The following is a 144,179-nucleotide window of genomic DNA, read 5'->3' as shown; positions in this document are numbered from 1 at the left end:
GATTGAATAATTTCAACAAGTTAATTAAAATTTTCGTTTAGGATTAGGAAGATTGGATGCCTGAAAGAAGTTTTTTAAGATTAGTTTTAGGTTTCTGGAGAGTGGATTCCTGAAAAAAAATATATGTTAGTTTTATGAAAAAGGTGAGAGTGTTACTTCAAAAAATTGATTTAAATGTAGTTTGAGGATAAGATTTATTTTAGTATTTCAAGAAGTTAATTAAAATTTTCTTTTAGGATTAGGGAGAATGGATGCCTTAAACACGTTTTTTCAAGATTTGTTTCAGGTTTCTGGAGAGCGGATTCCTGAAAAAAAACTATATGTTAGTTTTATGAAAAAGGTGAGAGTGTTACTTCAAAAAATTGATTTAAAAGTAGTTTGAGGATAAGATTTATTTTTAGTATTTCAAGAAGTTAATTAAAATTTTCTTTTAGGATTAGGGAGAATGGATGCCTTAAACAAGTTTTTTCAAGATTTGTTTCAGGTTTCTGGAGAGCGGATTCCTGAAAAAAAATATGTGTTAGTTTTATGAAAAAGGTGAGAGTGTTACTTCAAAAAATGTATTTAAATGTAGTTTGAGGATAAGATTTATTTTAGTATTTCAAGAAGTTAATTAAAATTTTCTTTTAGAATTAGGGAGAATGGATGCCTTAAACAAGTTTTTTCAAGATTTGTTTCAGGTTTCTGGAGAGTGGATTCCTGAATAAAAAATATGTTTGTTCTATGAAAAAGGTGAGAGTGTTACTTCAACAAATTGATTTAAATGTAGTTTGAGGATAAATGTGATTGAATTATTTCAACAAGTTAATTAAAATTTTCGTTTAGGATTAGGAAGATTGGATGCCTGAAATAAGTTTTTTAAGATTAGTTTTAGGTTTCTGGAGAGTGGATTCCTGAAAAAAAATATATCTTAGTTTTATGAAAAAGGTGAGAGTGTTACTTCAAAAAATTGATTTAAATGTAGTTTGAGGATAAGATTTATTTTAGTATTTCAAGAACTTAATTCAAATTTTCTTTTAGGATTAGGGAGAATGGATGCCTTAAACAAGTTTTTTCAAGATTTGTTTCAGGTTTCTGGAGAGCGGATTCCTGAAAAAAAATATATGTTAGTTTGATGAAAAAGGTGAGAGTGTTACTTCAAAAAATTGATTTAAATGTAGTTTGAGGATAAGATTTATTTTAGTATTTCAAGAAGTTAATTAAAATTTTCTATTAGGATTAGGGAGAATGGATGCCTTAAACAAGTTTTTTCAAGATTTGTTTCAGGTTTCTGGAGAGTGGATTCCTGAAAAAAAAATATGTTAGTTTTATGAAAAAGGTGAGAGTGTTACTTCAAAAAATTGATTTTAATGTAGTTTGAGGATAAGATTTATTTTAGTATTTCAAGAAGTTAATTAAAATTTTCTATTAGGATTGGGGAGAATGGATGCCTTAAACAAGTTTTTTCAAGATTTGTTTCAGGTTTCTGGAGAGTGGATTCCTGAAAAAAAAATATGTTTGTTCTATGAAAAAGGTGAGAGTGTTACTTGAAAAAATTGATTTAAAAGTAGTTTGAGGATAAATGTGATTGAATTATTTCAACAAGTTAATTAAAATTTTCGTTTAGGATTAGGAAGATTGGATGCTTGAAAGAAGTTTTTTAAGATTAGTTTTAGGTTTCTGGAGAGTGGATTCCTGAAAAAAAATATATCTTAGTTTTATGAAAAAGGTGAGAGTGTTACTTCAAAAAATTGATTTAAATGTAGTTTGAGGATAAGATTTATTTTAGTATTTCAAGAAGTTAATTAAAATGTTCTATTAGGATTAGGGAGAATGGATGCCTTAAACAGGTTTTTTCAAGATTTGTTTCAGGTTTCTGGAGAGTGGATTCCTGAAAAAAAAATATGTTTGTTCTATGAAAAAGGTGAGAGTGTTACTTGAAAAAATTGATTTAAAAGTAGTTTGAGGATAAATGTGATTGAATTATTTCAACAAGTTAATTAAAATTTTCGTTTAGGATTAGGAAGATTGGATGCCTGAAAGAATTTTTTAAGATTAGTTTTAGGTTTCTGGAGAGTGGATTCCTGAAAAAAAATATATCTTAGTTTTATGAAAAAGGTGAGAGTGTTACTTCAAAAAATTGATTTAAATGTAGTTTGAGGATAAGATTTATTTTAGTATTTCAAGAAGTTAATTCAAATTTTCTTTTAGGATTAGGGAGAATGGATGCCTTAAACAAGTTTTTTCAAGATTTGTTTCAGGTTTCTGGAGAGCGGATTCCTGAAAAAAAATATATGTTAGTTTTATGAAAAAGGTGAGAGTGTTACTTCAAAAAATTGATTTAAATGTAGTTTGAGGATAAGATTTATTTTAGTATTTCAAGAAGTTAATTAAAATTTTCTTTTAGGATTAGGGAGAATGGATGCCTTAAACAAGTTTTTCAAGATTTGTTTCAAGTTTATGGAGAGTGGATTCCTGAAAAAAAAATATGTTTGTTCTATGAAAAAGGTGAGAGTGTTACTTCAAAAAATTGATTTAAACGTAGTTTGAGGATAAATGTGATTGAATTATTTCAACAAGTTAATTAAAATTTTCGTTTAGGATTAGGAAGATTGGAATGCTTGAAATAAGTTTTTTAAGATTAGTTTTAGGTTTCTGGAGAGTGGATTCCTGAAAAAAATATATGTTAGTTTTATGAAAAAGGTGAGAGTGTTACTTCAAAAAATTGATTTAAATGTAGTTTGAGGATAAGATTTTTTTTAGTATTTCAAAAAGTTAATTAAAATGTTCTTTTAGGATTAGGGAGAATGGATGCCTTTAACAAGTTTTTTCAAGATTTGTTTCAGGTTTCTGGAGAGAGGATTCCTGAAAAAAAAATATGTTTGTTCTATGAAAAAGGTGAGAGTGTTACTTCAAAAAATTGATTTAAACGTAGTTTGAGGATAAATGTGATTGAAATATTTCAACAAGTTAATTAAAATTTTCGTTTAGTATTAGGAAGATTGGAATGCTTGAAATAAGTTTTTTAAGATTAGTTTTAGGTTTGTGGAGAGTGGATTCCTGAAAAAAAATATATGTTAGTTTTATGAAAAAGGTGAGAGTGTTACTTCAAAAAATTGATTTAAATGTAGTTTGAGGATAAGATTTTTTTTAGTATTTCAAAAAGTTAATTAAAATGTTCTTTTAGGATTAGGGAGAATGGATGCCTTTAACAAGTTTTTTCAAGATTTGTTTCAGGTTTCTGGAGAGAGGATTCCTGAAAAAAAAATATGTTTGTTCTATGAAAAAGGTGAGAGTGTTACTTCAAAAAATTGATTTAAACGTAGTTTGAGGATAAATGTGATTGAAATATTTCAACAAGTTAATTAAAATTTTCGTTTAGTATTAGGAAGATTGGAATGCTTGAAATAAGTTTTTTAAGATTAGTTTTAGGTTTGTGGAGAGTGGATTCCTGAAAAAAAATATATGTTAGTTTTATGAAAAAGGTGAGAGTGTTACTTGAAAAAATTAATTGAAATGCAGTTTGAGGATAAGGTTTATTGTATTATTTCAACAAGTTAATTAAAATTTTCTTTTAGGATTAGGGAGAATGGATGCCTTAAACAAGTTTTTTCAAGATTTGTTTCAGGTTTCTGGAGAGCGGATTCCTGAAAAAAATATATGTTAGTTTTATGAAAAAGGTGAGAGTGTTACTTCAAAAAATTGATTTAAATGTAGTTTGAGGATAAGATTTATTTTAGTATTTCAAGAAGTTAATTAAAATGTTCTATTAGGATTAGGGAGAATGGATGCCTTAAACAGGTTTTTTCAAGATTTGTTTCAGGTTTCTGGAGAGTGGATTCCTGAAAAAAAAATATGTTTGTTCTATGAAAAAGGTGAGAGTGTTACTTTAAAAAATTGATTTAAAAGTAGTTTGAGGATAAATGTGATTGAATTATTTCAACAAGTTAATTAAAATTTTCGTTTAGGATTAGGAAGATTGGATGCCTGAAAGAAGTTTTTTAAGATTAGTTTTAGGTTTCTGGAGAGTGGATTCCTGAAAAAAAATATATCTTAGTTTTATGAAAAAGGTGAGAGTGTTACTTCAAAAAATTGATTTAAATGTAGTTTGAGGATAAGATTTATTTTAGTATTTCAAGAAGTTAATTCAAATTTTCTTTTAGGATTAGGGAGAATGGATGCCTTAAACAAGTTTTTTCAAGATTTGTTTCAGGTTTCTGGAGAGCGGATTCCTGAAAAAAAATATGTTAGTTTTATGAAAAAGGTGAGAGTGTTACTTCAAAAAATTGATTTAAATGTAGTTTGAGGATAAGATTTATTTTAGTATTTCAAGAAGTTAATTAAAATTTTCTATTAGGATTAGGGAGAATGGATGCCTTAAACAAGTTTTTTCAAGATTTGTTTCAGGTTTCTGGAGAGTGGATTCCTGAAAAAAATATATGTTAGTTTTATGAAAAAGGTGAGAGTGTTACTTCAAAAAATTGATTTAAATGTAGTTTGAGGATAAGATTTATTTTAGTATTTCAAGAAGTTAATTAAAATTTTCTATTAGGATTGGGGAGAATGGATGCCTTAAACAAGTTTTTTCAAGATTTGTTTCAGGTTTCTGGAGAGTGGATTCCTGAAAAAAAAATATGTTTGTTCTATGAAAAAGGTGAGAGTGTTACTTGAAAAAATTGATTTAAAAGTAGTTTGAGGATAAATGTGATTGAATTATTTCAACAAGTTAATTAAAATTTTCGTTTAGGATTAGGAAGATTGGATGCCTGAAAGAAGTTTTTTAAGATTAGTTTTAGGTTTCTGGAGAGTGGATTCCTGAAAAAAAATATATCTTAGTTTTATGAAAAAGGTGAGAGTGTTACTTCAAAAAATTGATTTAAATGTAGTTTGAGGATAAGATTTATTTTAGTATTTCAAGAAGTTAATTAAAATGTTCTATTAGGATTAGGGAGAATGGATGCCTTAAACAGGTTTTTTCAAGATTTGTTTCAGGTTTCTGGAGAGTGGATTCCTGAAAAAAAAATATGTTTGTTCTATGAAAAAGGTGAGAGTGTTACTTGAAAAAATTGATTTAAAAGTAGTTTGAGGATAAATGTGATTGAATTATTTCAACAAGTTAATTAAAATTTTCGTTTAGGATTAGGAAGATTGGATGCCTGAAAGAAGTTTTTTAAGATTAGTTTTAGGTTTCTGGAGAGTGGATTCCTGAAAACAAATATAGCTTAGTTTTATGAAAAAGGTGAGAGTGTTACTTCAAAAAATTGATTTAAATGTAGTTTGAGGATAAGATTTATTTTAGTATTTCAAGAAGTTAATTCAAATTTTCTTTTAGGATTAGGGAGAATGGATGCCTTAAACAAGTTTTTTCAAGATTTGTTTCAGGTTTCTGGAGAGCGGATTCCTGAAAAAAAATATATGTTAGTTTTATGAAAAAGGTGAGAGTGTTACTTCAAAAAATTGATTTAAATGTAGTTTGAGGATAAGATTTATTTTAGTATTTCAAGAAGTTAATTAAAATTTTCTATTAGGATTAGGGAGAATGGATGCCTTAAACAAGTTTTTTCAAGATTTGTTTCAGGTTTCTGGAGAGTGGATTCCTGAAAAAAAAATATGTTTGTTCTATGAAAAAGGTGAGAGTGTTACTTGAAAAAATTGATTTAAAAGTAGTTTGAGGATAAATGGGATTGAATTATTTCAACAAGTTAATTAAAATTTTCGTTTAGGATTAGGAAGATTGGATGCCTGAAAGAAGTTTTTTAAGATTAGTTTTAGGTTTCTGGAGAGTGGATTCCTGAAAAAAAATATATCTTAGTTTTATGAAAAAGGTGAGAGTGTTACTTCAAAAAATTGATTTAAATGTAGTTTGAGGATAAGATTTATTTTAGTATTTCAAGAAGTTAATTAAAATTTTCTTTTAGGATTAGGGAGAATGGATGCCTTAAACAAGTTTTTTCAAGATTTGTTTCAAGTTTATGGAGAGTGGATTCCTGAAAAAAAAATATGGTTGTTCTATGAAAAAGGTGAGAGTGTTACTTCAAAAAATTGATTTAAACGTAGTTTGAGGATAAATGTGATTGAATTATTTCAACAAGTTAATTAAAATTTTCGTTTAGGATTAGGAAGATTGGAATGCTTGAAATAAGTTTTTTAAGATTAGTTTTAGGTTTGTGGAGAGTGGATTCCTGAAAAAAATATATGTTAGTTTTATGAAAAAGGTGAGAGTGTTACTTCAAAAAATTGATTTAAATGTAGTTTGAGGATAAGATTTTTTTTAGTATTTCAAAAAGTTAATTAAAATGTTCTTTTAGGATTAGGGAGAATGGATGCCTTTAACAAGTTTTTTCAAGATTTGTTTCAGGTTTCTGGAGAGAGGATTCCTGAAAAAAAAATATGTTTGTTCTATGAAAAAGGTGAGAGTGTTACTTCAAAAAATTGATTTAAACGTAGTTTGAGGATAAATGTGATTGAAATATTTCAACAAGTTAATTAAAATGTTCGTTTAGTATTAGGAAGATTGGAATGCTTGAAATAAGTTTTTTAAGATTAGTTTTAGGTTTGTGGAGAGTGGATTCCTGAAAAAAAATATATGTTAGTTTTATGAAAAAGGTGAGAGTGTTACTTCAAAAAATTGATTTAAATGTAGTTTGAGGATAAGATTTTTTTTAGTATTTCAAGCAGTTAATTAACATTTTCTTTTAGGATTAGGGAGAATGGATGCCTTAAACAAGTTTTTTCAAGATTTGTTTCAGGTTTCTGGAGAGTGGATTCCTGAAAAAAAAATATGTTTGTTCTATGAAAAAGGTGAGAGTGTTACTTGAAAAAATTGATTTAAAAGTAGTTTGAGGATAAATGTGATTGAATAATTTCAACAAGTTAATTAAAATTTTCGTTTAGGATTAGGAAGATTGGATGCCTGAAAGAAGTTTTTTAAGATTAGTTTTAGGTTTCTGGAGAGTGGATTCCTGAAAAAAAATATATGTTAGTTTTATGAAAAAGGTGAGAGTGTTACTTCAAAAAATTGATTTAAATGTAGTTTGAGGATAAGATTTATTTTAGTATTTCAAGAAGTTAATTAAAATTTTCTTTTAGGATTAGGGTGAATGGATGCCTTAAACAAGTTTTTTCAAGATTTGTTTCAGGTTTCTGGAGAGCGGATTCCTGAAAAAAAATATATGTTAGTTTTATGAAAAAGGTGAGAGTGTTACTTCAAAAAATTGATTTAAATGTAGTTTGAGGATAAGATTTATTTTAGTATTTCAAGAAGTTAATTAAAATTTTCTTTTAGGATTAGGGAGAATGGATGCCTTAAACAAGTTTTTTCAAGATTTGTTTCAGGTTTCTGGAGAGTGGATTCCTGAAAAAAAAATATGTTTGTTCTATGAAAAAGGTGAGAGTGTTACTTCAACAAATTGATTTAAATGTAGTTTGAGGATAAATGTGATTGAATTATTTCAACAAGTTAATTAAAATTTTCGTTTAGGATTAGGAAGATTGGATGCCTGAAAGAAGTTTTTTAAGATTAGTTTTAGGTTTCTGGAGAGTGGATTCCTGGAAAAAAATATATCTTAGTTTTATGAAAAAGGTGAGAGTGTTACTTCAAAAAATTGATTTAAATGTAGTTTGAGGATAAGATTTATTTTAGTATTTCAAGAAGTTAATTCAAATTTTCTTTTAGGATTAGGGAGAATGGATGCCTTAAACAAGTTTTTTCAAGATTTGTTTCAGGTTTCTGGAGAGCGGATTCCTGAAAAAAATATATGTTAGTTTTATGAAAAAGGTGAGAGTGTTACTTCAAAAAATTGATTTAAAAGTAGTTTGAGGATAAGATTTATTTTTAGTATTTCAAGAAGTTAATTAAAATTTTCTTTTAGGATTAGGGAGAATGGATGCCTTAAACAAGTTTTTTCAAGATTTGTTTCAGGTTTCTGGAGAGCGGATTCCTGAAAAAAAATATATGTTAGTTTTATGAAAAAGGTGAGAGTGTTACTTCAAAAAATTGTTTTAAATGTAATTTGAGGATAAGATTTATTTTAGTATTTCAAGAAGTTAATTAAAATGTTCTTTTAGGATTAGGGAGAATGGATGCCTTAAACAAGTTTTTTCAAGATTTGTTTCAGGTTTCTGGAGAGCGGATTCCTGAAAAAAAACTATATGTTAGTTTTATGAAAAAGGTGAGAGTGTTACTTCAAAAAATTGATTTAAAAGTAGTTTGAGGATAAGATTTATTTTTAGTATTTCAAGAAGTTAATTAAAATTTTCTTTTAGGATTAGGGAGAATGGATGCCTGAAACAAGTTTTTTCAAGATTTGTTTCAGGTTTCTGGAGAGTGGATTCCTGAAAAAAAATATGTTTGTTCTATGAAAAAGGTGAGAGTGTTACTTGAAAAAATTGATTTAAAAGTAGTTTGAGGATAAATGTGATTGAATTATTTCAACAAGTTAATTAAAATTTTCGTTTAGGATTAGGAAGATTGGATGCCTGAAAGAAGTTTTTTAAGATTAGTTTTAGGTTTCTGGAGAGTGGATTCCTGAAAAAAAATATATCTTAGTTTTATGAAAAAGGTGAGAGTGTTACTTCAAAAAATTGATTTAAAAGTAGTTTGAGGATAAGATTTATTTTTAGTATTTCAAGAAGTTAATTCAAATTTTCTTTTAGGATTAGGGAGAATGGATGCCTTAAACAAGTTTTTTCAAGATTTGTTTCAGGTTTCTGGAGAGCGGATTCCTGAAAAAAAATATATGTTAGTTTTATGAAAAAGGTGAGAGTGTTACTTCAAAAAATTGATTTAAATGTAGTTTGAGGATAAGATTTATTTTAGTATTTCAAGAAGTTAATTAAAATTTTCTTTTAGGATTAGGGAGAATGGATGCCTGAAACAAGTTTTTTCAAGATTTGTTTCAGGTTTCTGGAGAGTGGATTCCTGAAAAAAAAATATGTTTGTTCTATGAAAAAGGTGAGATTGTTACTTGAAAAAATTGATTTAAAAGTAGTTTGAGGATAAATGTGATTGATTTATTTCAACAAGTTAATTAAAATTTTCGTTTAGGATTAGGAAGATTGGATGCCTGAAAGAAGTTTTTTAAGATTCGTTTTAGGTTTCTGGAGAGTGGATTCCTGAAAAAAAATATATCTTAGTTTTATGAAAAAGGTGAGAGTGTTACTTCAAAAAATTGATTTAAATGTAGTTTGAGGATAAGATTTATTTTAGTATTTCAAGAAGTTAATTCAAATTTTCTTTTAGGATTAGGGAGAATGGATGCCTTAAACAAGTTTTTTCAAGATTTGTTTCAGGTTTCTGGAGAGCGGATTCCTGAAAAAAAATATATGTTAGTTTTATGAAAAAGGTGAGTGTTACTTCAAAAAATTGATTTAAATGTAGTTTGAGGATAAGATTTATTTTAGTATTTCAAGAAGTTAATTAAAATTTTCTATTAGGATTAGGGAGAATGGATGCCTTAAACAAGTTTTTTCAAGATTTGTTTCAGGTTTCTGGAGAGTGGATTCCTGAAAAAAAAATATGTTTGTTCTATGAAAAAGGTGAGAGTGTTACTTGAAAAAATTGATTTAAAAGTAGTTTGAGGATAAATGTGATTGAATTATTTCAACAAGTTAATTAAAATTTTCGTTTAGGATTAGGAAGATTGGATGCCTGAAAGAAGTTTTTTAAGATTAGTTTTAGGTTTCTGGAGAGTGGATTCCTGAAAAAAAATATATCTTAGTTTTATGAAAAAGGTGAGAGTGTTACTTCAAAAAATTGATTTAAATGTAGTTTGAGGATAAGATTTATTTTAGTATTTCAAGAAGTTAATTAAAATTTTCTTTTAGGATTAGGGAGAATGGATGCCTTAAACAAGTTTTTTCAAGATTTGTTTCAAGTTTATGGAGAGTGGATTCCTGAAAAAAAAATATGTTTGTTCTAAGAAAAAGGTGAGAGTGTTACTTCAAAAAATTGATTTAAACGTAGTTTGAGGATAAATGTGATTGAATTATTTCAACAAGTTAATTAAAATTTTCGTTTAGGATTAGGAAGATTGGAATGCTTGAAATAAGTTTTTTAAGATTAGTTTTAGGTTTCTGGAGAGTGGATTCCTGAAAAAAATATATGTTAGTTTTATGAAAAAGGTGAGAGTGTTACTTCAAAAAATTGATTTAAATGTAGTTTGAGGATAAGATTTATTTTAGTATTTCAAGAAGTTAATTAAAATTTTCTTTTAGGATTAGGGAGAATGGATGCCTTAAACAAGTTTTTTCAAGATTTGTTTCAGGTTTCTGGAGAGCGGATTCCTGAAAAAAAACTATGTTAGTTTTATGAAAAAGGTGAGAGTGTTACTTCAAAAAATTGATTTAAAAGTAGTTTGAGGATAAGATTTATTTTTAGTATTTCAAGAAGTTAATTAAAATTTTCTTTTAGGATTAGGGAGAATGGATGCCTTAAACAAGTTTTTTCAAGATTTGTTTCAGGTTTCTGGAGAGCGGATTCCTGAAAAAAAATATATGTTAGTTTTATGAAGAAGGTGAGAGTGTTACTTCAAAAAAATGATTTAAATGTAGTTTGAGGATAAGATTTATTTTAGTATTTCAAGAAGTTAATTAAAATTTTCTTTTAGGATTAGGGAGAATGGATGCCTTAAACAAGTTTTTTCAAGATTTGTTTCAGGTTTCTGGAGAGTGGATTCCTGAAAAAAAAATATGTTTGTTCTATGAAAAAGGTGAGAGTGTTACTTGAAAAAATTGATTTAAATGTAGTTTGAGGATAAATGTGATTGAATTATTTCAACAAGTTAATTAAAATTTTCGTTTAGGATTAGGAAGATTGGATGCCTGAAAGAAGCTTTTTAAGATTAGTTTTAGGTTTCTGGAAAGTGGATTCCTGGAAAAAAATATATCTTAGTTTTATGAAAAAGGTGAGAGTGTTACTTCAAAAAATTGATTTAAATGTAGTTTGAGGATAAGATTTATTTTAGTATTTCAAGAAGTTAATTAAAATGTTCTATTAGGATTAGGGAGAATGGATGCCTTAAACAGGTTTTTTCAAGATTTGTTTCAGGTTTCTGGAGAGTGGATTCCTGAAAAAAAAATATGTTTGTTCTATGAAAAAGGTGAGAGTGTTACTTCAAAAAATTGATTTAAACGTAGTTTGAGGATAAATGTGATTGAATTATTTCAACAAGTTAATTAAAATTTTCGTTTAGGATTAGGAAGATTGGAATGCTTGAAATAGGTTTTTTAAGATTAGTTTTAGGTTTCTGGAGAGTGGATTCCTGAAAAAAATATATGTTAGTTTTATGAAAAAGGTGAGAGTGTTACTTCAAAAAATTGATTTAAATGTAGTTTGAGGATAAGATTTTTTTTAGTATTTCAAAAAGTTAATTAAAATGTTCTTTTAGGATTAGGGAGAATGGATGCCTTTAACAAGTTTTTTCAAGATTTGTTTCAGGTTTCTGGAGAGAGGATTCCTGAAAAAAAAATATGTTTGTTCTATGAAAAAGGTGAGAGTGTTACTTCAAAAAATTGATTTAAACGTAGTTTGAGGATAAATGTGATTGAAATATTTCAACAAGTTAATTAAAATTTTCGTTTAGTATTAGGAAGATTGGAATGCTTGAAATAAGTTTTTTAAGATTAGTTTTAGGTTTGTGGAGAGTGGATTCCTGAAAAAAAATATATGTTAGTTTTATGAAAAAGGTGAGAGTGTTACTTCAAAAAATTGATTTAAATGTAGTTTGAGGATAAGATTTTTTTTAGTATTTCAAGCAGTTAATTAACATTTTCTTTTAGGATTAGGGAGAATGGATGCCTTAAACAAGTTTTTTCAAGATTTGTTTCAGGTTTCTGGAGAGTGGATTCCTGAAAAAAAAATATATGTGTTCTATGAAAAAGGTGAGAGTGTTACTTGAAAAAATTGATTTAAAAGTAGTTTGAGGATAAATGTGATTGAATAATTTCAACAAGTTAATTAAAATTTTCGTTTAGGATTAGGAAGATTGGATGCCTGAAAGAAGTTTTTTAAGATTAGTTTTAGGTTTCTGGAGAGTGGATTCCTGAAAAAAAATATATGTTAGTTTTATGAAAAAGGTGAGAGTGTTACTTCAAAAAATTGATTTAAATGTAGTTTGAGGATAAGATTTATTTTAGTATTTCAAGAAGTTAATTAAAATTTTCTTTTAGGATTAGGGAGAATGGATGCCTTAAACAAGTTTTTTCAAGATTTGTTTCAGGTTTCTGGAGAGCGGATTCCTGAAAAAAAACTATATGTTAGTTTTATGAAAAAGGTGAGAGTGTTACTTCAAAAAATTGATTTAAAAGTAGTTTGAGGATAAGATTTATTTTTAGTATTTCAAGAAGTTAATTAAAATTTTCTTTTAGGATTAGGGAGAATGGATGCCTTAAACAAGTTTTTTCAAGATTTGTTTCAGGTTTCTGGAGAGCGGATTCCTGAAAAAAAATATGTTAGTTTTATGAAAAAGGTGAGAGTGTTACTTCAAAAAATTGATTTAAATGTAGTTTGAGGATAAGATTTATTTTAGTATTTCAAGAAGTTAATTAAAATTTTCTTTTAGGATTAGGGAGAATGGATGCCTTAAACAAGTTTTTTCAAGATTTGTTTCAGGTTTCTGGAGAGTGGATTCCTGAAAAATAAATATGTTTGTTCTATGAAAAAGGTGAGAGTGTTACTTCAACAAATTGATTTAAATGTAGTTTGAGAATAAATGTGATTGAATTATTTCAACAAGTTAATTAAAATTTTCGTTTAGGATTAGGAAGATTGGATGCCTGAAAGAAGTTTTTTAAGATTAGTTTTAGGTTTCTGGAGAGTGGATTCCTGGAAAAAAATATATCTTAGTTTTATGAAAAAGGTGAGAGTGTTACTTCAAAAAATTGATTTAAATGTAGTTTGAGGATAAGATTTATTTTAGTATTTCAAGAAGTTAATTCAAATTTTCTTTTAGGATTAGGGAGAATGGATGCCTTAAACAAGTTTTTTCAAGATTTGTTTCAGGTTTCTGGAGAGCGGATTCCTGAAAAAAATATATGTTAGTTTTATGAAAAAGGTGAGAGTGTTACTTCAAAAAATTGATTTAAATGTAGTTTGAGGATAAGATTTATTTTAGTATTTCAAGAAGTTAATTAAAATGTTCTATTAGGATTAGGGAGAATGGATGCCTTAAACAATTTTTTCAAGATTTGTTTCAGGTTTCTGGAGAGTGGATTCCTGAAAAAAAAATATGTTTGTTCTATGAAAAAGGTGAGAGTGTTACTTGAAAAAATTGATTTAAAAGTAGTTTGAGGATAAATGTGATTGAATAATTTCACCAAGTTAATTAAAATTTTCGTTTAGGATTAGGAAGATTGGGTGCCTGAAAGAAGTTTTTTAAGATTAGTTTTAGGTTTCTGGAGAGTGGATTCCTGAAAAAAATATATGTTAGTTTTATGAAAAAGGTGAGAGTGTTACTTCAAAAAATTGATTTAAAAGTAGTTTGAGGATAAGATTTATTTTAGTATTTCAAGAAGTTAATTAAAATTTTCTTTTAGGATTAGGGAGAATGGATGCCTTAAACAAGTTTTTTCAAGATTTGTTTCAGGTTTCTGGAGAGCGGATTCCTGAAAAAAAACTATGTTAGTTTTATGAAAAAGGTGAGAGTGTTACTTCAAAAAATTGATTTAAAAGTAGTTTGAGGATAAGATTTATTTTTAGTATTTCAAGAAGTTAATTAAAATTTTCTTTTAGGATTAGGGAGAATGGATGCCTTAAACAAGTTTTTTCAAGATTTGTTTCAGGTTTCTGGAGAGCGGATTCCTGAAAAAAAATATATGTTAGTTTTATGAAGAAGGTGAGAGTGTTACTTCAAAAAATTGATTTAAATGTAGTTTGAGGATAAGATTTATTTTAGTATTTCAAGAAGTTAATTAAAATTTTCTTTTAGGATTAGGGAGAATGGATGCCTTAAACAAGTTTTTTCAAGATTTGTTTCAGGTTTCTGGAGAGTGGATTCCTGAAAAAAAAATATGTTTGTTCTATGAAAAAGGTGAGAGTGTTACTTGAAAAAATTGATTTAAATGTAGTTTGAGGATAAATGTGATTGAATTATTTCAACAAGTTAATTAAAATTTTCGTTTAGGATTAGGAAGATTGGATGCCTGAAAGAAGCTTTTTAAGATTAGTTTTAGGTTTCTGGAGAGTGGATTCCTGGAAAAAAATATATCTTAGTTTTATGAAAAAGGTGAGAGTGTTACTTCAAAAAATTGATTTAAATGTAGTTTGAGGATAAGATTTATTTTAGTATTTCAAGAAGTTAATTAAAATGTTCTATTAGGATTAGGGAGAATGGATGCCTTAAACAGGTTTTTTCAAGATTTGTTTCAGGTTTCTGGAGAGTGGATTCCTGAAAAAAAAATATGTTTGTTCTAAGAAAAAGGTGAGAGTGTTACTTGAAAAAATTGATTTAAAAGTAGTTTGAGGATAAATGTGATTGAATTATTTCAACAAGTTAATTAAAATTTTCGTTTAGGATTAGGAAGATTGGATGCCTGAAAGAAGTTTTTTAAGATTAGTTTTAGGTTTCTGGAGAGTGGATTCCTGAAAAAAAATATATCTTAGTTTTATGAAAAAGGTGAGAGTGTTACTTCAAAAAATTGATTTAAATGTAGTTTGAGGATAAGATTTATTTTAGTATTTCAAGAAGTTAATTCAAATTTTCTTTTAGGATTAGGGAGAATGGATGCCTTAAACAAGTTTTTTCAAGATTTGTTTCAGGTTTCTGGAGAGCGGATTCCTGAAAAAAATATATGTTAGTTTTATGAAAATGTGAGTGTTACTTCAAAAAATTGATTTATAAGTAGTTTAAGGATAAATGTGATTGAATTATTTCAATAAGTTAATTAAAATTTTCGTTTAGGATTAGGAAGATTGGATGCCTGAAAGAAGTTTTTTAAGATTAGTTTTAGGTTTCTGGAGAGTGGATTCCTGAAAAAAAATATATCTTAGTTTTATGAAAAAGGTGAGAGTGTTACTTCAAAAAATTGATTTAAATGTAGTTTGAGGATAAGATTTTTTTTAGTATTTCAAGAAGTTAATTAAAATTTTCTTTTAGGATTAGGGAGAATGGATGCCTTAAACAAGTTTTTTCAAGATTTGTTTCAAGTTTATGGAGAGTGGATTCCTGAAAAAAAAATATGTTTGTTCTATGAAAAAGGTGAGAGTGTTACTTCAAAAAATTGATTTAAACGTAGTTTGAGGATAAATGTGATTGAATTATTTCAACAAGTTAATTAAAATTTTCGTTTAGGATTAGGAAGATTGGAATGCTTGAAATAAGTTTTTTAAGATTAGTTTTAGGTTTCTGGAGAGTGGATTCCTGAAAAAAATATATGTTAGTTTTATGAAAAAGGTGAGAGTGTTACTTCAAAAAATTGATTTAAATGTAGTTTGAGGATAAGATTTTTTTTAGTATTTCAAAAAGTTAATTAAAATGTTCTTTTAGGATTAGGGAGAATGGATGCCTTTAACAAGTTTTTTCAAGATTTGTTTCAGGTTTCTGGAGAGAGGATTCCTGAAAAAAAAATATGTTTGTTCTATGAAAAAGGTGAGAGTGTTACTTCAAAAAATTGATTTAAACTTAGTTTGAGGATAAATGTGATTGAAATATTTCAACAAGTTAATTAAAATTTTCGTTTAGTATTAGGAAGATTGGAATGCTTGAAATACGTTTTTTAAGATTAGTTTTAGGTTTGTGGAGAGTGGATTCCTGAAAAAAAATATATGTTAGTTTTATGAAAAAGGTGAGAGTGTTACTTCAAAAAATTGATTTAAATGTAGTTTGAGGATAAGATTTTTTTTAGTATTTCAAGCAGTTAATTAACATTTTCTTTTAGGATTAGGGAGAATGGATGCCTTAAACAAGTTTTTTCAAGATTTGTTTCAGGTTTCTGGAGAGCGGATTCCTGAAAAAAAACTATATGTTAGTTTTATGAAAAAGGTGAGAGTGTTACTTCAAAAAATTGATTTAAAAGTAGTTTGAGGATAAGATTTATTTTTAGTATTTCAAGAAGTTAATTAAAATTTTCTTTTAGGATTAGGGAGAATGGATGCCTTAAACAAGTTTTTTCAAGATTTGTTTCAGGTTTCTGGAGAGCGGATTCCTGAAAAAAAATATATGTTAGTTTTATGAAAAAGGTGAGAGTGTTACTTCAAAAAATTGATTTAAATGTAGTTTGAGGATAAGATTTATTTTAGTATTTCAAGAAGTTAATTAAAATTTTCTTTTAGGATTAGGGAGAATGGATGCCTTAAACAAGTTTTTTCAAGATTTGTTTCAGGTTTCTGGAGAGTGGATTCCTGAAAAAAAAATATGTTTGTTCTATGAAAAAGGTGAGAGTGTTACTTCAACAAATTGATTTAAATGTAGTTTGAGGATAAATGTGATTGAATTATTTCAACAAGTTAATTAAAATTTTTGTTTAGGATTAGGAAGATTGGATGCCTGAAAGAAGTTTTTTAAGATTAGTTTTAGGTTTCTGGAGAGTGGATTCCTGGAAAAAAATATATCTTAGTTTTATGAAAAAGGTGAGAGTGTTACTTCAAAAAATTGATTTAAATGTAGTTTGAGGATAAGATTTATTTTAGTATTTCAAGAAGTTAATTCAAATTTTCTTTTAGGATTAGGGAGAATGGATGCCTTAAACAAGTTTTTTCAAGATTTGTTTCAGGTTTCTGGACAGCGGATTCCTGAAAAAAATATATGTTAGTTTTATGAAAAAGGTGAGAGTGTTACTTCAAAAAATTGATTTAAATGTAGTTTGAGGATAAGATTTATTTTAGTATTTCAAGAAGTTAATTAAAATGTTCTATTAGGATTAGGGAGAATGGATGCCTTAAACAGGTTTTTTCAAGATTTGTTTCAGGTTTCTGGAGAGTGGATTCCTGAAAAAAAAATATGTTTGTTCTATGAAAAAGGTGAGAGTGTTACTTGAAAAAATTGATTTAAAAGTAGTTTGAGGATAAATGTGATTGAATTATTTCAACAAGTTAATTAAAATTTTCGTTTAGGATTAGGAAGATTGGATGCCTGAAAGAAGTTTTTTAAGATTCGTTTTAGGTTTCTGGAGAGTGGATTCCTGAAAAAAAATATATCTTAGTTTTATGAAAAAGGTGAGAGTGTTACTTCAAAAAATTGATTTAAATGTAGTTTGAGGATAAGATTTATTTTAGTATTTCAAGAAGTTTATTCAAATTTTCTTTTAGGATTAGGGAGAATGGATGCCTTAAACAAGTTTTTTCAAGATTTGTTTCAGGTTTCTGGAGAGCGAATTCCTGAAAAAAAATATATGTTAGTTTTATGAAAAAGGTGAGAGTGTTACTTCAAAAAATTGATTTAAATGTAGTTTGAGGATAAGATTTATTTTAGTATTTCAAGAAGTTAATTAAAATTTTCTATTAGGATTAGGGAGAATGGATGCCTTAAACAAGTTTTTTCAAGATTTGTTTCAGGTTTCTGGAGAGTGGATTCCTGAAAAAAAAATATGTTTGTTCTATGAAAAAGGTGAGAGTGTTACTTGAAAAAATTGATTTAAAAGTAGTTTGAGGATAAATGTGATTGAATTATTTCAACAAGTTAATTAACATTTTTGTTTAGGATTAGGAAGATTGGATGCCTGAAAGAAGTTTTTTAAGATTAGTTTTAGGTTTCTGGAGAGTGGATTCCTGAAAAAAAATATATCTTAGTTTTATGAAAAAGGTGAGAGTGTTACTTCAAAAAATTGATTTAAATGTAGTTTGAGGATAAGATTTATTTTAGTATTTCAAGAAGTTAATTAAAATTTTCTATTAGGATTAGGGAGAATGGATGCCTTAAACAAGTTTTTTCAAGATTTGTTTCAGGTTTCTGGAGAGTGGATTCCTGAAAAAAATATATGTTAGTTTTATGAAAAAGGTGAGAGTGTTACTTCAAAAAATTGATTTAAATGTAGTTTGAGGATAAGATTTATTTTAGTATTTCAAGAAGTTAATTAAAATTTTCTATTAGGATTAGGGAGAATGGATGCCTTAAACAAGTTTTTTCAAGATTTGTTTCAGGTTTCTGGAGAGTGGATTCCTGAAAAAAAAATATGTTTGTTCTATGAAAAAGGTGAGAGTGTTACTTGAAATAATTGATTTAAAAGTAGTTTGAGGATAAATGTGATTGAATTATTTCAACAAGTTAATTAAAATTTTCGTTTAGGATTAGGAAGATTGGATGCCTGAAAGAAGTTTTTTAAGATTAGTTTTAGGTTTCTGGAGAGTGGATTCCTGAAAAAAAATATATGTTAGTTTTATGAAAAAGGTGAGAGTGTTACTTCAAAAAATTTATTTAAATGTAGTTTGAGGATAAGATTTATTTTAGTATTTCAAGAAGTTAATTAAAATTTTCTTTTAGGATTAGGGAGAATGGATGCCTTAAACAAGTTTTTTCAAGATTTGTTTCAGGTTTCTGGAGAGCGGATTCCTGAAAAAAAACTATGTTAGTTTTATGAAAAAGGTGAGAGTGTTACTTCAAAAAATTGATTTAAAAGTAGTTTGAGGATAAGATTTATTTTTAGTATTTCAAGAAGTTAATTAAAATTTTCCTTTAGGATTAGGGAGAATGGATGCCTTAAACAAGTTTTTTCAAGATTTGTTTCAGGTTTCTGGAGAGCGGATTCCTGAAAAACAATATATGTTAGTTCTATGAAAAAGGTGAGAGTGTTACTTGAAAAAATTGATTTAAAAGTAGTTTGAGGATAAATGTGATTGAATTATTTCAACAAGTTAATTAAAATTTTCGTTTAGGATTAGGAAGATTGGATGCCTGAAAGAAGTTTTTTAAGATTAGTTTTAGGTTTCTGGAGAGTGGATTCCTGAAAAAAAATATATCTTAGTTTTATGAAAAAGGTGAGAGTGTTACTTCAAAAAATTGATTTAAATGTAGTTTGAGGATAAGATTTATTTTAGTATTTCAAGAAGTTAATTAAAATTTTCTTTTAGGATTAGGGAGAATGGATGCCTTAAACAAGTTTTTTCAAGATTTGTTTCAAGTTTATGGAGATTGGATTCCTGAAAAAAAAATATGTTTGTTCTATGAAAAAGGTGAGAGTGTTACTTCAAAAAATTGATTTAAACGTAGTTTGAGGATGAATGTGATTGAATTATTTCAACAAGTTAATTAAAATTTTCGTTTAGGATTAGGAAGATTGGAATGCTTGAAATAAGTTTTTTAAGATTAGTTTTAGGTTTCTGGAGAGTGGATTCCTGAAAAAAATATATGTTAGTTTTATGAAAAAGGTGAGAGTGTTACTTCAAAAAATTGATTTAAATGTAGTTTGAGGATAAGATTTTTTTTAGTATTTCAAAAAGTTAATTAAAATGTTCTTTTAGGATTAGGGAGAATGGATGCCTTTAACAAGTTTTTTCAAGATTTGTTTCAGGTTTCTGGAGAGAGGATTCCTGAAAAAAAAATATGTTTGTTCTATGAAAAAGGTGAGAGTGTTACTTCAAAAAATTGATTTAAACGTAGTTTGAGGATAAATGTGAATGAAATATTTCAACAAGTTAATTAAAATTTTCGTTTAGTATTAGGAAGATTGGAACGCTTGAAATAAGTTTTTTAAGATTAGTTTTAGGTTTGTGGAGAGTGGATTCCTGAAAAAAAATATATGTTAGTTTTATGAAAAAGGTGAGAGTGTTACTTCAAAAAATTGATTTAAATGTAGTTTGAGGATAAGATTTTTTTTAGTATTTCAAAAAGTTAATTAAAATGTTCTTTTAGGATTAGGGAGAATGGATGCCTTTAACAAGTTTTTTCAAGATTTGTTTCAGGTTTCTGGAGAGAGGATTCCTGAAAAAAAAATATGTTTGTTCTATGAAAAAGGTGAGAGTGTTACTTCAAAAAATTGATTTAAACGTAGTTTGAGGATAAATGTGATTGAAATATTTCAACAAGTTAATTAAAATTTTCGTTTAGTATTAGGAAGATTGGAATGCTTGAAATAATTTTTTTAAGATTAGTATTAGGTTTGTGGAGAGTGGATTCCTGAAAAAAAATATATGTTAGTTTTATGAAAAAGGTGAGAGTGTTACTTCAAAAAATTGATTTAAATGTAGTTTGAGGATAAGATTTTTTTTAGTATTTCAAGCAGTTAATTAACATTTTCTTTTAGGATTAGGGAGAATGGATGCCTTAAACAAGTTTTTTCAAGATTTGTTTCAGGTTTCTGGAGAGTGGATTCCTGAAAAAAAAATATGTTTGTTCTATGAAAAAGGTGAGAGTGTTACTTGAAAAAATTGATTTAAAAGTAGTTTGAGGATAAATGTGATTGAATAATTTCAACAAGTTAATTAAAATTTTCGTTTAGGATTAGGAAGATTGGATGCCTGAAAGAAGTTTTTTAAGATTAGTTTTAGGTTTCTGGAGAGTGGATTCCTGAAAAAAAATATATGTTAGTTTTATGAAAAAGGTGAGAGTGTTACTTCAAAAAATTGATTTAAATGTAGTTTGAGGATAAGATTTATTTTAGTATTTCAAGAAGTTAATTAAAATTTTCTTTTAGGATTAGGGAGAATGGATGCCTTAAACAAGTTTTTTCAAGATTTGTTTCAGGTTTCTGGAGAGCGGATTCCTGAAAAAAAACTATATGTTAGTTTTATGAAAAAGGTGAGAGTGTTACTTCAAAAAATTGATTTAAAAGTAGTTTGAGGATAAGATTTATTTTTAGTATTTCAAGAAGTTAATTAAAATTTTCTTTTAGGATTAGGGAGAATGGATGCCTTAAACAAGTTTTTTCAAGATTTGTTTCAGGTTTCTGAAGAGCGGATTCCTGAAAAAAAATATATGTTAGTTTTATGAAAAAGGTGAGAGTGTTACTTCAAAAAATTGATTTAAATGTAGTTTGAGGATAAGATTTATTTTAGTATTTCAAGAAGTTAATTAACATTTTCTTTTAGGATTAGGGAGAATGGATGCCTTAAACAAGTTTTTTCAAGATTTGTTTCAGGTTTCTGGAGAGTGGATTCCTGAAAAAAAAATATGTTTGTTCTATGAAAAAGGTGAGAGTGTTACTTCAAAAAATTGATTTAAACGTAGTTTGAGGATAAATGTGATTGAAATATTTCAACAAGTTAATTAAAATTTTCGTTTAGTACTAGGAAGATTGGAATGCTTGAAATAAGTTTTTTAAGATTAGTTTTAGGTTTGTGGAGAGTGGATTCCTGAAAAAAAATATATGTTAGTTTTATGAAAAAGGTGAGAGTGTTACTTCAAAAAATTGATTTAAATGTAGTTTGAGGATAAGATTTTTTTTAGTATTTCAAGCAGTTAATTAACATTTTCTTTTAGGATTAGGGAGAATGGATGCCTTAAACAATTTTTTCAAGATTTGTTTCAGGTTTCTGGAGAGTGGATTCCTGAAAAAAAAATATGTATGTTCTATGAAAAAGGTGAGAGTGTTACTTGAAAAAATTGATTTAAAAGTAGTTTGAGGATAAATGTGATTGAATAATTTCACCAAGTTAATTAAAATTTTCGTTTAGGATTAGGAAGATTGGGTGCCTGAAAGAAGTTTTTTAAGATTAGTTTTAGGTTTCTGGAGAGTGGATTCCTGAAAAAAATATATGTTAGTTTTATGAAAAAGGTGAGAGTGTTACTTCAAAAAATTGATTTAAATGTAGTTTGAGGATAAGATTTATTTTAGTATTTCAAGAAGTTAATTAAAATTTTCTTTTAGGATTAGGGAGAATGGATGCCTTAAACAAGTTTTTTCAAGATTTGTTTCAGGTTTCTGGAGAGCGGATTCCTGAAAAAAAACTATGTTAGTTTTATGAAAAAGGTGAGAGTGTTACTTCAAAAAATTGATTTAAAAGTAGTTTGAGGATAAGATTTATTTTTAGTATTTCAAGAAGTTAATTAAAATTTTCTTTTAGGATTAGGGAGAATGGATGCCTTAAACAAGTTTTTTCAAGATTTGTTTCAGGTTTCTGGAGAGCGGATTCCTGAAAAAAAATATATGTTAGTTTTATGAAGAAGGTGAGAGTGTTACTTCAAAAAATTGATTTAAATGTAGTTTGAGGATAAGATTTATTTTAGTATTTCAAGAAGTTAATTAAAATTTTCTATTAGGATTAGGGAGAATTGATGCCTTAAACAGGTTTTTTCAAGATTTGTTTCAGGTTTCTGGAGAGTGGATTCCTGAAAAAAAAATATGTTTGTTCTATGAAAAAGGTGAGAGTGTTACTTGAAAAAATTGATTTAAAAGTAGTTTGAGGATAAATGTGATTGAATTATTTCAACAAGTTAATTAAAATTTTCGTTTAGGATTAGGAAGATTGGATGCCTGAAAGAAGTTTTTTAAGATTAGTTTTAGGTTTCTGGAGAGTGGATTCCTGAAAAAAAATATATCTTAGTTTTATGAAAAAGGTGAGACTGTTACTTCAAAAAATTGATTTAAATGTAGTTTGAGGATAAGATTTATTTTAGTATTTCAAGAAGTTAATTCAAATTTTCTTTTAGGATTAGGGAGAATGGATGCCTTAAACAAGTTTTTTCAAGATTTGTTTCAGGTTTCTGGAGAGCGGATTCCTGAAAAAAAATATATGTTAGTTTTATGAAAAAGGTGAGAGTGTTACTTCAAAAAATTGATTTAAATGTAGTTTGAGGATAAGATTTATTTTAGTATTTCAAGAAGTTAATTAAAATTTTCTATTAGGATTAGGGAGAATGGATGCCTTAAACAAGTTTTTTCAAGATTTGTTTCAGGTTTCTGGAGAGTGGATTCCTGAAAAAAAAATATGTTTGTTCTATGAAAAAGGTGAGAGTGTTACTTGAAAAAATTGATTTAAAAGTAGTTTGAGGATAAATGTGATTGAATTATTTCAACAAGTTAATTAAAATTTTCGTTTAGGATTAGGAAGATTGGATGCCTGAAAGAAGTTTTTTAAGATTAGTTTTAGGTTTCTGGAGAGTGGATTCCTGAAAAAAAATATATCTTAGTTTTATGAAAAAGGTGAGAGTGTTACTTCAAAAAATTGATTTAAATGTAGTTTGAGGATAAGATTTATTTTAGTATTTCAAGAAGTTAATTAAAATTTTCTTTTAGGATTAGGGAGAATGGATGCCTTAAACAAGTTTTTTCAAGATTTGTTTCAAGTTTATGGAGAGTGGATTCCTGAAAAAAAAATATGTTTGTTCTATGAAAAAGGTGAGAGTGTTACTTCAAAAAATTGATTTAAACGTAGTTTGAGGATAAATGTGATTGAATTATTTCAACAAGTTATTTAAAATTTTCGTTTAGGATTAGGAAGATTGGAATGCTTGAAATAGGTTTTTTAAGATTAGTTTTAGGTTTCTGGAGAGTGGATTCCTGAAAAAAATATATGTTAGTTTTATGAAAAAGGTGAGAGTGTTACTTCAAAAAATTGATTTAAATGTAGTTTGAGGATAAGATTTTTTTTAGTATTTCAAAAAGTTAATTAAAATGTTCTTTTAGGATTAGGGAGAATGGATGCCTTTAACAAGTTTTTTCAAGATTTGTTTCAGGTTTCTGGAGAGCGGATTCCTGAAAAAAAACTATATGTTAGTTTTATGAAAAAGGTGAGAGTGTTACTTCAAAAAATTGATTTAAAAGTAGTTTGAGGATAAGATTTATTTTTAGTATTTCAAGAAGTTAATTAAAATTTTCATTTAGGATTAGGGAGAATGGATGCCTTAAACAAGTTTTTTCAAGATTTGTTTCAGGTTTCTGGAGAGCGGATTCCTGAAAAAAAATATATGTTAGTTTTATGAAAAAGGTGAGAGTGTTACTTCAAAAAATTGATTTAAATGTAGTTTGAGGATAAGATTTATTTTAGTATTTCAAGAAGTTAATTAAAATTTTCTTTTAGGATTAGGGAGAATGGATGCCTTAAACAAGTTTTTTCAAGATTTGTTTCAGGTTTCTGGAGAGTGGATTCCTGAAAAAAAAATATGTTTGTTCTATGAAAAAGGTGAGAGTGTTACTTGAAAAAATTGATTTAAAAGTAGTTTGAGGATAAATGTGATTGAATTATTTCAACAAGTTAATTAAAATTTTCGTTTAGGATTAGGAAGATTGGATGCCTGAAAGAAGTTTTTTAAGATTAGTTTTAGGTTTCTGGAGAGTGGATTCCTGAAAAAAAATATATCTTAGTTTTATGAAAAAGGTGAGAGTGTTACTTCAAAAAATTGATTTAAATGTAGTTTGAGGATAAGATTTATTTTAGTATTTCAAGAAGTTAATTCAAATTTTCTTTTAGGATTAGGGAGAATGGATGCCTTAAACAAGTTTTTTCAAGATTTGTTTCAGGTTTCTGGAGAGCGGATTCCTGAAAAAAAATATATGTTAGTTTTATGAAAAAGGTGAGAGTGTTACTTCAAAAAATTGATTTAAATGTAGTTTGAGGATAAGATTTATTTTAGTATTTCAAGAAGTTAATTAAAATTTTCTATTAGGATTAGGGAGAATGGATGCCTTAAACAAGTTTTTTCAAGATTTGTTTCAGGTTTCTGGAGAGTGGATTCCTGAAAAAAAAATATGTTTGTTCTATGAAAAAGGTGAGAGTGTTACTTGAAAAAATTGATTTAAAAGTAGTTTGAGGATAAATGTGATTGAATTATTTCAACAAGTTAATTAACATTTTCGTTTAGGATTAGGAAGATTGGATGCCTGAAAGAAGTTTTTTAAGATTAGTTTTAGGTTTCTGGAGAGTGGATTCCTGAAAAAAAATATATCTTAGTTTTATGAAAAAGGTGAGAGTGTTACTTCAAAAAAGTTGATTTAAATGTAGTTTGAGGATAAGATTTTTTTTAGTATTTCAAGAAGTTAATTAAAATTTTCTTTTAGGATTAGGGAGAATGGATGCCTTAAACAAGTTTTTTCAAGATTTGTTTCAGGTTTCTGGAGAGTGGATTCCTGAAAAAAAAATGTGTTTGTTCTATGAAAAAGGTGAGAGTGTTACTTCAAAAAATTGATTTAAATGTAGTTTGAGGATAAGATTTATTTTAGTTTTTCAAGAAGTTAATTAAAATTTTCTTTTAGGATTAGGGAGAATGGATGCCTGAAACAAGTTTTTTCAAGATTTGTTTCAGGTTTCTGGATAGTGGATTCCTGAAAAAAAAATATGTTTGTTCTATGAAAAAGGTGAGAGTGTTACTTGAAAAAATTGATTTAAAAGTAGTTTGAGGATAAATGTGATTGAATTATTTCAACAAGTTAATTAAAATTTTCGTTTAGGATTAGGAAGATTGGATGCCTGAAAGAAGTTTTTTAAGATTAGTTTGAGGTTTCTGGAGAGTGGATTCCTGGAAAAAAATATATCTTAGTTTTATGAAAAAGGTGAGAGTGTTACTTCAAAAAATTGATTTAAATGTAGTTTGAGGATAAGATTTATTTTAGTATTTCAAGAACTTAATTCAAATTTTCTTTTAGGATTAGGGAGAATGGATGCCTTAAACAAGTTTTTTCAAGATTTGTTTCAGGTTTCTGGAGAGCGGATTCCTGAAAAAAAATATATGTTAGTTTTATGAAAAAGGTGTGAGTGTTACTTCAAAAAATTGATTTAAATGTAGTTTGAGGATAAGATTTATTTTAGTATTTCAAGAAGTTAATTAAAATTTTCTATTAGGATTAGGGAGAATGGATGCCTTAAACAAGTTTTTTCAAGATTTGTTTCAGGTTTCTGGAGAGTGGATTCCTGAAAAAAATATATGTTAGTTTTATGAAAGAGGTGAGAGTGTTACTTCAAAAAATTGATTTAAATGTAGTTTGAGGATAAGATTTATTTTAGTATTTCAAGAAGTTAATTAAAATTTTCTATTAGGATTGGGGAGAATGGATGCCTTAAACAAGTTTTTTCAAGATTTGTTTCAGGTTTCTGGAGAGTGGATTCCTGAAAAAAATATATGTTAGTTTTATGAAAAAGGTGAGAGTGTTACTTCAAAAAATTGATTTAAATGTAGTTTGAGGATAAGATTTATTTTAGTATTTCAAGAAGTTAATTAAAATTTTCTATTAGGATTGGGGAGAATGGATGCCTTAAACAAGTTTTTTCAAGATTTGTTTCAGGTTTCTGGAGAGTGGATTCCTGAAAAAAAAATATGTTTGTTCTATGAAAAAGGTGAGAGTGTTACTTGAAAAAATTGATTTAAAAGTAGTTTGAGGATAAATGTGATTGAATTATTTCAACAAGTTAATTAAAATTTTCGTTTAGGATTAGGAAGATTGGATGCCTGAAAGAAGTTTTTTAAGATTAGTTTTAGGTTTCTGGAGAGTGGATTCCTGAAAAAAAATATATCTTAGTTTTATGAAAAAGGTGAGAGTGTTACTTCAAAAAATTGATTTAAATGTAGTTTGAGGATAAGATTTATTTTAGTATTTCAAGAAGTTAATTAAAATTTTCTTTTAGGATTAGGGAGAATGGATGCCTTAAACAAGTTTTTTCAAGATTTGTTTCAAGTTTATGGAGATTGGATTCCTGAAAAAAAAATATGTTTGTTCTATGAAAAAGGTGAGAGTGTTACTTCAAAAAATTGATTTAAACGTAGTTTGAGGATGAATGTGATTGAATTATTTCAACAAGTTAATTAAAATTTTCGTTTAGGATTAGGAAGATTGGAATGCTTGAAATAAGTTTTTTAAGATTAGTTTTAGGTTTCTGGAGAGTGGATTCCTGAAAAAAATATATGTTAGTTTTATGAAAAAGGTGAGAGTGTTACTTCAAAAAATTGATTTAAATGTAGTTTGAGGATAAGATTTTTTTTAGTATTTCAAAAAGTTAATTAAAATGTTCTTTTAGGATTAGGGAGAATGGATGCCTTTAACAAGTTTTTTCAAGATTTGTTTCAGGTTTCTGGAGAGAGGATTCCTGAAAAAAAAATATGTTTGTTCTATGAAAAAGGTGAGAGTGTTACTTCAAAAAATTGATTTAAACGTAGTTTGAGGATAAATGTGATTGAAATATTTCAACAAGTTAATTAAAATTTTCGTTTAGTATTAGGAAGATTGGAATGCTTGAAATAAGTTTTTTAAGATTAGTTTTAGGTTTGTGGAGAGTGGATTCCTGAAAAAAAATATATGTTAGTTTTATGAAAAAGGTGAGAGTGTTACTTCAAAAAATTGATTTAAATGTAGTTTGAGGATAAGATTTTTTTTAGTATTTCAAAAAGTTAATTAAAATGTTCTTTTAGGATTAGGGAGAATGGATGCCTTTAACAAGTTTTTTCAAGATTTGTTTCAGGTTTCTGGAGAGAGGATTCCTGAAAAAAAAATATGTTTGTTCTATGAAAAAGGTGAGAGTGTTACTTCAAAAAATTGATTTAAACGTAGTTTGAGGATAAATGTGATTGAAATATTTCAACAAGTTAATTAAAATTTTCGTTTAGTATTAGGAAGATTGGAATGCTTGAAATAATTTTTTTAAGATTAGTATTAGGTTTGTGGAGAGTGGATTCCTGAAAAAAAATATATGTTAGTTTTATGAAAAAGGTGAGAGTGTTACTTCAAAAAATTGATTTAAATGTAGTTTGAGGATAAGATTTTTTTTAGTATTTCAAGCAGTTAATTAACATTTTCTTTTAGGATTAGGGAGAATGGATGCCTTAAACAAGTTTTTTCAAGATTTGTTTCAGGTTTCTGGAGAGTGGATTCCTGAAAAAAAAATATGTTTGTTCTATGAAAAAGGTGAGAGTGTTACTTGAAAAAATTGATTTAAAAGTAGTTTGAGGATAAATGTGATTGAATAATTTCAACAAGTTAATTAAAATTTTCGTTTAGGATTAGGAAGATTGGATGCCTGAAAGAAGTTTTTTAAGATTAGTTTTAGGTTTCTGGAGAGTGGATTCCTGAAAAAAAATATATGTTAGTTTTATGAAAAAGGTGAGAGTGTTACTTCAAAAAATTGATTTAAATGTAGTTTGAGGATAAGATTTATTTTAGTATTTCAAGAAGTTAATTAAAATTTTCTTTTAGGATTAGGGAGAATGGATGCCTTAAACAAGTTTTTTCAAGATTTGTTTCAGGTTTCTGGAGAGCGGATTCCTGAAAAAAAACTATATGTTAGTTTTATGAAAAAGGTGAGAGTGTTACTTCAAAAAATTGATTTAAAAGTAGTTTGAGGATAAGATTTATTTTTAGTATTTCAAGAAGTTAATTAAAATTTTCTTTTAGGATTAGGGAGAATGGATGCCTTAAACAAGTTTTTTCAAGATTTGTTTCAGGTTTCTGGAGAGCGGATTCCTGAAAAAAAATATATGTTAGTTTTATGAAAAAGGTGAGAGTGTTACTTCAAAAAATTGATTTAAATGTAGTTTGAGGATAAGATTTATTTTAGTATTTCAAGAAGTTAATTAAAATTTTCTTTTAGGATTAGGGAGAATGGATGCCTTAAACAAGTTTTTTCAAGATTTGTTTCAGGTTTCTGGAGAGTGGATTCCTGAAAAAAAAATATGTTTGTTCTATGAAAAAGGTGAGAGTGTTACTTCAAAAAATTGATTTAAACGTAGTTTGAGGATAAATGTGATTGAAATATTTCAACAAGTTAATTAAAATTTTCGTTTAGTACTAGGAAGATTGGAATGCTTGAAATAAGTTTTTTAAGATTAGTTTTAGGTTTGTGGAGAGTGGATTCCTGAAAAAAAATATATGTTAGTTTTATGAAAAAGGTGAGAGTGTTACTTCAAAAAATTGATTTAAATGTAGTTTGAGGATAAGATTTTTTTTAGTATTTCAAGCAGTTAATTAACATTTTCTTTTAGGATTAGGGAGAATGGATGCCTTAAACAATTTTTTCAAGATTTGTTTCAGGTTTCTGGAGAGTGGATTCCTGAAAAAAAAATATGTTTGTTCTATGAAAAAGGTGAGAGTGTTACTTGAAAAAATTGATTTAAAAGTAGTTTGAGGATAAATGTGATTGAATAATTTCACCAAGTTAATTAAAATTTTCGTTTAGGATTAGGAAGTTTGGGTGCCTGAAAGAAGTTTTTTAAGATTAGTTTTAGGTTTCTGGAGAGTGGATTCCTGAAAAAAATATATGTTAGTTTTATGAAAAAGGTGAGAGTGTTACTTCAAAAAATTGATTTAAATGTAGTTTGAGGATAAGATTTATTTTAGTATTTCAAGAAGTTAATTAAAATTTTCTTTTAGGATTAGGGAGAATGGATGCCTTAAACAAGTTTTTTCAAGATTTGTTTCAGGTTTCTGGAGAGCGGATTCCTGAAAAAAAACTATGTTAGTTTTATGAAAAAGGTGAGAGTGTTACTTCAAAAAATTGATTTAAAAGTAGTTTGAGGATAAGATTTATTTTTAGTATTTCAAGAAGTTAATTAAAATTTTCTTTTAGGATTAGGGAGAATGGATGCCTTAAACAAGTTTTTTCAAGATTTGTTTCAGGTTTCTGGAGAGCGGATTCCTGAAAAAAAATATATGTTAGTTTTATGAAGAAGGTGAGAGTGTTACTTCAAAAAATTGATTTAAATGTAGTTTGAGGATAAGATTTATTTTAGTATTTCAAGAAGTTAATTAAAATTTTCTATTAGGATTAGGGAGAATTGATGCCTTAAACAGGTTTTTTCAAGATTTGTTTCAGGTTTCTGGAGAGTGGATTCCTGAAAAAAAAATATGTTTGTTCTATGAAAAAGGTGAGAGTGTTACTTGAAAAAATTGATTTAAAAGTAGTTTGAGGATAAATGTGATTGAATTATTTCAACAAGTTAATTAAAATTTTCGTTTAGGATTAGGAAGATTGGATGCCTGAAAGAAGTTTTTTAAGATTAGTTTTAGGTTTCTGGAGAGTGGATTCCTGAAAAAAAATATATCTTAGTTTTATGAAAAAGGTGAGACTGTTACTTCAAAAAATTGATTTAAATGTAGTTTGAGGATAAGATTTATTTTAGTATTTCAAGAAGTTAATTAAAATTTTCTTTTAGGATTAGGGAGAATGGATGCCTTAAACAAGTTTTTTCAAGATTTGTTTCAAGTTTATGGAGAGTGGATTCCTGAAAAAAAAATATGTTTGTTCTATGAAAAAGGTGAGAGTGTTACTTCAAAAAATTGATTTAAAAGTAGTTTGAGGATAAATGTGATTGAATTATTTCAACAAGTTAATTAAAATTTTCGTTTAGGATTAGGAAGATTGGGTGCCTGAAAGAAGTTTTTTAAGATTAGTTTTAGGTTTCTGGAGAGTGGATTCCTGAAAAAAAATATATGTTAGTTTTATGAAAAAGGTGAGAGTGTTACTTCAAAAAATTGATTTAAATGTAGTTTGAGGATAAGATTTTTTTTAGTATTTCAAGAAGTTAATTAAAATTTTCTTTTAGGATTAGGGAGAATGGATGCCTTAAACAAGTTTTTTCAAGATTTGTTTCAGGTTTCTGGAGAGTGGATTCCTGAAAAAAAAATATGTTTGTTCTATGAAAAAGGTGAGAGTGTTACTTCAAAAAATTGATTTAAACGTAGTTTGAGGATAAATGTGATTGAATATTTCAACAAGTTAATTAAAATTTTCGTTTAGGATTAGGAAGATTGGAATGCTTGAAATAAGTTTTTTAAGATTAGTTTTAGGTTTCTGGAGAGTGGATTCCTGAAAAAAAATATATGTTAGTTTTATGAAAAAGGTGAGAGTGTTACTTCAAAAAATTGATTTAAATGTAGTTTGAGGATTAGATTTTTTTAGTATTTCAAGAAGTTAATTAACATTTTCTTTTAGGATTAGGGAGAATGGATGCCTTAAACAAGTTTTTTCAAGATTTGTTTTAGGTTTCTGGAGAGTGGATTCGTGAAAACAAAATATGTTCATTTTATGAAAAAGGTGAGTGTGTTACTTCAAAAAATTGATTTAAATGTAGTTTGAGAATAAGGTTGATTGCATTATTTCAACAAGTTAATTAAAATTTTCTTTTAGGATTAGGGAGAATGGATGCCTTACACAAGTTTTTTCAAGATTAGTTTCAGGTTTATGGAGAGTGGATTCCTGAAAAAAAAATAAGTTTGTTCTATGAAAAAGGTGAGAGTGTTACTTCAAAAAATTGATTTAAAAGTAGTTTGAGGATAAATGTGATTGAATTATTTCAACAAGTTAATTAAAATTTTCGTTTAGGATTAGGAAGATTGGATGCCTGAAAGAAGTTTTTTTAGATTAGTTTTAGGTTTCTGGAGAGTGGATTCCTGAAAAAAAATATATGTTAGTTTAATGAAAAAGGTGCGAGTGTTACTTCAAAAAATTGATTTAAATGTAGTTTGAGGATAAGATTTATTTTAGTATTTCAAGAAGTTAATTAAAATGTTCTTTTAGGATTAGGGAGAATGGATGCCTTAAACAAGTTTTTTCACGATTTGTTTCAGGTTTCTGGAGAGCGGATTCCTGAAAAAAAATATATCTTAGTTTTATGAAAAAGGTGAGAGTGTTACTTCAAAAAATTGATTTAAATGTAGTTTGAGGATAAGATTTATTTTAGTATTTCAAGAAGTTAATTAAAATTTTCTATTAGGATTAGGGAGAAAAATATGTTTGTTCTATGAAAAAGGTGAGAGTGTTACTTCAAAAAATTGATTTAAACGTAGTTTGAGGATAAATGTGATTGAATTATTTCAACAAGTTAATTAAAATTTTCGTTTAGGATTAGGAAGATTGGAATGCTTGAAATAAGTTTTTTAAGATTAGTTTTAGGTTTCTGGAGAGTGGATTCCAGAAAAAAAATATATGTTAGTTTTATGAAAAAGGTGAGAGTGTTACTTCAAAAAATTGATTTAAATGTAGTTTGAGGATTAGATTTTTTTAGTATTTCAAGAAGTTAATTAACATTTTCTTTTAGGATTAGGGAGAATGGATGCCTTAAACAAGTTTTTTCAAGATTTGTTTTAGGTTTCTGGAGAGTGGATTCGTGAAAACAAAATATGTTCATTTTATGAAAAAGGTGAGTGTGTTACTTCAAAAAATTGATTTAAATGTAGTTTGAGAATAAGGTTGATTGCATTATTTCAACAAGTTAATTAAAATTTTCTTTTAGGATTAGGGAGAATGGATGCCTTACACAAGTTTTTTCAAGATTAGTTTCAGGTTTATGGAGAGTGGATTCCTGAAAAAAAAATATGTTTGTTCTATGAAAAAGGTGAGAGTGTTACTTGAAAAAATTGATTTAAAAGTAGTTTGAGGATAAATGTGATTGAATTATTTCAACAAGTTAATTAAAATTTTCGTTTAGGATTAGGAAGATTGGATGCCTGAAAGAAGTTTTTTAAGATTAGTTTTAGGTTTCTGGAGAGTGGATTCCTGAAAAAAAATATATCTTAGTTTTATGAAAAAGGTGAGAGTGTTACTTCAAAAAATTGATTTAAATGTAGTTTGAGGATAAGATTTATTTTAGTATTTCAAGAAGTTAATTAAAATTTTCTTTTAGGATTAGGGAGAATGGATGCCTTAAACAAGTTTTTTCAAGATTTGTTTCAGGTTTCTGGAGAGAAGATTCCTGAAAAAAAAATATGTTTGTTCTATGAAAAAGGTGAGAGTGTTACTTCAAAAAATTGATTTAAACGTAGTTTGAAGATAAATGTGATTGAAATATTTCAACAAGTTAATTAAAATTTTCGTTTAGTATTAGGAAGATTGGAATGCTTGAAATAAGTTTTTTAAGATTAGTTTTAGGTTTCTGGAGAGTGGATTCCTGAAAAAAAATATATGTTAGTTTTATGAAAAAGGTGAGCGTGTTACTTCAAAAAATTGATTTAAATGTAGTTTGAGGATAAGATTTTTTTTAGTATTTCAAGCTGTTAATTAAAATTTTCTTTTAGGATTAGGGAGAATGGATGCCTTAAACAAGTTTTTTCAAGATTTGTTTCAGGTTTCTGGAGAGTGGATTCCTGAAAAAAAAATATGTTTGTTCTATGAAAAAGGTGAGAGTGTTACTTGAAAAAATTGATTTAAAAGTAGTTTGAGGATAAATGTGATTGAATAATTTCAACAAGTTAATTAAAATTTTCGTTTAGGATTAGGAAGATTGGATGCCTGAAAGAAGTTTTTTAAGATTAGTTTTAGGTTTCTGGAGAGTGGATTCCTGAAAAAAAATATATGTTAGTTTTATGAAAAAGGTGAGAGTGTTACTTCAAAAAATTGATTTAAATGTAGTTTGAGGATAAGATTTATTTTAGTATTTCAAGAAGTTAATTAAAATTTTCTTTTAGGATTAGGGAGAATGGATGCCTTAAACAAGTTTTTTCAAGATTTGTTTCAGGTTTCTGGAGAGTGGATTCCTGAAAAAAAAATATGTTTGTTCTATGAAAAAGGTGAGAGTGTTACTTGAAAAAATTGATTTAAAAGTAGTTTGAGGATAAATGTGATTGAATTATTTCAACAAGTTAATTAAAATTTTTGTTTAGGATTAGGAAGATTGGATGCCTGAAAGAAGTTTTTTAAGATTAGTTTTAGGTTTCTGGAGATTGATTTCCTGAAAAAAAATATATGTTAGTTTTATGAAAAAGGTGAGAGTGTTACTTCAAAAAATTGATTTAAATGTAGTTTGAGGATAAGATTTTTTTTAGTATTTCAAGAAGTTAATTAAAATTTTCTTTTAGGATTAGGGAGAATGGATGCCTTAAACAAGTTTTTTCAAGATTTGTTTCAGGTTTCTGGAGAGTGGATTCCTGAAAAAAAAATATGTTTGTTCTATGAAAAAGGTGAGAGTGTTACTTCAAAAAATTGATTTAAACGTAGTTTGAGGATAAATGTGATTGAATTATTTCAACAAGTTAATTAAAATTTTTGTTTAGGATTAGGAAGATTGGATGCCTGAAAGAAGTTTTTTAAGATTAGTTTTAGGTTTCTGGAGAGTGGATTCCTGAAAAAAAATATATGTTAGTTTTATGAAAAAGATGAGAGTGTTACTTCAAAAAATTGATTTAAATGTAGTTTGAGGATAAGATTTTTTTTAGTATTTCAAGAAGTTAATTAAAATTTTCTTTTAGGATTAGGGAGAATGGATGCCTTAAACAAGTTTTTTCAAGATTTGTTTCAGGTTTCTGGAGAGTGGATTCCTGAAAAAAAAATATGTTTGTTCTATGAAAAAGGTGAGAGTGTTACTTCAAAAAATTGATTTAAACGTAGTTTGAGGATAAATGTGATTGAATTATTTCAACAAGTTAATTAAAATTTTCGTTTATGATTAGGAAGATTGGAATGCTTGAAATAAGTTTTTTAAGATTAGTTTTAGGTTTCTGGAGAGTGGATTCCTGAAAAAAAATATATGTTAGTTTTATGAAAAAGGTGAGAGTGTTACTTCAAAAAATTGATTTAAATGTAGTTTGAGGATAAGATTTATTTTAGTATTTCAAGAAGTTAATTAAAATTTTCTTTTAGGATTAGGGAGAATGGATGCCTTAAACAAGTTGTTTCAAGATTTGTTTCAGGTTTCTGGAGAGTGGATTCCTGAAAAAAAAATATGTTTGTTCTATGAAAAAGGTGAGAGTGTTACTTGAAAAAATTGATTTAAAAGTAGTTTGAGGATAAATGTGATTGAATTATTTCAACAAGTTAATTAAAATTTTTGTTTAGGATTAGGAAGATTGGATGCCTGAAAGAAGTTTTTTAAGATTAGTTTTAGGTTTCTGGAGAGTGGATTCCTGAAAAAAAATATATGTTAGTTTTATGAAAAAGGTGAGAGTGTTACTTCAAAAAATTGATTTAAATGTAGTTTGAGGATAAGATTTTTTTTAGTATTTCAAGAAGTTAATTAAAATTTTCTTTTAGGATTAGGGAGAATGGATGCCTTAAACAAGTTTTTTCAAGATTTGTTTCAGGTTTCTGGAGAGTGGATTCCTGAAAAAAAAATATGTTTGTTCTATGAAAAAGGTGAGAGTGTTACTTCAAAAAATTGATTTAAACGTAGTTTGAGGATAAATGTGATTGAATTATTTCAACAAGTTAATTAAAATTTTCGTTTATGATTAGGAAGATTGGAATGCTTGAAATAAGTTTTTTAAGATTAGTTTTAGGTTTCTGGAGAGTGGATTCCTGAAAAAAAATATATGTTAGTTTTATGAAAAAGGTGAGAGTGTTACTTCAAAAAATTGATTTAAATGTAGTTTGAGGATTAGATTTTTTTAGTATTTCAAGAAGTTAATTAAAATTTTCTTTTAGGATTAGGGAGAATGGATGCCTTAAACAAGTTTTTTCAAGATTTGTTTTAGGTTTCTGGAGAGTGGATTCGTGAAAACAAAATATGTTCATTTTATGAAAAAGGTGAGTGTGTTACTTCAAAAAATTGATTTAAATGTAGTTTGAGAATAAGATTGATTGCATTATTTCAACAAGTTAATTAAAATTTTCTTTTAGGATTAGGGAGAATGGATGCCTTCCACAAGTTTTTTCAAGATTAGTTTCAGGTTTATGGAGAGTGGATTCCTGAAAAAAAAATAAGTTTGTTCTATGAAAAAGGTGAGAGTGTTACTTCAAAAAATTGATTTAAAAGTAGTTTGAGGATAAATGTGATTGAATTATTTCAACAAGTTAATTAAAATTTTCGTTTAGGATTAGAAAGATTGGATGCCTTAAAGAAGTTTTTTTAGATTAGTTTTAGGTTTCTGGAGAGTGGACTCCTGAAAAAAAATATATGTTAGTTTAATGAAAAAGGTGCGAGTGTTACTTCAAAAAATTGATTTAAATGTAGTTTGAGGATAAGATTTATTTTAGTATTTCAAGAAGTTAATTAAAATGTTCTTTTAGGATTAGGGAGAATGGATGCCTTAAACAAGTTTTTTCAAGATTTGTTTCAGGTTTCTGGAGAGCGGATTCCTGAAAAAAAATATATGTTAGTTTTATGAAAAAGGTGAGAGTGTTACTTCAAAAAATTGATTTAAATGTAGTTTGAGGATAAGATTTATTTTAGTATTTCAAGAAGTTAATTAAAATTTTCTTTTAGGATTAGGGAGAATGGATGCCTTAAACAAGTTTTTTCAAGATTTGTTTCAGGTTTCTGGAGAGTGGATTCCTGAAAAAAAAATATGTTTGTTCTATGAAAAAGGTGAGAGTGTTACTTGAAAAAATTGATTTAAAAGTAGTTTGAGGATAAATGTGATTGAATTATTTCAACAAGTTAATTAAAATTTTTGTTTAGGATTAGGAAGATTGGATGCCTGAAAGAAGTTTTTTAAGATTAGTTTTAGGTTTCTGGAGAGTGGATTCCTGAAAAAAAATATATCTTAGTTTTATGAAAAAGGTGAGAGTGTTACTTCAAAAAATTGATTTAAATGTAGTTTGAGGATAAGATTTATTTTAGTATTTCAAGAAGTTAATTAAAATTTTCTTTTAGGATTAGGGAGAATGGATGCCTTAAACAGGTTTTTTCAAGATTTGTTTCAGGTTTCTGGAGAGTGGATTCCTGAAAAAAAATTATGTTTGTTCTATGAAAAAGGTGAGAGTGTTACTTGAAAAAATTGATTTAAAAGTAGTTTGAGGATAAATGTGATTGAATTATTTCAACAAGTTAATTAAAATTTTTGTTTAGGATTAGGAAGATTGGATGCCTGAAAGAAGTTTTTTAAGATTAGTTTTAGGTTTCCGGAGAGTGGATTCCTGAAAAAAAATATATCTTAGTTTTATGAAAAAGGTGAGAGTGTTACTTCAAAAAAATTGATTTAAATGTAGTTTGAGGATAAGATTTATTTTAGTATTTCAAGAAGTTAATTAAAATGTTCTATTAGGATTAGGGAGAATGGATGCCTTAAACAAGTTTTTTCAAGATGTGTTTCAGGTTTCTGGAGAGTGGATTCCTGAAAAAAAATATGTTTGTTCTATGAAAAAGGTGAGAGTGTTACTTGAAAAAATTGATTTAAAAGTAGTTTGAGGATAAATGTGATTGAATTATTTCAACAAGTTAATTAAAATTTTTGTTTAGGATTAGGAAGATTGGATGCCTGAAAGAAGTTTTTTAAGATTAGTTTCAGGTTTCTGGAGAGTGGATTCCAGAAAAAAAATATATGTTAGTTTTATGAAAAAGGTGAGAGTGTTACTTCAAAAAATTGATTTAAATGTAGTTTGAGGATAAGATTTTTTTTAGTATTTCAAGAAGTTAATTAAAATTTTCTTTTAGGATTAGGGAGAATGGATGCCTTAAACAAGTTTTTTCAAGATTTGTTTCAGGTTTCTGGAGAGTGGATTCCTGAAAAAAAAATATGTTTGTTCTATGAAAAAGGTGAGAGTGTTACTTGAAAAAATTGATTTAAAAGTAGTTTGAGGATAAATGTGATTGAATTATTTCAAAAAGTTAATTAAAATTTTCGTTTAGGATTAGGAAGATTGGGTGCCTGAAAGATGTTTTTTAAGATTAGTTTTAGGTTTCTGGAGAGTGGATTCCTGAAAAAAAATATATGTTAGTTTTATGAAAAAGGTGAGAGTGTTACTTCAAAAAATTGATTTAAATGTAGTTTGAGGATAAGATTTTTTTTAGTATTTCAAGAAGTTAATTAAAATTTTCTTTTAGGATTAGGGAGAATGGATGCCTTAAACAAGTTTTTTCAAGATTTGTTTCAGGTTTCTGGAGAGTGGATTCCTGAAAAAAAAATATGTTTGTTCTATGAAAAAGGTGAGAGTGTTACTTCAAAAAATTGATTTAAACGTAGTTTGAGGATAAATGTGATTGAATTATTTCAACAAGTTAATTAAAATTTTCGTTTAGGATTAGGAAGATTGGAATGCTTGAAATAAGTTTTTTAAGATTAGTTTTAGGTTTCTGGAGAGTGGATTCCTGAAAAAAAATATATGTTAGTTTTATGAAAAAGGTGAGAGTGTTACTTCAAAAAATTGATTTAAATGTAGTTTGAGGATTAGATTTTTTTAGTATTTCAAGAAGTTAATTAACATTTTCTTTTAGGATTAGGGAGAATGGATGCCTTAAACAAGTTTTTTCAAGATTTGTTTTAGGTTTCTGGAGAGTGGATTCGTGAAAACAAAATATGTTCATTTTATGAAAAAGGTGAGTGTGTTACTTCAAAAAATTGATTTAAATGTAGTTTGAGAATAAGGTTGATTGCATTATTTCAACAAGTTAATTAAAATTTTCTTTTAGGATTAGGGAGAATGGATGCCTTACACAAGTTTTTTCAAGATTAGTTTCAGGTTTATGGAGAGTGGATTCCTGAAAAAAAAATAAGTTTGTTCTATGAAAAAGGTGAGAGTGTTACTTCAAAAAATTGATTTAAAAGTAGTTTGAGGATAAATGTGATTGAATTATTTCAACAAGTTAATTAAAATTTTCGTTTAGGATTAGGAAGATTGGATGCCTGAAAGAAGTTTTTTTAGATTAGTTTTAGGTTTCTTGAGGATAAGATTTATTTTAGTATTTCAAGAAGTTAATTAAAATGTTCTTTTAGGATTAGGGAGAATGGATGCCTTAAACAAGTTTTTTCACGATTTGTTTCAGGTTTCTGGAGAGCGGATTCCTTAAAAAAAAAATATGTTAGTTTTATGAAAAAGGTGAGAGTGTTACTTCAAAAAAATTGATTTAAATGTAGTTTGAGGATAAGATTTATTTTAGTATTTCAAGAAGTTAATTAAAATTTTCTTTTAGGATTAGGGAGAATGGATGCCTTAAACAAGTTTTTTCAAGATTTGTTTCAGGTTTCTGGAGAGTGGATTCCTGAAAAACAAATATGTTTGTTCTATGAAAAAGGTGAGAGTGTTACTTGAAAAAATTGATTTAAAAGTAGTTTGAGGATAAATGTGATTGAATTATTTCAACAAGTTAATTAAAATTTTCGTTTAGGATTAGGAAGATTGGATGCCTGAAAGAAGTTTTTTAAGATTAGTTTTAGGTTTCTGGAGAGTGGATTCCTGAAAAAAAATATATCTTAGTTTTATGAAAAAGGTGAGAGTGTTACTTCAAAAAATTGATTTAAATGTAGTTTGAGGATAAGATTTATTTTAGTATTTCAAGAAGTTAATTAAAATTTTCTTTTAGGATTAGGGAGAATGGATGCCTTAAACAAGTTTTTTCAAGATTTGTTTCAGGTTTCTGGAGAGTGGATTCCTGAAAAAAAAATATGTTTGTTCTATGAAAAAGGTGAGAGTGTTACTTGAAAAAATTGATTTAAAAGTAGTTTGAGGATAAATGTGATTGAATTATTTCAACAAGTTAATTAAAATTTTTGTTTAGTATTAGGAAGATTGGAATGCTTGAAATAAGTTTTTTAAGATTAGTTTTAGGTTTCTGGAGAGTGGATTCCTGAAAAAAAATATATGTTAGTTTTATGAAAAAGGTGAGCGTGTTACTTCAAAAAATTGATTTAAATGTAGTTTGAGGATAAGATTTTTTTTAGTATTTCAAGCAGTTAATTAAAATTTTCTTTTAGGATTAGGGAGAATGGATGCCTTAAACAAGTTTTTTCAAGATTTGTTTCAGGTTTCTGGAGAGTGGATTCCTGAAAAAAAAATATGTTTGTTCTATGAAAAAGGTGAGAGTGTTACTTGAAAAAATTGATTTAAAAGTAGTTTGAGGATAAATGTGATTGAATTATTTCAACAAGTTAATTAAAATTTTCGTTTAGGATTAGGAAGATTGGATGCCTGAAAGAAGTTTTTTAAGATTAGTTTTAGGTTTCTGGAGAGTGGATTCCTGGAAAAAAATATATCTTAGTTTTATGAAAAAGGTGAGAGTGTTACTTCAAAAAAATTGATTTAAATGTAGTTTGAGGATAAGATTTATTTTAGTATTTCAAGAAGTTAATTAAAATTTTCTATTAGGATTAGGGAGAATGGATGCCTTAAACAAGTTTTTTCAAGATTTGTTTCAGGTTTCTGGAGAGTGGATTCCTGAAAAAAAAATATGTTTGTTCTATGAAAATGGTGAGAGTGTGACTTGAAAAAATTGATTTAAAAGTAGTTTGAGGATAAATGTGATTGAATTATTTCAACAAGTTAATTAAAATTTTCGTTTAGGATTAGGAAGATTGGATGCCTGAAAGACGTTTTTTAAGATTAGTTTTAGGTTTCTGGAGAGTGGATTCCTGAAAAAAAATATATCTTAGTTTTATGAAAAAGGTGAGAGTGTTACTTCAAAAAATTGATTTAAATGTAGTTTGAGGATAAGATTTATTTTAGTATTTCAAGAAGTTAATTAAAATTTTCTTTTAGGATTAGGGAGAATGGATGCCTTAAACAAGTTTTTTCAAGATTTGTTTCAGGTTTCTGGAGAGTGGATTCCTGAAAAAAAAATATGTTTGTTCTATGAAAAAGGTGAGAGTGTTACTTGAAAAAATTGATTTAAAAGTAGTTTGAGGATAAATGTGATTGAATTATTTCAACAAGTTAATTAAAATTTTCGTTTAGGATTAGGAAGATTGGGTGCCTGAAAGAAGTTTTTTAAGATTAGTTTTAGGTTTCTGGAGAGTGGATTCCTGAAAAAAAATATATGTTAGTTTTATGAAAAAGGTGAGAGTGTTACTTCAAAAAATTGATTTAAATGTAGTTTGAGGATAAGATTTTTTTTAGTATTTCAAGAAGTTAATTAAAATTTTCTTTTAGGATTAGGGAGAATGGATGCCTTAAACAAGTTTTTTCAAGATTTGTTTCAGGTTTCTGGAGAGTGGATTCCTGAAAAAAAAATATGTTTGTTCTATGAAAAAGGTGAGAGTGTTACTTGAAAAAATTGATTTAAACGTAGTTTGAGGATAAATGTGATTGAATATTTCAACAAGTTAATTAAAATTTTCGTTTAGGATTAGGAAGATTGGAATGCTTGAAATAAGTTTTTTAAGATTAGTTTTAGGTTTCTGGAGAGTGGATTCCTGAAAAAAAATATATGTTAGTTTTATGAAAAAGGTGAGAGTGTTACTTCAAAAAATTGATTTAAATGTAGTTTGAGGATTAGATTTTTTTAGTATTTCAAGAAGTTAATTAAAATTTTCTATTAGGATTAGGGAGAATGGATGCCTTAAACAAGTTTTTTCACGATTTGTTTCAGGTTTCTGGAGAGCGGATTCCTGAAAAAAAATATATCTTAGTTTTATGAAAAAGGTGAGAGTGTTACTTCAAAAAAATTGATTTAAATGTAGTTTGAGGATAAGATTTATTTTAGTATTTCAAGAAGTTAATTAAAATTTTCTATTAGGATTAGGGAGAATGGATGCCTTAAACAAGTTTTTTCAAGATTTGTTTCAGGTTTCTGGAGAGTGGATTCCTGAAAAAAAAATATGTTTGTTCTATGAAAATGGTGAGAGTGTGACTTGAAAAAATTGATTTAAAAGTAGTTTGAGGATAAATGTGATTGAATTATTTCAACAAGTTAATTAAAATTTTCGTTTAGGATTAGGAAGATTGGATGCCTGAAAGAAGTTTTTTAAGATTAGTTTTAGGTTTCTAGAGAGTGGATTCCTGAAAAAAAATATATCTTAGTTTTATGAAAAAGGTGAGAGTGTTACTTCAAAAAATTGATTTAAATGTAGTTTGAGGATAAGATTTATTTTAGTATTTCAAGAAGTTAATTAAAATTTTCTTTTAGGATTAGGGAGAATGGATGCCTTAAACAAGTTTTTTCAAGATTTGTTTCAGGTTTCTGGAGAGTGGATTCCTGAAAAAAAAATATGTTTGTTCTATGAAAAAGGTGAGAGTGTTACTTGAAAAAATTGATTTAAAAGTAGTTTGAGGATAAATGTGATTGAATTATTTCAACAAGTTAATTAAAATTTTCGTTTAGGATTAGGAAGATTGGGTGCCTGAAAGAAGTTTTTTAAGATTAGTTTTAGGTTTCTGGAGAGTGGATTCCTGAAAAAAAATATATGTTAGTTTTATGAAAAAGGTGAGAGTGTTACTTCAAAAAATTGATTTAAATGTAGTTTGAGGATAAGATTTTTTTTAGTATTTCAAGAAGTTAATTAAAATTTTCTTTTAGGATTAGGGAGAATGGATGCCTTAAACAAGTTTTTTCAAGATTTGTTTCAGGTTTCTGGAGAGTGGATTCCTGAAAAAAAAATATGTTTGTTCTATGAAAAAGGTGAGAGTGTTACTTGAAAAAATTGATTTAAACGTAGTTTGAGGATAAATGTGATTGAATATTTCAACAAGTTAATTAAAATTTTCGTTTAGGATTAGGAAGATTGGAATGCTTGAAATAAGTTTTTTAAGATTAGTTTTAGGTTTCTGGAGAGTGGATTCCTGAAAAAAAATATATGTTAGTTTTATGAAAAAGGTGAGAGTGTTACTTCAAAAAATTGATTTAAATGTAGTTTGAGGATTAGATTTTTTTAGTATTTCAAGAAGTTAATTAACATTTTCTTTTAGGATTAGGGAGAATGGATGCCTTAAGTTTTTTCAAGATTTGTTTTAGGTTTCTGGAGAGTGGATTCGTGAAAACAAAATATGTTCATTTTATGAAAAAGGTGAGTGTGTTACTTCAAAAAATTGATTTAAATGTAGTTTGAGAATAAGGTTGATTGCATTATTTCAACAAGTTAATTAAAATGTTCTTTTAGGATTAGGGAGAATGGATGCCTTAAACAAGTTTTTTCACGATTTGTTTCAGGTTTCTGGAGAGCGGATTCCTGAAAAAAAATATATGTTAGTTTTATGAAAAAGGTGAGAGTGTGACTTCAAAAAATTGATTTAAATGTAGTTTGAGGATAAGATTTATTTTAGTATTTCAAGAAGTTAATTAAAATTTTCTATTAGGATTAGGGAGAATGGATGCCTTAAACAAGTTTTTTCAAGATTTGTTTCAGGTTTCTGGAGAGTGGATTCCTGAAAAAAAAATATGTTTGTTCTATGAAAATGGTGAGAGTGTGACTTGAAAAAATTGATTTAAAAGTAGTTTGAGGATAAATGTGATTGAATTATTTCAACAAGTTAATTAAAATTTTCGTTTAGGATTAGGAAGATTGGATGCCTGAAAGAAGTTTTTTAAGATTAGTTTTAGGTTTCTGGAGAGTGGATTCCTGAAAAAAAATATATCTTAGTTTTATGAAAAAGGTGAGAGTGTTACTTCAAAAAAATTGATTTAAATGTAGTTTGAGGATAAGATTTATTTTAGTATTTCAAGAAGTTAATTAAAATTTTCTTTTAGGATTAGGGAGAATGGATGCCTTAAACAAGTTTTTTCAAGATTTGTTTCAGGTTTCTGGAGAGTGGATTCCTGAAAAAAAAATATGTTTGTTCTATGAAAAAGGTGAGAGTGTTACTTGAAAAAATTGATTTAAACGTAGTTTGAAATAAATGTGATTGAAATATTTCAACAAGTTAATTAAAATTTTCGTTTAGTATTAGGAAGATTGGATGCCTGAAAGAAGTTTTTTAAGATTAGTTTTAGGTTTCTGGAGAGTGGATTCCTGAAAAAAAATATATCTTAGTTTTATGAAAAAGGTGAGAGTGTTACTTCAAAAAATTGATTTAAATGTAGTTTGAGGATAAGATTTATTTTAGTATTTCAAGAAGTTAATTAAAATTTTCTTTTAGGATTAGGGAGAATGGATGCCTTAAACAAGTTTTTTCAAGATTTGTTTCAGGTTTCTGGAGAGTGGATTCCTGAAAAAAAAATATGTTTGTTCTATGAAAAAGGTGAGAGTGTTACTTGAAAAAATTGATTTAAAAGTAGTTTGAGGATAAATGTGATTGAATTATTTCAACAAGTTAATTAAAATTTTCGTTTAGGATTAGGAAGATTGGGTGCCTGAAAGAAGTTTTTTAAGATTAGTTTTAGGTTTCTGGAGAGTGGATTCCTGAAAAAAAATATATGTTAGTTTTATGAAAAAGGTGAGAGTGTTACTTCAAAAAATTGATTTAAATGTAGTTTGAGGATAAGATTTTTTTTAGTATTTCAAGAAGTTAATTAAAATTTTCTTTTAGGATTAGGGAGAATGGATGCCTTAAACAAGTTTTTTCAAGATTTGTTTCAGGTTTCTGGAGAGTGGATTCCTGAAAAAAAAATATGTTTGTTCTATGAAAAAGGTGAGAGTGTTACTTGAAAAAATTGATTTAAACGTAGTTTGAGGATAAATGTGATTGAATATTTCAACAAGTTAATTAAAATTTTCGTTTAGGATTAGGAAGATTGGAATGCTTGAAATAAGTTTTTTAAGATTAGTTTTAGGTTTCTGGAGAGTGGATTCCTGAAAAAAAATATATGTTAGTTTTATGAAAAAGGTGAGAGTGTTACTTCAAAAAATTGATTTAAATGTAGTTTGAGGATTAGATTTTTTTAGTATTTCAAGAAGTTAATTAAAATTTTCTATTAGGATTAGGGAGAATGGATGCCTTAAACAAGTTTTTTCACGATTTGTTTCAGGTTTCTGGAGAGCGGATTCCTGAAAAAAAATATATCTTAGTTTTATGAAAAAGGTGAGAGTGTTACTTCAAAAAAATTGATTTAAATGTAGTTTGAGGATAAGATTTATTTTAGTATTTCAAGAAGTTAATTAAAATTTTCTATTAGGATTAGGGAGAATGGATGCCTTAAACAAGTTTTTTCAAGATTTGTTTTAGGTTTCTGGAGAGTGGATTCGTGAAAACAAAATATGTTCATTTTATGAAAAAGGTGAGTGTGTTACTTCAAAAAATTGATTTAAATGTAGTTTGAGAATAAGATTGATTGCATTATTTCAACAAGTTAATTAAAATTTTCTTTTAGGATTAGGGAGAATGGATGCCTTCCACAAGTTTTTTCAAGATTAGTTTCAGGTTTATGGAGAGTGGATTCCTGAAAAAAAAATAAGTTTGTTCTATGAAAAAGGTGAGAGTGTTACTTCAAAAAATTGATTTAAAAGTAGTTTGAGGATAAATGTGATTGAATTATTTCAACAAGTTAATTAAAATTTTCGTTTAGGATTAGAAAGATTGGATGCCTTAAAGAAGTTTTTTTAGATTAGTTTTAGGTTTCTGGAGAGTGGACTCCTGAAAAAAAATATATGTTAGTTTAATGAAAAAGGTGCGAGTGTTACTTCAAAAAATTGATTTAAATGTAGTTTGAGGATAAGATTTATTTTAGTATTTCAAGAAGTTAATTAAAATGTTCTTTTAGGATTAGGGAGAATGGATGCCTTAAACAAGTTTTTTCAAGATTTGTTTCAGGTTTCTGGAGAGCGGATTCCTGAAAAAAAATATATGTTAGTTTTATGAAAAAGGTGAGAGTGTTACTTCAAAAAATTGATTTAAATGTAGTTTGAGGATAAGATTTATTTTAGTATTTCAAGAAGTTAATTAAAATTTTCTTTTAGGATTAGGGAGAATGGATGCCTTAAACAAGTTTTTTCAAGATTTGTTTCAGGTTTCTGGAGAGTGGATTCCTGAAAAAAAAATATGTTTGTTCTATGAAAAAGGTGAGAGTGTTACTTGAAAAAATTGATTTAAAAGTAGTTTGAGGATAAATGTGATTGAATTATTTCAACAAGTTAATTAAAATTTTTGTTTAGGATTAGGAAGATTGGATGCCTGAAAGAAGTTTTTTAAGATTAGTTTTAGGTTTCTGGAGAGTGGATTCCTGAAAAAAAATATATCTTAGTTTTATGAAAAAGGTGAGAGTGTTACTTCAAAAAATTGATTTAAATGTAGTTTGAGGATAAGATTTATTTTAGTATTTCAAGAAGTTAATTAAAATTTTCTTTTAGGATTAGGGAGAATGGATGCCTTAAACAGGTTTTTTCAAGATTTGTTTCAGGTTTCTGGAGAGTGGATTCCTGAAAAAAAATTATGTTTGTTCTATGAAAAAGGTGAGAGTGTTACTTGAAAAAATTGATTTAAAAGTAGTTTGAGGATAAATGTGATTGAATTATTTCAACAAGTTAATTAAAATTTTTGTTTAGGATTAGGAAGATTGGATGCCTGAAAGAAGTTTTTTAAGATTAGTTTTAGGTTTCCGGAGAGTGGATTCCTGAAAAAAAATATATCTTAGTTTTATGAAAAAGGTGAGAGTGTTACTTCAAAAAAATTGATTTAAATGTAGTTTGAGGATAAGATTTATTTTAGTATTTCAAGAAGTTAATTAAAATGTTCTATTAGGATTAGGGAGAATGGATGCCTTAAACAAGTTTTTTCAAGATGTGTTTCAGGTTTCTGGAGAGTGGATTCCTGAAAAAAAATATGTTTGTTCTATGAAAAAGGTGAGAGTGTTACTTGAAAAAATTGATTTAAAAGTAGTTTGAGGATAAATGTGATTGAATTATTTCAACAAGTTAATTAAAATTTTTGTTTAGGATTAGGAAGATTGGATGCCTGAAAGAAGTTTTTTAAGATTAGTTTCAGGTTTCTGGAGAGTGGATTCCAGAAAAAAAATATATGTTAGTTTTATGAAAAAGGTGAGAGTGTTACTTCAAAAAATTGATTTAAATGTAGTTTGAGGATAAGATTTTTTTTAGTATTTCAAGAAGTTAATTAAAATTTTCTTTTAGGATTAGGGAGAATGGATGCCTTAAACAAGTTTTTTCAAGATTTGTTTCAGGTTTCTGGAGAGTGGATTCCTGAAAAAAAAATATGTTTGTTCTATGAAAAAGGTGAGAGTGTTACTTGAAAAAATTGATTTAAAAGTAGTTTGAGGATAAATGTGATTGAATTATTTCAAAAAGTTAATTAAAATTTTCGTTTAGGATTAGGAAGATTGGGTGCCTGAAAGATGTTTTTTAAGATTAGTTTTAGGTTTCTGGAGAGTGGATTCCTGAAAAAAAATATATGTTAGTTTTATGAAAAAGGTGAGAGTGTTACTTCAAAAAATTGATTTAAATGTAGTTTGAGGATAAGATTTTTTTTAGTATTTCAAGAAGTTAATTAAAATTTTCTTTTAGGATTAGGGAGAATGGATGCCTTAAACAAGTTTTTTCAAGATTTGTTTCAGGTTTCTGGAGAGTGGATTCCTGAAAAAAAAATATGTTTGTTCTATGAAAAAGGTGAGAGTGTTACTTCAAAAAATTGATTTAAACGTAGTTTGAGGATAAATGTGATTGAATTATTTCAACAAGTTAATTAAAATTTTCGTTTAGGATTAGGAAGATTGGAATGCTTGAAATAAGTTTTTTAAGATTAGTTTTAGGTTTCTGGAGAGTGGATTCCTGAAAAAAAATATATGTTAGTTTTATGAAAAAGGTGAGAGTGTTACTTCAAAAAATTGATTTAAATGTAGTTTGAGGATTAGATTTTTTTAGTATTTCAAGAAGTTAATTAACATTTTCTTTTAGGATTAGGGAGAATGGATGCCTTAAACAAGTTTTTTCAAGATTTGTTTTAGGTTTCTGGAGAGTGGATTCGTGAAAACAAAATATGTTCATTTTATGAAAAAGGTGAGTGTGTTACTTCAAAAAATTGATTTAAATGTAGTTTGAGAATAAGGTTGATTGCATTATTTCAACAAGTTAATTAAAATTTTCTTTTAGGATTAGGGAGAATGGATGCCTTACACAAGTTTTTTCAAGATTAGTTTCAGGTTTATGGAGAGTGGATTCCTGAAAAAAAAATAAGTTTGTTCTATGAAAAAGGTGAGAGTGTTACTTCAAAAAATTGATTTAAAAGTAGTTTGAGGATAAATGTGATTGAATTATTTCAACAAGTTAATTAAAATTTTCGTTTAGGATTAGGAAGATTGGATGCCTGAAAGAAGTTTTTTTAGATTAGTTTTAGGTTTCTTGAGGATAAGATTTATTTTAGTATTTCAAGAAGTTAATTAAAATGTTCTTTTAGGATTAGGGAGAATGGATGCCTTAAACAAGTTTTTTCACGATTTGTTTCAGGTTTCTGGAGAGCGGATTCCTTAAAAAAAAAATATGTTAGTTTTATGAAAAAGGTGAGAGTGTTACTTCAAAAAAATTGATTTAAATGTAGTTTGAGGATAAGATTTATTTTAGTATTTCAAGAAGTTAATTAAAATTTTCTTTTAGGATTAGGGAGAATGGATGCCTTAAACAAGTTTTTTCAAGATTTGTTTCAGGTTTCTGGAGAGTGGATTCCTGAAAAACAAATATGTTTGTTCTATGAAAAAGGTGAGAGTGTTACTTGAAAAAATTGATTTAAAAGTAGTTTGAGGATAAATGTGATTGAATTATTTCAACAAGTTAATTAAAATTTTCGTTTAGGATTAGGAAGATTGGATGCCTGAAAGAAGTTTTTTAAGATTAGTTTTAGGTTTCTGGAGAGTGGATTCCTGAAAAAAAATATATCTTAGTTTTATGAAAAAGGTGAGAGTGTTACTTCAAAAAATTGATTTAAATGTAGTTTGAGGATAAGATTTATTTTAGTATTTCAAGAAGTTAATTAAAATTTTCTTTTAGGATTAGGGAGAATGGATGCCTTAAACAAGTTTTTTCAAGATTTGTTTCAGGTTTCTGGAGAGTGGATTCCTGAAAAAAAAATATGTTTGTTCTATGAAAAAGGTGAGAGTGTTACTTGAAAAAATTGATTTAAAAGTAGTTTGAGGATAAATGTGATTGAATTATTTCAACAAGTTAATTAAAATTTTTGTTTAGTATTAGGAAGATTGGAATGCTTGAAATAAGTTTTTTAAGATTAGTTTTAGGTTTCTGGAGAGTGGATTCCTGAAAAAAAATATATGTTAGTTTTATGAAAAAGGTGAGCGTGTTACTTCAAAAAATTGATTTAAATGTAGTTTGAGGATAAGATTTTTTTTAGTATTTCAAGCAGTTAATTAAAATTTTCTTTTAGGATTAGGGAGAATGGATGCCTTAAACAAGTTTTTTCAAGATTTGTTTCAGGTTTCTGGAGAGTGGATTCCTGAAAAAAAAATATGTTTGTTCTATGAAAAAGGTGAGAGTGTTACTTGAAAAAATTGATTTAAAAGTAGTTTGAGGATAAATGTGATTGAATTATTTCAACAAGTTAATTAAAATTTTCGTTTAGGATTAGGAAGATTGGATGCCTGAAAGAAGTTTTTTAAGATTAGTTTTAGGTTTCTGGAGAGTGGATTCCTGGAAAAAAATATATCTTAGTTTTATGAAAAAGGTGAGAGTGTTACTTCAAAAAAATTGATTTAAATGTAGTTTGAGGATAAGATTTATTTTAGTATTTCAAGAAGTTAATTAAAATTTTCTATTAGGATTAGGGAGAATGGATGCCTTAAACAAGTTTTTTCAAGATTTGTTTCAGGTTTCTGGAGAGTGGATTCCTGAAAAAAAAATATGTTTGTTCTATGAAAATGGTGAGAGTGTGACTTGAAAAAATTGATTTAAAAGTAGTTTGAGGATAAATGTGATTGAATTATTTCAACAAGTTAATTAAAATTTTCGTTTAGGATTAGGAAGATTGGATGCCTGAAAGAAGTTTTTTAAGATTAGTTTTAGGTTTCTGGAGAGTGGATTCCTGAAAAAAAATATATCTTAGTTTTATGAAAAAGGTGAGAGTGTTACTTCAAAAAATTGATTTAAATGTAGTTTGAGGATAAGATTTATTTTAGTATTTCAAGAAGTTAATTAAAATTTTCTTTTAGGATTAGGGAGAATGGATGCCTTAAACAAGTTTTTTCAAGATTTGTTTCAGGTTTCTGGAGAGTGGATTCCTGAAAAAAAAATATGTTTGTTCTATGAAAAAGGTGAGAGTGTTACTTGAAAAAATTGATTTAAAAGTAGTTTGAGGATAAATGTGATTGAATTATTTCAACAAGTTAATTAAAATTTTCGTTTAGGATTAGGAAGATTGGGTGCCTGAAAGAAGTTTTTTAAGATTAGTTTTAGGTTTCTGGAGAGTGGATTCCTGAAAAAAAATATATGTTAGTTTTATGAAAAAGGTGAGAGTGTTACTTCAAAAAATTGATTTAAATGTAGTTTGAGGATAAGATTTTTTTTAGTATTTCAAGAAGTTAATTAAAATTTTCTTTTAGGATTAGGGAGAATGGATGCCTTAAACAAGTTTTTTCAAGATTTGTTTCAGGTTTCTGGAGAGTGGATTCCTGAAAAAAAAATATGTTTGTTCTATGAAAAAGGTGAGAGTGTTACTTGAAAAAATTGATTTAAACGTAGTTTGAGGATAAATGTGATTGAATATTTCAACAAGTTAATTAAAATTTTCGTTTAGGATTAGGAAGATTGGAATGCTTGAAATAAGTTTTTTAAGATTAGTTTTAGGTTTCTGGAGAGTGGATTCCTGAAAAAAAATATATGTTAGTTTTATGAAAAAGGTGAGAGTGTTACTTCAAAAAATTGATTTAAATGTAGTTTGAGGATTAGATTTTTTTAGTATTTCAAGAAGTTAATTAAAATTTTCTATTAGGATTAGGGAGAATGGATGCCTTAAACAAGTTTTTTCACGATTTGTTTCAGGTTTCTGGAGAGCGGATTCCTGAAAAAAAATATATCTTAGTTTTATGAAAAAGGTGAGAGTGTTACTTCAAAAAAATTGATTTAAATGTAGTTTGAGGATAAGATTTATTTTAGTATTTCAAGAAGTTAATTAAAATTTTCTATTAGGATTAGGGAGAATGGATGCCTTAAACAAGTTTTTTCAAGATTTGTTTCAGGTTTCTGGAGAGTGGATTCCTGAAAAAAAAATATGTTTGTTCTATGAAAATGGTGAGAGTGTGACTTGAAAAAATTGATTTAAAAGTAGTTTGAGGATAAATGTGATTGAATTATTTCAACAAGTTAATTAAAATTTTCGTTTAGGATTAGGAAGATTGGATGCCTGAAAGAAGTTTTTTAAGATTAGTTTTAGGTTTCTAGAGAGTGGATTCCTGAAAAAAAATATATCTTAGTTTTATGAAAAAGGTGAGAGTGTTACTTCAAAAAATTGATTTAAATGTAGTTTGAGGATAAGATTTATTTTAGTATTTCAAGAAGTTAATTAAAATTTTCTTTTAGGATTAGGGAGAATGGATGCCTTAAACAAGTTTTTTCAAGATTTGTTTCAGGTTTCTGGAGAGTGGATTCCTGAAAAAAAAATATGTTTGTTCTATGAAAAAGGTGAGAGTGTTACTTGAAAAAATTGATTTAAAAGTAGTTTGAGGATAAATGTGATTGAATTATTTCAACAAGTTAATTAAAATTTTCGTTTAGGATTAGGAAGATTGGGTGCCTGAAAGAAGTTTTTTAAGATTAGTTTTAGGTTTCTGGAGAGTGGATTCCTGAAAAAAAATATATGTTAGTTTTATGAAAAAGGTGAGAGTGTTACTTCAAAAAATTGATTTAAATGTAGTTTGAGGATAAGATTTTTTTTAGTATTTCAAGAAGTTAATTAAAATTTTCTTTTAGGATTAGGGAGAATGGATGCCTTAAACAAGTTTTTTCAAGATTTGTTTCAGGTTTCTGGAGAGTGGATTCCTGAAAAAAAAATATGTTTGTTCTATGAAAAAGGTGAGAGTGTTACTTGAAAAAATTGATTTAAACGTAGTTTGAGGATAAATGTGATTGAATATTTCAACAAGTTAATTAAAATTTTCGTTTAGGATTAGGAAGATTGGAATGCTTGAAATAAGTTTTTTAAGATTAGTTTTAGGTTTCTGGAGAGTGGATTCCTGAAAAAAAATATATGTTAGTTTTATGAAAAAGGTGAGAGTGTTACTTCAAAAAATTGATTTAAATGTAGTTTGAGGATTAGATTTTTTTAGTATTTCAAGAAGTTAATTAACATTTTCTTTTAGGATTAGGGAGAATGGATGCCTTAAGTTTTTTCAAGATTTGTTTTAGGTTTCTGGAGAGTGGATTCGTGAAAACAAAATATGTTCATTTTATGAAAAAGGTGAGTGTGTTACTTCAAAAAATTGATTTAAATGTAGTTTGAGAATAAGGTTGATTGCATTATTTCAACAAGTTAATTAAAATGTTCTTTTAGGATTAGGGAGAATGGATGCCTTAAACAAGTTTTTTCACGATTTGTTTCAGGTTTCTGGAGAGCGGATTCCTGAAAAAAAATATATGTTAGTTTTATGAAAAAGGTGAGAGTGTGACTTCAAAAAATTGATTTAAATGTAGTTTGAGGATAAGATTTATTTTAGTATTTCAAGAAGTTAATTAAAATTTTCTATTAGGATTAGGGAGAATGGATGCCTTAAACAAGTTTTTTCAAGATTTGTTTCAGGTTTCTGGAGAGTGGATTCCTGAAAAAAAAATATGTTTGTTCTATGAAAATGGTGAGAGTGTGACTTGAAAAAATTGATTTAAAAGTAGTTTGAGGATAAATGTGATTGAATTATTTCAACAAGTTAATTAAAATTTTCGTTTAGGATTAGGAAGATTGGATGCCTGAAAGAAGTTTTTTAAGATTAGTTTTAGGTTTCTGGAGAGTGGATTCCTGAAAAAAAATATATCTTAGTTTTATGAAAAAGGTGAGAGTGTTACTTCAAAAAAATTGATTTAAATGTAGTTTGAGGATAAGATTTATTTTAGTATTTCAAGAAGTTAATTAAAATTTTCTTTTAGGATTAGGGAGAATGGATGCCTTAAACAAGTTTTTTCAAGATTTGTTTCAGGTTTCTGGAGAGTGGATTCCTGAAAAAAAAATATGTTTGTTCTATGAAAAAGGTGAGAGTGTTACTTGAAAAAATTGATTTAAACGTAGTTTGAAATAAATGTGATTGAAATATTTCAACAAGTTAATTAAAATTTTCGTTTAGTATTAGGAAGATTGGATGCCTGAAAGAAGTTTTTTAAGATTAGTTTTAGGTTTCTGGAGAGTGGATTCCTGAAAAAAAATATATCTTAGTTTTATGAAAAAGGTGAGAGTGTTACTTCAAAAAATTGATTTAAATGTAGTTTGAGGATAAGATTTATTTTAGTATTTCAAGAAGTTAATTAAAATTTTCTTTTAGGATTAGGGAGAATGGATGCCTTAAACAAGTTTTTTCAAGATTTGTTTCAGGTTTCTGGAGAGTGGATTCCTGAAAAAAAAATATGTTTGTTCTATGAAAAAGGTGAGAGTGTTACTTGAAAAAATTGATTTAAAAGTAGTTTGAGGATAAATGTGATTGAATTATTTCAACAAGTTAATTAAAATTTTCGTTTAGGATTAGGAAGATTGGGTGCCTGAAAGAAGTTTTTTAAGATTAGTTTTAGGTTTCTGGAGAGTGGATTCCTGAAAAAAAATATATGTTAGTTTTATGAAAAAGGTGAGAGTGTTACTTCAAAAAATTGATTTAAATGTAGTTTGAGGATAAGATTTTTTTTAGTATTTCAAGAAGTTAATTAAAATTTTCTTTTAGGATTAGGGAGAATGGATGCCTTAAACAAGTTTTTTCAAGATTTGTTTCAGGTTTCTGGAGAGTGGATTCCTGAAAAAAAAATATGTTTGTTCTATGAAAAAGGTGAGAGTGTTACTTGAAAAAATTGATTTAAACGTAGTTTGAGGATAAATGTGATTGAATATTTCAACAAGTTAATTAAAATTTTCGTTTAGGATTAGGAAGATTGGAATGCTTGAAATAAGTTTTTTAAGATTAGTTTTAGGTTTCTGGAGAGTGGATTCCTGAAAAAAAATATATGTTAGTTTTATGAAAAAGGTGAGAGTGTTACTTCAAAAAATTGATTTAAATGTAGTTTGAGGATTAGATTTTTTTAGTATTTCAAGAAGTTAATTAAAATTTTCTATTAGGATTAGGGAGAATGGATGCCTTAAACAAGTTTTTTCACGATTTGTTTCAGGTTTCTGGAGAGCGGATTCCTGAAAAAAAATATATCTTAGTTTTATGAAAAAGGTGAGAGTGTTACTTCAAAAAAATTGATTTAAATGTAGTTTGAGGATAAGATTTATTTTAGTATTTCAAGAAGTTAATTAAAATTTTCTATTAGGATTAGGGAGAATGGATGCCTTAAACAAGTTTTTTCAAGATTTGTTTCAGGTTTCTGGAGAGTGGATTCCTGAAAAAAAAATATGTTTGTTCTATGAAAATGGTGAGAGTGTGACTTGAAAAAATTGATTTAAAAGTAGTTTGAGGATAAATGTGATTGAATTATTTCAACAAGTTAATTAAAATTTTCGTTTAGGATTAGGAAGATTGGATGCCTGAAAGAAGTTTTTTAAGATTAGTTTTAGGTTTCTGGAGAGTGGATTCCTGAAAAAAAATATATCTTAGTTTTATGAAAAAGGTGAGAGTGTTACTTCAAAAAATTGATTTAAATGTAGTTTGAGGATAAGATTTATTTTAGTATTTCAAGAAGTTAATTAAAATTTTCTTTTAGGATTAGGGAGAATGGATGCCTTAAACAAGTTTTTTCAAGATTTGTTTCAGGTTTCTGGAGAGTGGATTCCTGAAAAAAAAATAAGTTTGTTCTATGAAAAAGGTGAGAGTGTTACTTCAAAAAATTGATTTAAAAGTAGTTTGAGGATAAATGTGATTGAATTATTTCAACAAGTTAATTAAAATTTTCGTTTAGGATTAGGAAGATTGGGTGCCTGAAAGAAGTTTTTTAAGATTAGTTTTAGGTTTCTGGAGAGTGGATTCCTGAAAAAAAATATATGTTAGTTTTATGAAAAAGGTGAGAGTGTTACTTCAAAAAATTGATTTAAATGTAGTTTGAGGATAAGATTTTTTTTAGTATTTCAAGAAGTTAATTAAAATTTTCTTTTAGGATTAGGGAGAATGGATGCCTTAAACAAGTTTTTTCAAGATTTGTTTCAGGTTTCTGGAGAGTGGATTCCTGAAAAAAAAATATGTTTGTTCTATGAAAAAGGTGAGAGTGTTACTTGAAAAAATTGATTTAAACGTAGTTTGAGGATAAATGTGATTGAATATTTCAACAAGTTAATTAAAATTTTCGTTTAGGATTAGGAAGATTGGAATGCTTGAAATAAGTTTTTTAAGATTAGTTTTAGGTTTCTGGAGAGTGGATTCCTGAAAAAAAATATATGTTAGTTTTATGAAAAAGGTGAGAGTGTTACTTCAAAAAATTGATTTAAATGTAGTTTGAGGATTAGATTTTTTTAGTATTTCAAGAAGTTAATTAACATTTTCTTTTAGGATTAGGGAGAATGGATGCCTTAAGTTTTTTCAAGATTTGTTTTAGGTTTCTGGAGAGTGGATTCGTGAAAACAAAATATGTTCATTTTATGAAAAAGGTGAGTGTGTTACTTCAAAAAATTGATTTAAATGTAGTTTGAGAATAAGGTTGATTGCATTATTTCAACAAGTTAATTAAAATGTTCTTTTAGGATTAGGGAGAATGGATGCCTTAAACAAGTTTTTTCACGATTTGTTTCAGGTTTCTGGAGAGCGGATTCCTGAAAAAAAATATATGTTAGTTTTATGAAAAAGGTGAGAGTGTGACTTCAAAAAATTGATTTAAATGTAGTTTGAGGATAAGATTTATTTTAGTATTTCAAGAAGTTAATTAAAATTTTCTATTAGGATTAGGGAGAATGGATGCCTTAAACAAGTTTTTTCAAGATTTGTTTCAGGTTTCTGGAGAGTGGATTCCTGAAAAAAAAATATGTTTGTTCTATGAAAATGGTGAGAGTGTGACTTGAAAAAATTGATTTAAAAGTAGTTTGAGGATAAATGTGATTGAATTATTTCAACAAGTTAATTAAAATTTTCGTTTAGGATTAGGAAGATTGGATGCCTGAAAGAAGTTTTTTAAGATTAGTTTTAGGTTTCTGGAGAGTGGATTCCTGAAAAAAAATATATCTTAGTTTTATGAAAAAGGTGAGAGTGTTACTTCAAAAAAATTGATTTAAATGTAGTTTGAGGATAAGATTTATTTTAGTATTTCAAGAAGTTAATTAAAATTTTCTTTTAGGATTAGGGAGAATGGATGCCTTAAACAAGTTTTTTCAAGATTTGTTTCAGGTTTCTGGAGAGTGGATTCCTGAAAAAAAAATATGTTTGTTCTATGAAAAAGGTGAGAGTGTTACTTGAAAAAATTGATTTAAACGTAGTTTGAAATAAATGTGATTGAAATATTTCAACAAGTTAATTAAAATTTTCGTTTAGTATTAGGAAGATTGGAATGCTTGAAATAAGTTTTTTAAGATTAGTTTTAGGTTTCTGGAGAGTGGATTCCTGAAAAAAAATATATGTTAGTTTTATGAAAAAGGTGAGCGTGTTACTTCAAAAAATTGATTTAAATGTAGTTTGAGGATAAGATTTTTTTTAGTATTTCAAGCAGTTAATTAAAATTTTCTTTTAGGATTAGGGAGAATGGATGCCTTAAACAAGTTTTTTCAAGATTTGTTTCAGGTTTCTGGAGAGTGGATTCCTGAAAAAAAAATATGTTTGTTCTATGAAAAAGGTGAGAGTGTTACTTGAAAAAATTGATTTAAAAGTAGTTTGAGGATAAATGTGATTGAATAATTTCAACAAGTTAATTAAAATTTTCGTTTAGGATTAGGAAGATTGGATGCCTGAAAGAAGTTTTTTAAGATTAGTTTTAGGTTTCTGGAGAGTGGATTCCTGAAAAAAAATATATGTTAGTTTTATGAAAAAGGTGAGAGTGTTACTTCAAAAAATTGATTTAAATGTAGTTTGAGGATAAGATTTATTTTAGTATTTCAAGAAGTTAATTAAAATTTTCTTTTAGGATTAGGGAGAATGGATGCCTTAAACAAGTTTTTTCAAGATTTGTTTCAGGTTTCTGGAGAGTGGATTCCTGAAAAAAAAATATGTTTGTTCTATGAAAAAGGTGAGAGTGTTACTTGAAAAAATTGATTTAAAAGTAGTTTGAGGATAAATGTGATTGAATTATTTCAACAAGTTAATTAAAATTTTCGTTTAGGATTAGGAAGATTGGATGCCTGAAAGAAGTTTTTTAAGATTAGTTTTAGGTTTCTGGAGAGTGGATTCCTGAAAAAAAATATATGTTAGTTTTATGAAAAAGGTGAGAGTGTTACTTCAAAAAATTGATTTAAATGTAGTTTGAGGATAAGATTTTTTTTAGTATTTCAAGAAGTTAATTAAAATTTTCTTTTAGGATTAGGGAGAATGGATGCCTTAAACAAGTTTTTTCAAGATTTGTTTCAGGTTTCTGGAGAGTGGATTCCAGAAAAAAAAATATGTTTGTTCTATGAAAAAGGTGAGAGTGTTACTTCAAAAAATTGATTTAAAAGTAGTTTGAGGATAAATGTGATTGAATAATTTCAACAAGTTAATTAAAATTTTCGTTTAGGATTAGGAAGATTGGATGCCTGAAAGAAGTTTTTTAAGATTAGTTTAAGGTTTCTGGAGAGTGGATTCCTGAAAAAAAATATATGTTAGTTTTATGAAAAAGGTGAGAGTGTTACTTCAAAAAATTGATTTAAATGTAGTTTGAGGATAAGATTTATTTTAGTATTTCAAGAAGTTAATTAAAATGTTCTTTTAGGATTAGGGAGAATGGATGCCTTAAACAAGTTTTTTCAAGATTTGTTTCAGGTTTCTGGAGAGCGGATTCCTGAAAAAAAACTATATGTTAGTTTTATGAAAAAGGTGAGAGTGTTACTTCAAAAAATTGATTTAAAAGTAGTTTGAGGATTAGATTTATTTTTAGTATTTCAAGAAGTTAATTAAAATTTTCTTTTAGGATTAGGGAGAATGGATGCCTTAAACAAGTTTTTTCAAGATTTGTTTCAGGTTTCTGGAGAGTGGATTCTTGAAAAAAAATATATGTTAGTTTTATGAAAAAGGTGAGAGTGTTACTTCAAAAAATTGATTTAAATGTAGTTTGAGGATAAGATTTATTTTAGTATTTCAAGAAGTTAATTAAAATGTTCTTTTAGGATTAGGGAGAATGGATGCCTTAAACAAGTTTTTTCAAGATTTGTTTCAGGTTTCTGGAGAGCGGATTCCTGAAAAAAAACTATATGTTAGTTTTATGAAAAAGGTGAGAGTGTTACTTCAAAAAATTGATTTAAAAGTAGTTTGAGGATAAGATTTATTTTTAGTATTTCAAGAAGTTAATTAAAATTTTCTTTTAGGATTAGGGAGAATGGATGCCTGAAACAAGTTTTTTCAAGATTTGTTTCAGGTTTCTGGAGAGTGGATTCCTGAAAAAAAAATATGTTTGTTCTATGAAAAAGGTGAGAGTGTTACTTGAAAAAATTGATTTAAAAGTAGTTTGAGGATAAATGTGATTGAATTATTTATACAAGTTAATTAAAATTTTCGTTTAGGATTAGGAAGATTGGATGCCTGAAAGAAGTTTTTTAAGATTAGTTTTAGGTTTCTGGAGAGTGGATTCCTGAAAAAATATATATCTTAGTTTTATGAAAAAGGTGAGAGTGTTACTTCAAAAAATTGATTTAAATGTAGTTTGAGGATAAGATTTATTTTAGTATTTCAAGAAGTTAATTCAAATTTTTTTTTAGGATTAGGGAGAATGGATGCCTTAAACAAGTTTTTTCAAGATTTGTTTCAGGTTTCTGGAGAGCGGATTCCTGAAAAAAAATATATGTTAGTTTTATGAAAAAGGTGAGAGTGTTACTTCAAAAAATTGATTTAAATGTAGTTTGAGGATAAGATTTATTTTAGTATTGCAAGAAGTTAATTAAAATTTTCTATTAGGATTAGGGAGAATGGATGCCTTAAACAAGTTTTTTCAAGATTTGTTTCAGGTTTCTGGAGAGTGGATTCCTGAAAAAAAATATGTTTGTTCTATGAAAAAGGTGAGAGTGTTACTTGAAAAAATTGATTTAAAAGTAGTTTGAGGATAAATGTGATTGAATTATTTCAACAAGTTAATTAAAATTTTCGTTTAGGATTAGGAAGATTGGATGCCTGAAAGAAGTTTTTTAAGATTAGTTTTAGGTTTCTGGAGAGTGGATTCCTGAAAAAATATATATCTTAGTTTTATGAAAAAGGTGAGAGTGTTACTTCAAAAAATTGATTTAAATGTAGTTTGAGGATAAGATTTATTTTAGTATTTCAAGAAGTTAATTAAAATTTTCTTTTAGGATTAGGGAGAATGGATGCCTTAAACAAGTTTTTTCAAGATTTGTTTCAAGTTTATGGAGAGTGGATTCCTGAAAAAAAAATATGTTTGTTCTATGAAAAAGGTGAGAGTGTTACTTCAAAAAATTGATTTAAACGTAGTTTGAGGATAAATGTGAGTGAATTATTTCAACAAGTTAATTAAAATTTTCGTTTAGGATTAGGAAGATTGGAATGCTTGAAATAAGTTTTTTAAGATTAGTTTTAGGTTTCTGGAGAGTGGATTCCTGAAAAAAATATATGTTAGTTTTATGAAAAAGGTGAGAGTGTTACTTCAAAAAATTTATTTAAATGTAGTTTGAGGATAAGATTTTTTTTAGTATTTCAAAAAGTTAATTAAAATGTTCTTTTAGGATTAGGGAGAATGGATGCCTTTAACAAGTTTTTTCAAGATTTGTTTCAGGTTTCTGGAGAGAGGATTCCTGAAAAAAAAATATGTTTGTTCTATGAAAAAGGTGAGAGTGTTACTTCAAAAAATTGATTTAAACGTAGTTTGAGGATAAATGTGATTGAAATATTTCAACAAGTTAATTAAAATTTTCGTTTAGTATTAGGAAGATTGGAATGCTTGAAATAAGTTTTTTAAGATTAGTTTTAGGTTTGTGGAGAGTGGATTCCTGAAAAAAAATATATGTTAGTTTTATGAAAAAGGTGAGAGTGTTACTTCAAAAAATTGATTTAAATGTAGTTTGAGGATAAGATTTTTTTTAGTATTTCAAGCAGTTAATTAACATTTTCTTTTAGGATTAGGGAGAATGAATGCCTTAAACAAGTTTTTTCAAGATTTGTTTCAGGTTTCTGGAGAGTGGATTCCTGAAAAAAAAATATGTTTGTTCTATGAAAAAGGTGAGAGTGTTACTTGAAAAAATTGATTTAAAAGTAGTTTGAGGATAAATGTGATTGAATATGTTCAACAAGTTAATTAAAATTTTCGTTTAGGATTAGGAAGATTGGATGCCTGAAAGAAGTTTTTTAAGATTAATTTTAGGTTTCTGGAGAGTGGATTCCTGAAAAAAAATATATGTTAGTTTTATGAAAAAGGTGAGAGTGTTACTTCAAAAAATTGATTTAAATGTAGTTTGAGGATAAGATTTATTTTAGTATTTCAAGAAGTTAATTAAAATGTTCTTTTAGGATTAGGGAGAATGGATGCCTTAAACAAGTTTTTTCAAGATTTGTTTCAGGTTTCTGGAGAGCGGATTCCTGAAAAAAAACTATATGTTAGTTTTATGAAAAAGGTGAGAGTGTTACTTCAAAAAATTGATTTAAAAGTAGTTTGAGGATAAGATTTATTTTTAGTATTTCAAGAAGTTAATTAAAATTTTCTTTTAGGATTAGGGAGAATGGATGCCTTAAACAAGTTTTTTCAAGATTTGTTTCAGGTTTCTGGAGAGCGGATTCCTGAAAAAAAAGTATATGTTAGTTTTATGAAAAAGGTGAGAGTGTTACTTCAAAAATTTGATTTAAATGTAGTTTGAGGATAAGATTTATTTTAGTATTTCAAGAAGTTAATTAAAATTTTCTTTTAGGATTAGGGAGAATGGATGCCTTAAACAAGTTTTTTCAAGATTTGTTTCAGGTTTCTGGAGAGTGGATTCCTGAAAAAAAAATATGTTTGTTCTATGAAAAAGGTGAGAGTGTTACTTGAAAAAATTGATTTAAAAGTAGTTTGAGGATAAATGTGATTGAATTATTTCAACAAGTTAATTAAAATTTTCGTTTAGGATTAGGAAGATTGGATGCCTGAAAGAAGTTTTTTAAGATTAGTTTTAGGTTTCTGGAGAGTGGATTCCTGAAAAAAAATATATGTTAGTTTTATGAAAAAGGTGAGAGTGTTACTTCAAAAAATTGATTTAAATGTAGTTTGAGGATAAGATTTTTTTTAGTATTTCAAGAAGTTAATTAAAATTTTCTTTTAGGATTAGGGAGAATGGATGCCTTAAACAAGTTTTTTCAAGATTTGTTTCAGGTTTCTGGAGAGTGGATTCCAGAAAAAAAAATATGTTTGTTCTATGAAAAAGGTGAGAGTGTTACTTCAAAAAATTGATTTAAAAGTAGTTTGAGGATAAATGTGATTGAATAATTTCAACAAGTTAATTAAAATTTTCGTTTAGGATTAGGAAGATTGGATGCCTGAAAGAAGTTTTTTAAGATTAGTTTAAGGTTTCTGGAGAGTGGATTCCTGAAAAAAAATATATGTTAGTTTTATGAAAAAGGTGAGAGTGTTACTTCAAAAAATTGATTTAAATGTAGTTTGAGGATAAGATTTATTTTAGTATTTCAAGAAGTTAATTAAAATGTTCTTTTAGGATTAGGGAGAATGGATGCCTTAAACAAGTTTTTTCAAGATTTGTTTCAGGTTTCTGGAGAGCGGATTCCTGAAAAAAAACTATATGTTAGTTTTATGAAAAAGGTGAGAGTGTTACTTCAAAAAATTGCTTTAAAAGTAGTTTGAGGATTAGATTTATTTTTAGTATTTCAAGAAGTTAATTAAAATTTTCTTTTAGGATTAGGGAGAATGGATGCCTTAAACAAGTTTTTTCAAGATTTGTTTCAGGTTTCTGGAGAGTGGATTCTTGAAAAAAAATATATGTTAGTTTTATGAAAAAGGTGAGAGTGTTACTTCAAAAAATTGATTTAAATGTAGTTTGAGGATAAGATTTATTTTAGTATTTCAAGAAGTTAATTAAAATGTTCTTTTAGGATTAGGGAGAATGGATGCCTTAAACAAGTTTTTTCAAGATTTGTTTCAGGTTTCTGGAGAGCGGATTCCTGAAAAAAAACTATATGTTAGTTTTATGAAAAAGGTGAGAGTGTTACTTCAAAAAATTGATTTAAAAGTAGTTTGAGGATAAGATTTATTTTTAGTATTTCAAGAAGTTAATTAAAATTTTCTTTTAGGATTAGGGAGAATGGATGCCTGAAACAAGTTTTTTCAAGATTTGTTTCAGGTTTCTGGAGAGTGGATTCCTGAAAAAAAAATATGTTTGTTCTATGAAAAAGGTGAGAGTGTTACTTGAAAAAATTGATTTAAAAGTAGTTTGAGGATAAATGTGATTGAATTATTTATACAAGTTAATTAAAATTTTCGTTTAGGATTAGGAAGATTGGATGCCTGAAAGAAGTTTTTTAAGATTAGTTTTAGGTTTCTGGAGAGTGGATTCCTGAAAAAATATATATCTTAGTTTTATGAAAAAGGTGAGAGTGTTACTTCAAAAAATTGATTTAAATGTAGTTTGAGGATAAGATTTATTTTAGTATTTCAAGAAGTTAATTCAAATTTTTTTTTAGGATTAGGGAGAATGGATGCCTTAAACAAGTTTTTTCAAGATTTGTTTCAGGTTTCTGGAGAGCGGATTCCTGAAAAAAAATATATGTTAGTTTTATGAAAAAGGTGAGAGTGTTACTTCAAAAAATTGATTTAAATGTAGTTTGAGGATAAGATTTATTTTAGTATTGCAAGAAGTTAATTAAAATTTTCTATTAGGATTAGGGAGAATGGATGCCTTAAACAAGTTTTTTCAAGATTTGTTTCAGGTTTCTGGAGAGTGGATTCCTGAAAAAAAATATGTTTGTTCTATGAAAAAGGTGAGAGTGTTACTTGAAAAAATTGATTTAAAAGTAGTTTGAGGATAAATGTGATTGAATTATTTCAACAAGTTAATTAAAATTTTCGTTTAGGATTAGGAAGATTGGATGCCTGAAAGAAGTTTTTTAAGATTAGTTTTAGGTTTCTGGAGAGTGGATTCCTGAAAAAATATATATCTTAGTTTTATGAAAAAGGTGAGAGTGTTACTTCAAAAAATTGATTTAAATGTAGTTTGAGGATAAGATTTATTTTAGTATTTCAAGAAGTTAATTAAAATTTTCTTTTAGGATTAGGGAGAATGGATGCCTTAAACAAGTTTTTTCAAGATTTGTTTCAAGTTTATGGAGAGTGGATTCCTGAAAAAAAAATATGTTTGTTCTATGAAAAAGGTGAGAGTGTTACTTCAAAAAATTGATTTAAACGTAGTTTGAGGATAAATGTGATTGAATTATTTCAACAAGTTAATTAAAATTTTCGTTTAGGATTAGGAAGATTGGAATGCTTGAAATAAGTTTTTTAAGATTAGTTTTAGGTTTCTGGAGAGTGGATTCCTGAAAAAAATATATGTTAGTTTTATGAAAAAGGTGAGAGTGTTACTTCAAAAAATTTATTTAAATGTAGTTTGAGGATAAGATTTTTTTTAGTATTTCAAAAAGTTAATTAAAATGTTCTTTTAGGATTAGGGAGAATGGATGCCTTTAACAAGTTTTTTCAAGATTTGTTTCAGGTTTCTGGAGAGAGGATTCCTGAAAAAAAAATATGTTTGTTCTATGAAAAAGGTGAGAGTGTTACTTCAAAAAATTGATTTAAACGTAGTTTGAGGATAAATGTGATTGAAATATTTCAACAAGTTAATTAAAATTTTCGTTTAGTATTAGGAAGATTGGAATGCTTGAAATAAGTTTTTTAAGATTAGTTTTAGGTTTGTGGAGAGTGGATTCCTGAAAAAAAATATATGTTAGTTTTATGAAAAAGGTGAGAGTGTTACTTCAAAAAATTGATTTAAATGTAGTTTGAGGATAAGATTTTTTTTAGTATTTCAAGCAGTTAATTAACATTTTCTTTTAGGATTAGGGAGAATGAATGCCTTAAACAAGTTTTTTCAAGATTTGTTTCAGGTTTCTGGAGAGTGGATTCCTGAAAAAAAAATATGTTTGTTCTATGAAAAAGGTGAGAGTGTTACTTGAAAAAATTGATTTAAAAGTAGTTTGAGGATAAATGTGATTGAATATGTTCAACAAGTTAATTAAAATTTTCGTTTAGGATTAGGAAGATTGGATGCCTGAAAGAAGTTTTTTAAGATTAATTTTAGGTTTCTGGAGAGTGGATTCCTGAAAAAAAATATATGTTAGTTTTATGAAAAAGGTGAGAGTGTTACTTCAAAAAATTGATTTAAATGTAGTTTGAGGATAAGATTTATTTTAGTATTTCAAGAAGTTAATTAAAATGTTCTTTTAGGATTAGGGAGAATGGATGCCTTAAACAAGTTTTTTCAAGATTTGTTTCAGGTTTCTGGAGAGCGGATTCCTGAAAAAAAACTATATGTTAGTTTTATGAAAAAGGTGAGAGTGTTACTTCAAAAAATTGATTTAAAAGTAGTTTGAGGATAAGATTTATTTTTAGTATTTCAAGAAGTTAATTAAAATTTTCTTTTAGGATTAGGGAGAATGGATGCCTTAAACAAGTTTTTTCAAGATTTGTTTCAGGTTTCTGGAGAGCGGATTCCTGAAAAAAAAGTATATGTTAGTTTTATGAAAAAGGTGAGAGTGTTACTTCAAAAATTTGATTTAAATGTAGTTTGAGGATAAGATTTATTTTAGTATTTCAAGAAGTTAATTAAAATTTTCTTTTAGGATTAGGGAGAATGGATGCCTTAAACAAGTTTTTTCAAGATTTGTTTCAGGTTTCTGGAGAGTGGATTCCTGAAAAAAAAATATGTTTGTTCTATGAAAAAGGTGAGAGTGTTACTTGAAAAAATTGATTTAAAAGTAGTTTGAGGATAAATGTGATTGAATTATTTCAACAAGTTAATTAAAATTTTCGTTTAGGATTAGGAAGATTGGATGCCTGAAAGAAGTTTTTTAAGATTAGTTTTAGGTTTCTGGAGAGTGGATTCCGGAAAAAAAATATATCTTAGTTTTATGAAAAAGGTGAGAGTGTTACTTCAAAAAATTGATTTAAATGTAGTTTGAGGATAAGATTTATTTTAGTATTTCAAGAAGTTAATTAAAATTTTCTTTTAGGATTAGGGAGAATGGATGCCTTAAACAGGTTTTTTCAAGATTTGTTTCAGGTTTCTGGAGAGTGGATTCCTGAAAAAAAAATATGTTTGTTCTATGAAAAAGGTGAGAGTGTTACTTGAAAAAATTGATTTAAAAGTAGTTTGAGGATAAATGTGATTGAATTATTTCAACAAGTTAATTAAAATTTTCGTTTAGGATTAGGAAGATTGGATGCCTGAAAGAAGTTTTTTAAGATTAGTTTTAGGTTTCTGGAGAGTGGATTCCTGAAAAAAAATATATGTTAGTTTTATGAAAAAGGTGAGAGTGTTACTTCAAAAAATTGATTTAAATGTAGTTTGAGGATAAGATTTATTTTAGTATTTCAAGAAGTTAGTTCAAATTTTCTTTTAGGATTATGGAGAATGGATGCCTTAAACAAGTTTTTTCAAGATTTGTTTCAGGTTTCTGGAGAGCGGATTCCTGAAAAAAAATATATCTTAGTTTTATGAAAAAGGTGAGAGTGTTACTTCAAAAAATTGATTTAAATGTAGTTTGAGGATAAGATTTATTTTAGTATTTCAAGAAGTTAATTAAAATTTTCTTTTAGGATTAGGGAGAATGGATGCCTTAAACAAGTTTTTTCAAGATTTGTTTCAGGTTTCTGGAGAGTGGATTCCTGAAAAAAAAATATGTTTGTTTATGAAAAAGGTGAGAGTGTTACTTGAAAAAATTGATTTAAAAGTAGTTCGAGGATAAATGTGATTGAATTATTTCAACAAGTTAGTTCAAATTTTCGTTTAGGATTAGGAAGATTGGGTGCCTGAAAGAAGTTTTTTAAGATTAGTTTTAGGTTTCTGGAGAGTGGATTCCTGAAAAAAAATATATGTTAGTTTTATGAAAAAGGTGAGAGTGTTACTTCAAAAAATTGATTTAAATGTAGTTTGAGGATAAGATTTTTTTTAGTATTTCAAGAAGTTAATTAAAATTTTCTTTTAGGATTAGGGAGAATGGATGCCTTAAACAAGTTTTTTCAAGATTTGTTTCAGGTTTCTGGAGAGTGGATTCCTGAAAAAAAAATATGTTTGTTCTATGAAAAAGGTGAGAGTGTTACTTCAAAAAATTGATTTAAACGTAGTTTGAGGATAAATGTGATTGAATTATTTCAACAAGTTAATTAAAATTTTCGTTTAGGATTAGGAAGATTGGAATGCTTGAAATACGTTTTTTAAGATTAGTTTTAGGTTTCTGGAGAGTGGATTCCTGAAAAAAAATATATGTTAGTTTTATGAAAAAGGTGAGAGTGTTACTTCAAAAAATTGATGTAAATGTAGTTTGAGGATTAGATTTTTTTAGTATTTCAAGAAGTTAATTAACATTTTCTTTTAGGATTAGGGAGAATGGATGCCTTAAAGAAGTTTTTTCAAGATTTGTTTTAGGTTTCTGGAGAGTGGATTCGTGAAAACAAAATATGTTCATTTTATGACAAAGGTGAGTGTGTTACTTTAAAAAATTGATTTAAATGTAGTTTGAGAATAAGGTTGATTGCATTATTTCAACAAGTTAATTAAAATTTTCTTTTAGGATTAGGAGAATGGATGCCTTACACAAGTTTTTTCAAGATTAGTTTCAGGTTTATGGAGAGTGGATTCCTGAAAAAAAAATAAGTTTGTTCTATGAAAAAGGTGAGAGTGTTACTTCAAAAAATTGATTTAAAAGTAGTTTGAGGATAAATGTGATTGAATTATTTCAACAAGTTAATTAAAATTTTCGTTTAGGATTAGGAAGATTGGATGCCTGAAAGAAGTTTTTTTAGATTAGTTTTAGGTTTCTGGAGAGTGGATTCCTGAAAAAAAATATATGTTAGTTTAATGAAAAAGGTGCGAGTGTTACTTCAAAAAATTGATTTAAATGTAGTTTGAGGATAAGATTTATTTTAGTATTTCAAGAAGTTAATTAAAATGTTCTTTTAGGATTAGGGAGAATGGATGCCTTAAACAAGTTTTTTCAAGATTTGTTTCAGGTTTCTGGAGAGCGGATTCCTGAAAAAAAATATATGTTAGTTTTATGAAAAAGGTGAGAGTGTTACTTCAAAAAATTGATTTAAATGTAGTTTGAGGATAAGATTTATTTTAGTATTTGAAGAAGTTAATTAAAATTTTCTTTTAGGATTAGGGAGAATGGATGCCTTAAACAAGTTTTTTCAAGATTTGTTTCAGGTTTCTGGAGAGTGGATTCCTGAAAAAAAAATATGTTTGTTCTATGAAAAAGGTGAGAGTGTTACTTGAAAAAATTGATTTAAAAGTAGTTTGAGGATAAATGTGATTGAATTATTTCAACAAGTTAATTAAAATTTTCGTTTAGGATTAGGAAGATTGGATGCCTGAAAGAAGTTTTTTAAGATTAGTTTTAGGTTTCTGGAGAGTGGATTCCTGAAAAAAAATATATGTTAGTTTTATGAAAAAGGTGAGAGTGTTACTTCAAAAAATTGATTTAAATGTAGTTTGAGGATAAGATTTTTTTTAGTATTTCAAGAAGTTAATTAAAATTTTCTTTTAGGATTAGGGAGAATGGATGCCTTAAACAAGTTTTTTCAAGATTTGTTTCAGGTTTCTGGAAAGTGGATTCCTGAAAAAAAAATATGTTTGTTCTATGAAAAAGGTGAGAGTGTTACTTGAAAAAATTGATTTAAAAGTAGTTTGAGGATAAATGTGATTGAATTATTTCAACAAGTTAATTAAAATTTTCGTTTAGGATTAGGAAGATTGGAATGCTTGAAATAAGTTTTTTAAGATTAGTTTTAGGTTTCTGGAGAGTGGATTCCTGAAAAAAAATATATGTTAGTTTTATGAAAAAGGTGAGAGTGTTACTTCAAAAAATTGATTTAAATGTAGTTTGAGGATTAGATTTTTTTAGTATTTCAAGAAGTTAATTAACATTTTCTTTTAGGATTAGGGAGAATGGATGCCTTAAAGAAGTTTTTTCAAGATTTGTTTTAGGTTTCTGGAGAGTGGATTCGTGAAAACAAAATATGTTCATTTTATGAAAAAGGTGAGTGTGTTACTTCAAAAAATTGATTTAAATGTAGTTTGAGAATAAGGTTGATTGCATTATTTCAACAAGTTAATTAACATTTTCTTTTAGGATTAGGAGAATGGATGCCTTACACAAGTTTTTTCAATATTAGTTTCAGGTTTATGGAGAGTGGATTCCTGAAAAAAAAATAAGTTTGTTCTATGAAAAAGGTGAGAGTGTTACTTCAAAAAATTGATTTAAAAGTAGTTTGAGGATAAATGTGATTGAATTATTTCAACAAGTTAATTAAAATTTTTGTTTAGGATTAGGAAGATTGGATGCCTGAAAGAAGTTTTTTAAGATTAGTTTTAGGTTTCTGGAGAGTGGATTCCTGAAAAAAAATATATGTTAGTTTTATGAAAAAGGTGAGAGTGTTACTTCAAAAAATTGATTTAAATGTAGTTTGAGGATAAGATTTTTTTTAGTATTTCAAGAAGTTAATTAAAATTTTCTTTTAGGATTAGGGAGAATGGATGCCTTAAACAAGTTTTTTCAAGATTTGTTTCAGGTTTCTGGAGAGTGGATTCCTGAAAAAAAAATATGTTTGTTCTATGAAAAAGGTGAGAGTGTTACTTCAAAAAATTGATTTAAATGTAGTTTGAGGATTAGATTTTTTTAGTATTTCAAGAAGTTAATTAAAATTTTCTTTTAGGATTAGGGAGAATGGATGCCTTAAACAAGTTTTTTCAAGATTTGTTTTAGGTTTCTGGAGAGTGGATTCGTGAAAACAAAATATGTTCATTTTATGAAAAAGGTGAGTGTGTTACTTCAAAAAATTGATTTAAATGTAGTTTGAGAATAAGGTTGATTGCATTATTTCAACAAGTTAATTAAAATTTTCTTTTAGGATTAGGGAGAATGGATGCCTTACACAAGTTTTTTCAAGATTAGTTTCAGGTTTATGGAGAGTGGATTCCTGAAAAAAAAATAAGTTTGTTCTATGAAAAAGGTGAGAGTGTTACTTCAAAAAATTGATTTAAAAGTAGTTTCAGGATAAATGTGATTGAATTATTTCAACAAGTTAATTAAAATTTTCGTTTAGGATTAGGAAGATTGGATGCCTGAAAGAAGTTTTTTTAGATTAGTTTTAGGTTTCTGGAGAGTGGATTCCTGAAAAAAAATATATGTTAGTTTAATGAAAAAGGTGCGAGTGGTACTTCAAAAAATTGATTTAAATGTAGTTTGAGGATAAGATTTATTTTAGTATTTCAAGAAGTTAAATAAAATGTTCTTTTAGGATTAGGGAGAATGGATGCCTTAAACAAGTTTTTTCAAGATTTGTTTCAGGTTTCTGGAGAGCGGGTTCCTGAAAAAATATATATGTTAGTTTTATGAAAAAGGTGAGAGTGTTACTTCAAAAAATTGATTTAAATGTAGTTTGAGGATAAGATTTATTTTAGTATTTCAAGAAGATAATTAAAATTTTCTTTTAGGATTAGGGAGAACGGATGCCTTAAACAAGTTTTTTCAAGATTTGTTTCAGGTTTCTGGAGAGTGGATTCCTGAAAAAAAACATATGTTTGTTCTATGAAAAAGGTGAGAGTGTTACTTGAAAAAATTGATTTAAAAGTAGTTTGAGGATAAATGTGATTGAATTATTTCAACAAGTTAATTAAAATTTTCGTTTAGGATTAGGAAGATTGGATGCCTGAAAGAAGTTTTTTAAGATTAGTTTTAGGTTTCTGGAGAGTGGATTCCTGAAAAAAAATATATCTTAGTTTTATGAAAAAGGTGAGAGTGTTACTTCAAAAAATTGATTTAAATGTAGTTTGAGGATAAGATTTATTTTAGTATTTCAAGAAGTTAATTAAAATTTTCTTTTAGGATTAGGGAGAATGGATGCCTTAAACAGGTTTTTTTCAAGATTTGTTTCAGGTTTCTGGAGAGTGGATTCCTGAAAAAAAAATATGTTTGTTCTATGAAAAAGGTGAGAGTGTTACTTGAAAAAATTGATTTAAAAGTAGTTTGAGGATAAATGTGATTGAATTATTTCAACAAGTTAATTAAAATTTTCGTTTAGGATTAGGAAGATTGGATGCCTGAAAGAAGTTTTTTAAGATTAGTTTTAGGTTTCTGGAGAGTGGATTCCTGAAAAAAAATATATCTTAGTTTTATGAAAAAGGTGAGAGTGTTACTTCAAAAAATTGATTTAAATGTAGTTTGAGGATAAGATGTATTTTAGTATTTCAAGAAGTTAATTCAAATTTTCTTTTAGGATTAGGGAGAATGGATGCCTTAAACAAGTTTTTTCAAGATTTGTTTCAGGTTTCTGGAGAGCGGATTCCTGAAAAAAAAATTTTATGTTAGTTTTATGAAAAAGGTGAGAGTGTTACTTCAAAAAATTGATTTAAATGTAGTTTGAGGATAAGATTTATTTTAGTATTTCAAGAAGTTAATTAAAATTTTCTATTAGGATTAGGGAGAATGGATGCCTTAAACAAGTTTTTTCAAGATTTGTTTCAGGTTTCTGGAGAGTGGATTCCTGAAAAAAAAATATGTTTGTTCTATGAAAAAGGTGAGAGTGTTACTTGAAAAAATTGATTTAAAAGTAGTTTGAGGATAAATGTGATTGAATTATTTCAACAAGTTAATTAAAATTTTCGTTTAGGATTAGGAAGATTGGATGCCTGAAAGAAGTTTTTTAAGATTAGTTTTAGGTTTCTGGAGAGTGGATTCCTGAAACAAAATATATCTTAGTTTTATGAAAAAGGTGAGAGTGTTACTTCAAAAAATTGATTTAAATGTAGTTTGAGGATAAGATTTATTTTAGTATTTCAAGAAGTTAATTAAAATGTTCTTTTAGGATTAGGGAGAATGGATGCCTTAAACAAGTTTTTTCAAGATTTGTTTCAGGTTTCTGGAGAGCGGATTCCTGAAAAAAAACTATATGTTAGTTTTATGAAAAAGGTGAGAGTGTTACTTCAAAAAATTGATTTAAAAGTAGTTTGAGGATAAGATTTATTTTTAGTATTTCAAGAAGTTAATTAAAATTTTCTTTTAGGATTAGGGAGAATGGATGCCTTAAACAAGTTTTTTCAAGATTTGTTTCAGGTTTCTGGAGAGTGGATTCTTGAAAAAAAATATATGTTAGTTTTATGAAAAAGGTGAGAGTGTTACTTCAAAAAATTGATTTAAATGTAGTTTGAGGATAAGATTTATTTTAGTATTTCAAGAAGTTAATTAAAATGTTCTTTTAGGATTAGGGAGAATGGATGCCTTAAACAAGTTTTTTCAAGATTTGTTTCAGGTTTCTGGAGAGCGGATTCCTGAAAAAAAACTATATGTTAGTTTTATGAAAAAGGTGAGAGTGTTACTTCAAAAAATTGATTTAAAAGTAGTTTGAGGATAAGATTTATTTTTAGTATTTCAAGAAGTTAATTAAAATTTTCTTTTAGGATTAGGGAGAATGGATGCCTGAAACAAGTTTTTTCAAGATTTGTTTCAGGTTTCTGGAGAGTGGATTCCTGAAAAAAAAATATGTTTGTTCTATGAAAAAGGTGAGAGTGTTACTTGAAAAAATTGATTTAAAAGTAGTTTGAGGATAAATGTGATTGAATTATTTATACAAGTTAATTAAAATTTTCGTTTAGGATTAGGAAGATTGGATGCCTGAAAGAAGTTTTTTAAGATTAGTTTTAGGTTTCTGGAGAGTGGATTCCTGAAAAAAAATATATCTTAGTTTTATGAAAAAGGTGAGAGTGTTACTTCAAAAAATTGATTTAAATGTAGTTTGAGGATAAGATTTATTTTAGTATTTCAAGAAGTTAATTCAAATTTTCTTTTAGGATTAGGGAGAATGGATGCCTTAAACAAGTTTTTTCAAGATTTGTTTCAGGTTTCTGGAGAGCGGATTCCTGAAAAAAAATATATGTTAGTTTTATGAAAAAGGTGAGAGTGTTACTTCAAAAAATTGATTTAAATGTAGTTTGAGGATAAGATTTATTTTAGTATTTCAAGAAGTTAATTAAAATTTTCTATTAGGATTAGGGAGAATGGATGCCTTAAACAAGTTTTTTCAAGATTTGTTTCAGGTTTCTGGAGAGTGGATTCCTGAAAAAAAAATATGTTTGTTCTATGAAAAAGGTGAGAGTGTTACTTGAAAAAATTGATTTAAAAGTAGTTTGAGGATAAATGTGATTGAATTATTTCAACAAGTTAATTAAAATTTTCGTTTAGGATTAGGAAGATTGGATGCCTGAAAGAAGTTTTTTAAGATTAGTTTTAGGTTTCTGGAGAGTGGATTCCTGAAAAAAATATATCTTAGTTTTATGAAAAAGGTGAGAGTGTTACTTCAAAAAATTGATTTAAATGTAGTTTGAGGATAAGATTTATTTTAGTATTTCAAGAAGTTAATTAAAATTTTCTTTTAGGATTAGGGAGAATGGATGCCTTAAACAAGTTTTTTCAAGATTTGTTTCAGGTTTCTGGAGAGTGGATTCCTGAAAAAAAAATATGTTTGTTCTATGAAAAAGGTGAGAGTGTTACTTGAAAAAATTGATTTAAAAGTAGTTTGAGGATAAATGTGATTGAATTATTTCAACAAGTTAATTAAAATTTTCGTTTAGGATTAGGAAGATTGGGTGCCTGAAAGAAGTTTTTTAAGATTAGTTTTAGGTTTCTGGAGAGTGGATTCCTGAAAAAAAATATATGTTAGTTTTATGAAAAAGGTGAGAGTGTTACTTCAAAAAATTGATTTAAATGTAGTTTGAGGATAAGATTTTTTTTAGTATTTCAAGAAGTTAATTAAAATTTTCTTTTAGGATTAGGGAGAATGGATGCCTTAAACAAGTTTTTTCAAGATTTGTTTCAGGTTTCTGGAGAGTGGATTCCTGAAAAAAAAATATGTTTGTTCTATGAAAAAGGTGAGAGTGTTACTTCAAAAAGTTGATTTAAACGTAGTTTGAGGATAAATGTGATTGAATTATTTCAACAAGTTAATTAAAATTTTCGTTTAGGATTAGGAAGATTGGAATGCTTGAAATAAGTTTTTTAAGATTAGTTTTAGGTTTCTGGAGAGTGGATTCCTGAAAAAAAATATATGTTAGTTTAATGAAAAAGGTGCGAGTGTTACTTCAAAAAATTGATTTAAATGTAGTTTGAGGATAAGATTTATTTTAGTATTTCAAGAAGTTAATTAAAATGTTCTTTTAGGATTAGGGAGAATGGATGCCTTAAACAAGTTTTTTCAAGATTTGTTTCAGGTTTCTGGAGAGCGGATTCCTGAAAAAAAATATATGTTAGTTTTATGAAAAAGGTGAGAGTGTTACTTCAAAAAATTGATTTAAATGTAGTTTGAGGATAAGATTTATTTTAGTATTTCAAGAAGTTAATTCAAATTTTCTTTTAGGATTAGGGAAAATGGATGCCTTAAACAAGTTTTTTCAAGATTTGTTTCAGGTTTCTGGAGAGCGGATTCCTGAAAAAAAATATATGTTAGTTTTATGAAAAAGGTGAGAGTGTTACTTCAAAAAATTGATTCAAATGTAGTTTGAGGATAAGATTTATTTTAGTATTTCAAGAAGTTAATTAAAATTTTCTATTAGGATTAGGGAGAATGGATGCCTTAAACAAGTTTTTTCAAGATTTGTTTCAGGTTTCTGGAGAGTGGATTCCTGAAAAAAAAATATGTTTGTTCTATGAAAAAGGTGAGAGTGTTACTTGAAAAAATTGATTTAAAAGTAGTTTGAGGATAAATGTGATTGAATTATTTCAACAAGTTAATTAAAATTTTCGTTTAGGATTAGGAAGATTGGATGCCTGAAAGAAGTTTTTTAAGATTAGTTTTAGGTTTCTGGAGAGTGGATTCCTGAAAAAAAATATATCTTAGTTTTATGAAAAAGGTGAGAGTGTTACTTCAAAAAATTGATTTAAATGTAGTTTGAGGATAAGATTTATTTTAGTATTTCAAGAAGTTAATTAAAATTTTCTTTTAGGATTAGGGAGAATGGATGCCTTAAACAAGTTTTTTCAAGATTTGTTTCAGGTTTCTGGAGACTGGATTCCTGAAAAAAAAATATGTTTGTTCTATGAAAAAGGTGAGAGTGTTACTTGAAAAAATTGATTTAAAAGTAGTTTGAGGATAAATGTGATTGAATAATTTCAACAAGTTAATTACAATTTTCGTTTAGGATTAGGAAGATTGGACGCCTGAAAGAAGTTTTTTAAGATTAGTTTTAGGTTTCTGGAGAGTGGATTCCTGAAAAAAAATATATCTTAGTTTTATGAAAAAGGTGAGTGTTACTTCAAAAAATTGATTTAAATGTAGTTTGAGGATAAGATTTATTTTAGTATTTCAAGAAGTTAATTAAAATTTTCTTTTAGGATTAGGGAGAATGGATGCCTTAAACAAGTTTTTTCAAGATTTGTTTCAAGTTTATGGAGAGTGGATTCCTGAAAAAAAAATATGTTTGTTCTATGAAAAAGGTGAGAGTGTTACTTCAAAAAACTTGATTTAAACGTAGTTTGAGGATAAATGTGATTGAATTATTTCAACAAGTTAATTAAAATTTTCGTTTAGGATTAGGAAGATTGGAATACTTGAAATAAGTTTTTTAAGATTAGTTTTAGGTTTCTGGAGAGTGGATTCCTGAAAAAAAATATATCTTAGTTTTATGAAAAAGGTGAGAGTGTTACTTCAAAAAATTGATTTAAATGTAGTTTGAGGATAAGATTTATTTTAGTATTTCAAGAAGTTAATTAAAATTTTCTTTTAGGATTAGGGAGAATGGATGCCTTAAACAAGTTTTTTCAAGATTTGTTTCAGGTTTCTGGAGAGTGGATTCCTGAAAAAAAAATATGTTTGTTCTATGAAAAAGGTGAGAGTGTTACTTGAAAAAATTGATTTAAAAGTAGTTTGAGGATAAATGTGATTGAATTATTTCAACAAGTTAATTAAAATTTTCGTTTAGGATTAGGAAGATTGGGTGCCTGAAAGAAGTTTTTTAAGATTAGTTTTAGGTTTCTGGAGAGTGGATTCCTGAAAAAATATATATGTTAGTTTTATGAAAAAGGTGAGAGTGTTACTTCAAAAAATTGATTTAAATGTAGTTTGAGGATAAGATTTTTTTTAGTATTTCAAGAAGTTAATTAAAATTTTCTTTTAGGATTAGGGAGAATGGATGCCTTAAACAAGTTTTTTCAAGATTTGTTTCAGGTTTCTGGAGAGTGGATTCCTGAAAAAAAAATATGTTTGTTCTATGAAAAAGGTGAGAGTGTTACTTCAAAAAGTTGATTTAAACGTAGTTTGAGGATAAATGTGATTGAATTATTTCAACAAGTTAATTAAAATTTTCGTTTAGGATTAGGAAGATTGGAATGCTTGAAATAAGTTTTTTAAGATTAGTTTTAGGTTTCTGGAGAGTGGATTCCTGAAAAAAAATATATGTTAGTTTAATGAAAAAGGTGCGAGTGTTACTTCAAAAAATTGATTTAAATGTAGTTTGAGGATAAGATTTATTTTAGTATTTCAAGAAGTTAATTAAAATGTTCTTTTAGGATTAGGGAGAATGGATGCCTTAAACAAGTTTTTTCAAGATTTGTTTCAGGTTTCTGGAGAGCGGATTCCTGAAAAAAAATATATGTTAGTTTTATGAAAAAGGTGAGAGTGTTACTTCAAAAAATTGATTTAAATGTAGTTTGAGGATAAGATTTATTTTAGTATTTCAAGAAGTTAATTCAAATTTTCTTTTAGGATTAGGGAAAATGGATGCCTTAAACAAGTTTTTTCAAGATTTGTTTCAGGTTTCTGGAGAGCGGATTCCTGAAAAAAAATATATGTTAGTTTTATGAAAAAGGTGAGAGTGTTACTTCAAAAAATTGATTCAAATGTAGTTTGAGGATAAGATTTATTTTAGTATTTCAAGAAGTTAATTAAAATTTTCTATTAGGATTAGGGAGAATGGATGCCTTAAACAAGTTTTTTCAAGATTTGTTTCAGGTTTCTGGAGAGTGGATTCCTGAAAAAAAAATATGTTTGTTCTATGAAAAAGGTGAGAGTGTTACTTGAAAAAATTGATTTAAAAGTAGTTTGAGGATAAATGTGATTGAATTATTTCAACAAGTTAATTAAAATTTTCGTTTAGGATTAGGAAGATTGGATGCCTGAAAGAAGTTTTTTAAGATTAGTTTTAGGTTTCTGGAGAGTGGATTCCTGAAAAAAAATATATCTTAGTTTTATGAAAAAGGTGAGAGTGTTACTTCAAAAAATTGATTTAAATGTAGTTTGAGGATAAGATTTATTTTAGTATTTCAAGAAGTTAATTAAAATTTTCTTTTAGGATTAGGGAGAATGGATGCCTTAAACAAGTTTTTTCAAGATTTGTTTCAGGTTTCTGGAGAGTGGATTCCTGAAAAAAAAATATGTTTGTTCTATGAAAAAGGTGAGAGTGTTACTTGAAAAAATTGATTTAAAAGTAGTTTGAGGATAAATGTGATTGAATAATTTCAACAAGTTAATTACAATTTTCGTTTAGGATTAGGAAGATTGGATGCCTGAAAGAAGTTTTTTAAGATTAGTTTTAGGTTTCTGGAGAGTGGATTCCTGAAAAAAAATATATCTTAGTTTTATGAAAAAGGTGAGTGTTACTTCAAAAAATTGATTTAAATGTAGTTTGAGGATAAGATTTATTTTAGTATTTCAAGAAGTTAATTAAAATTTTCTTTTAGGATTAGGGAGAATGGATGCCTTAAACAAGTTTTTTCAAGATTTGTTTCAAGTTTATGGAGAGTGGATTCCTGAAAAAAAAATATGTTTGTTCTATGAAAAAGGTGAGAGTGTTACTTCAAAAAACTTGATTTAAACGTAGTTTGAGGATAAATGTGATTGAATTATTTCAACAAGTTAATTAAAATTTTCGTTTAGGATTAGGAAGATTGGAATGCTTGAAATAAGTTTTTTAAGATTAGTTTTAGGTTTCTGGAGAGTGGATTCCTGAAAAAAATATATGTTAGTTTTATGAAAAAGGTGAGAGTGTTACTTCAAAAAATTGATTTAAATGTAGTTTGAGGATAAGATTTTTTTTAGTATTTCAAAAAGTTAATTAAAATGTTCTTTTAGGATTAGGGAGAATGGATGCCTTTAACAAGTTTTTTCAAGATTTGTTTCAGGTTTCTGGAGAGTGGATTCCTGAAAAAAAAATATGTTTGTTCTATGAAAAAGGTGAGAGTGTTACTTGAAAAAATTGATTTAAAAGTAGTTTGAGGATAAATGTGATTGAATTATTTCAACAAGTTAATTAAAATTTTCGTTTAGGATTAGGAAGATTGGATGCCTGAAAGAAGTTTTTTAAGATTAGTTTTAGGTTTCTGGAGAGTGGATTCCTGAAAAAAAATATATCTTAGTTTTATGAAAAAGGTGAGAGTGTTACTTCAAAAAATTGATTTAAATGTAGTTTGAGGATAAGATTTATTTTAGTATTTCAAGAAGTTAATTAAAATTTTCTTTTAGGATTAGGGAGAATGGATGCCTTAAACAAGTTTTTTCAAGATTTGTTTCAGGTTTCTGGAGAGTGGATTCCTGAAAAAAAAATATGTTTGTTCTATGAAAAAGGTGAGAGTGTTACTTGAAAAAATTGATTTAAAAGTAGTTTGAGGATAAATGTGATTGAATTATTTCAACAAGTTAATTAAAATTTTCGTTTAGGATTAGGAAGATTGGGTGCCTGAAAGAAGTTTTTTAAGATTAGTTTTAGGTTTCTGGAGAGTGGATTCCTGAAAAAATATATATGTTAGTTTTATGAAAAAGGTGAGAGTGTTACTTCAAAAAATTGATTTAAATGTAGTTTGAGGATAAGATTTTTTTTAGTATTTCAAGAAGTTAATTAAAATTTTCTTTTAGGATTAGGGAGAATGGATGCCTTAAACAAGTTTTTTCAAGATTTGTTTCAGGTTTCTGGAGAGTGGATTCCTGAAAAAAAAAATATGTTTGTTCTATGAAAAAGGTGAGAGTGTTACTTCAAAAAGTTGATTTAAACGTAGTTTGAGGATAAATGTGATTGAATTATTTCAACAAGTTAATTAAAATTTTCGTTTAGGATTAGGAAGATTGGAATGCTTGAAATAAGTTTTTTAAGATTAGTTTTAGGTTTCTGGAGAGTGGATTCCTGAAAAAAAATATATGTTAGTTTAATGAAAAAGGTGCGAGTGTTACTTCAAAAAATTGATTTAAATGTAGTTTGAGGATAAGATTTATTTTAGTATTTCAAGAAGTTAATTAAAATGTTCTTTTAGGATTAGGGAGAATGGATGCCTTAAACAAGTTTTTTCAAGATTTGTTTCAGGTTTCTGGAGAGCGGATTCCTGAAAAAAAATATATGTTAGTTTTATGAAAAAGGTGAGAGTGTTACTTCAAAAAATTGATTTAAATGTAGTTTGAGGATAAGATTTATTTTAGTATTTCAAGAAGTTAATTCAAATTTTCTTTTAGGATTAGGGAAAATGGATGCCTTAAACAAGTTTTTTCAAGATTTGTTTCAGGTTTCTGGAGAGCGGATTCCTGAAAAAAAATATATGTTAGTTTTATGAAAAAGGTGAGAGTGTTACTTCAAAAAATTGATTCAAATGTAGTTTGAGGATAAGATTTATTTTAGTATTTCAAGAAGTTAATTAAAATTTTCTATTAGGATTAGGGAGAATGGATGCCTTAAACAAGTTTTTTCAAGATTTGTTTCAGGTTTCTGGAGAGTGGATTCCTGAAAAAAAAATATGTTTGTTCTATGAAAAAGGTGAGAGTGTTACTTGAAAAAATTGATTTAAAAGTAGTTTGAGGATAAATGTGATTGAATTATTTCAACAAGTTAATTAAAATTTTCGTTTAGGATTAGGAAGATTGGATGCCTGAAAGAAGTTTTTTAAGATTAGTTTTAGGTTTCTGGAGAGTGGATTCCTGAAAAAAAATATATCTTAGTTTTATGAAAAAGGTGAGAGTGTTACTTCAAAAAATTGATTTAAATGTAGTTTGAGGATAAGATTTATTTTAGTATTTCAAGAAGTTAATTAAAATTTTCTTTTAGGATTAGGGAGAATGGATGCCTTAAACAAGTTTTTTCAAGATTTGTTTCAGGTTTCTGGAGAGTGGATTCCTGAAAAAAAAATATGTTTGTTCTATGAAAAAGGTGAGAGTGTTACTTGAAAAAATTGATTTAAAAGTAGTTTGAGGATAAATGTGATTGAATAATTTCAACAAGTTAATTACAATTTTCGTTTAGGATTAGGAAGATTGGATGCCTGAAAGAAGTTTTTTAAGATTAGTTTTAGATTTCTGGAGAGTGGATTCCTGAAAAAAAATATATCTTAGTTTTATGAAAAAGGTGAGTGTTACTTCAAAAAATTGATTTAAATGTAGTTTGAGGATAAGATTTATTTTAGTATTTCAAGAAGTTAATTAAAATTTTCTTTTAGGATTAGGGAGAATGGATGCCTTAAACAAGTTTTTTCAAGATTTGTTTCAAGTTTATGGAGAGTGGATTCCTGAAAAAAAAATATGTTTGTTCTATGAAAAAGGTGAGAGTGTTACTTCAAAAAACTTGATTTAAACGTAGTTTGAGGATAAATGTGATTGAATTATTTCAACAAGTTAATTAAAATTTTCGTTTAGGATTAGGAAGATTGGAATGCTTGAAATAAGTTTTTTAAGATTAGTTTTAGGTTTCTGGAGAGTGGATTCCTGAAAAAAATATATGTTAGTTTTATGAAAAAGGTGAGAGTGTTACTTCAAAAAATTGATTTAAATGTAGTTTGAGGATAAGATTTTTTTTAGTATTTCAAAAAGTTAATTAAAATGTTCTTTTGGGATTAGGGAGAATGGATGCCTTTAACAAGTTTTTTCAAGATTTGTTTCAGGTTTCTGGAGAGTGGATTCCTGAAAAAAAAATATGTTTGTTCTATGAAAAAGGTGAGAGTGTTACTTGAAAAAATTGATTTAAAAGTAGTTTGAGGATAAATGTGATTGAATTATTTCAACAAGTTAATTAAAATTTTCGTTTAGGATTAGGAAGATTGGATGCCTGAAAGAAGTTTTTTAAGATTAGTTTTAGGTTTCTGGAGAGTGGATTCCTGAAAAAAAATATATCTTAGTTTTATGAAAAAGGTGAGAGTGTTACTTCAAAAAATTGATTTAAATGTAGTTTGAGGATAAGATTTATTTTAGTATTTCAAGAAGTTAATTAAAATTTTCTTTTAGGATTAGGGAGAATGGATGCCTTAAACAAGTTTTTTCAAGATTTGTTTCAGGTTTCTGGAGAGTGGATTCCTGAAAAAAAAATATGTTTGTTCTATGAAAAAGGTGAGAGTGTTACTTGAAAAAATTGATTTAAAAGTAGTTTGAGGATAAATGTGATTGAATTATTTCAACAAGTTAATTAAAATTTTCGTTTAGGATTAGGAAGATTGGGTGCCTGAAAGAAGTTTTTTAAGATTAGTTTTAGGTTTCTGGAGAGTGGATTCCTGAAAAAATATATATGTTAGTTTTATGAAAAAGGTGAGAGTGTTACTTCAAAAAATTGATTTAAATGTAGTTTGAGGATAAGATTTTTTTTAGTATTTCAAGAAGTTAATTAAAATTTTCTTTTAGGATTAGGGAGAATGGATGCCTTAAACAAGTTTTTTCAAGATTTGTTTCAGGTTTCTGGAGAGTGGATTCCTGAAAAAAAAATATGTTTGTTCTATGAAAAAGGTGAGAGTGTTACTTCAAAAAGTTGATTTAAACGTAGTTTGAGGATAAATGTGATTGAATTATTTCAACAAGTTAATTAAAATTTTCGTTTAGGATTAGGAAGTTTGGAATGCTTGAAATAAGTTTTTTAAGATTAGTTTTAGGTTTCTGGAGAGTGGATTCCTGAAAAAAAATATATGTTAGTTTAATGAAAAAGGTGCGAGTGTTACTTCAAAAAATTGATTTAAATGTAGTTTGAGGATAAGATTTATTTTAGTATTTCAAGAAGTTAATTAAAATGTTCTTTTAGGATTAGGGAGAATGGATGCCTTAAACAAGTTTTTTCAAGATTTGTTTCAGGTTTCTGGAGAGCGGATTCCTGAAAAAAAATATATGTTAGTTTTATGAAAAAGGTGAGAGTGTTACTTCAAAAAATTGATTTAAATGTAGTTTGAGGATAAGATTTATTTTAGTATTTCAAGAAGTTAATTCAAATTTTCTTTTAGGATTAGGGAAAATGGATGCCTTAAACAAGTTTTTTCAAGATTTGTTTCAGGTTTCTGGAGAGCGGATTCCTGAAAAAAAATATATGTTAGTTTTATGAAAAAGGTGAGAGTGTTACTTCAAAAAATTGATTTAAATGTAGTTTGAGGATAAGATTTATTTTAGTATTTCAAGAAGTTAATTAAAATTTTCTATTAGGATTAGGGAGAATGGATGCCTTAAACAAGTTTTTTCAAGATTTGTTTCAGGTTTCTGGAGAGTGGATTCCTGAAAAAAAAATATGTTTGTTCTATGAAAAAGGTGAGAGTGTTACTTGAAAAAATTGATTTAAAAGTAGTTTGAGGATAAATGTGATTGAATTATTTCAACAAGTTAATTAAAATTTTCGTTTAGGATTAGGAAGATTGGATGCCTGAAAGAAGTTTTTTAAGATTAGTTTTAGGTTTCTGGAGAGTGGATTCCTGAAAAAAAATATATCTTAGTTTTATGAAAAAGGTGAGAGTGTTACTTCAAAAAATTGATTTAAATGTAGTTTGAGGATAAGATTTATTTTAGTATTTCAAGAAGTTAATTAAAATTTTCTTTTAGGATTAGGGAGAATGGATGACTTAAACAAGTTTTTTCAAGATTTGTTTCAGGTTTCTGGAGAGTGGATTCCTGAAAAAAAAATATGTTTGTTCTATGAAAAAGGTGAGAGTGTTACTTGAAAAAATTGATTTAAAAGTAGTTTGAGGATAAATGTGATTGAATAATTTCAACAAGTTAATTACAATTTTCGTTTAGGATTAGGAAGATTGGATGCCTGAAAGAAGTTTTTTAAGATTAGTTTAAGGTTTCTGGAGAGTGGATTCCTGAAAAAAAATATATGTTAGTTTTATGAAAAAGGGGAGAGTGTTACTTCAAAAAATTGATTTAAATGTAGTTTGAGGATAAGATTTATTTTAGTATTTCAAGAAGTTAATTAAAATGTTCTTTTAGGATTAGGGAGAATGGATGCCTTAAACAAGTTTTTTCAAGATTTGTTTCAGGTTTCTGGAGAGCGGATTCCTGAAAAAAAACTATATGTTAGTTTTATGAAAAAGGTGAGAGTGTTACTTCAAAAAATTGATTTAAAAGTAGTTTGAGGATTAGATTTATTTTTAGTATTTCAAGAAGTTAATTAAAATTTTCTTTTAGGATTAGGGAGAATGGATGCCTTAAACAAGTTTTTTCAAGATTTGTTTCAGGTTTCTGGAGAGTGGATTCTTGAAAAAAAATATATGTTAGTTTTATGAAAAAGGTGAGAGTGTTACTTCAAAAAATTGATTTAAATGTAGTTTGAGGATAAGATTTATTTTAGTATTTCAAGAAGTTAATTCAAATTTTCTTTTAGGATTAGGGAGAATGGATGCCTTAAACAAGTTTTTTCAAGATTTGTTTCAGGTTTCTGGAGAGCGGATTCCTGAAAAAAAATATATGTTAGTTTTATGAAAAAGGTGAGAGTGTTACTTCAAAAAATTGATTTAAATGTAGTTTGAGGATAAGATTTATTTTAGTATTTCAAGAAGTTAATTAAAATTTTCTTTTTGGATTAGGGAGAATGGATGCCTTAAACAAGTTTTTTCAAGATTTGTTTCAGGTTTCTGGAGAGTGGATTCCTGAAAAAAAAATATGTTTGTTCTCTGAAAAAGGTGAGAGTGTTACTTGAAAAAATTGATTTAAAAGTAGTTTGAGGATAAATGTGATTGAATAATTTCAACAAGTTAATTAAAATTTTCATTTAGGATTAGGAAGATTGGATGCCTGAAAGAAGTTTTTTAAGATTAGTTTTAGGTTTCTGGAGAGTGGATTCCTGAAAAAAAATATATCTTAGTTTTATGAAAAAGGTGAGAGTGTTACTTCAAAAAATTGATTTAAATGTAGTTTGAGGATAAGATTTATTTTAGTATTTCAAGAAGTTAATTAAAATTTTCTTTTAGGATTAGGGAGAATGGATGCCTTAAACAAGTTTTTTCAAGATTTGTTTCAGGTTTCTGGAGAGTGGATTCCTGAAAAAAAAATATGTTTGTTCTATGAAAAAGGTGAGAGTGTTACTTGAAAAAATTGATTTAAAAGTAGTTTGAGGATAAATGTGATTGAATAATTTCAACAAGTTAATTACAATTTTCGTTTAGGATTAGGAAGATTGGATGCCTGAAAGAAGTTTTTTAAGATTAGTTTTAGGTTTCTGGAGAGTGGATTCCTGAAAAAAAATATATCTTAGTTTTATGAAAAAGGTGAGTGTTACTTCAAAAAATTGATTTAAATGTAGTTTGAGGATAAGATTTATTTTAGTATTTCAAGAAGTTAATTAAAATTTTCTTTTAGGATTAGGGAGAATGGATGCCTTAAACAAGTTTTTTCAAGATTTGTTTCAAGTTTATGGAGAGTGGATTCCTGAAAAAAATATATGTTTGTTCTATGAAAAAGGTGAGAGTGTTACTTCAAAAAATTGATTTAAACGTAGTTTGAGGATAAATGTGATTGAATTATTTCAACAAGTTAATTAAAATTTTCGTTTAGGATTAGGAAGATTGGAATGCTTGAAATAAGTTTTTTAAGATTAGTTTTAGGTTTCTGGAGAGTGGATTCCTGAAAAAAATATATGTTAGTTTTATGAAAAAGGTGAGAGTGTTACTTCAAAAAATTGATTTAAATGTAGTTTGAGGATAAGATTTTTTTTAGTATTTCAAAAAGTTAATTAAAATGTTCTTTTAGGATTAGGGAGAATGGATGCCTTTAACAAGTTTTTTCAAGATTTGTTTCAGGTTTCTGGAGAGTGGATTCCTGAAAAAAAAATATGTTTGTTCTATGAAAAAGGTGAGAGTGTTACTTGAAAAAATTGATTTAAAATTAGTTTGAGGATAAATGTGATTGAATAATTTCAACAAGTTAATTAAAATTTTCATTTAGGATTAGGAAGATTGGATGCCTGAAAGAAGTTTTTTAAGATTAGTTTTAGGTTTCTGGAGAGTGGATTCCTGAAAAAAAATATATCTTAGTTTTATGAAAAAGGTGAGAGTGTTACTTCAAAAAATTGATTTAAATGTAGTTTGAGGATAAGATTTATTTTAGTATTTCAAGAAGTTAATTAAAATTTTCTTTTAGGATTAGGGAGAATGGATGCCTTAAACAAGTTTTTTCAAGATTTGTTTCAGGTTTCTGGAGAGTGGATTCCTGAAAAAAAAATATGTTTGTTCTATGAAAAAGGTGAGAGTGTTACTTGAAAAAATTGATTTAAAAGTAGTTTGAGGATAAATGTGATTGAATTATTTCAACAAGTTAATTACAATTTTCGTTTAGGATTAGGAAGATTGGGTGCCTGAAAGAAGTTTTTTAAGATTAGTTTTAGGTTTCTGGAGAGTGGATTCCTGAAAAAATATATATGTTAGTTTTATGAAAAAGGTGAGTGTTACTTCAAAAAATTGATTTAAATGTAGTTTGAGGATAAGATTTTTTTTAGTATTTCAAGAAGTTAATTAAAATTTTCTTTTAGGATTAGGGAGAATGGATGCCATAAACAAGTTTTTTCAAGATTTGTTTCAGGTTTCTGGAGAGTGGATTCCTGAAAAAAAAATATGTTTGTTCTATGAAAAAGGTGAGAGTGTTACTTCAAAAAGTTGATTTAAACGTAGTTTGAGGATAAATGTGATTGAATTATTTCAACAAGTTAATTAAAATTTTCGTTTAGGATTAGGAAGATTGGAATGCTTGAAATAAGTTTTTTAAGATTAGTTTTAGGTTTCTGGAGAGTGGATTCCTGAAAAAAAATATATGTTAGTTTAATGAAAAAGGTGCGAGTGTTACTTCAAAAAATTGATTTAAATGTAGTTTGAGGATAAGATTTATTTTAGTATTTCAAGAAGTTAATTCAAATTTTCTTTTAGGATTAGGGAAAATGGATGCCTTAAACAAGTTTTTTCAAGATTTGTTTCAGGTTTCTGGAGAGCGGATTCCTGAAAAAAAATATATGTTAGTTTTATGAAAAAGGTGAGAGTGTTACTTCAAAAAATTGATTCAAATGTAGTTTGAGGATAAGATTTATTTTAGTATTTCAAGAAGTTAATTAAAATTTTCTATTAGGATTAGGGAGAATGGATGCCTTAAACAAGTTTTTTCAAGATTTGTTTCAGGTTTCTGGAGAGTGGATTCCTGAAAAAAAAATATGTTTGTTCTATGAAAAAGGTGAGAGTGTTACTTGAAAAAATTGATTTAAAAGTAGTTTGAGGATAAATGTGATTGAATTATTTCAACAAGTTAATTAAAATTTTCGTTTAGGATTAGGAAGATTGGATGCCTGAAAGAAGTTTTTTAAGATTAGTTTTAGGTTTCTGGAGAGTGGATTCCTGAAAAAAAATATATCTTAGTTTTATGAAAAAGGTGAGTGTTACTTCAAAAAATTGATTTAAATGTAGTTTGAGGATAAGATTTATTTTAGTATTTCAAGAAGTTAATTAAAATTTTCTTTTAGGATTAGGGAGAATGGATGCCTTAAACAAGTTTTTTCAAGATTTGTTTCAGGTTTCTGGAGAGTGGATTCCTGAAAAAAAAATATGTTTGTTCTATGAAAAAGGTGAGAGTGTTACTTGAAAAAATTTATTTAAAAGTAGTTTGAGGATAAATGTGATTGAATAATTTCAACAAGTTAATTACAATTTTCGTTTAGGATTAGGAAGATTGGATGCCTGAAAGAAGTTTTTTAAGATTAGTTTAAGGTTTCTGGAGAGTGGATTCCTGAAAAAAAATATATGTTAGTTTTATGAAAAAGGTGAGAGTGTTACTTCAAAAAGTTGATTTAAATGTAGTTTGAGGATAAGATTTATTTTAGTATTTCAAGAAGTTAATTAAAATGTTCTTTTAGGATTAGGGAGAATGGATGCCTTAAACAAGTTTTTTCAAGATTTGTTTCAGGTTTCTGGAGAGCGGATTCCTGAAAAAAAACTATATGTTAGTTTTATGAAAAAGGTGAGAGTGTTACTTCAAAAAATTGATTTAAAAGTAGTTTGAGGATTAGATTTATTTTTAGTATTTCAAGAAGTTAATTAAAATTTTCTTTTAGGATTAGGGAGAATGGATGCCTTAAACAAGTTTTTTCAAGATTTGTTTCAGGTTTCTGGAGAGTGGATTCTTGAAAAAAAATATATGTTAGTTTTATGAAAAAGGTGAGAGTGTTACTTCAAAAAATTGATTTAAATGTAGTTTGAGGATAAGATTTATTTTAGTATTTCAAGAAGTTAATTCAAATTTTCTTTTAGGATTAGGGAGAATGGATGCCTTAAACAAGTTTTTTCAAGATTTGTTTCAGGTTTCTGGAGAGCGGATTCCTGAAAAAAAATATATGTTAGTTTTATGAAAAAGGTGAGAGTGTTACTTCAAAAAATTGATTTAAATGTAGTTTGAGGATAAGATTTATTTTAGTATTTCAAGAAGTTAATTAAAATTTTCTTTTTGGATTAGGGAGAATGGATGCCTTAAACAAGTTTTTTCAAGATTTGTTTCAGGTTTCTGGAGAGTGGATTCCTGAAAAAAAAATATGTTTGTTCTCTGAAAAAGGTGAGAGTGTTACTTGAAAAAATTGATTTAAAAGTAGTTTGAGGATAAATGTGATTGAATAATTTCAACAAGTTAATTAAAATTTTCGTTTAGGATTAGGAAGATTGGATGCCTGAAAGAAGTTTTTTAAGATTAGTTTTAGGTTTCTGGAGAGTGGATTCCTGAAAAAAAATATATCTTAGTTTTATGAAAAAGGTGAGAGTGTTACTTCAAAAAATTGATTTAAATGTAGTTTGAGGATAAGATTTTTTTTAGTATTTCAAGAAGTTAATTAAAATTTTCTTTTAGGATTAGGGAGAATGGATGCCTTAAACAAGTTTTTTCAAGATTTGTTTCAGGTTTCTGGAGAGTGGATTCCTGAAAAAAAAATATGTTTTTTCTATGAAAAAGGTGAGAGTGTTACTTCAAAAAGTTGATTTAAACGTAGTTGTAGGATAAATGTGATTGAATTATTTCAACAAGTTAATTAAAATTTTCGTTTAGGATTAGGAAGATTGGAATGCTTGAAATAAGTTTTTTAAGATTAGTTTTAGGTTTCTGGAGAGTGGATTCCTGAAAAAATATATATGTTAGTTTTATGAAAAAGGTGAGAGTGTTACTTCAAAAAATTGATTTAAATGTAGTTTGAGGATTAGATTTTTTTAGTATTTCAAGAAGTTAATTAAAATTTTCTTTTAGGATTAGGGAGAATGGATGCCTTAAACAAGTTTTTTCAAGATTTGTTTTAGGTTTCTGGAGAGTGGATTCGTGAAAACAAAATATGTTCATTTTATGAAAAAGGTGAGTGTGTTACTTCAAAAAATTGATTTAAATGTAGTTTGAGAATAAGGTTGATTGCATTATTTCAACAAGTTAATTAAAATTTTCTTTTAGGATTAGGGAGAATGGATGCCTTACACAAGTTTTTTCAAGATTAGTTTCAGGTTTATGGAGAGTGGATTCCTGAAAAAAAAATACGTTTGTTTTATGAAAAAGGTGAGAGTGTTACTTCAAAAAATTGATTTAAAAGTAGTTTGAGGATAAATGTGATTGAATTATTTCAACAAGTTAATTAAAATTTTCATTTAGGATTAGGAAGATTGGATGCCTGAAAGAAGTTTTTTTAGATTAGTTTTAGGTTTCTGGAGAGTGGATTCCTGAAAAAAAATATATGTTAGTTTAATGAAAAAGGTGCGAGTGTTACTTCAAAAAATGTATTTAAATGTAGTTTGAGGATAAGATTTATTTTAGTATTTCAAGAAGTTAATTAAAATGTTCTTTTAGGATTAGGGAGAATGGATGTCTTAAACAAGTTTTTTCAAGATTTGTTTCAGGTTTCTGGAGAGCGGATTCCTGAAAAAAAATATATGTTAGTTTTATGAAAAAGGTGAGAGTGTTACTTCAAAAAATTGATTTAAATGTAGTTTGAGGATAAGATTTATTTTAGTATTTCAAGAAGTTAATTAAAATTTTCTTTTAGGATTAGGGAGAATGGATGCCTTAAACAAGTTTTTTCAAGATTTGTTTCAGGTTTCTGGAGAGCGGATTCCTGAAACAAAATATATGTTAGTTTTATGAAAAAGGTGAGAGTGTTACTTCAAAAAATTGATTTAAATGTAGTTTGAGGATAAGATTTATTTTAGTATTTCAAGAAGTTAATTAAAATGTTCTTTTAGGATTAGGGAGAATGGATGCCTTAAACAAGTTTTTTCAAGATTTGTTTCAGGTTTCTGGAGAGCGGATTCCTGAAAAAAAATATATGTTAGTTTTATGAAAAAGGTGAGAGTGTTACTTCAAAAAATTGATTTAAATGTAGTTTGAGGATTAGATTTTTTTAGTATTTCAAGAAGTTAATTAAAATTTTCTTTTAGGATTAGGGAGAATGGATGCCTTAAACAAGTTTTTTCAAGATTTGTTTTAGGTTTCTGGAGAGTGGATTCGTGAAAACAAAATATGTTCATTTTATGAAAAAGGTGAGTGTGTTACTTCAAAAAATTGATTTAAATGTAGTTTGAGAATAAGGTTGATTGCATTATTTCAACAAGTTAATTAAAATTTTCTTTTAGGATTAGGAAGATTGGATGCCTGAAAGAAGTTTTTTAAGATTAGTTTTAGGTTTCTGGAGAGCGGATTCCTGAAAAAAAATATGTTAGTTTTATGAAAAAGTTGAGAGTGTTACTTCAAAAAATTGATTTAAATGTAGTTTGAGGATAAGATTTATTTTAGTATTTCAAGAAGTTAATTAAAATTTTCTTTTAGGATTATGGAGAATGGATGCCTTAAACAAGTTTTTTCAAGATTTGTTTCAGGTTTCTGGAGAGTAGATTCTTGAAAAAAAATATTTGTTAGTTTTATGAAAAAGGTGAGAGTGTTACTTCAAAAAATTGATTTAAACGTAGTTTGAGGATAAATGTGATTGAATTATTTCAACAAGTTAATTCAAATTTTCGTTTAGGATTAGGAAGATTGGAATGCTTGAAATAAGTTTTTTAAGATTAGTTTTAGGTTTCTGGAGAGTGGATTCCTGAAAAAAAATATATGTTAGTTTTATGAAAAAGGTGAGAGTGTTACTTCAAAAAATTGATTTAAATGTAGTTTGAGGATAAGATTTTTTTTAGTATTTCAAAAAGTTAATTAAAATGTTCTTTTTGGATTAGGGAGAATGGATGCCTTAAACAAGTTTTTTCAAGATTTGTTTCAGGTTTCTGGAGAGAGGATTCCTGAAAAAAAATATATGTTAGTTTTATGAAAAAGGTGAGAGTGTTACTTCAAAAAATTGATTTAAATGTAGTTTGAGGATAAGATTTTTTTTAGTATTTCAAAAAGTTAATTAAAATGTTCTTTTTGGATTAGGGAGAATGGATGCCTGAAAGAAGTTTTTTAAGATTAGTTTTAGGTTTCTGGAGAGTGGATTCCTGAAAAAAAATATATGTTAGTTTTATGAAAAAGGTGAGCGTGTTACTTCAAAAAATTGATTTAAATGTAGTTTGAGGATAAGATTTTTTTTAGTATTTCAAGAAGTTAATTAAAATTTTCTTTTAGGATTAGGGAGAATGGATGCCTTAAACAAGTTTTTTCAAGATTTGTTTCAGGTTTCTGGAGAGTGGATTCCTGAAAAAAAATATGTTTGTTCTATGAAAAAGGTGAGAGTGTTACTTGAAAAAATTGATTTAAAAGTAGTTTGAGGATAAATGTGATTGAATTATTTCAACAAGTTAATTAAAATTTTTGTTTAGTATTAGGAAGATTGGAATGCTTGAAATAAGTTTTTTAAGATTAGTTTTAGGTTTCTGGAGAGTGGATTCCTGAAAAAAAATATATGTTAGTTTTATGAAAAAGGTGAGCGTGTTACTTCAAAAAATTGATTTAAATGTAGTTTGAGGATAAGATTTATTTTAGTATTTCAAGAAGTTAATTAAAATTTTCTATTAGGATTAGGGAGAATGGATGCCTTAAACAAGTTTTTTCAAGATTTGTTTCAGGTTTCTGGAGAGTGGATTCCTGAAAAAAAAATATGTTTGTTCTATGAAAATGGTGAGAGTGTGACTTGAAAAAATTGATTTAAAAGTAGTTTGAGGATAAATGTGATTGAATTATTTCAACAAGTTAATTCAAATTTTCGTTTAGGATTAGGAAGATTGGATGCCTGAAAGAAGTTTTTTAAGATTAGTTTTAGGTTTCTGGAGAGTGGATTCCTGAAAAAAAATATATCTTAGTTTTATGAAAAAGGTGAGAGTGTTACTTCAAAAAAGTGATTTAAATGAAGTTTGAGGATAAGATTTGTTTTAGTATTTCAAGAAGTTAATTAAAATTTTCTTTTAGGATTAGGGAGAATGGATGCCTTAAACAAGTTTTTTCAAGATTTGTTTCAGGTTTCTGGAGAGTGGATTCCTGAAAAAAAAATATGTTTGTTCTATGAAAAAGGTGAGAGTGTTACTTGAAAAAATTGATTTAAAAGTAGTTTGAGGATAAATGTGATTGAATTATTTCAACAAGTTAATTAAAATTTTCGTTTAGGATTAGGAAGATTGGGTGCCTGAAAGAAGTTTTTTAAGATTAGTTTTAGGTTTCTGGAGAGTGGATTCCTGAAAAAAAATATATGTTAGTTTTATGAAAAAGGTGAGAGTGTTACTTCAAAAAATTGATTTAAATGTAGTTTGAGGATAAGATTTTTTTTAGTATTTCAAGAAGTTAATTAAAATTTTCTTTTAGGATTAGGGAGAATGGATGCCTTAAACAAGTTTTTTCAAGATTTGTTTCAGGTTTCTGGAGAGTGGATTCCTGAAAAAAAAATATGTTTGTTCTATGAAAAAGGTGAGAGTGTTACTTCAAAAAATTGATTTAAACGTAGTTTGAGGATAAATGTGATTGAATATTTCAACAAGTTAATTAAAATTTTCGTTTAGGATTAGGAAGATTGGAATGCTTGAAATAAGTTTTTTAAGATTAGTTTTAGGTTTCTGGAGAGTGGATTCCTGAAAAAAAATATATGTTAGTTTTATGAAAAAGGTGAGAGTGTTACTTCAAAAAATTGATTTAAATGTAGTTTGAGGATTAGATTTTTTTAGTATTTCAAGAAGTTAATTAACATTTTCTTTTAGGATTAGGGAGAATGGATGCCTTAAACAAGTTTTTTCAAGATTTGTTTTAGGTTTCTGGAGAGTGGATTCGTGAAAACAAAATATGTTCATTTTATGAAAAAGGTGAGTGTGTTACTTCAAAAAATTGATTTAAATGTAGTTTGAGAATAAGGTTGATTGCATTATTTCAACAAGTTAATTAAAATTTTCTTTTAGGATTAGGGAGAATGGATGCCTTACACAAGTTTTTTCAAGATTAGTTTCAGGTTTATGGAGAGTGGATTCCTGAAAAAAAAATAAGTTTGTTCTATGAAAAAGGTGAGAGTGTTACTTCAAAAAATTGATTTAAAAGTAGTTTGAGGATAAATGTGATTGAATTATTTCAACAAGTTAATTAAAATTTTCGTTTAGGATTAGGAAGATTGGATGCCTGAAAGAAGTTTTTTTAGATTAGTTTTAGGTTTCTGGAGAGTGGATTCCTGAAAAAAAATATATGTTAGTTTAATGAAAAAGGTGCGAGTGTTACTTCAAAAAATTGATTTAAATGTAGTTTGAGGATAAGATTTATTTTAGTATTTCAAGAAGTTAATTAAAATGTTCTTTTAGGATTAGGGAGAATGGATGCCTTAAACAAGTTTTTTCACGATTTGTTTCAGGTTTCTGGAGAGCGGATTCCTGAAAAAAAATATATCTTAGTTTTATGAAAAAGGTGAGAGTGTTACTTCAAAAAATTGATTTAAATGTAGTTTGAGGATAAGATTTATTTTAGTATTTCAAGAAGTTAATTAAAATTTTCTATTAGGATTAGGGAGAAAAATATGTTTGTTCTATGAAAAAGGTGAGAGTGTTACTTCAAAAAATTGATTTAAACGTAGTTTGAGGATAAATGTGATTGAATTATTTCAACAAGTTAATTAAAATTTTCGTTTAGGATTAGGAAGATTGGAATGCTTGAAATAAGTTTTTTAAGATTAGTTTTAGGTTTCTGGAGAGTGGATTCCAGAAAAAAAATATATGTTAGTTTTATGAAAAAGGTGAGAGTGTTACTTCAAAAAATTGATTTAAATGTAGTTTGAGGATTAGATTTTTTTAGTATTTCAAGAAGTTAATTAACATTTTCTTTTAGGATTAGGGAGAATGGATGCCTTAAACAAGTTTTTTCAAGATTTGTTTTAGGTTTCTGGAGAGTGGATTCGTGAAAACAAAATATGTTCATTTTATGAAAAAGGTGAGTGTGTTACTTCAAAAAATTGATTTAAATGTAGTTTGAGAATAAGGTTGATTGCATTATTTCAACAAGTTAATTAAAATTTTCTTTTAGGATTAGGGAGAATGGATGCCTTACACAAGTTTTTTCAAGATTAGTTTCAGGTTTATGGAGAGTGGATTCCTGAAAAAAAAATATGTTTGTTCTATGAAAAAGGTGAGAGTGTTACTTGAAAAAATTGATTTAAAAGTAGTTTGAGGATAAATGTGATTGAATTATTTCAACAAGTTAATTAAAATTTTCGTTTAGGATTAGGAAGATTGGATGCCTGAAAGAAGTTTTTTAAGATTAGTTTTAGGTTTCTGGAGAGTGGATTCCTGAAAAAAAATATATCTTAGTTTTATGAAAAAGGTGAGAGTGTTACTTCAAAAAATTGATTTAAATGTAGTTTGAGGATAAGATTTATTTTAGTATTTCAAGAAGTTAATTAAAATTTTCTTTTAGGATTAGGGAGAATGGATGCCTTAAACAAGTTTTTTCAAGATTTGTTTCAGGTTTCTGGAGAGAAGATTCCTGAAAAAAAAATATGTTTGTTCTATGAAAAAGGTGAGAGTGTTACTTCAAAAAATTGATTTAAACGTAGTTTGAAGATAAATGTGATTGAAATATTTCAACAAGTTAATTAAAATTTTCGTTTAGTATTAGGAAGATTGGAATGCTTGAAATAAGTTTTTTAAGATTAGTTTTAGGTTTCTGGAGAGTGGATTCCTGAAAAAAAATATATGTTAGTTTTATGAAAAAGGTGAGCGTGTTACTTCAAAAAATTGATTTAAATGTAGTTTGAGGATAAGATTTTTTTTAGTATTTCAAGCTGTTAATTAAAATTTTCTTTTAGGATTAGGGAGAATGGATGCCTTAAACAAGTTTTTTCAAGATTTGTTTCAGGTTTCTGGAGAGTGGATTCCTGAAAAAAAAATATGTTTGTTCTATGAAAAAGGTGAGAGTGTTACTTGAAAAAAATGATTTAAAAGTAGTTTGAGGATAAATGTGATTGAATTATTTCAACAAGTTAATTAAAATTTTTGTTTAGGATTAGGAAGATTGGATGCCTGAAAGAAGTTTTTTAAGATTAGTTTTAGGTTTCTGGAGATTGATTTCCTGAAAAAAAATATATGTTAGTTTTATGAAAAAGGTGAGAGTGTTACTTCAAAAAATTGATTTAAATGTAGTTTGAGGATAAGATTTTTTTTAGTATTTCAAGAAGTTAATTAAAATTTTCTTTTAGGATTAGGGAGAATGGATGCCTTAAACAAGTTTTTTCAAGATTTGTTTCAGGTTTCTGGAGAGTGGATTCCTGAAAAAAAAATATGTTTGTTCTATGAAAAAGGTGAGAGTGTTACTTCAAAAAATTGATTTAAACGTAGTTTGAGGATAAATGTGATTGAATTATTTCAACAAGTTAATTAAAATTTTTGTTTAGGATTAGGAAGATTGGATGCCTGAAAGAAGTTTTTTAAGATTAGTTTTAGGTTTCTGGAGAGTGGATTCCTGAAAAAAAATATATGTTAGTTTTATGAAAAAGATGAGAGTGTTACTTCAAAAAATTGATTTAAATGTAGTTTGAGGATAAGATTTTTTTTAGTATTTCAAGAAGTTAATTAAAATTTTCTTTTAGGATTAGGGAGAATGGATGCCTTAAACAAGTTTTTTCAAGATTTGTTTCAGGTTTCTGGAGAGTGGATTCCTGAAAAAAAAATATGTTTGTTCTATGAAAAAGGTGAGAGTGTTACTTCAAAAAATTGATTTAAACGTAGTTTGAGGATAAATGTGATTGAATTATTTCAACAAGTTAATTAAAATTTTCGTTTATGATTAGGAAGATTGGAATGCTTGAAATAAGTTTTTTAAGATTAGTTTTAGGTTTCTGGAGAGTGGATTCCTGAAAAAAAATATATGTTAGTTTTATGAAAAAGGTGAGAGTGTTACTTCAAAAAGTTGATTTAAATGTAGTTTGAGGATAAGATTTATTTTAGTATTTCAAGAAGTTAATTAAAATGTTCTTTTAGGATTAGGGAGAATGGATGCCTTAAACAAGTTTTTTCAAGATTTGTTTCAGGTTTCTGGAGAGCGGATTCCTGAAAAAAAACTATATGTTAGTTTTATGAAAAAGGTGAGAGTGTTACTTCAAAAAATTGATTTAAAAGTAGTTTGAGGATTAGATTTATTTTTAGTATTTCAAGAAGTTAATTAAAATTTTCTTTTAGGATTAGGGAGAATGGATGCCTTAAACAAGTTTTTTCAAGATTTGTTTCAGGTTTCTGGAGAGTGGATTCTTGAAAAAAAATATATGTTAGTTTTATGAAAAAGGTGAGAGTGTTACTTCAAAAAATTGATTTAAATGTAGTTTGAGGATAAGATTTATTTTAGTATTTCAAGAAGTTAATTCAAATTTTCTTTTAGGATTAGGGAGAATGGATGCCTTAAACAAGTTTTTTCAAGATTTGTTTCAGGTTTCTGGAGAGCGGATTCCTGAAAAAAAATATATGTTAGTTTTATGAAAAAGGTGAGAGTGTTACTTCAAAAAATTGATTTAAATGTAGTTTGAGGATAAGATTTATTTTAGTATTTCAAGAAGTTAATTAAAATTTTCTTTTTGGATTAGGGAGAATGGATGCCTTAAACAAGTTTTTTCAAGATTTGTTTCAGGTTTCTGGAGAGTGGATTCCTGAAAAAAAAATATGTTTGTTCTCTGAAAAAGGTGAGAGTGTTACTTGAAAAAATTGATTTAAAAGTAGTTTGAGGATAAATGTGATTGAATAATTTCAACAAGTTAATTAAAATTTTCGTTTAGGATTAGGAAGATTGGATGCCTGAAAGAAGTTTTTTAAGATTAGTTTTAGGTTTCTGGAGAGTGGATTCCTGAAAAAAAATATATCTTAGTTTTATGAAAAAGGTGAGAGTGTTACTTCAAAAAATTGATTTAAATGTAGTTTGAGGATAAGATTTTTTTTAGTATTTCAAGAAGTTAATTAAAATTTTCTTTTAGGATTAGGGAGAATGGATGCCTTAAACAAGTTTTTTCAAGATTTGTTTCAGGTTTCTGGAGAGTGGATTCCTGAAAAAAAAATATGTTTTTTCTATGAAAAAGGTGAGAGTGTTACTTCAAAAAGTTGATTTAAACGTAGTTGTAGGATAAATGTGATTGAATTATTTCAACAAGTTAATTAAAATTTTCGTTTAGGATTAGGAAGATTGGAATGCTTGAAATAAGTTTTTTAAGATTAGTTTTAGGTTTCTGGAGAGTGGATTCCTGAAAAAATATATATGTTAGTTTTATGAAAAAGGTGAGAGTGTTACTTCAAAAAATTGATTTAAATGTAGTTTGAGGATTAGATTTTTTTAGTATTTCAAGAAGTTAATTAAAATTTTCTTTTAGGATTAGGGAGAATGGATGCCTTAAACAAGTTTTTTCAAGATTTGTTTTAGGTTTCTGGAGAGTGGATTCGTGAAAACAAAATATGTTCATTTTATGAAAAAGGTGAGTGTGTTACTTCAAAAAATTGATTTAAATGTAGTTTGAGAATAAGGTTGATTGCATTATTTCAACAAGTTAATTAAAATTTTCTTTTAGGATTAGGGAGAATGGATGCCTTACACAAGTTTTTTCAAGATTAGTTTCAGGTTTATGGAGAGTGGATTCCTGAAAAAAAAATACGTTTGTTTTATGAAAAAGGTGAGAGTGTTACTTCAAAAAATTGATTTAAAAGTAGTTTGAGGATAAATGTGATTGAATTATTTCAACAAGTTAATTAAAATTTTCATTTAGGATTAGGAAGATTGGATGCCTGAAAGAAGTTTTTTTAGATTAGTTTTAGGTTTCTGGAGAGTGGATTCCTGAAAAAAAATATATGTTAGTTTAATGAAAAAGGTGCGAGTGTTACTTCAAAAAATGTATTTAAATGTAGTTTGAGGATAAGATTTATTTTAGTATTTCAAGAAGTTAATTAAAATGTTCTTTTAGGATTAGGGAGAATGGATGCCTTAAACAAGTTTTTTCAAGATTTGTTTCAGGTTTCTGGAGAGCGGATTCCTGAAACAAAATATATGTTAGTTTTATGAAAAAGGTGAGAGTGTTACTTCAAAAAATTGATTTAAATGTAGTTTGAGGATAAGATTTATTTTAGTATTTCAAGAAGTTAATTAAAATGTTCTTTTAGGATTAGGGAGAATGGATGCCTTAAACAAGTTTTTTCAAGATTTGTTTCAGGTTTCTGGAGAGCGGATTCCTGAAAAAAAATATATGTTAGTTTTATGAAAAAGGTGAGAGTGTTACTTCAAAAAATTGATTTAAATGTAGTTTGAGGATTAGATTTTTTTAGTATTTCAAGAAGTTAATTAAAATTTTCTTTTAGGATTAGGGAGAATGGATGCCTTAAACAAGTTTTTTCAAGATTTGTTTTAGGTTTCTGGAGAGTGGATTCGTGAAAACAAAATATGTTCATTTTATGAAAAAGGTGAGTGTGTTACTTCAAAAAATTGATTTAAATGTAGTTTGAGAATAAGGTTGATTGCATTATTTCAACAAGTTAATTAAAATTTTCTTTTAGGATTAGGAAGATTGGATGCCTGAAAGAAGTTTTTTAAGATTAGTTTTAGGTTTCTGGAGAGCGGATTCCTGAAAAAAAATATATGTTAGTTTTATGAAAAAGTTGAGAGTGTTACTTCAAAAAATTGATTTAAATGTAGTTTGAGGATAAGATTTATTTTAGTATTTCAAGAAGTTAATTAAAATTTTCTTTTAGGATTATGGAGAATGGATGCCTTAAACAAGTTTTTTCAAGATTTGTTTCAGGTTTCTGGAGAGTAGATTCTTGAAAAAAAATATTTGTTAGTTTTATGAAAAAGGTGAGAGTGTTACTTCAAAAAATTGATTTAAACGTAGTTTGAGGATAAATGTGATTGAATTATTTCAACAAGTTAATTAAAATTTTCGTTTATGATTAGGAAGATTGGAATGCTTGAAATAAGTTTTTTAAGATTAGTTTTAGGTTTCTGGAGAGTGGATTCCTGAAAAAAAATATATGTTAGTTTTATGAAAAAGGTGAGCGTGTTACTTCAAAAACTTGATTTAAATGTAGTTTGAGGATAAGATTTTTTTTAGTATTTCAAGCAGTTAATTAAAATTTTCTTTTAGGATTAGGGAGAATGGATGCCTTAAACAAGTTTTTTCAAGATTTGTTTCAGGTTTCTGGAGAGTGGATTCCTGAAAAAAAATATATGTTAGTTTTATGAAAAAGGTGAGAGTGTTACTTCAAAAAATTGATTTAAATGTAGTTTGAGGATAAGATTTTTTTTAGTATTTCAAAAAGTTAATTAAAATGTTCTTTTTGGATTAGGGAGAATGGATGCCTGAAAGAAGTTTTTTAAGATTAGTTTTAGGTTTCTGGAGAGTGGATTCCTGAAAAAAAATATATGTTAGTTTTATGAAAAAGGTGAGCGTGTTACTTCAAAAAATTGATTTAAATGTAGTTTGAGGATAAGATTTTTTTTAGTATTTCAAGAAGTTAATTAAAATTTTCTTTTAGGATTAGGGAGAATGGATGCCTTAAACAAGTTTTTTCAAGATTTGTTTCAGGTTTCTGGAGAGTGGATTCCTGAAAAAAAATATGTTTGTTCTATGAAAAAGGTGAGAGTGTTACTTGAAAAAATTGATTTAAAAGTAGTTTGAGGATAAATGTGATTGAATTATTTCAACAAGTTAATTAAAATTTTTGTTTAGTATTAGGAAGATTGGAATGCTTGAAATAAGTTTTTTAAGATTAGTTTTAGGTTTCTGGAGAGTGGATTCCTGAAAAAAAATATATGTTAGTTTTATGAAAAAGGTGAGCGTGTTACTTCAAAAAATTGATTTAAATGTAGTTTGAGGATAAGATTTTTTTTAGTATTTCAAGCAGTTAATTAAAATTTTCTTTTAGGATTAGGGAGAATGGATGCCTTAAACAAGTTTTTTCAAGATTTGTTTCAGGTTTCTGGAGAGTGGATTCCTGAAAAAAAAATATGTTTGTTCTATGAAAAAGGTGAGAGTGTTACTTGAAAAAATTGATTTAAAAGTAGTTTGAGGATAAATGTGATTGAATTATTTCAACAAGTTAATTAAAATTTTCGTTTAGGATTAGGAAGATTGGATGCCTGAAAGAAGTTTTTTAAGATTAGTTTTAGGTTTCTGGAGAGTGGATTCCTGGAAAAAAATATATCTTAGTTTTATGAAAAAGGTGAGAGTGTTACTTCAAAAAAATTGATTTAAATGTAGTTTGAGGATAAGATTTATTTTAGTATTTCAAGAAGTTAATTAAAATTTTCTATTAGGATTAGGGAGAATGGATGCCTTAAACAAGTTTTTTCAAGATTTGTTTCAGGTTTCTGGAGAGTGGATTCCTGAAAAAAAAATATGTTTGTTCTATGAAAATGGTGAGAGTGTGACTTGAAAAAATTGATTTAAAAGTAGTTTGAGGATAAATGTGATTGAATTATTTCAACAAGTTAATTCAAATTTTCGTTTAGGATTAGGAAGATTGGATGCCTGAAAGAAGTTTTTTAAGATTAGTTTTAGGTTTCTGGAGAGTGGATTCCTGAAAAAAAATATATCTTAGTTTTATGAAAAAGGTGAGAGTGTTACTTCAAAAAAGTGATTTAAATGAAGTTTGAGGATAAGATTTGTTTTAGTATTTCAAGAAGTTAATTAAAATTTTCTTTTAGGATTAGGGAGAATGGATGCCTTAAACAAGTTTTTTCAAGATTTGTTTCAGGTTTCTGGAGAGTGGATTCCTGAAAAAAAAATATGTTTGTTCTATGAAAAAGGTGAGAGTGTTACTTGAAAAAATTGATTTAAAAGTAGTTTGAGGATAAATGTGATTGAATTATTTCAACAAGTTAATTAAAATTTTCGTTTAGGATTAGGAAGATTGGGTGCCTGAAAGAAGTTTTTTAAGATTAGTTTTAGGTTTCTGGAGAGTGGATTCCTGAAAAAAAATATATGTTAGTTTTATGAAAAAGGTGAGAGTGTTACTTCAAAAAATTGATTTAAATGTAGTTTGAGGATAAGATTTTTTTTAGTATTTCAAGAAGTTAATTAAAATTTTCTTTTAGGATTAGGGAGAATGGATGCCTTAAACAAGTTTTTTCAAGATTTGTTTCAGGTTTCTGGAGAGTGGATTCCTGAAAAAAAAATATGTTTGTTCTATGAAAAAGGTGAGAGTGTTACTTCAAAAAATTGATTTAAACGTAGTTTGAGGATAAATGTGATTGAATATTTCAACAAGTTAATTAAAATTTTCGTTTAGGATTAGGAAGATTGGAATGCTTGAAATAAGTTTTTTAAGATTAGTTTTAGGTTTCTGGAGAGTGGATTCCTGAAAAAAAATATATGTTAGTTTTATGAAAAAGGTGAGAGTGTTACTTCAAAAAATTGATTTAAATGTAGTTTGAGGATTAGATTTTTTTAGTATTTCAAGAAGTTAATTAACATTTTCTTTTAGGATTAGGGAGAATGGATGCCTTAAACAAGTTTTTTCAAGATTTGTTTTAGGTTTCTGGAGAGTGGATTCGTGAAAACAAAATATGTTCATTTTATGAAAAAGGTGAGTGTGTTACTTCAAAAAATTGATTTAAATGTAGTTTGAGAATAAGGTTGATTGCATTATTTCAACAAGTTAATTAAAATTTTCTTTTAGGATTAGGGAGAATGGATGCCTTACACAAGTTTTTTCAAGATTAGTTTCAGGTTTATGGAGAGTGGATTCCTGAAAAAAAAATAAGTTTGTTCTATGAAAAAGGTGAGAGTGTTACTTCAAAAAATTGATTTAAAAGTAGTTTGAGGATAAATGTGATTGAATTATTTCAACAAGTTAATTAAAATTTTCGTTTAGGATTAGGAAGATTGGATGCCTGAAAGAAGTTTTTTTAGATTAGTTTTAGGTTTCTGGAGAGTGGATTCCTGAAAAAAAATATATGTTAGTTTAATGAAAAAGGTGCGAGTGTTACTTCAAAAAATTGATTTAAATGTAGTTTGAGGATAAGATTTATTTTAGTATTTCAAGAAGTTAATTAAAATGTTCTTTTAGGATTAGGGAGAATGGATGCCTTAAACAAGTTTTTTCACGATTTGTTTCAGGTTTCTGGAGAGCGGATTCCTGAAAAAAAATATATCTTAGTTTTATGAAAAAGGTGAGAGTGTTACTTCAAAAAATTGATTTAAATGTAGTTTGAGGATAAGATTTATTTTAGTATTTCAAGAAGTTAATTAAAATTTTCTATTAGGATTAGGGAGAAAAATATGTTTGTTCTATGAAAAAGGTGAGAGTGTTACTTCAAAAAATTGATTTAAACGTAGTTTGAGGATAAATGTGATTGAATTATTTCAACAAGTTAATTAAAATTTTCGTTTAGGATTAGGAAGATTGGAATGCTTGAAATAAGTTTTTTAAGATTAGTTTTAGGTTTCTGGAGAGTGGATTCCAGAAAAAAAATATATGTTAGTTTTATGAAAAAGGTGAGAGTGTTACTTCAAAAAATTGATTTAAATGTAGTTTGAGGATTAGATTTTTTTAGTATTTCAAGAAGTTAATTAACATTTTCTTTTAGGATTAGGGAGAATGGATGCCTTAAACAAGTTTTTTCAAGATTTGTTTTAGGTTTCTGGAGAGTGGATTCGTGAAAACAAAATATGTTCATTTTATGAAAAAGGTGAGTGTGTTACTTCAAAAAATTGATTTAAATGTAGTTTGAGAATAAGGTTGATTGCATTATTTCAACAAGTTAATTAAAATTTTCTTTTAGGATTAGGGAGAATGGATGCCTTACACAAGTTTTTTCAAGATTAGTTTCAGGTTTATGGAGAGTGGATTCCTGAAAAAAAAATATGTTTGTTCTATGAAAAAGGTGAGAGTGTTACTTGAAAAAATTGATTTAAAAGTAGTTTGAGGATAAATGTGATTGAATTATTTCAACAAGTTAATTAAAATTTTCGTTTAGGATTAGGAAGATTGGATGCCTGAAAGAAGTTTTTTAAGATTAGTTTTAGGTTTCTGGAGAGTGGATTCCTGAAAAAAAATATATGTTAGTTTTATGAAAAAGGTGAGAGTGTTACTTCAAAAAATTGATTTAAATGTAGTTTGAGGATAAGATTTTTTTTAGTATTTCAAGAAGTTAATTAAAATTTTCTTTTAGGATTAGGGAGAATGGATGCCTTAAACAAGTTTTTTCAAGATTTGTTTCAGGTTTCTGGAGAGTGGATTCCTGAAAAAAAAATATGTTTGTTCTATGAAAAAGGTGAGAGTGTTACTTCAAAAAATTGATTTAAACGTAGTTTGAAGATAAATGTGATTGAAATATTTCAACAAGTTAATTAAAATTTTCGTTTAGTATTAGGAAGATTGGAATGCTTGAAATAAGTTTTTTAAGATTAGTTTTAGGTTTCTGGAGAGTGGATTCCTGAAAAAAAATATATGTTAGTTTTATGAAAAAGGTGAGCGTGTTACTTCAAAAAATTGATTTAAATGTAGTTTGAGGATAAGATTTTTTTTAGTATTTCAAGCTGTTAATTAAAATTTTCTTTTAGGATTAGGGAGAATGGATGCCTTAAACAAGTTTTTTCAAGATTTGTTTCAGGTTTCTGGAGAGTGGATTCCTGAAAAAAAAATATGTTTGTTCTATGAAAAAGGTGAGAGTGTTACTTGAAAAAATTGATTTAAAAGTAGTTTGAGGATAAATGTGATTGAATTATTTCAACAAGTTAATTAAAATTTTTGTTTAGGATTAGGAAGATTGGATGCCTGAAAGAAGTTTTTTAAGATTAGTTTTAGGTTTCTGGAGATTGATTTCCTGAAAAAAAATATATGTTAGTTTTATGAAAAAGGTGAGAGTGTTACTTCAAAAAATTGATTTAAATGTAGTTTGAGGATAAGATTTTTTTTAGTATTTCAAGAAGTTAATTAAAATTTTCTTTTAGGATTAGGGAGAATGGATGCCTTAAACAAGTTTTTTCAAGATTTGTTTCAGGTTTCTGGAGAGTGGATTCCTGAAAAAAAAATATGTTTGTTCTATGAAAAAGGTGAGAGTGTTACTTCAAAAAATTGATTTAAACGTAGTTTGAGGATAAATGTGATTGAATTATTTCAACAAGTTAATTAAAATTTTTGTTTAGGATTAGGAAGATTGGATGCCTGAAAGAAGTTTTTTAAGATTAGTTTTAGGTTTCTGGAGAGTGGATTCCTGAAAAAAAATATATGTTAGTTTTATGAAAAAGATGAGAGTGTTACTTCAAAAAATTGATTTAAATGTAGTTTGAGGATAAGATTTTTTTTAGTATTTCAAGAAGTTAATTAAAATTTTCTTTTAGGATTAGGGAGAATGGATGCCTTAAACAAGTTTTTTCAAGATTTGTTTCAGGTTTCTGGAGAGTGGATTCCTGAAAAAAAAATATGTTTGTTCTATGAAAAAGGTGAGAGTGTTACTTCAAAAAATTGATTTAAACGTAGTTTGAGGATAAATGTGATTGAATTATTTCAACAAGTTAATTAAAATTTTCGTTTATGATTAGGAAGATTGGAATGCTTGAAATAAGTTTTTTAAGATTAGTTTTAGGTTTCTGGAGAGTGGATTCCTGAAAAAAAATATATGTTAGTTTTATGAAAAAGGTGAGAGTGTTACTTCAAAAAATTGATTTAAATGTAGTTTGAGGATAAGATTTATTTTATTATTTCAAGAAGTTAATTAAAATTTTCTTTTAGGATTAGGGAGAATGGATGCCTTAAACAAGTTGTTTCAAGATTTGTTTCAGGTTTCTGGAGAGTGGATTCCTGAAAAAAAAATATGTTTGTTCTATGAAAAAGGTGAGAGTGTTACTTGAAAAAATTGATTTAAAAGTAGTTTGAGGATAAATGTGATTGAATTATTTCAACAAGTTAATTAAAATTTTTGTTTAGGATTAGGAAGATTGGATGCCTGAAAGAAGTTTTTTAAGATTAGTTTTAGGTTTCTGGAGAGTGGATTCCTGAAAAAAAATATATGTTAGTTTTATGAAAAAGGTGAGAGTGTTACTTCAAAAAATTGATTTAAATGTAGTTTGAGGATAAGATTTTTTTTAGTATTTCAAGAAGTTAATTAAAATTTTCTTTTAGGATTAGGGAGAATGGATGCCTTAAACAAGTTTTTTCAAGATTTGTTTCAGGTTTCTGGAGAGTGGATTCCTGAAAAAAAAATATGTTTGTTCTATGAAAAAGGTGAGAGTGTTACTTCAAAAAATTGATTTAAACGTAGTTTGAGGATAAATGTGATTGAATTATTTCAACAAGTTAATTAAAATTTTCGTTTATGATTAGGAAGATTGGAATGCTTGAAATAAGTTTTTTAAGATTAGTTTTAGGTTTCTGGAGAGTGGATTCCTGAAAAAAAATATATGTTAGTTTTATGAAAAAGGTGAGAGTGTTACTTCAAAAAATTGATTTAAATGTAGTTTGAGGATTAGATTTTTTTAGTATTTCAAGAAGTTAATTAAAATTTTCTTTTAGGATTAGGGAGAATGGATGCCTTAAACAAGTTTTTTCAAGATTTGTTTTAGGTTTCTGGAGAGTGGATTCGTGAAAACAAAATATGTTCATTTTATGATAAAGGTGAGTGTGTTACTTCAAAAAATTGATTTAAATGTAGTTTGAGAATAAGGTTGATTGCATTATTTCAACAAGTTAATTAAAATTTTCTTTTAGGATTAGGGAGAATGGATGCCTTCCACAAGTTTTTTCAAGATTAGTTTCAGGTTTATGGAGAGTGGATTCCTGAAAAAAAAATAAGTTTGTTCTATGAAAAAGGTGAGAGTGTTACTTCAAAAAATTGATTTAAAAGTAGTTTGAGGATAAATGTGATTGAATTATTTCAACAAGTTAATTAAAATTTTCGTTTAGGATTAGAAAGATTGGATGCCTTAAAGAAGTTTTTTTAGATTAGTTTTAGGTTTCTGGAGAGTGGACTCCTGAAAAAAAATATATGTTAGTTTAATGAAAAAGGTGCGAGTGTTACTTCAAAAAATTGATTTAAATGTAGTTTGAGGATAAGATTTATTTTAGTATTTCAAGAAGTTAATTAAAATGTTCTTTTAGGATTAGGGAGAATGGATGCCTTAAACAAGTTTTTTCAAGATTTGTTTCAGGTTTCTGGAGAGCGGATTCCTGAAAAAAAATATATGTTAGTTTTATGAAAAAGGTGAGAGTGTTACTTCAAAAAATTGATTTAAATGTAGTTTGAGGATAAGATTTATTTTAGTATTTCAAGAAGTTAATTAAAATTTTCTTTTAGGATTAGGGAGAATGGATGCCTTAAACAAGTTTTTTCAAGATTTGTTTCAGGTTTCTGGAGAGTGGATTCCTGAAAAAAAATATGTTTGTTCTATGAAAAAGGTGAGAGTGTTACTTGAAAAAATTGATTTAAAAGTAGTTTGAGGATAAATGTGATTGAATTATTTCAACAAGTTAATTAAAATTTTTGTTTAGGATTAGGAAGATTGGATGCCTGAAAGAAGTTTTTTAAGATTAGTTTTAGGTTTCTGGAGAGTGGATTCCTGAAAAAAAATATATCTTAGTTTTATGAAAAAGGTGAGAGTGTTACTTCAAAAAATTGATTTAAATGTAGTTTGAGGATAAGATTTATTTTAGTATTTCAAGAAGTTAATTAAAATTTTCTTTTAGGATTAGGGAGAATGGATGCCTTAAACAGGTTTTTTCAAGATTTGTTTCAGGTTTCTGGAGAGTGGATTCCTGAAAAAAAATTATGTTTGTTCTATGAAAAAGGTGAGAGTGTTACTTGAAAAAATTGATTTAAAAGTAGTTTGAGGATAAATGTGATTGAATTATTTCAACAAGTTAATTAAAATTTTTGTTTAGGATTAGGAAGATTGGATGCCTGAAAGAAGTTTTTTAAGATTAGTTTTAGGTTTCCGGAGAGTGGATTCCTGAAAAAAAATATATCTTAGTTTTATGAAAAAGGTGAGAGTGTTACTTCAAAAAAATTGATTTAAATGTAGTTTGAGGATAAGATTTATTTTAGTATTTCAAGAAGTTAATTAAAATGTTCTATTAGGATTAGGGAGAATGGATGCCTTAAACAAGTTTTTTCAAGATTTGTTTCAGGTTTCTGGAGAGTGGATTCCTGAAAAAAAATATGTTTGTTCTATGAAAAAGGTGAGAGTGTTACTTGAAAAAATTGATTTAAAAGTAGTTTGAGGATAAATGTGATTGAATTATTTCAACAAGTTAATTAAAATTTTTGTTTAGGATTAGGAAGATTGGATGCCTGAAAGAAGTTTTTTAAGATTAGTTTCAGGTTTCTGGAGAGTGGATTCCAGAAAAAAAATATATGTTAGTTTTATGAAAAAGGTGAGAGTGTTACTTCAAAAAATTGATTTAAATGTAGTTTGAGGATAAGATTTTTTTTAGTATTTCAAGAAGTTAATTAAAATTTTCTTTTAGGATTAGGGAGAATGGATGCCTTAAACAAATTTTTTCAAGATTTGTTTCAGGTTTCTGGAGAGTGGATTCCTGAAAAAAAAATATGTTTGTTCTATGAAAAAGGTGAGAGTGTTACTTGAAAAAATTGATTTAAAAGTAGTTTGAGGATAAATGTGATTGAATTATTTCAAAAAGTTAATTAAAATTTTCGTTTAGGATTAGGAAGATTGGGTGCCTGAAAGATGTTTTTTAAGATTAGTTTTAGGTTTCTGGAGAGTGGATTCCTGAAAAAAAATATATGTTAGTTTTATGAAAAAGGTGAGAGTGTTACTTCAAAAAATTGATTTAAATGTAGTTTGAGGATAAGATTTTTTTTAGTATTTCAAGAAGTTAATTAAAATTTTCTTTTAGGATTAGGGAGAATGGATGCCTTAAACAAGTTTTTTCAAGATTTGTTTCAGGTTTCTGGAGAGTGGATTCCTGAAAAAAAAATATGTTTGTTCTATGAAAAAGGTGAGAGTGTTACTTCAAAAAATTGATTTAAACGTAGTTTGAGGATAAATGTGATTGAATTATTTCAACAAGTTAATTAAAATTTTCGTTTAGGATTAGGAAGATTGGAATGCTTGAAATAAGTTTTTTAAGATTAGTTTTAGGTTTCTGGAGAGTGGATTCCTGAAAAAAAATATATGTTAGTTTTATGAAAAAGGTGAGAGTGTTACTTCAAAAAATTGATTTAAATGTAGTTTGAGGATTAGATTTTTTTAGTATTTCAAGAAGTTAATTAACATTTTCTTTTAGGATTAGGGAGAATGGATGCCTTAAACAAGTTTTTTCAAGATTTGTTTTAGGTTTCTGGAGAGTGGATTCGTGAAAACAAAATATGTTCATTTTATGAAAAAGGTGAGTGTGTTACTTCAAAAAATTGATTTAAATGTAGTTTGAGAATAAGGTTGATTGCATTATTTCAACAAGTTAATTAAAATTTTCTTTTAGGATTAGGGAGAATGGATGCCTTACACAAGTTTTTTCAAGATTAGTTTCAGGTTTATGGAGAGTGGATTCCTGAAAAAAAAATAAGTTTGTTCTATGAAAAAGGTGAGAGTGTTACTTGAAAAAATTGATTTAAAAGTAGTTTGAGGATAAATGTGATTGAATTATTTCAACAAGTTAATTAAAATTTTTGTTTAGTATTAGGAAGATTGGAATGCTTGAAATAAGTTTTTTAAGATTAGTTTTAGGTTTCTGGAGAGTGGATTCCTGAAAAAAAATATATGTTAGTTTTATGAAAAAGGTGAGCGTGTTACTTCAAAAAATTGATTTAAATGTAGTTTGAGGATAAGATTTTTTTTAGTATTTCAAGCAGTTAATTAAAATTTTCTTTTAGGATTAGGGAGAATGGATGCCTTAAACAAGTTTTTTCAAGATTTGTTTCAGGTTTCTGGAGAGTGGATTCCTGAAAAAAAAATATGTTTGTTCTATGAAAAAGGTGAGAGTGTTACTTGAAAAAATTGATTTAAAAGTAGTTTGAGGATAAATGTGATTGAATTATTTCAACAAGTTAATTAAAATTTTCGTTTAGGATTAGGAAGATTGGATGCCTGAAAGAAGTTTTTTAAGATTAGTTTTAGGTTTCTGGAGAGTGGATTCCTGGAAAAAAATATATCTTAGTTTTATGAAAAAGGTGAGAGTGTTACTTCAAAAAAATTGATTTAAATGTAGTTTGAGGATAAGATTTATTTTAGTATTTCAAGAAGTTAATTAAAATTTTCTATTAGGATTAGGGAGAATGGATGCCTTAAACAAGTTTTTTCAAGATTTGTTTCAGGTTTCTGGAGAGTGGATTCCTGAAAAAAAAATATGTTTGTTCTATGAAAATGGTGAGAGTGTGACTTGAAAAAATTGATTTAAAAGTAGTTTGAGGATAAATGTGATTGAATTATTTCAACAAGTTAATTCAAATTTTCGTTTAGGATTAGGAAGATTGGATGCCTGAAAGAAGTTTTTTAAGATTAGTTTTAGGTTTCTGGAGAGTGGATTCCTGAAAAAAAATATATCTTAGTTTTATGAAAAAGGTGAGAGTGTTACTTCAAAAAAGTGATTTAAATGAAGTTTGAGGATAAGATTTGTTTTAGTATTTCAAGAAGTTAATTAAAATTTTCTTTTAGGATTAGGGAGAATGGATGCCTTAAACAAGTTTTTTCAAGATTTGTTTCAGGTTTCTGGAGAGTGGATTCCTGAAAAAAAAATATGTTTGTTCTATGAAAAAGGTGAGAGTGTTACTTGAAAAAATTGATTTAAAAGTAGTTTGAGGATAAATGTGATTGAATTATTTCAACAAGTTAATTAAAATTTTCGTTTAGGATTAGGAAGATTGGGTGCCTGAAAGAAGTTTTTTAAGATTAGTTTTAGGTTTCTGGAGAGTGGATTCCTGAAAAAAAATATATGTTAGTTTTATGAAAAAGGTGAGAGTGTTACTTCAAAAAATTGATTTAAATGTAGTTTGAGGATAAGATTTTTTTTAGTATTTCAAGAAGTTAATTAAAATTTTCTTTTAGGATTAGGGAGAATGGATGCCTTAAACAAGTTTTTTCAAGATTTGTTTCAGGTTTCTGGAGAGTGGATTCCTGAAAAAAAAATATGTTTGTTCTATGAAAAAGGTGAGAGTGTTACTTCAAAAAATTGATTTAAACGTAGTTTGAGGATAAATGTGATTGAATATTTCAACAAGTTAATTAAAATTTTCGTTTAGGATTAGGAAGATTGGAATGCTTGAAATAAGTTTTTTAAGATTAGTTTTAGGTTTCTGGAGAGTGGATTCCTGAAAAAAAATATATGTTAGTTTTATGAAAAAGGTGAGAGTGTTACTTCAAAAAATTGATTTAAATGTAGTTTGAGGATTAGATTTTTTTAGTATTTCAAGAAGTTAATTAACATTTTCTTTTAGGATTAGGGAGAATGGATGCCTTAAACAAGTTTTTTCAAGATTTGTTTTAGGTTTCTGGAGAGTGGATTCGTGAAAACAAAATATGTTCATTTTATGAAAAAGGTGAGTGTGTTACTTCAAAAAATTGATTTAAATGTAGTTTGAGAATAAGGTTGATTGCATTATTTCAACAAGTTAATTAAAATTTTCTTTTAGGATTAGGGAGAATGGATGCCTTACACAAGTTTTTTCAAGATTAGTTTCAGGTTTATGGAGAGTGGATTCCTGAAAAAAAAATAAGTTTGTTCTATGAAAAAGGTGAGAGTGTTACTTCAAAAAATTGATTTAAAAGTAGTTTGAGGATAAATGTGATTGAATTATTTCAACAAGTTAATTAAAATTTTCGTTTAGGATTAGGAAGATTGGATGCCTGAAAGAAGTTTTTTTAGATTAGTTTTAGGTTTCTGGAGAGTGGATTCCTGAAAAAAAATATATGTTAGTTTAATGAAAAAGGTGCGAGTGTTACTTCAAAAAATTGATTTAAATGTAGTTTGAGGATAAGATTTATTTTAGTATTTCAAGAAGTTAATTAAAATGTTCTTTTAGGATTAGGGAGAATGGATGCCTTAAACAAGTTTTTTCACGATTTGTTTCAGGTTTCTGGAGAGCGGATTCCTGAAAAAAAATATATCTTAGTTTTATGAAAAAGGTGAGAGTGTTACTTCAAAAAATTGATTTAAATGTAGTTTGAGGATAAGATTTATTTTAGTATTTCAAGAAGTTAATTAAAATTTTCTATTAGGATTAGGGAGAAAAATATGTTTGTTCTATGAAAAAGGTGAGAGTGTTACTTCAAAAAATTGATTTAAACGTAGTTTGAGGATAAATGTGATTGAATTATTTCAACAAGTTAATTAAAATTTTCGTTTAGGATTAGGAAGATTGGAATGCTTGAAATAAGTTTTTTAAGATTAGTTTTAGGTTTCTGGAGAGTGGATTCCAGAAAAAAAATATATGTTAGTTTTATGAAAAAGGTGAGAGTGTTACTTCAAAAAATTGATTTAAATGTAGTTTGAGGATTAGATTTTTTTAGTATTTCAAGAAGTTAATTAACATTTTCTTTTAGGATTAGGGAGAATGGATGCCTTAAACAAGTTTTTTCAAGATTTGTTTTAGGTTTCTGGAGAGTGGATTCGTGAAAACAAAATATGTTCATTTTATGAAAAAGGTGAGTGTGTTACTTCAAAAAATTGATTTAAATGTAGTTTGAGAATAAGGTTGATTGCATTATTTCAACAAGTTAATTAAAATTTTCTTTTAGGATTAGGGAGAATGGATGCCTTACACAAGTTTTTTCAAGATTAGTTTCAGGTTTATGGAGAGTGGATTCCTGAAAAAAAAATATGTTTGTTCTATGAAAAAGGTGAGAGTGTTACTTGAAAAAATTGATTTAAAAGTAGTTTGAGGATAAATGTGATTGAATTATTTCAACAAGTTAATTAAAATTTTCGTTTAGGATTAGGAAGATTGGATGCCTGAAAGAAGTTTTTTAAGATTAGTTTTAGGTTTCTGGAGAGTGGATTCCTGAAAAAAAATATATGTTAGTTTTATGAAAAAGGTGAGAGTGTTACTTCAAAAAATTGATTTAAATGTAGTTTGAGGATAAGATTTTTTTTAGTATTTCAAGAAGTTAATTAAAATTTTCTTTTAGGATTAGGGAGAATGGATGCCTTAAACAAGTTTTTTCAAGATTTGTTTCAGGTTTCTGGAGAGTGGATTCCTGAAAAAAAAATATGTTTGTTCTATGAAAAAGGTGAGAGTGTTACTTCAAAAAATTGATTTAAACGTAGTTTGAAGATAAATGTGATTGAAATATTTCAACAAGTTAATTAAAATTTTCGTTTAGTATTAGGAAGATTGGAATGCTTGAAATAAGTTTTTTAAGATTAGTTTTAGGTTTCTGGAGAGTGGATTCCTGAAAAAAAATATATGTTAGTTTTATGAAAAAGGTGAGCGTGTTACTTCAAAAAATTGATTTAAATGTAGTTTGAGGATAAGATTTTTTTTAGTATTTCAAGCTGTTAATTAAAATTTTCTTTTAGGATTAGGGAGAATGGATGCCTTAAACAAGTTTTTTCAAGATTTGTTTCAGGTTTCTGGAGAGTGGATTCCTGAAAAAAAAATATGTTTGTTCTATGAAAAAGGTGAGAGTGTTACTTGAAAAAATTGATTTAAAAGTAGTTTGAGGATAAATGTGATTGAATTATTTCAACAAGTTAATTAAAATTTTTGTTTAGGATTAGGAAGATTGGATGCCTGAAAGAAGTTTTTTAAGATTAGTTTTAGGTTTCTGGAGATTGATTTCCTGAAAAAAAATATATGTTAGTTTTATGAAAAAGGTGAGAGTGTTACTTCAAAAAATTGATTTAAATGTAGTTTGAGGATAAGATTTTTTTTAGTATTTCAAGAAGTTAATTAAAATTTTCTTTTAGGATTAGGGAGAATGGATGCCTTAAACAAGTTTTTTCAAGATTTGTTTCAGGTTTCTGGAGAGTGGATTCCTGAAAAAAAAATATGTTTGTTCTATGAAAAAGGTGAGAGTGTTACTTCAAAAAATTGATTTAAACGTAGTTTGAGGATAAATGTGATTGAATTATTTCAACAAGTTAATTAAAATTTTTGTTTAGGATTAGGAAGATTGGATGCCTGAAAGAAGTTTTTTAAGATTAGTTTTAGGTTTCTGGAGAGTGGATTCCTGAAAAAAAATATATGTTAGTTTTATGAAAAAGATGAGAGTGTTACTTCAAAAAATTGATTTAAATGTAGTTTGAGGATAAGATTTTTTTTAGTATTTCAAGAAGTTAATTAAAATTTTCTTTTAGGATTAGGGAGAATGGATGCCTTAAACAAGTTTTTTCAAGATTTGTTTCAGGTTTCTGGAGAGTGGATTCCTGAAAAAAAAATATGTTTGTTCTATGAAAAAGGTGAGAGTGTTACTTCAAAAAATTGATTTAAACGTAGTTTGAGGATAAATGTGATTGAATTATTTCAACAAGTTAATTAAAATTTTCGTTTATGATTAGGAAGATTGGAATGCTTGAAATAAGTTTTTTAAGATTAGTTTTAGGTTTCTGGAGAGTGGATTCCTGAAAAAAAATATATGTTAGTTTTATGAAAAAGGTGAGAGTGTTACTTCAAAAAATTGATTTAAATGTAGTTTGAGGATAAGATTTATTTTATTATTTCAAGAAGTTAATTAAAATTTTCTTTTAGGATTAGGGAGAATGGATGCCTTAAACAAGTTGTTTCAAGATTTGTTTCAGGTTTCTGGAGAGTGGATTCCTGAAAAAAAAATATGTTTGTTCTATGAAAAAGGTGAGAGTGTTACTTGAAAAAATTGATTTAAAAGTAGTTTGAGGATAAATGTGATTGAATTATTTCAACAAGTTAATTAAAATTTTTGTTTAGGATTAGGAAGATTGGATGCCTGAAAGAAGTTTTTTAAGATTAGTTTTAGGTTTCTGGAGAGTGGATTCCTGAAAAAAAATATATGTTAGTTTTATGAAAAAGGTGAGAGTGTTACTTCAAAAAATTGATTTAAATGTAGTTTGAGGATAAGATTTTTTTTAGTATTTCAAGAAGTTAATTAAAATTTTCTTTTAGGATTAGGGAGAATGGATGCCTTAAACAAGTTTTTTCAAGATTTGTTTCAGGTTTCTGGAGAGTGGATTCCTGAAAAAAAAATATGTTTGTTCTATGAAAAAGGTGAGAGTGTTACTTCAAAAAATTGATTTAAACGTAGTTTGAGGATAAATGTGATTGAATTATTTCAACAAGTTAATTAAAATTTTCGTTTATGATTAGGAAGATTGGAATGCTTGAAATAAGTTTTTTAAGATTAGTTTTAGGTTTCTGGAGAGTGGATTCCTGAAAAAAAATATATGTTAGTTTTATGAAAAAGGTGAGAGTGTTACTTCAAAAAATTGATTTAAATGTAGTTTGAGGATTAGATTTTTTTAGTATTTCAAGAAGTTAATTAAAATTTTCTTTTAGGATTAGGGAGAATGGATGCCTTAAACAAGTTTTTTCAAGATTTGTTTTAGGTTTCTGGAGAGTGGATTCGTGAAAACAAAATATGTTCATTTTATGATAAAGGTGAGTGTGTTACTTCAAAAAATTGATTTAAATGTAGTTTGAGAATAAGGTTGATTGCATTATTTCAACAAGTTAATTAAAATTTTCTTTTAGGATTAGGGAGAATGGATGCCTTCCACAAGTTTTTTCAAGATTAGTTTCAGGTTTATGGAGAGTGGATTCCTGAAAAAAAAATAAGTTTGTTCTATGAAAAAGGTGAGAGTGTTACTTCAAAAAATTGATTTAAAAGTAGTTTGAGGATAAATGTGATTGAATTATTTCAACAAGTTAATTAAAATTTTCGTTTAGGATTAGAAAGATTGGATGCCTTAAAGAAGTTTTTTTAGATTAGTTTTAGGTTTCTGGAGAGTGGACTCCTGAAAAAAAATATATGTTAGTTTAATGAAAAAGGTGCGAGTGTTACTTCAAAAAATTGATTTAAATGTAGTTTGAGGATAAGATTTATTTTAGTATTTCAAGAAGTTAATTAAAATGTTCTTTTAGGATTAGGGAGAATGGATGCCTTAAACAAGTTTTTTCAAGATTTGTTTCAGGTTTCTGGAGAGCGGATTCCTGAAAAAAAATATATGTTAGTTTTATGAAAAAGGTGAGAGTGTTACTTCAAAAAATTGATTTAAATGTAGTTTGAGGATAAGATTTATTTTAGTATTTCAAGAAGTTAATTAAAATTTTCTTTTAGGATTAGGGAGAATGGATGCCTTAAACAAGTTTTTTCAAGATTTGTTTCAGGTTTCTGGAGAGTGGATTCCTGAAAAAAAATATGTTTGTTCTATGAAAAAGGTGAGAGTGTTACTTGAAAAAATTGATTTAAAAGTAGTTTGAGGATAAATGTGATTGAATTATTTCAACAAGTTAATTAAAATTTTTGTTTAGGATTAGGAAGATTGGATGCCTGAAAGAAGTTTTTTAAGATTAGTTTTAGGTTTCTGGAGAGTGGATTCCTGAAAAAAAATATATCTTAGTTTTATGAAAAAGGTGAGAGTGTTACTTCAAAAAATTGATTTAAATGTAGTTTGAGGATAAGATTTATTTTAGTATTTCAAGAAGTTAATTAAAATTTTCTTTTAGGATTAGGGAGAATGGATGCCTTAAACAGGTTTTTTCAAGATTTGTTTCAGGTTTCTGGAGAGTGGATTCCTGAAAAAAAATTATGTTTGTTCTATGAAAAAGGTGAGAGTGTTACTTGAAAAAATTGATTTAAAAGTAGTTTGAGGATAAATGTGATTGAATTATTTCAACAAGTTAATTAAAATTTTTGTTTAGGATTAGGAAGATTGGATGCCTGAAAGAAGTTTTTTAAGATTAGTTTTAGGTTTCCGGAGAGTGGATTCCTGAAAAAAAATATATCTTAGTTTTATGAAAAAGGTGAGAGTGTTACTTCAAAAAAATTGATTTAAATGTAGTTTGAGGATAAGATTTATTTTAGTATTTCAAGAAGTTAATTAAAATGTTCTATTAGGATTAGGGAGAATGGATGCCTTAAACAAGTTTTTTCAAGATTTGTTTCAGGTTTCTGGAGAGTGGATTCCTGAAAAAAAATATGTTTGTTCTATGAAAAAGGTGAGAGTGTTACTTGAAAAAATTGATTTAAAAGTAGTTTGAGGATAAATGTGATTGAATTATTTCAACAAGTTAATTAAAATTTTTGTTTAGGATTAGGAAGATTGGATGCCTGAAAGAAGTTTTTTAAGATTAGTTTCAGGTTTCTGGAGAGTGGATTCCAGAAAAAAAATATATGTTAGTTTTATGAAAAAGGTGAGAGTGTTACTTCAAAAAATTGATTTAAATGTAGTTTGAGGATAAGATTTTTTTTAGTATTTCAAGAAGTTAATTAAAATTTTCTTTTAGGATTAGGGAGAATGGATGCCTTAAACAAATTTTTTCAAGATTTGTTTCAGGTTTCTGGAGAGTGGATTCCTGAAAAAAAAATATGTTTGTTCTATGAAAAAGGTGAGAGTGTTACTTGAAAAAATTGATTTAAAAGTAGTTTGAGGATAAATGTGATTGAATTATTTCAAAAAGTTAATTAAAATTTTCGTTTAGGATTAGGAAGATTGGGTGCCTGAAAGATGTTTTTTAAGATTAGTTTTAGGTTTCTGGAGAGTGGATTCCTGAAAAAAAATATATGTTAGTTTTATGAAAAAGGTGAGAGTGTTACTTCAAAAAATTGATTTAAATGTAGTTTGAGGATAAGATTTTTTTTAGTATTTCAAGAAGTTAATTAAAATTTTCTTTTAGGATTAGGGAGAATGGATGCCTTAAACAAGTTTTTTCAAGATTTGTTTCAGGTTTCTGGAGAGTGGATTCCTGAAAAAAAAATATGTTTGTTCTATGAAAAAGGTGAGAGTGTTACTTCAAAAAATTGATTTAAACGTAGTTTGAGGATAAATGTGATTGAATTATTTCAACAAGTTAATTAAAATTTTCGTTTAGGATTAGGAAGATTGGAATGCTTGAAATAAGTTTTTTAAGATTAGTTTTAGGTTTCTGGAGAGTGGATTCCTGAAAAAAAATATATGTTAGTTTTATGAAAAAGGTGAGAGTGTTACTTCAAAAAATTGATTTAAATGTAGTTTGAGGATTAGATTTTTTTAGTATTTCAAGAAGTTAATTAACATTTTCTTTTAGGATTAGGGAGAATGGATGCCTTAAACAAGTTTTTTCAAGATTTGTTTTAGGTTTCTGGAGAGTGGATTCGTGAAAACAAAATATGTTCATTTTATGAAAAAGGTGAGTGTGTTACTTCAAAAAATTGATTTAAATGTAGTTTGAGAATAAGGTTGATTGCATTATTTCAACAAGTTAATTAAAATTTTCTTTTAGGATTAGGGAGAATGGATGCCTTACACAAGTTTTTTCAAGATTAGTTTCAGGTTTATGGAGAGTGGATTCCTGAAAAAAAAATAAGTTTGTTCTATGAAAAAGGTGAGAGTGTTACTTCAAAAAATTGATTTAAAAGTAGTTTGAGGATAAATGTGATTGAATTATTTCAACAAGTTAATTAAAATTTTCGTTTAGGATTAGGAAGATTGGATGCCTGAAAGAAGTTTTTTTAGATTAGTTTTAGGTTTCTTGAGGATAAGATTTATTTTAGTATTTCAAGAAGTTAATTAAAATGTTCTTTTAGGATTAGGGAGAATGGATGCCTTAAACAAGTTTTTTCACGATTTGTTTCAGGTTTCTGGAGAGCGGATTCCTTAAAAAAAAAATATGTTAGTTTTATGAAAAAGGTGAGAGTGTTACTTCAAAAAAATTGATTTAAATGTAGTTTGAGGATAAGATTTATTTTAGTATTTCAAGAAGTTAATTAAAATTTTCTTTTAGGATTAGGGAGAATGGATGCCTTAAACAAGTTTTTTCAAGATTTGTTTCAGGTTTCTGGAGAGTGGATTCCTGAAAAACAAATATGTTTGTTCTATGAAAAAGGTGAGAGTGTTACTTGAAAAAATTGATTTAAAAGTAGTTTGAGGATAAATGTGATTGAATTATTTCAACAAGTTAATTAAAATTTTCGTTTAGGATTAGGAAGATTGGATGCCTGAAAGAAGTTTTTTAAGATTAGTTTTAGGTTTCTGGAGAGTGGATTCCTGAAAAAAAATATATCTTAGTTTTATGAAAAAGGTGAGAGTGTTACTTCAAAAAATTGATTTAAATGTAGTTTGAGGATAAGATTTATTTTAGTATTTCAAGAAGTTAATTAAAATTTTCTTTTAGGATTAGGGAGAATGGATGCCTTAAACAAGTTTTTTCAAGATTTGTTTCAGGTTTCTGGAGAGTGGATTCCTGAAAAAAAAATATGTTTGTTCTATGAAAAAGGTGAGAGTGTTACTTGAAAAAATTGATTTAAAAGTAGTTTGAGGATAAATGTGATTGAATTATTTCAACAAGTTAATTAAAATTTTTGTTTAGTATTAGGAAGATTGGAATGCTTGAAATAAGTTTTTTAAGATTAGTTTTAGGTTTCTGGAGAGTGGATTCCTGAAAAAAAATATATGTTAGTTTTATGAAAAAGGTGAGCGTGTTACTTCAAAAAATTGATTTAAATGTAGTTTGAGGATAAGATTTTTTTTAGTATTTCAAGCAGTTAATTAAAATTTTCTTTTAGGATTAGGGAGAATGGATGCCTTAAACAAGTTTTTTCAAGATTTGTTTCAGGTTTCTGGAGAGTGGATTCCTGAAAAAAAAATATGTTTGTTCTATGAAAAAGGTGAGAGTGTTACTTGAAAAAATTGATTTAAAAGTAGTTTGAGGATAAATGTGATTGAATTATTTCAACAAGTTAATTAAAATTTTCGTTTAGGATTAGGAAGATTGGATGCCTGAAAGAAGTTTTTTAAGATTAGTTTTAGGTTTCTGGAGAGTGGATTCCTGGAAAAAAATATATCTTAGTTTTATGAAAAAGGTGAGAGTGTTACTTCAAAAAAATTGATTTAAATGTAGTTTGAGGATAAGATTTATTTTAGTATTTCAAGAAGTTAATTAAAATTTTCTATTAGGATTAGGGAGAATGGATGCCTTAAACAAGTTTTTTCAAGATTTGTTTCAGGTTTCTGGAGAGTGGATTCCTGAAAAAAAAATATGTTTGTTCTATGAAAATGGTGAGAGTGTGACTTGAAAAAATTGATTTAAAAGTAGTTTGAGGATAAATGTGATTGAATTATTTCAACAAGTTAATTAAAATTTTCGTTTAGGATTAGGAAGATTGGATGCCTGAAAGAAGTTTTTTAAGATTAGTTTTAGGTTTCTGGAGAGTGGATTCCTGAAAAAAAATATATCTTAGTTTTATGAAAAAGGTGAGAGTGTTACTTCAAAAAATTGATTTAAATGTAGTTTGAGGATAAGATTTATTTTAGTATTTCAAGAAGTTAATTAAAATTTTCTTTTAGGATTAGGGAGAATGGATGCCTTAAACAAGTTTTTTCAAGATTTGTTTCAGGTTTCTGGAGAGTGGATTCCTGAAAAAAAAATATGTTTGTTCTATGAAAAAGGTGAGAGTGTTACTTGAAAAAATTGATTTAAAAGTAGTTTGAGGATAAATGTGATTGAATTATTTCAACAAGTTAATTAAAATTTTCGTTTAGGATTAGGAAGATTGGGTGCCTGAAAGAAGTTTTTTAAGATTAGTTTTAGGTTTCTGGAGAGTAGATTCCTGAAAAAAAATATATGTTAGTTTTATGAAAAAGGTGAGAGTGTTACTTCAAAAAATTGATTTAAATGTAGTTTGAGGATAAGATTTTTTTTAGTATTTCAAGAAGTTAATTAAAATTTTCTTTTAGGATTAGGGAGAATGGATGCCTTAAACAAGTTTTTTCAAGATTTGTTTCAGGTTTCTGGAGAGTGGATTCCTGAAAAAAAAATATGTTTGTTCTATGAAAAAGGTGAGAGTGTTACTTGAAAAAATTGATTTAAACGTAGTTTGAGGATAAATGTGATTGAATATTTCAACAAGTTAATTAAAATTTTCGTTTAGGATTAGGAAGATTGGAATGCTTGAAATAAGTTTTTTAAGATTAGTTTTAGGTTTCTGGAGAGTGGATTCCTGAAAAAAAATATATGTTAGTTTTATGAAAAAGGTGAGAGTGTTACTTCAAAAAATTGATTTAAATGTAGTTTGAGGATTAGATTTTTTTAGTATTTCAAGAAGTTAATTAAAATTTTCTATTAGGATTAGGGAGAATGGATGCCTTAAACAAGTTTTTTCACGATTTGTTTCAGGTTTCTGGAGAGCGGATTCCTGAAAAAAAATATATCTTAGTTTTATGAAAAAGGTGAGAGTGTTACTTCAAAAAAATTGATTTAAATGTAGTTTGAGGATAAGATTTATTTTAGTATTTCAAGAAGTTAATTAAAATTTTCTATTAGGATTAGGGAGAATGGATGCCTTAAACAAGTTTTTTCAAGATTTGTTTCAGGTTTCTGGAGAGTGGATTCCTGAAAAAAAAATATGTTTGTTCTATGAAAATGGTGAGAGTGTGACTTGAAAAAATTGATTTAAAAGTAGTTTGAGGATAAATGTGATTGAATTATTTCAACAAGTTAATTAAAATTTTCGTTTAGGATTAGGAAGATTGGATGCCTGAAAGAAGTTTTTTAAGATTAGTTTTAGGTTTCTGGAGAGTGGATTCCTGAAAAAAAATATATCTTAGTTTTATGAAAAAGGTGAGAGTGTTACTTCAAAAAATTGATTTAAATGTAGTTTGAGGATAAGATTTATTTTAGTATTTCAAGAAGTTAATTAAAATTTTCTTTTAGGATTAGGGAGAATGGATGCCTTAAACAAGTTTTTTCAAGATTTGTTTCAGGTTTCTGGAGAGTGGATTCCTGAAAAAAAAATATGTTTGTTCTATGAAAAAGGTGAGAGTGTTACTTGAAAAAATTGATTTAAAAGTAGTTTGAGGATAAATGTGATTGAATTATTTCAACAAGTTAATTAAAATTTTCGTTTAGGATTAGGAAGATTGGGTGCCTGAAAGAAGTTTTTTAAGATTAGTTTTAGGTTTCTGGAGAGTGGATTCCTGAAAAAAAATATATGTTAGTTTTATGAAAAAGGTGAGAGTGTTACTTCAAAAAATTGATTTAAATGTAGTTTGAGGATAAGATTTTTTTTAGTATTTCAAGAAGTTAATTAAAATTTTCTTTTAGGATTAGGGAGAATGGATGCCTTAAACAAGTTTTTTCAAGATTTGTTTCAGGTTTCTGGAGAGTGGATTCCTGAAAAAAAAATATGTTTGTTCTATGAAAAAGGTGAGAGTGTTACTTGAAAAAATTGATTTAAACGTAGTTTGAGGATAAATGTGATTGAATATTTCAACAAGTTAATTAAAATTTTCGTTTAGGATTAGGAAGATTGGAATGCTTGAAATAAGTTTTTTAAGATTAGTTTTAGGTTTCTGGAGAGTGGATTCCTGAAAAAAAATATATGTTAGTTTTATGAAAAAGGTGAGAGTGTTACTTCAAAAAATTGATTTAAATGTAGTTTGAGGATTAGATTTTTTTAGTATTTCAAGAAGTTAATTAACATTTTCTTTTAGGATTAGGGAGAATGGATGCCTTAAGTTTTTTCAAGATTTGTTTTAGGTTTCTGGAGAGTGGATTCGTGAAAACAAAATATGTTCATTTTATGAAAAAGGTGAGTGTGTTACTTCAAAAAATTGATTTAAATGTAGTTTGAGAATAAGGTTGATTGCATTATTTCAACAAGTTAATTAAAATGTTCTTTTAGGATTAGGGAGAATGGATGCCTTAAACAAGTTTTTTCACGATTTGTTTCAGGTTTCTGGAGAGCGGATTCCTGAAAAAAAATATATGTTAGTTTTATGAAAAAGGTGAGAGTGTGACTTCAAAAAATTGATTTAAATGTAGTTTGAGGATAAGATTTATTTTAGTATTTCAAGAAGTTAATTAAAATTTTCTATTAGGATTAGGGAGAATGGATGCCTTAAACAAGTTTTTTCAAGATTTGTTTCAGGTTTCTGGAGAGTGGATTCCTGAAAAAAAAATATGTTTGTTCTATGAAAATGGTGAGAGTGTGACTTGAAAAAATTGATTTAAAAGTAGTTTGAGGATAAATGTGATTGAATTATTTCAACAAGTTAATTAAAATTTTCGTTTAGGATTAGGAAGATTGGATGCCTGAAAGAAGTTTTTTAAGATTAGTTTTAGGTTTCTGGAGAGTGGATTCCTGAAAAAAAATATATCTTAGTTTTATGAAAAAGGTGAGAGTGTTACTTCAAAAAAATTGATTTAAATGTAGTTTGAGGATAAGATTTATTTTAGTATTTCAAGAAGTTAATTAAAATTTTCTTTTAGGATTAGGGAGAATGGATGCCTTAAACAAGTTTTTTCAAGATTTGTTTCAGGTTTCTGGAGAGTGGATTCCTGAAAAAAAAATATGTTTGTTCTATGAAAAAGGTGAGAGTGTTACTTGAAAAAATTGATTTAAACGTAGTTTGAAATAAATGTGATTGAAATATTTCAACAAGTTAATTAAAATTTTCGTTTAGTATTAGGAAGATTGGATGCCTGAAAGAAGTTTTTTAAGATTACTTTTAGGTTTCTGGAGAGTGGATTCCTGAAAAAAAATATATCTTAGTTTTATGAAAAAGGTGAGAGTGTTACTTCAAAAAATTGATTTAAATGTAGTTTGAGGATAAGATTTATTTTAGTATTTCAAGAAGTTAATTAAAATTTTCTTTTAGGATTAGGGAGAATGGATGCCTTAAACAAGTTTTTTCAAGATTTGTTTCAGGTTTCTGGAGAGTGGATTCCTGAAAAAAAAATATGTTTGTTCTATGAAAAAGGTGAGAGTGTTACTTGAAAAAATTGATTTAAAAGTAGTTTGAGGATAAATGTGATTGAATTATTTCAACAAGTTAATTAAAATTTTCGTTTAGGATTAGGAAGATTGGGTGCCTGAAAGAAGTTTTTTAAGATTAGTTTTAGGTTTCTGGAGAGTGGATTCCTGAAAAAAAATATATGTTAGTTTTATGAAAAAGGTGAGAGTGTTACTTCAAAAAATTGATTTAAATGTAGTTTGAGGATAAGATTTTTTTTAGTATTTCAAGAAGTTAATTAAAATTTTCTTTTAGGATTAGGGAGAATGGATGCCTTAAACAAGTTTTTTCAAGATTTGTTTCAGGTTTCTGGAGAGTGGATTCCTGAAAAAAAAATATGTTTGTTCTATGAAAAAGGTGAGAGTGTTACTTGAAAAAATTGATTTAAACGTAGTTTGAGGATAAATGTGATTGAATATTTCAACAAGTTAATTAAAATTTTCGTTTAGGATTAGGAAGATTGGAATGCTTGAAATAAGTTTTTTAAGATTAGTTTTAGGTTTCTGGAGAGTGGATTCCTGAAAAAAAATATATGTTAGTTTTATGAAAAAGGTGAGAGTGTTACTTCAAAAAATTGATTTAAATGTAGTTTGAGGATTAGATTTTTTTAGTATTTCAAGAAGTTAATTAAAATTTTCTATTAGGATTAGGGAGAATGGATGCCTTAAACAAGTTTTTTCACGATTTGTTTCAGGTTTCTGGAGAGCGGATTCCTGAAAAAAAATATATCTTAGTTTTATGAAAAAGGTGAGAGTGTTACTTCAAAAAAATTGATTTAAATGTAGTTTGAGGATAAGATTTATTTTAGTATTTCAAGAAGTTAATTAAAATTTTCTATTAGGATTAGGGAGAATGGATGCCTTAAACAAGTTTTTTCAAGATTTGTTTCAGGTTTCTGGAGAGTGGATTCCTGAAAAAAAAATATGTTTGTTCTATGAAAATGGTGAGAGTGTGACTTGAAAAAATTGATTTAAAAGTAGTTTGAGGATAAATGTGATTGAATTATTTCAACAAGTTAATTAAAATTTTCGTTTAGGATTAGGAAGATTGGATGCCTGAAAGAAGTTTTTTAAGATTAGTTTTAGGTTTCTGGAGAGTGGATTCCTGAAAAAAAATATATCTTAGTTTTATGAAAAAGGTGAGAGTGTTACTTCAAAAAATTGATTTAAATGTAGTTTGAGGATAAGATTTATTTTAGTATTTCAAGAAGTTAATTAAAATTTTCTTTTAGGATTAGGGAGAATGGATGCCTTAAACAAGTTTTTTCAAGATTTGTTTCAGGTTTCTGGAGAGTGGATTCCTGAAAAAAAAATATGTTTGTTCTATGAAAAAGGTGAGAGTGTTACTTGAAAAAATTGATTTAAAAGTAGTTTGAGGATAAATGTGATTGAATTATTTCAACAAGTTAATTAAAATTTTCGTTTAGGATTAGGAAGATTGGGTGCCTGAAAGAAGTTTTTTAAGATTAGTTTTAGGTTTCTGGAGAGTGGATTCCTGAAAAAAAATATATGTTAGTTTTATGAAAAAGGTGAGAGTGTTACTTCAAAAAATTGATTTAAATGTAGTTTGAGGATAAGATTTTTTTTAGTATTTCAAGAAGTTAATTAAAATTTTCTTTTAGGATTAGGGAGAATGGATGCCTTAAACAAGTTTTTTCAAGATTTGTTTCAGGTTTCTGGAGAGTGGATTCCTGAAAAAAAAATATGTTTGTTCTATGAAAAAGGTGAGAGTGTTACTTGAAAAAATTGATTTAAACGTAGTTTGAGGATAAATGTGATTGAATATTTCAACAAGTTAATTAAAATTTTCGTTTAGGATTAGGAAGATTGGAATGCTTGAAATAAGTTTTTTAAGATTAGTTTTAGGTTTCTGGAGAGTGGATTCCTGAAAAAAAATATATGTTAGTTTTATGAAAAAGGTGAGAGTGTTACTTCAAAAAATTGATTTAAATGTAGTTTGAGGATTAGATTTTTTTAGTATTTCAAGAAGTTAATTAACATTTTCTTTTAGGATTAGGGAGAATGGATGCCTTAAGTTTTTTCAAGATTTGTTTTAGGTTTCTGGAGAGTGGATTCGTGAAAACAAAATATGTTCATTTTATGAAAAAGGTGAGTGTGTTACTTCAAAAAATTGATTTAAATGTAGTTCGAGAATAAGGTTGATTGCATTATTTCAACAAGTTAATTAAAATGTTCTTTTAGGATTAGGGAGAATGGATGCCTTAAACAAGTTTTTTCACGATTTGTTTCAGGTTTCTGGAGAGCGGATTCCTGAAAAAAAATATATGTTAGTTTTATGAAAAAGGTGAGAGTGTGACTTCAAAAAATTGATTTAAATGTAGTTTGAGGATAAGATTTATTTTAGTATTTCAAGAAGTTAATTAAAATTTTCTATTAGGATTAGGGAGAATGGATGCCTTAAACAAGTTTTTTCAAGATTTGTTTCAGGTTTCTGGAGAGTGGATTCCTGAAAAAAAAATATGTTTGTTCTATGAAAATGGTGAGAGTGTGACTTGAAAAAATTGATTTAAAAGTAGTTTGAGGATAAATGTGATTGAATTATTTCAACAAGTTAATTAAAATTTTCGTTTAGGATTAGGAAGATTGGATGCCTGAAAGAAGTTTTTTAAGATTAGTTTTAGGTTTCTGGAGAGTGGATTCCTGAAAAAAAATATATCTTAGTTTTATGAAAAAGGTGAGAGTGTTACTTCAAAAAAATTGATTTAAATGTAGTTTGAGGATAAGATTTATTTTAGTATTTCAAGAAGTTAATTAAAATTTTCTTTTAGGATTAGGGAGAATGGATGCCTTAAACAAGTTTTTTCAAGATTTGTTTCAGGTTTCTGGAGAGTGGATTCCTGAAAAAAAAATATGTTTGTTCTATGAAAAAGGTGAGAGTGTTACTTGAAAAAATTGATTTAAACGTAGTTTGAAATAAATGTGATTGAAATATTTCAACAAGTTAATTAAAATTTTCGTTTAGTATTAGGAAGATTGGATGCCTGAAAGAAGTTTTTTAAGATTAGTTTTAGGTTTCTGGAGAGTGGATTCCTGAAAAAAAATATATCTTAGTTTTATGAAAAAGGTGAGAGTGTTACTTCAAAAAATTGATTTAAATGTAGTTTGAGGATAAGATTTATTTTAGTATTTCAAGAAGTTAATTAAAATTTTCTTTTAGGATTAGGGAGAATGGATGCCTTAAACAAGTTTTTTCAAGATTTGTTTCAGGTTTCTGGAGAGTGGATTCCTGAAAAAAAAATATGTTTGTTCTATGAAAAAGGTGAGAGTGTTACTTGAAAAAATTGATTTAAAAGTAGTTTGAGGATAAATGTGATTGAATTATTTCAACAAGTTAATTAAAATTTTCGTTTAGGATTAGGAAGATTGGGTGCCTGAAAGAAGTTTTTTAAGATTAGTTTTAGGTTTCTGGAGAGTGGATTCCTGAAAAAAAATATATGTTAGTTTTATGAAAAAGGTGAGAGTGTTACTTCAAAAAATTGATTTAAATGTAGTTTGAGGATAAGATTTTTTTTAGTATTTCAAGAAGTTAATTAAAATTTTCTTTTAGGATTAGGGAGAATGGATGCCTTAAACAAGTTTTTTCAAGATTTGTTTCAGGTTTCTGGAGAGTGGATTCCTGAAAAAAAAATATGTTTGTTCTATGAAAAAGGTGAGAGTGTTACTTGAAAAAATTGATTTAAACGTAGTTTGAGGATAAATGTGATTGAATATTTCAACAAGTTAATTAAAATTTTCGTTTAGGATTAGGAAGATTGGAATGCTTGAAATAAGTTTTTTAAGATTAGTTTTAGGTTTCTGGAGAGTGGATTCCTGAAAAAAAATATATGTTAGTTTTATGAAAAAGGTGAGAGTGTTACTTCAAAAAATTGATTTAAATGTAGTTTGAGGATTAGATTTTTTTAGTATTTCAAGAAGTTAATTAAAATTTTCTATTAGGATTAGGGAGAATGGATGCCTTAAACAAGTTTTTTCACGATTTGTTTCAGGTTTCTGGAGAGCGGATTCCTGAAAAAAAATATATCTTAGTTTTATGAAAAAGGTGAGAGTGTTACTTCAAAAAAATTGATTTAAATGTAGTTTGAGGATAAGATTTATTTTAGTATTTCAAGAAGTTAATTAAAATTTTCTATTAGGATTAGGGAGAATGGATGCCTTAAACAAGTTTTTTCAAGATTTGTTTCAGGTTTCTGGAGAGTGGATTCCTGAAAAAAAAATATGTTTGTTCTATGAAAATGGTGAGAGTGTGACTTGAAAAAATTGATTTAAAAGTAGTTTGAGGATAAATGTGATTGAATTATTTCAACAAGTTAATTAAAATTTTCGTTTAGGATTAGGAAGATTGGATGCCTGAAAGAAGTTTTTTAAGATTAGTTTTAGGTTTCTGGAGAGTGGATTCCTGAAAAAAAATATATCTTAGTTTTATGAAAAAGGTGAGAGTGTTACTTCAAAAAATTGATTTAAATGTAGTTTGAGGATAAGATTTATTTTAGTATTTCAAGAAGTTAATTAAAATTTTCTTTTAGGATTAGGGAGAATGGATGCCTTAAACAAGTTTTTTCAAGATTTGTTTCAGGTTTCTGGAGAGTGGATTCCTGAAAAAAAAATATGTTTGTTCTATGAAAAAGGTGAGAGTGTTACTTGAAAAAATTGATTTAAAAGTAGTTTGAGGATAAATGTGATTGAATTATTTCAACAAGTTAATTAAAATTTTCGTTTAGGATTAGGAAGATTGGGTGCCTGAAAGAAGTTTTTTAAGATTAGTTTTAGGTTTCTGGAGAGTGGATTCCTGAAAAAAAATATATGTTAGTTTTATGAAAAAGGTGAGAGTGTTACTTCAAAAAATTGATTTAAATGTAGTTTGAGGATAAGATTTTTTTTAGTATTTCAAGAAGTTAATTAAAATTTTCTTTTAGGATTAGGGAGAATGGATGCCTTAAACAAGTTTTTTCAAGATTTGTTTCAGGTTTCTGGAGAGTGGATTCCTGAAAAAAAAATATGTTTGTTCTATGAAAAAGGTGAGAGTGTTACTTGAAAAAATTGATTTAAACGTAGTTTGAGGATAAATGTGATTGAATATTTCAACAAGTTAATTAAAATTTTCGTTTAGGATTAGGAAGATTGGAATGCTTGAAATAAGTTTTTTAAGATTAGTTTTAGGTTTCTGGAGAGTGGATTCCTGAAAAAAAATATATGTTAGTTTTATGAAAAAGGTGAGAGTGTTACTTCAAAAAATTGATTTAAATGTAGTTTGAGGATTAGATTTTTTTAGTATTTCAAGAAGTTAATTAACATTTTCTTTTAGGATTAGGGAGAATGGATGCCTTAAGTTTTTTCAAGATTTGTTTTAGGTTTCTGGAGAGTGGATTCGTGAAAACAAAATATGTTCATTTTATGAAAAAGGTGAGTGTGTTACTTCAAAAAATTGATTTAAATGTAGTTTGAGAATAAGGTTGATTGCATTATTTCAACAAGTTAATTAAAATGTTCTTTTAGGATTAGGGAGAATGGATGCCTTAAACAAGTTTTTTCATGATTTGTTTCAGGTTTCTGGAGAGCGGATTCCTGAAAAAAAATATATGTTAGTTTTATGAAAAAGGTGAGAGTGTGACTTCAAAAAATTGATTTAAATGTAGTTTGAGGATAAGATTTATTTTAGTATTTCAAGAAGTTAATTAAAATTTTCTATTAGGATTAGGGAGAATGGATGCCTTAAACAAGTTTTTTCAAGATTTGTTTCAGGTTTCTGGAGAGTGGATTCCTGAAAAAAAAATATGTTTGTTCTATGAAAATGGTGAGAGTGTGACTTGAAAAAATTGATTTAAAAGTAGTTTGAGGATAAATGTGATTGAATTATTTCAACAAGTTAATTAAAATTTTCGTTTAGGATTAGGAAGATTGGATGCCTGAAAGAAGTTTTTTAAGATTAGTTTTAGGTTTCTGGAGAGTGGATTCCTGAAAAAAAATATATCTTAGTTTTATGAAAAAGGTGAGAGTGTTACTTCAAAAAAATTGATTTAAATGTAGTTTGAGGATAAGATTTATTTTAGTATTTCAAGAAGTTAATTAAAATTTTCTTTTAGGATTAGGGAGAATGGATGCCTTAAACAAGTTTTTTCAAGATTTGTTTCAGGTTTCTGGAGAGTGGATTCCTGAAAAAAAAATATGTTTGTTCTATGAAAAAGGTGAGAGTGTTACTTGAAAAAATTGATTTAAACGTAGTTTGAAATAAATGTGATTGAAATATTTCAACAAGTTAATTAAAATTTTCGTTTAGTATTAGGAAGATTGGAATGCTTGAAATAAGTTTTTTAAGATTAGTTTTAGGTTTCTGGAGAGTGGATTCCTGAAAAAAAATATATGTTATTTTTATGAAAAAGGTGAGCGTGTTACTTCAAAAAATTGATTTAAATGTAGTTTGAGGATAAGATTTTTTTTAGTATTTCAAGCAGTTAATTAAAATTTTCTTTTAGGATTAGGGAGAATGGATGCCTTAAACAAGTTTTTTCAAGATTTGTTTCAGGTTTCTGGAGAGTGGATTCCTGAAAAAAAAATATGTTTGTTCTATGAAAAAGGTGAGAGTGTTACTTGAAAAAATTGATTTAAAAGTAGTTTGAGGATAAATGTGATTGAATAATTTCAACAAGTTAATTAAAATTTTCGTTTAGGATTAGGAAGATTGGATGCCTGAAAGAAGTTTTTTAAGATTAGTTTTAGGTTTCTGGAGAGTGGATTCCTGAAAAAAAATATATGTTAGTTTTATGAAAAAGGTGAGAGTGTTACTTCAAAAAATTGATTTAAATGTAGTTTGAGGATAAGATTTATTTTAGTATTTCAAGAAGTTAATTAAAATTTTCTTTTAGGATTAGGGAGAATGGATGCCTTAAACAAGTTTTTTCAAGATTTGTTTCAGGTTTCTGGAGAGTGGATTCCTGAAAAAAAAATATGTTTGTTCTATGAAAAAGGTGAGAGTGTTACTTGAAAAAATTGATTTAAAAGTAGTTTGAGGATAAATGTGATTGAATTATTTCAACAAGTTAATTAAAATTTTCGTTTAGGATTAGGAAGATTGGATGCCTGAAAGAAGTTTTTTAAGATTAGTTTTAGGTTTCTGGAGAGTGGATTCCTGAAAAAAAATATATGTTAGTTTTATGAAAAAGGTGAGAGTGTTACTTCAAAAAATTGATTTAAATGTAGTTTGAGGATAAGATTTTTTTTAGTATTTCAAGAAGTTAATTAAAATTTTCTTTTAGGATTAGGGAGAATGGATGCCTTAAACAAGTTTTTTCAAGATTTGTTTCAGGTTTCTGGAGAGTGGATTCCAGAAAAAAAAATATGTTTGTTCTATGAAAAAGGTGAGAGTGTTACTTCAAAAAATTGATTTAAAAGTAGTTTGAGGATAAATGTGATTGAATAATTTCAACAAGTTAATTAAAATTTTCGTTTAGGATTAGGAAGATTGGATGCCTGAAAGAAGTTTTTTAAGATTAGTTTAAGGTTTCTGGAGAGTGGATTCCTGAAAAAAAATATATGTTAGTTTTATGAAAAAGGTGAGAGTGTTACTTCAAAAAATTGATTTAAATGTAGTTTGAGGATAAGATTTATTTTAGTATTTCAAGAAGTTAATTAAAATGTTCTTTTAGGATTAGGGAGAATGGATGCCTTAAACAAGTTTTTTCAAGATTTGTTTCAGGTTTCTGGAGAGCGGATTCCTGAAAAAAAACTATATGTTAGTTTTATGAAAAAGGTGAGAGTGTTACTTCAAAAAATTGATTTAAAAGTAGTTTGAGGATTAGATTTATTTTTAGTATTTCAAGAAGTTAATTAAAATTTTCTTTTAGGATTAGGGAGAATGGATGCCTTAAACAAGTTTTTTCAAGATTTGTTTCAGGTTTCTGGAGAGTGGATTCTTGAAAAAAAATATATGTTAGTTTTATGAAAAAGGTGAGAGTGTTACTTCAAAAAATTGATTTAAATGTAGTTTGAGGATAAGATTTATTTTAGTATTTCAAGAAGTTAATTAAAATGTTCTTTTAGGATTAGGGAGAATGGATGCCTTAAACAAGTTTTTTCAAGATTTGTTTCAGGTTTCTGGAGAGCGGATTCCTGAAAAAAAACTATATGTTAGTTTTATGAAAAAGGTGAGAGTGTTACTTCAAAAAATTGATTTAAAAGTAGTTTGAGGATAAGATTTATTTTTAGTATTTCAAGAAGTTAATTAAAATTTTCTTTTAGGATTAGGGAGAATGGATGCCTGAAACAAGTTTTTTCAAGATTTGTTTCAGGTTTCTGGAGAGTGGATTCCTGAAAAAAAAATATGTTTGTTCTATGAAAAAGGTGAGAGTGTTACTTGAAAAAATTGATTTAAAAGTAGTTTGAGGATAAATGTGATTGAATTATTTATACAAGTTAATTAAAATTTTCGTTTAGGATTAGGAAGATTGGATGCCTGAAAGAAGTTTTTTAAGATTAGTTTTAGGTTTCTGGAGAGTGGATTCCTGAAAAAATATATATCTTAGTTTTATGAAAAAGGTGAGAGTGTTACTTCAAAAAATTGATTTAAATGTAGTTTGAGGATAAGATTTATTTTAGTATTTCAAGAAGTTAATTCAAATTTTTTTTTAGGATTAGGGAGAATGGATGCCTTAAACAAGTTTTTTCAAGATTTGTTTCAGGTTTCTGGAGAGCGGATTCCTGAAAAAAAATATATGTTAGTTTTATGAAAAAGGTGAGAGTGTTACTTCAAAAAATTGATTTAAATGTAGTTTGAGGATAAGATTTATTTTAGTATTGCAAGAAGTTAATTAAAATTTTCTATTAGGATTAGGGAGAATGGATGCCTTAAACAAGTTTTTTCAAGATTTGTTTCAGGTTTCTGGAGAGTGGATTCCTGAAAAAAAATATGTTTGTTCTATGAAAAAGGTGAGAGTGTTACTTGAAAAAATTGATTTAAAAGTAGTTTGAGGATAAATGTGATTGAATTATTTCAACAAGTTAATTAAAATTTTCGTTTAGGATTAGGAAGATTGGATGCCTGAAAGAAGTTTTTTAAGATTAGTTTTAGGTTTCTGGAGAGTGGATTCCTGAAAAAATATATATCTTAGTTTTATGAAAAAGGTGAGAGTGTTACTTCAAAAAATTGATTTAAATGTAGTTTGAGGATAAGATTTATTTTAGTATTTCAAGAAGTTAATTAAAATTTTCTTTTAGGATTAGGGAGAATGGATGCCTTAAACAAGTTTTTTCAAGATTTGTTTCAAGTTTATGGAGAGTGGATTCCTGAAAAAAAAATATGTTTGTTCTATGAAAAAGGTGAGAGTGTTACTTCAAAAAATTGATTTAAACGTAGTTTGAGGATAAATGTGATTGAATTATTTCAACAAGTTAATTAAAATTTTCGTTTAGGATTAGGAAGATTGGAATGCTTGAAATAAGTTTTTTAAGATTAGTTTTAGGTTTCTGGAGAGTGGATTCCTGAAAAAAATATATGTTAGTTTTATGAAAAAGGTGAGAGTGTTACTTCAAAAAATTTATTTAAATGTAGTTTGAGGATAAGATTTTTTTTAGTATTTCAAAAAGTTAATTAAAATGTTCTTTTAGGATTAGGGAGAATGGATGCCTTTAACAAGTTTTTTCAAGATTTGTTTCAGGTTTCTGGAGAGAGGATTCCTGAAAAAAAAATATGTTTGTTCTATGAAAAAGGTGAGAGTGTTACTTCAAAAAATTGATTTAAACGTAGTTTGAGGATAAATGTGATTGAAATATTTCAACAAGTTAATTAAAATTTTCGTTTAGTATTAGGAAGATTGGAATGCTTGAAATAAGTTTTTTAAGATTAGTTTTAGGTTTGTGGAGAGTGGATTCCTGAAAAAAAATATATGTTAGTTTTATGAAAAAGGTGAGAGTGTTACTTCAAAAAATTGATTTAAATGTAGTTTGAGGATAAGATTTTTTTTAGTATTTCAAGCAGTTAATTAACATTTTCTTTTAGGATTAGGGAGAATGAATGCCTTAAACAAGTTTTTTCAAGATTTGTTTCAGGTTTCTGGAGAGTGGATTCCTGAAAAAAAAATATGTTTGTTCTATGAAAAAGGTGAGAGTGTTACTTGAAAAAATTGATTTAAAAGTAGTTTGAGGATAAATGTGATTGAATATGTTCAACAAGTTAATTAAAATTTTCGTTTAGGATTAGGAAGATTGGATGCCTGAAAGAAGTTTTTTAAGATTAATTTTAGGTTTCTGGAGAGTGGATTCCTGAAAAAAAATATATGTTAGTTTTATGAAAAAGGTGAGAGTGTTACTTCAAAAAATTGATTTAAATGTAGTTTGAGGATAAGATTTATTTTAGTATTTCAAGAAGTTAATTAAAATGTTCTTTTAGGATTAGGGAGAATGGATGCCTTAAACAAGTTTTTTCAAGATTTGTTTCAGGTTTCTGGAGAGCGGATTCCTGAAAAAAAACTATATGTTAGTTTTATGAAAAAGGTGAGAGTGTTACTTCAAAAAATTGATTTAAAAGTAGTTTGAGGATAAGATTTATTTTTAGTATTTCAAGAAGTTAATTAAAATTTTCTTTTAGGATTAGGGAGAATGGATGCCTTAAACAAGTTTTTTCAAGATTTGTTTCAGGTTTCTGGAGAGCGGATTCCTGAAAAAAAAGTATATGTTAGTTTTATGAAAAAGGTGAGAGTGTTACTTCAAAAATTTGATTTAAATGTAGTTTGAGGATAAGATTTATTTTAGTATTTCAAGAAGTTAATTAAAATTTTCTTTTAGGATTAGGGAGAATGGATGCCTTAAACAAGTTTTTTCAAGATTTGTTTCAGGTTTCTGGAGAGTGGATTCCTGAAAAAAAAATATGTTTGTTCTATGAAAAAGGTGAGAGTGTTACTTGAAAAAATTGATTTAAAAGTAGTTTGAGGATAAATGTGATTGAATTATTTCAACAAGTTAATTAAAATTTTCGTTTAGGATTAGGAAGATTGGATGCCTGAAAGAAGTTTTTTAAGATTAGTTTTAGGTTTCTGGAGAGTGGATTCCGGAAAAAAAATATATCTTAGTTTTATGAAAAAGGTGAGAGTGTTACTTCAAAAAATTGATTTAAATGTAGTTTGAGGATAAGATTTATTTTAGTATTTCAAGAAGTTAATTAAAATTTTCTTTTAGGATTAGGGAGAATGGATGCCTTAAACAGGTTTTTTCAAGATTTGTTTCAGGTTTCTGGAGAGTGGATTCCTGAAAAAAAAATATGTTTGTTCTATGAAAAAGGTGAGAGTGTTACTTGAAAAAATTGATTTAAAAGTAGTTTGAGGATAAATGTGATTGAATTATTTCAACAAGTTAATTAAAATTTTCGTTTAGGATTAGGAAGATTGGATGCCTGAAAGAAGTTTTTTAAGATTAGTTTTAGGTTTCTGGAGAGTGGATTCCTGAAAAAAAATATATGTTAGTTTTATGAAAAAGGTGAGAGTGTTACTTCAAAAAATTGATTTAAATGTAGTTTGAGGATAAGATTTATTTTAGTATTTCAAGAAGTTAGTTCAAATTTTCTTTTAGGATTATGGAGAATGGATGCCTTAAACAAGTTTTTTCAAGATTTGTTTCAGGTTTCTGGAGAGCGGATTCCTGAAAAAAAATATATCTTAGTTTTATGAAAAAGGTGAGAGTGTTACTTCAAAAAATTGATTTAAATGTAGTTTGAGGATAAGATTTATTTTAGTATTTCAAGAAGTTAATTAAAATTTTCTTTTAGGATTAGGGAGAATGGATGCCTTAAACAAGTTTTTTCAAGATTTGTTTCAGGTTTCTGGAGAGTGGATTCCTGAAAAAAAAATATGTTTGTTTATGAAAAAGGTGAGAGTGTTACTTGAAAAAATTGATTTAAAAGTAGTTCGAGGATAAATGTGATTGAATTATTTCAACAAGTTAGTTAAAATTTTCGTTTAGGATTAGGAAGATTGGGTGCCTGAAAGAAGTTTTTTAAGATTAGTTTTAGGTTTCTGGAGAGTGGATTCCTGAAAAAAAATATATGTTAGTTTTATGAAAAAGGTGAGAGTGTTACTTCAAAAAATTGATTTAAATGTAGTTTGAGGATAAGATTTTTTTTAGTATTTCAAGAAGTTAATTAAAATTTTCTTTTAGGATTAGGGAGAATGGATGCCTTAAACAAGTTTTTTCAAGATTTGTTTCAGGTTTCTGGAGAGTGGATTCCTGAAAAAAAAATATGTTTGTTCTATGAAAAAGGTGAGAGTGTTACTTCAAAAAATTGATTTAAACGTAGTTTGAGGATAAATGTGATTGAATTATTTCAACAAGTTAATTAAAATTTTCGTTTAGGATTAGGAAGATTGGAATGCTTGAAATACGTTTTTTAAGATTAGTTTTAGGTTTCTGGAGAGTGGATTCCTGAAAAAAAATATATGTTAGTTTTATGAAAAAGGTGAGAGTGTTACTTCAAAAAATTGATGTAAATGTAGTTTGAGGATTAGATTTTTTTAGTATTTCAAGAAGTTAATTAACATTTTCTTTTAGGATTAGGGAGAATGGATGCCTTAAAGAAGTTTTTTCAAGATTTGTTTTAGGTTTCTGGAGAGTGGATTCGTGAAAACAAAATATGTTCATTTTATGACAAAGGTGAGTGTGTTACTTTAAAAAATTGATTTAAATGTAGTTTGAGAATAAGGTTGATTGCATTATTTCAACAAGTTAATTAAAATTTTCTTTTAGGATTAGGAGAATGGATGCCTTACACAAGTTTTTTCAAGATTAGTTTCAGGTTTATGGAGAGTGGATTCCTGAAAAAAAAATAAGTTTGTTCTATGAAAAAGGTGAGAGTGTTACTTCAAAAAATTGATTTAAAAGTAGTTTGAGGATAAATGTGATTGAATTATTTCAACAAGTTAATTAAAATTTTCGTTTAGGATTAGGAAGATTGGATGCCTGAAAGAAGTTTTTTTAGATTAGTTTTAGGTTTCTGGAGAGTGGATTCCTGAAAAAAAATATATGTTAGTTTAATGAAAAAGGTGCGAGTGTTACTTCAAAAAATTGATTTAAATGTAGTTTGAGGATAAGATTTATTTTAGTATTTCAAGAAGTTAATTAAAATGTTCTTTTAGGATTAGGGAGAATGGATGCCTTAAACAAGTTTTTTCAAGATTTGTTTCAGGTTTCTGGAGAGCGGATTCCTGAAAAAAAATATATGTTAGTTTTATGAAAAAGGTGAGAGTGTTACTTCAAAAAATTGATTTAAATGTAGTTTGAGGATAAGATTTATTTTAGTATTTGAAGAAGTTAATTAAAATTTTCTTTTAGGATTAGGGAGAATGGATGCCTTAAACAAGTTTTTTCAAGATTTGTTTCAGGTTTCTGGAGAGTGGATTCCTGAAAAAAAAATATGTTTGTTCTATGAAAAAGGTGAGAGTGTTACTTGAAAAAATTGATTTAAAAGTAGTTTGAGGATAAATGTGATTGAATTATTTCAACAAGTTAATTAAAATTTTCGTTTAGGATTAGGAAGATTGGATGCCTGAAAGAAGTTTTTTAAGATTAGTTTTAGGTTTCTGGAGAGTGGATTCCTGAAAAAAAATATATGTTAGTTTTATGAAAAAGGTGAGAGTGTTACTTCAAAAAATTGATTTAAATGTAGTTTGAGGATAAGATTTTTTTTAGTATTTCAAGAAGTTAATTAAAATTTTCTTTTAGGATTAGGGAGAATGGATGCCTTAAACAAGTTTTTTCAAGATTTGTTTCAGGTTTCTGGAAAGTGGATTCCTGAAAAAAAAATATGTTTGTTCTATGAAAAAGGTGAGAGTGTTACTTGAAAAAATTGATTTAAAAGTAGTTTGAGGATAAATGTGATTGAATTATTTCAACAAGTTAATTAAAATTTTCGTTTAGGATTAGGAAGATTGGAATGCTTGAAATAAGTTTTTTAAGATTAGTTTTAGGTTTCTGGAGAGTGGATTCCTGAAAAAAAATATATGTTAGTTTTATGAAAAAGGTGAGAGTGTTACTTCAAAAAATTGATTTAAATGTAGTTTGAGGATTAGATTTTTTTAGTATTTCAAGAAGTTAATTAACATTTTCTTTTAGGATTAGGGAGAATGGATGCCTTAAAGAAGTTTTTTCAAGATTTGTTTTAGGTTTCTGGAGAGTGGATTCGTGAAAACAAAATATGTTCATTTTATGAAAAAGGTGAGTGTGTTACTTCAAAAAATTGATTTAAATGTAGTTTGAGAATAAGGTTGATTGCATTATTTCAACAAGTTAATTAACATTTTCTTTTAGGATTAGGAGAATGGATGCCTTACACAAGTTTTTTCAATATTAGTTTCAGGTTTATGGAGAGTGGATTCCTGAAAAAAAAATAAGTTTGTTCTATGAAAAAGGTGAGAGTGTTACTTCAAAAAATTGATTTAAAAGTAGTTTGAGGATAAATGTGATTGAATTATTTCAACAAGTTAATTAAAATTTTCGTTTAGGATTAGGAAGATTGGATGCCTGAAAGAAGTTTTTTAAGATTAGTTTTAGGTTTCTGGAGAGTGGATTCCTGAAAAAAAATATATGTTAGTTTTATGAAAAAGGTGAGAGTGTTACTTCAAAAAATTGATTTAAATGTAGTTTGAGGATAAGATTTTTTTTAGTATTTCAAGAAGTTAATTAAAATTTTCTTTTAGGATTAGGGAGAATGGATGCCTTAAACAAGTTTTTTCAAGATTTGTTTCAGGTTTCTGGAGAGTGGATTCCTGAAAAAAAAATATGTTTGTTCCATGAAAAAGGTGAGAGTGTTACTTCAAAAAATTGATTTAAATGTAGTTTGAGGATTAGATTTTTTTAGTATTTCAAGAAGTTAATTAAAATTTTCTTTTAGGATTAGGGAGAATGGATGCCTTAAACAAGTTTTTTCAAGATTTGTTTTAGGTTTCTGGAGAGTGGATTCGTGAAAACAAAATATGTTCATTTTATGAAAAAGGTGAGTGTGTTACTTCAAAAAATTGATTTAAATGTAGTTTGAGAATAAGGTTGATTGCATTATTTCAACAAGTTAATTAAAATTTTCTTTTAGGATTAGGGAGAATGGATGCCTTACACAAGTTTTTTCAAGATTAGTTTCAGGTTTATGGAGAGTGGATTCCTGAAAAAAAAATAAGTTTGTTCTATGAAAAAGGTGAGAGTGTTACTTCAAAAAATTGATTTAAAAGTAGTTTCAGGATAAATGTGATTGAATTATTTCAACAAGTTAATTAAAATTTTCGTTTAGGATTAGGAAGATTGGATGCCTGAAAGAAGTTTTTTTAGATTAGTTTTAGGTTTCTGGAGAGTGGATTCCTGAAAAAAAATATATGTTAGTTTAATGAAAAAGGTGCGAGTGGTACTTCAAAAAATTGATTTAAATGTAGTTTGAGGATAAGATTTATTTTAGTATTTCAAGAAGTTAAATAAAATGTTCTTTTAGGATTAGGGAGAATGGATGCCTTAAACAAGTTTTTTCAAGATTTGTTTCAGGTTTCTGGAGAGCGGGTTCCTGAAAAAATATATATGTTAGTTTTATGAAAAAGGTGAGAGTGTTACTTCAAAAAATTGATTTAAATGTAGTTTGAGGATAAGATTTATTTTAGTATTTCAAGAAGATAATTAAAATTTTCTTTTAGGATTAGGGAGAACGGATGCCTTAAACAAGTTTTTTCAAGATTTGTTTCAGGTTTCTGGAGAGTGGATTCCTGAAAAAAAACATATGTTTGTTCTATGAAAAAGGTGAGAGTGTTACTTGAAAAAATTGATTTAAAAGTAGTTTGAGGATAAATGTGATTGAATTATTTCAACAAGTTAATTAAAATTTTCGTTTAGGATTAGGAAGATTGGATGCCTGAAAGAAGTTTTTTAAGATTAGTTTTAGGTTTCTGGAGAGTGGATTCCTGAAAAAAAATATATCTTAGTTTTATGAAAAAGGTGAGAGTGTTACTTCAAAAAATTGATTTAAATGTAGTTTGAGGATAAGATTTATTTTAGTATTTCAAGAAGTTAATTAAAATTTTCTTTTAGGATTAGGGAGAATGGATGCCTTAAACAGGTTTTTTTCAAGATTTGTTTCAGGTTTCTGGAGAGTGGATTCCTGAAAAAAAAATATGTTTGTTCTATGAAAAAGGTGAGAGTGTTACTTGAAAAAATTGATTTAAAAGTAGTTTGAGGATAAATGTGATTGAATTATTTCAACAAGTTAATTAAAATTTTCGTTTAGGATTAGGAAGATTGGATGCCTGAAAGAAGTTTTTTAAGATTAGTTTTAGGTTTCTGGAGAGTGGATTCCTGAAAAAAAATATATCTTAGTTTTATGAAAAAGGTGAGAGTGTTACTTCAAAAAATTGATTTAAATGTAGTTTGAGGATAAGATGTATTTTAGTATTTCAAGAAGTTAATTCAAATTTTCTTTTAGGATTAGGGAGAATGGATGCCTTAAACAAGATTTTCAAAATTTGTTTCAGGTTTCTGGAGAGCGGATTCCTGAAAAAAAAATTTTATGTTAGTTTTATGAAAAAGGTGAGAGTGTTACTTCAAAAAATTGATTTAAATGTAGTTTGAGGATAAGATTTTTTTTAGTATTTCAAGAAGTTAATTAAAATTTTCTTTTAGGATTAGGGAGAATGGATGCCTTAAACAAGTTTTTTCAAGATTTGTTTCAGGTTTCTGGAGAGTGGATTCCTGAAAAAAAAATATGTTTTTTCTATGAAAAAGGTGAGAGTGTTACTTCAAAAAGTTGATTTAAACGTAGTTGTAGGATAAATGTGATTGAATTATTTCAACAAGTTAATTAAAATTTTCGTTTAGGATTAGGAAGATTGGAATGCTTGAAATAAGTTTTTTAAGATTAGTTTTAGGTTTCTGGAGAGTGGATTCCTGAAAAAATATATATGTTAGTTTTATGAAAAAGGTGAGAGTGTTACTTCAAAAAATTGATTTAAATGTAGTTTGAGGATTAGATTTTTTTAGTATTTCAAGAAGTTAATTAAAATTTTCTTTTAGGATTAGGGAGAATGGATGCCTTAAACAAGTTTTTTCAAGATTTGTTTTAGGTTTCTGGAGAGTGGATTCGTGAAAACAAAATATGTTCATTTTATGAAAAAGGTGAGTGTGTTACTTCAAAAAATTGATTTAAATGTAGTTTGAGAATAAGGTTGATTGCATTATTTCAACAAGTTAATTAAAATTTTCTTTTAGGATTAGGGAGAATGGATGCCTTACACAAGTTTTTTCAAGATTAGTTTCAGGTTTATGGAGAGTGGATTCCTGAAAAAAAAATACGTTTGTTTTATGAAAAAGGTGAGAGTGTTACTTCAAAAAATTGATTTAAAAGTAGTTTGAGGATAAATGTGATTGAATTATTTCAACAAGTTAATTAAAATTTTCATTTAGGATTAGGAAGATTGGATGCCTGAAAGAAGTTTTTTTAGATTAGTTTTAGGTTTCTGGAGAGTGGATTCCTGAAAAAAAATATATGTTAGTTTAATGAAAAAGGTGCGAGTGTTACTTCAAAAAATGTATTTAAATGTAGTTTGAGGATAAGATTTATTTTAGTATTTCAAGAAGTTAATTAAAATGTTCTTTTAGGATTAGGGAGAATGGATGTCTTAAACAAGTGTTTTCAAGATTTGTTTCAGGTTTCTGGAGAGCGGATTCCTGAAAAAAAATATATGTTAGTTTTATGAAAAAGGTGAGAGTGTTACTTCAAAAAATTGATTTAAATGTAGTTTGAGGATAAGATTTATTTTAGTATTTCAAGAAGTTAATTAAAATTTTCTTTTAGGATTAGGGAGAATGGATGCCTTAAACAAGTTTTTTCAAGATTTGTTTCAGGTTTCTGGAGAGCGGATTCCTGAAACAAAATATATGTTAGTTTTATGAAAAAGGTGAGAGTGTTACTTCAAAAAATTGATTTAAATGTAGTTTGAGGATAAGATTTATTTTAGTATTTCAAGAAGTTAATTAAAATGTTCTTTTAGGATTAGGGAGAATGGATGCCTTAAACAAGTTTTTTCAAGATTTGTTTCAGGTTTCTGGAGAGCGGATTCCTGAAAAAAAATATATGTTAGTTTTATGAAAAAGGTGAGAGTGTTACTTCAAAAAATTGATTTAAATGTAGTTTGAGGATTAGATTTTTTTAGTATTTCAAGAAGTTAATTAAAATTTTCTTTTAGGATTAGGGAGAATGGATGCCTTAAACAAGTTTTTTCAAGATTTGTTTTAGGTTTCTGGAGAGTGGATTCGTGAAAACAAAATATGTTCATTTTATGAAAAAGGTGAGTGTGTTACTTCAAAAAATTGATTTAAATGTAGTTTGAGAATAAGGTTGATTGCATTATTTCAACAAGTTAATTAAAATTTTCTTTTAGGATTAGGAAGATTGGATGCCTGAAAGAAGTTTTTTAAGATTAGTTTTAGGTTTCTGGAGAGCGGATTCCTGAAAAAAAATATATGTTAGTTTTATGAAAAAGTTGAGAGTGTTACTTCAAAAAATTGATTTAAATGTAGTTTGAGGATAAGATTTATTTTAGTATTTCAAGAAGTTAATTAAAATTTTCTTTTAGGATTATGGAGAATGGATGCCTTAAACAAGTTTTTTCAAGATTTGTTTCAGGTTTCTGGAGAGTAGATTCTTGAAAAAAAATATTTGTTAGTTTTATGAAAAAGGTGAGAGTGTTACTTCAAAAAATTGATTTAAACGTAGTTTGAGGATAAATGTGATTGAATTATTTCAACAAGTTAATTCAAATTTTCGTTTAGGATTAGGAAGATTGGAATGCTTGAAATAAGTTTTTTAAGATTAGTTTTAGGTTTCTGGAGAGTGGATTCCTGAAAAAAAATATATGTTAGTTTTATGAAAAAGGTGAGAGTGTTACTTCAAAAAATTGATTTAAATGTAGTTTGAGGATAAGATTTTTTTTAGTATTTCAAAAAGTTAATTAAAATGTTCTTTTTGGATTAGGGAGAATGGATGCCTTAAACAAGTTTTTTCAAGATTTGTTTCAGGTTTCTGGAGAGAGGATTCCTGAAAAAAAATATATGTTAGTTTTATGAAAAAGGTGAGAGTGTTACTTCAAAAAATTGATTTAAATGTAGTTTGAGGATAAGATTTTTTTTAGTATTTCAAAAAGTTAATTAAAATGTTCTTTTTGGATTAGGGAGAATGGATGCCTGAAAGAAGTTTTTTAAGATTAGTTTTAGGTTTCTGGAGAGTGGATTCCTGAAAAAAAATATATGTTAGTTTTATGAAAAAGGTGAGAGTGTTACTTCAAAAAATTGATTTAAATGTAGTTTGAGGATAAGACTTATTTTAGTATTTCAAGAAGTTAATTAAAATGTTATTTTAGGATTAGGGAGAATGGATGCCTTAAACACGTTTTTTCAAGATTTGTTTCAGGTTTCTGGAGAGCGGATTCCTGAAAAAAAATATATGTTAGTTTTATGAAAAAGGTGAGAGTGTTACTTCAAAAAATTGATTTAAATGTAGTTTGAGGATTAGATTTTTTTAGTATTTCAAGAAGTTAATTAAAATTTTCTTTTAGGATTAGGGAGAATGGATGCCTTAAACAAGTTTTTTCAAGATTTGTTTTAGGTTTCTGGAGAGTGGATTCGTGAAAACAAAATATGTTCATTTTATGAAAAAGGTGAGTGTGTTACTTCAAAAAATTGATTTAAATGTAGTTTGAGAATAAGGTTGATTGCATTATTTCAACAAGTTAATTAAAATTTTCTTTTAGGATTAGGAAGATTGGATGCCTGAAAGAAGTTTTTTAAGATTAGTTTTAGGTTTCTGGAGAGTGGATTCCTGAAAAAAAATATATCTTAGTTTTATGAAAAAGGTGAGAGTGTTACTTCAAAAAATTGATTTAAATGTAGTTTGAGGATAAGATTTATTTTAGTATTTCAAGAAGTTAATTAAAATTTTCTTTTAGGATTAGGGAGAATGGATGCCTTAAACACGTTTTTCCAAGATTTGTTTCAAGTTTATGGAGAGTGGATTCCTGAAAAAAAATATGTTTGTTCTATGAAAAAGGTGAGAGTGTTACTTCAAAAAATTGATTTAAACGTAGTTTGAGGATAAATGTGATTGAATTATTTCAACAAGTTAATTAAAATTTTCGTTTAGGATTAGGAAGATTGGAATGCTTGAAATAAGTTTTTTAAGATTAGTTTTAGGTTTCTGGAGAGTGGATTCCTGAAAAAAAATATATGTTAGTTTTATGAAAAAGGTGAGAGTGTTACTTCAAAAAATTGATTTAAATGTAGTTTGAGGATAAGATTTTTTTTAGTATTTCAAAAAGTTAATTAAAATGTTCTTTTAGGATTAGGGAGAATGGATGCCTTAAACAAGTTTTTTCAAGATTTGTTTCAGGTTTCTAGAGAGAGGATTCCTGAAAAAAAATATATGTTTGTTCTATGAAAAAGGTGAGAGTGTTACTTCAAAAAATTGATTTAAAAGTAGTTTGAGGATAAATGTGATTGAAATATTTCAACAAGTTAATTAAAATTTTCGTTTAGTATTAGGAAGATTGGAATGCTTGAAATAAGTTTTTTAAGATTAGTTTTAGGTTTGTGGAGAGTGGATTCCTGAAAAAAAATATATGTTAGTTTTATGAAAAAGGTGAGAGTGTTACTTCAAAAAATTGATTTAAATGTAGTTTGAGGATAAGATTTATTTTAGTATTTCAAGAAGTTAATTAAAATGTTCTTTTAGGATTAGGGAGAATGGATGCCTTAAACAAGTTTTTTCAAGATTTGTTTCAGGTTTCTGGAGAGCGGATTCCTGAAAAAAAATATATGTTAGTTTTATGAAAAAGGTGAGAGTGTTACTTCAAAAAATTGATTTAAATGTAGTTTGAGGATAAGATTTATTTTAGTATTTCAAGAAGTTAATTGAAATTTTCTTTTAGGATTAGGGAGAATGGATGCCTTAAACAAGTTTTTTCAAGATTTGTTTCAGGTTTCTGGAGAGCGGATTCCTGAAAAAAAATATATGTTAGTTTTATGAAAAAAGTGAGAGTGTTACTTCAAAAAATTGATTTAAATGTAGTTTGACGATAAGATTTATTTTAATATTTCAAGAAGGTAATTAAAATTTTCTTTTAGGATTAGGGAGAATGGATGCCTGAAACAAGTTTTTTCAAGATTTGTTTCAGGTTTCTGGAGAGTGGATTCCTGAAAAAAAAAATATGTTTGTTCTATGAAAAAGGTGAGAGTGTTACTTGAAAAAATTGATTTAAAAGTAGTTTGAGGATAAATGTGATTGAATTATTTCAACAAGTTAATTAAAATTTTCGTTTAGGATTAGGAAGATTGGATGCCTGAAAGAAGTTTTTTAAGATTAGTTTTAGGTTTCTGGAGAGTGGATTCCTGAAAAAAAATATATATTAGTTTTATGAAAAAGGTGAGAGTGTTACTTCAAAAAATTGATTTAAATGTAGTTTGAGGATAAGATTTATTTTAGTATTTCAAGAAGTTAATTCAAATTTTCTTTTAGGATTAGGGAGAATGGATGCCTTAAACAAGTTTTTTCAAGATTTGTTTCAGGTTTCTGGAGAGCGGATTCCTGAAAAAAAATATATGTTAGTTTTATGAAAAAGGTGAGAGTGTTACTTCAAAAAATTGATTTAAATGTAGTTTGAGGATAAGATTTATTTTAGTATTTCAAGAAGTTAATTAATATTTTCTTTTTGGATTAGGGAGAATGGATGCCTTAAACAAGTTTTTTCAAGATTTGTTTCAGGTTTCTGGAGAGTGGATTCCTGAAAAAAAAATATGTTTGTTCTCTGAAAAAGGTGAGAGTTTTACTTGAAAAAATTGATTTAAAAGTAGTTTGAGGATAAATGTGATTGAATAATTTCAACAAGTTAATTAAAATTTTCGTTTAGGATTAGGAAGATTGGATGCCTGAAAGAAGTTTTTTAAGATTAGTTTTAGGTTTCTGGAGAGTGGATTCCTGAAAAAAAATATATCTTAGTTTTATGAAAAAGGTGAGAGTGTTACTTCAAAAAATTGATTTAAATGTAGTTTGAGGATAAGATTTTTTTTAGTATTTCAAGAAGTTAATTAAAATTTTCTTTTAGGATTAGGGAGAATGGATGCCTTAAACAAGTTTTTTCAAGATTTGTTTCAGGTTTCTGGAGAGTGGATTCCTGAAAAAAAAATGTGTTTTTTCTATGAAAAAGGTGAGAGTGTTACTTCAAAAAGTTGATTTAAACGTAGTTTGAGGATAAATGTGATTGAATTATTTCAACAAGTTAATTAAAATTTTCGTTTAGGATTAGGAAGATTGGAATGCTTGAAATAAGTTTTTTAAGATTAGTTTTAGGTTTCTGGAGAGTGGATTCCTGAAAAAAAATATATGTTAGTTTTATGAAAAAGGTGAGAGTGTTACTTCAAAAAATTGATTTAAATGTAGTTTGAGGATTAGATTTTTTTAGTATTTCAAGAAGTTAATTAAAATTTTCTTTTAGGATTAGGGAGAATGGATGCCTTAAACAAGTTTTTTCAAGATTTGTTTTAGGTTTCTGGAGAGTGGATTCGTGAAAACAAAATATGTTCATTTTATGAAAAAGGTGAGTGTGTTACTTCAAAAAATTGATTTAAATGTAGTTTGAGAATAAGGTTGATTGCATTATTTCAACAAGTTAATTAAAATTTTCTTTTAGGATTAGGGAGAATGGATGCCTTACACAAGTTTTTTCAAGATTAGTTTCAGGTTTATGGAGAGTGGATTCCTGAAAAAAAAATAAGTTTGTTCTATGAAAAAGGTGAGAGTGTTACTTCAAAAAATTGATTTAAAAGTAGTTTGAGGATAAATGTGATTGAATTATTTCAACAAGTTAATTAAAATTTTCGTTTAGGATTAGGAAGATTGGATGCCTGAAAGAAGTTTTTTTAGATTAGGTTTAGGTTTCTGGAGAGTGGATTCCTGAAAAAAAATATATGTTAGTTTAATGAAAAAGGTGCGAGTGTTACTTCAAAAAATTGATTTAAATGTAGTTTGAGGATAAGATTTATTTTAGTATTTCAAGAAGTTAATTAAAATGTTCTTTTAGGATTAGGGAGAATGGAT

This window comes from Triturus cristatus, chromosome 3_1 (assembly GCF_964204655.1).
Source record: "Triturus cristatus chromosome 3_1, aTriCri1.1, whole genome shotgun sequence".
NCBI classification, from domain to species: Eukaryota; Metazoa; Chordata; class Amphibia; order Caudata; family Salamandridae; genus Triturus; species Triturus cristatus.
Note: the sequence above shows the minus strand (reverse complement) of the source record.